At 43.4% G+C, this 144,179-nt stretch overlaps 1 protein-coding gene and 1 long non-coding RNA gene across 3 annotated transcripts; one reads left to right on the forward strand and one right to left on the reverse strand.

The window, feature by feature from the left end:
* Positions 1-13,889: 13,889 nt before the first annotated feature.
* On the reverse strand, positions 13,890-98,194 carry ANXA4 (annexin A4). 2 transcript variants are annotated; one of them, XM_075858518.1, is made up of 13 exons: positions 98,089-98,194; positions 75,746-75,799; positions 70,506-70,593; positions 69,055-69,149; positions 35,547-35,660; positions 35,136-35,226; positions 33,004-33,083; positions 29,532-29,588; positions 25,331-25,424; positions 24,548-24,643; positions 22,653-22,711; positions 15,148-15,270; positions 13,890-14,107 (listed from the first exon to the last, which is right to left on the reverse strand). In XM_075858518.1, the coding sequence occupies exons 2-13, from the start codon at positions 75,752-75,754 to the stop codon at positions 14,048-14,050; spliced, it is 966 nt and encodes a 321-aa protein (XP_075714633.1). In that variant the 5' UTR covers positions 75,755-75,799; positions 98,089-98,194; the 3' UTR covers positions 13,890-14,047. The 2 variants fall into 2 exon arrangements, with proteins under 2 accessions (XP_075714633.1, XP_075714634.1); XM_075858519.1 differs by lacking the exon at positions 98,089-98,194 and adding an exon at positions 89,096-89,117.
* On the forward strand, positions 98,002-101,233 carry LOC142749923 (uncharacterized). Its single transcript, XR_012882507.1, has 2 exons — positions 98,002-98,266; positions 101,009-101,233. It is a non-coding gene; the product is annotated as an uncharacterized LOC142749923 (long non-coding RNA).
* The last annotated feature ends 42,946 nt before the right edge of the window (positions 101,234-144,179 follow it).

Raw genomic sequence — 144,179 nt, forward strand, 5'->3', positions numbered from 1 at the left:
TGGAGCCGTTTATTGTGCATGAGCCCTAAAGGGTTGTCCCAAGATTAAATGTTATCCCCTAACCACAAGATCATTGATAACATGCTGTGATTGGTCGGACATCCGCCAATCACGAGAATAGGGGGTCCCGTTCCTCCGAATGCGCACTGCCGCTCCATTCACTGTCTATGGCATTGCTGAATATAGCCGAGTACATCGCTTTGCTATCTCCAGCAGTGCCATAGAGAATTAATGGAGCAGCAGGGCACATGAGCGACCTGCTGCTCCATTCATTTGGAAGAACGGCACCCCCATTCTCGTGATTGGTGGGGGTCCCAGCGGCCGTATCCGTGGTTAGGGCATAACATTTAATATTGGGACAACCACTTTAAATTGGGTACTCGATTTCATAGCAAAGGTGTAACAACTAAAGATGATATGACTCTTAGGTCGGTTTCGCCCTAAACTATATTACAGCTGCAACACCCGGACCACTAGAGTTCTACTCAACTAAACTTAGATCACTATAGAACCTTGTGATCTACGTTAGATTCAGTGGAACCATTGGGGTCGGTAATGCAGACACTAAAATGTGGCCGTATTATGACTGTGTGAAACTTGCCTTAAAGGGATTTTACTTTCCCCATAGATGTCTACAAAGGAAGGTACTTGCAAAATTTAAATAACAGTCCAGAAATGAAACCCATCTCAGAACCATGAAAATCTAGGGCAATTTTTTGTCACCCATAATGCTGATTAATTCCACGTTTACATTTTTTAAGCTGAAGTGCATTTTAAATTATGCAAATGAATCCCAAAAAATGGAAACGTTCATTATTTGAGGATTTTTTTGGCAGATATATTTGGATCGAGCATGAATTTATTATCCATCTCACACAGAATAATCGTTCTTATTTTTATCTTTTGCAGCAACTATATTCTTCCAGAAAGAGAATTCAATGAATCTGCTCATGTACAAAACCCAATGTATTGCAGTAAATTGGGTTAATGAGTGAGTAGGTTGCAAATACAGCTGCAGAAACAAGCCCTTTAATGGCAATATTTCTGCAAAGAAAACAAACAAGTGTAAAACCGAAGCATAATGGACAGAAATAAATAGAAACATAATTGCTTCTATGGGTTATGTTTAGAATAATATAATTCTGCAGATAAAGCTTGCAGAAATGTCATCAGTTTTTTTTTGCTAATGAGGGTATGTTCACACGGCCTATTTACGGACGTAAATCGGGCGTTTTTGCCCCGAATTACGTCCGAAAATAGCGCCTCAATAGCGCTGACAAACATCTGCCCATTGAAAGCAATGAGCAGACGTTTGTCTGTTCACACGAGGCGTAATTTACGCGCCGCTGTCAAATGACAGCGCGTAAATAGACGCCCGCGTCAAAGAAGTGACCTGTCACTTCTTTGGCCGTAATTGGAGCCGTTATTCATTGACTCCAATGAATAGCAGCGCCAATTACGTCCGTAATTGACGCGGCGTTCAAGCGCCTGCACATGCCGGTACAGCTGAAATTACGGGGATGTTTTCAGGCTGAAACATCCCCGTAATTTCAGGCGTTACGGACGCCCTCGTGTGAACATAACCTTACGCCTCGAATTACGCCTGAAAAAACGGCTCCATTGCGCCTACAAACATCTGCCCATTGCTTTCAATGGGATTTACGTTGTTCTGTTCCCACGAGGTGTAATTTTACGTGTCACTGTCAAAAAACGGCGCGTAAAAAGACGCCCGCGTCAAACAAGTGCATGTCACTTCTTGGGACGTTTTTGGAGGCGTTTTTCATTGACTCCATTGAAAAACAGCTCCAATAACGTCCGTAAAATACGCAGCGAAAAACGCGAGTTGCTAAAAAACGTCTGAAAATCAGGAGCTGTTTTCAGGCGAAAACAGCTCCGTAATTTCAGACGTATTTTGCTACTGCGTGTGAACATACCCTTAGGGTATGTTCACACGCAGTGACCAGAAAAGTCTGAAAATACGGAGCTGTTTTCAGGCGGAAAAAGACAGCTCCTGATTTTCAGACGTTTTTGTAGCAACTCGCGTTTTTCGCTGCGTATTTTACAGCCGTTATTGGAGCTGTTTTTCAATGGAGTCAATGAAAAACGCCTCCAAAAACGTCCCATGAAGTGACATGCACTTCTTTTTCACGGGCGTCTTTTTACGCGCCGTATTTTGACAGCGACGTGTAAAATTACACGTCGTGGGAACAGAACACTGTAAATCCCATTGCAAGCAATGGGCAGATGTTTGTAGGCGTAATGGAGCCATTTTTTCAGGTATAATTCGAGGAGTAAAACGCCCGAATTACGTCTGAAAACACGTAAAAAGAAGTAGCATGTCACTTCCTATGGCCCCATGTACACAAACGTAAAAACGCCCGTAATTACGGGCCCATAGGCTTCTATTGGAAGGTGCCGGGGCCGTTGAAAAATATGGAACCTATTTATACCTGTAATTACGGCACGGGCATATGGGGCTCCCTTAATTACGGGTGGCTACGTGTCTGCGTTGCTAGGCGACGTCCGAGGATAGTCACTGTCCAGGGTGCTGAAAGAGTTAACTGATCGGCAGTAACTCTTATAGCACCCGGGACAGTGACTACCGCTGGAGTTAACAGAGTTAAAAGTTAACTTACCCAGTACTCCTTGCTTCTTCCTCCAGTCCGGCCTCTCGTGATGACGTTTCATCCCATGTGACCGCTGCTGCCAGTCACAGGCTGCAGCGGTCACATGGACTGCCGCGTCATCCAGGGAGGTCGGACTGGATGTCAAAAGAGGGACGCGTCACCAAGATAACGGCCGGGGTACGTATGAACTTCTTTTACATTCAATCTCTGCGGAAACTCTGCCCGAAAGGGCTGCCCTTCTCTCTATCCAGCACTGATAGAGAGAAGGGGCTGCCGATTAGTGCAGAGAAAACGGGTCCATAAATACAGGTGGAATACTGGTGACAACGGACCCGTATTTACGGGCACGGGTTCGTAAATACTGGTGGCATACGGGTCGAATACGTGTGACAAAGGAGCCGTATTTACGCCACTATTTACGGAAGGAAAAAAATACGTTTGTGTGCATGGGCATGACGTGTTTTTTGGAGATGATTTTCCATTGAACACTATGAAAAACACCTCAAAAAACGCCTCAAAAGTAGCCTGAAAAGAAGCCTCAAAAGAAGTTCCAAATTAAGGGTATGTTCACTCCACAAAGTCAAAAACGTCTGAAAGTGAAAACAGCTCCTGATTTTCAGACGTTTTTTTTAAGTCACTCACGTTTTTCGTAGCATTTTTCATAGCGTTTTTTACGGACGTTTTTGGAACTTTTTTCAATATAGTCTATGAAAAATGGCTCCAAAAATGTCCCAAGAAGTGATCTGCACTTCTTTTTTGCGGCCGTTTTTGTTACACGGCCGAAAATGCCTCCCATTGATTTCAATGGGAGAAGGGACATGCCCTATCTTCGGGCATTTACGCCTCTGACCTCCCATTGAAATCAATGGGAGGCAGAGAAAGCGTATTTTGCTGCGCTTTATGCCCGCGACGCTCAATGCCTGTGGGCAAAAAACGCCGCGAAAATCGGCGTGCAGGCATAGGAAAATCTGCCTCAAAATTCCAAACTGAATTTTGAGGCAGATTTTCGTCCTGCAAAAAACTCTGTGTGAACCCAGCTTTAGGCCTTATTCACACGAACGTGTTATACGTCCGTGCTACGCGCGTGACAATCACGCGCGCCGCATGGACCTATATTAATGAATGGGGCCGTTCAGACTGTCAGTGAATTTCACGCAACGTATGTGCTCTGAGTAAAACTCACGACATGTTCTATATTTGCCCGTGTTTCACGCAGCACACCCCCATTGAAGTCAATGGGTGCGTGCAAGGCGCGCACGACACACGGAGGCACTTCCGGGTGCCGCACGTGATGCGCGCTACAGTAGTATAATAAATGAATGAAAACAGAAAAGCACCTCGTGCTTTTCTGTTTGTAAACATAAAACCAGTGTCATAATGATGCCGGCCGCGCAAAAATCTATGGCTCTATTTGCCAATGTTTACAGCCAAGCAACATTTCAGTTCCACTATGGAACATTTTTCGCTTAAAAAAAGTTCCATGGTGGAACTTAAACATTGCTTGACTTTAAACATGGGCAAATAAAACTACAGATTTTTTTTTACTGCACCTTGCTGGAGTGCTGCAACCTTTTTTTCTCATATGGTTTTTGAGCTGTGGATTAAGCTCTAGCTGCTTTGCACCCACTACTTTATTACAGGAGTGTTGCTTCAATTGAATATTTTATATATAGTTGATAGGTAATTGTCTTATTCCCTATATTAAATTAGATTATGAATTATTGAGCAGGATGCCGGATTACGCACAGATGTAATTTGACCTCCCCCCCCCCCCTATTTCTGCTTTGTTTGTAGGAAATATATAATCTCTCTGCACGTTCTTTTTGTAACCTTGATATGTTAGAGGTCTGGCAGAACATCCAGCCATGAAGTTAGCACATTCCTAATTATTTGTGTCTCTCCTGTCATTCACATATATATTTGACTTCCACTTCCATTTAGAGGCCAAAATGTGCAGGTTTTAAGTTTGATGTAAGCGTCTAATTAAAAATTATAATATTACATTTGAAATGTATTGTATTTCTGTGATTGGCTTTATATGAAATATTCTCATAGTATGCTATTGCCTCAATTAGAGTTATTGTCATATTGTAAATGATTGGCTGAAATCAAGTCTATTCCCCTTTTGAAAGATATTATTGTAATTGTTTATGGCAATAAACCTCAGAGGAGTATTTTTTGAGCATACAAGCAGCGTCTGTGTTGCTTACTTCTCTCCGATATATCGATACAATCTATGATTTGGATCTGGATAAATTCCCAGAGTGAGTGTCGGTTGAAACACTGGTCTAAATTTCAGTCCAATATATTTTGAGCCATGATTTCTTCAATATAAACAAACACGCGTTACAGTATTTGTTTTCGTGCACACATACAGTGAAGGAAATAAGTATTTGATCCCTTGCTGATTTTGTAAGTTTGCCCACTGCCAAAGACATGAACAGTCTAGAATTTTTAGGCTGGGTTAATTTTACCAGTGAGAGATAGATTATATTTTAAAAAAAAAACAGAAAATCACATAGTCAAAATTATATATATTGATTTGCATTGTTCACAGAGAAATAAGTATTTGATCCCCTACCAACCATTAAGAGTTCAGCCTCCTCCAGACCAGTTACACGCTCCAATTCAACTTGGTGCCTGCATTAAAGACAGCTGTCTTAAATGGTCACCTGTATAAAAGACTCCTGTCCACAGACTCAATTAATCAGTCTGACTCTAACCTCTACAACATGGGCAAGACCAAAGAGCTTTCTAAGGATGTCAGGGACAAGATCATAGACCTGCGCAAGGCTGGAATGGGCTACAAAACCATAAGTAAGACGCTGGGTGAGAAGGAGACAACTGTTGGTGCAATAGTAAGAAAATGGAAGACATACAAGATGACTGTCAATCGACATCTATCTGGGGCTCCATGCAAAATCTCACCTCTTGGGGTATCCTTGATCCTGAGGAAGGTGAGAGCTCAGCCGAAAACTACACGGGGGGGAACTTGTTAATGATCTCAAGGCAGCTGGGACCACAGTCACCAAGAAAACCATTGGTAACACATTACGCCGTAATGGATTAAAATCCTGCAGTGCCCGCAAGGTCCCCCTGCTCAAGAAGGCACATGTACAGGCCCATCTGAAGTTTGCAAATGAACATCTGCATGATTCTGAGAGTGAGTGGCCTAGCCAGTCTCCAGACCTTAATCCCATCGAAAACTTATGGAGGGAGCTGAAGATCCGAGTTGCCAAGCGACAGCCTCAAAATCTTAATGATTTACAGATGATCTGCAAAGACGAGTGGGCCAAAATTCCATCTAACATGTGTGCAAACCTCATCATCAACTACAAAAAAAACGTCTGACTGCTGTGCTTGCCAACAAGGGTTTTGCCACCAAGTATTAAGTCTTGTTTGCCAAAGGGATCAAATACTTATTTCTCTGTGCACAATGCAAATAAATATATATAATTTTGACTATGTGATATTCTGTTTTTTTTTTTTATATAATCTATCTTACTGGTAAAATTAACCTAGCCTAAAAATTCTAGACTGTTCATGTCTTTGACAGTGGGCAAACTTACAAAATCAGCAAGGGATCAAATACTTATTTCCTTCACTGTAGGTCTATAGTGTGGCAAGGCTTCATGAGTGTTATTTCCCAAATGGTCGAGAGGAAATTAAAAGCAGTTTTTAAATAATACACTATGGTTTTTTAGGCACAATATAAACAAATGAAGCAGTATCTAGATTATTTACAGCTAATAATAAACACACATACAGGTCCATAGTGAGTAAAATGTGGATTAGAGGAGGAAATTTAAAAAGGGGGAACTATCAGCTTTGAGGCCTCAAAATTGCTGACAGTGCTATATAGGAGAGGACATTGTAACCATATGGCGGAGTTCACACGAAGCGAATACGCTCGTAAAAGTACGCAGCGTATACGCCCTGTGCACCACAGGGAATTTTGTGCGAAAAACTGCACAAACCGTGGTGCAGTTTTTCGCCCGGAATGTCCACTGGGAGAAACTGCAGTATTCTGCCGGCCGCCTGGGATGACGCTTCATCCCAGGAGACCACTGCAGCCTGTGATTGGCTGCAGCGGCGGTCACATGGGATGAAACGTCATCCCTGGAGGCCAGCCTAGAGGAACAAACAGACTTTTGGGTAAGTATACGATTTATTTATTTTTATGGAGTCACATTTTTTGCGGCGGAATCGCTGCAAACCTGCTGCTGCAAAAAAACAACATTTGCCATTTGTTGCGGGCTTTACCTCCCCATTAAAATTCAATGAGGAAAAGCCGCAACATGAATAAAATTCTGCACCGCATGCCAATTTGAGAGATTTTTCCACTCAGTATTTACAGTGTGTGGATGAGATTTGTTCTCATTCACTTTGCTGCTACTGTATTATGCTGCGGCTTTTCCGCAACCAATTCTGTTGCAAAAAGTCTGCAGTATTGACTCAACGTGCGAACTGACCCTTAGTGTTGTCTCGGTCATGCAAATTGCATGACCGAGAAATGGACGTTAAATTCGCCTAAAGTTTAATGCCGCGTCAACAGTTTTGAGCCGGAAAACTTTTGACAAGAGTCCCTTTTAACTACAGACAAACCAACGTTTAGCTTACTTTAAAGTGGATCAGTCAGATATTTATGCTGCCCTGTCTGAGGATTATGTTTAGAAAAATATAATTTGGCAGATAAAGTTTGCAGAAATGTCAGTTTGGTTTTTCTGCAAATTATTTTTCCTTTGAACTGAGATAGCACCTGCATGCTTCTGGAGTCTCTTGAGCATTTTCTTTATATTTTTATTTTATTAAAAGATTCTAAGCTCGATCTAATAGAACCACTGGAGGTCCGTAAAGTAGAATCTAAAATGCAGCTGTATTGCGACTTTGTGAAACTGACCTTAAAAGCTATGTAAACCTTTGAAGACATTTTTTTTTTTATTTAAATCATTGTTTTATTTTAACCCCTTAAGGACACAGCCTGTTTTGGCCTTCAGGACACAGCCGATTTTTGCAAATCTGACATGTGTCACTTTATGTGGTAATAACTCCGGAATGCTTTTGCCTATCCAAGCGATTCTGAGATTATTTTCTCGTGACATGTTGTACTCTATGATACTGAAAAAATTTCGTCGTTAAATTCAATATTTATTTGTAAAAAACACCAAAATTTAGAAAAAATTTGCAAAAATCGGCATTTTTCTAAATTGTAATGTATCTGCTTGTAAAACAGATCGTAATACCGCACAAAATATTTACTAGTTAACATTTACCATATGTCTACTTTATGTTTGCATCGTTTTTTGAACTTGCTTTTATTTTTCTAGGACCTCACAAGGCTTAGAACTTTAGCTGCAATTTCTCGCATTTTCAAGAAAATTTCAAAAGGCTATTTTTTCAGGGACCAGTTCAGTTCTGAAGTGGCTTTGAGGGCCTTATATATTAGAAACCCCCTATAAAACACCCCATTTTAAAAACTGCACCCCTCAAAGTATTCAAAACCACATTCAGATTTTTTTTAACCCTTTAGGCATTTCACAGGAAATAAAGCAAAGTAGAGGTGAAATTTACAAATTTAATTTTTTTTTTACTAAATTCATTTGTAATACAGTTTTTTCTGTACCACAGAAGGTTTTACCCAAGGAATGCAACTCAATATTTATTGCCCAGATTCTGCAATTTTTAGAAATATCCCATATGTGGCCCTAGTGTGGTAATGGACTGAAATACTGGCCTCAGAAGCAAAGGAGCACCTGGTGGATTTTGGGGCCTCTATTTTATTAGAATATATTTTAGGCACCATGTCAGGTTTGAAGAGGTCTTGTGGTGCCAAAACAGTGGAAACCCCCCAAAAGTGACCCCATTTTGGAAACTACACCCCTCAAGGAATTTTTCAAGAGGTATAGTTAGCATTTTTATCCCACAGGTTTTTTGCTAAGTTTATTGGAACTGGTCTGTGAAAATGAAAATCTACTTTTTTTCTGAAAAAACATACGATGTTTTAGTTTTTACAAGGAATAAAGGAGAAAAAGCACCCCAAAATTTGTAAAGCAATGTCTCCCGATTACGGCAATACCCCACATGTGGTAATAAACTGCTGTTTGGACCCACGGCAGGGCTCAGAAGGGCACGAGGGCCATTTGGATTTTGGAGCGCAGATTTTGCTGCATTGGGACCATAACAGTGGAAACTCCCCAAAAGTGACCCCATTTTGGAAACTACACCCCTCAAGGAATTTTTCTAGGGGTATAGTTAGCATTTTGACCCTACATGTTTTTTGCTGAACTTATGGGAATTATGCCGTGAAATTGAAAATCTAAATTTTTTTCTAATAAAATGTCGTTTTAGCTCAGATTTTTTCATTTTTACAATAGATAATGGGAAAAAAACACCCCAATATTTGTAAAGCAAACTCTTCTGAGCACAGCAATACCCCATATGTGGTAATAAACTGCTGTTTGGACACATGGCGGAAGTTAGAAAGGACGGAGCGCCATTTGACTTTTGGAGCTCGAGTTTTGCTGGAATGGTTTGCGGCCCCATGTCACATTTGCAAAGCCACTGAGGGGCCAAAATAGTGCAAACTCGGCAAAAGTGACCCCATTTGGGAAACTATACCCCTCGTGGAATTTATCTAGCGGTATAGTGAGCATTTTGACCCCACAGTTTTTTTGCTGAATTATTGGAATTATGCAGTGAAAATGAAAATCTACATTCTTTCCACTAAAATGTTGAATTTTTTTCATTTTCACAAGGAATAAAAGTAGAAAAAGCGCCCCAACAATTGTAAACCAATTTCTCCCGAGTACGGTAATACCCCACATGTGGTCATAAACTGCTGCTTGGATACACCACAGGGCTCAGAATGGCAGGAGTGCTACTTGGCATGTAGATTTTGGTTGATTGTTTTTTGGGCGCCATGTCGCATTTGCAGAGCCCCTGAGGTACCCGTACAGTAGAAACCCCTGAGATGTGACTCCATTTTGGAAACTATACCCCTCAGGGTAATCATCTAGGTGTGTACTGAGCATTTTGATCCCACAGGTGTTTCATAGATTGTATTAGAATGAGGCAGTGAAAATGAAAAATTATTTTTTTTTTCCCCAAAAATATGTAGTTTTGCACCCAATTTTTTACCCACAAGGGTTAATATTAGAAAAAAACACACATAATTTGTTACCCAATTTCTCCCGAGTACGGCAATACCCCATGTGTGGCCCTAAACTGCTGTTTGGGCACATGGCAGAGCTCAAAATGGAAGGAGTGCCATGTGGCTTTTAGAGCACCGATTTTGCTGGACTGGTGTAGGGGCGCCATGTCGCATTCGCAGAGCTCCCTTAGGTACCAGAGTAGAGTGTAAAACCCTGAGAAGTGACCCCATTTTGTAAACTACACCCCTCAAGGCATTTATCATTTGCCTGGATATATGACAGGGCTTAGGCGTGAAAGGCGCATGTGAGACCTATTTTGGTGATTTTCGCAGCATTAGCCCACAACGGCAGGGCTCTGAGGTCAAATAGTAAAACAAACCCCCAAGTAGTGACCCCCATTTTGGAAACTGCACCCCTGAAGGCATTTTATTAACGGGTGTAGTGAGCATTTTGACCACACAGGGGTTTTTTTTTTCTATAATAAATGAATGCTCAGTGGATGGTGCAAAGTGAAAATTGCAAATTTCCACAGGTATATGCCATTTTAGTGCACAATATTTTGTGCCCAGTTCATGCCACTGAAGACAAATACCTCAAACTGTTAAGCGGGTTCTCCCGGGTATGACGATGCCATATATGTGGACGTAAACTGCCCGTTGGGCACGCTGCAGGGCTCAGAAGGGAGGGAGCGCCATTTGGCTTTTGGAGCGTGGATTTTGCTTAGTGGCAATTTTGTTTGGGGTTTTGCTGGTATTTCAGTTTATGATGTGGGGGCATATGTAGGCTGTGCGGAGTATATCAGGGCATAATAAGAGGGTATAATAATGGGGTAAATAAATAATAATCCGCAGATATGTGGCCGGTGTCGAACTGATAAATGGTGCCAGATCTTATCCGCTTTTGGACACTCTGCACATTCTGCATCGCCATATTCTGAGAGCCAGAACTTTTTTTTTTTTATCCACCGGAGCTGTGTGAGGGCTTATTTGTTGCGGGACAATCTGTAGTTTTCATTGGTACCATTTTGGGGTACATGCGATTTTTTTGATCACTTTGTATTTAATTTTTTTGGCAAGCAAGGTGACCAAAAACCTGCAATTCTGATGTTTTTTATAATTATTTTTTTTTACGGCATTCGCCATGCGCTATGAATGACAATTTTACGTTATTCTGCGGGTCTGTACGATTACGGTGATACCAGATGTATATAGTTTTTCTTATGCTTTGAAGCGTCTGCACGATAAAATCACTTGTTTCAAATTTATTTTTTGTGTCACCAGATTCTGAGAGACATAACTTTTTTATTTTTCCGTCAAAAAAGCTGCGGGAGGGCTTATTATTTGCGGGACGGGCTTCAGTTTTTAATGGTATCATTTTGGGGTACATGCAACTTTTAGATCCCTTTTTTTATTCTGTCTTGCGAGGGGTAGTGACTAACAAACAGCGATTCTGGAATAGTTTTTTTATTCAAAAAAATTTACGGTGTTCACCGTACGGGTAAAATAGCGTGATATTTTTATCGTTTGGGTCGTTACGGACGCGGTGATATCACATATGTGTACTTTTTTTTATGTTTTTATGTTTTTCCTATAATAAAACACTTATTATAGGAAAAAAGGCTGTTAGTGTTTTTTGCAACTTATTTTTTTCATGACTTATTTTTTTTTTACAACATTTTTATTAACTTGTTTTACCTTTTTTTGTGTCCCACTAGGGAACTTGAAGGCATGAAGCCCTGATCGCTATTCTAATACACTGCACTACCTACATAGTGCAGTGTATTAGAGCTGTCAGCTATTCACTGACAGCAAGCCTATTAGGCTTCGCCTCCCGGCGGGGCCTAATAGGCTTCCGTACTAGGAAGCGATTGTTAGGCTATGGTTGCCATAGCAACCATCGGAACACCCGCGTGTGCCGATGGTTGTCATTAGCAACCATAGCGTGCGGTCTAATCACTTAGATGCAGCGATAGCTGCATCTAAGGGGTTAATCGGCCGGATCGGAGCCTAGCTCCGGTCCTGGCCGTTAGAGCACGATGTCAGCTGTGACAAACAGCTGACACCCGCGGCAACCATCGTGGTTGCCGACAGGCTACAAGACACTTCAATGCATCGATCGCGTTAATCGATGCATCGAAGGGGTTAATCGGCCGGATCGGAGCCTAGCTCCGGTCCTGGCCGTTACAGAGGGGTGCCGGACATCTGATTACCGGCGGTGATAGCGCTGGCTCAAGCTGAGCCAGCGCCATCACATACCTTACGTCATGGAGCTGTGATTGGTCAGTCTGCTTTGACTGACCAATCACAGCGATCGCCGGCAGGAGACCGCTGTGAATGGTCCCCTGCCGTCTTACTGTGCCGGTCAACTGTCATAAACAGTTGACAGCACAGTTCTGTCACCTTGTCATTTGACAGGGTGACAGTTTTTAGCCAGGACGCACCGGTTCATCCCTGTGCCTTAAAGCACTTCATTGCAGGCCGTACCGGTGCATCCTGGTGCGCTAAGGGGTTAAACAAGCTTTGAATTTGTTTTTTATTTACAAAAATAAAAACATTTACTTTTTGAGATAAAGCTTCCATGTATCCTGTATACATAGTCTATATCTTGCGGTCACAGCCGAATCAGTCAGGTCAGCAGGGCCGATCACTTAAATGAGCGCTGGTCCTGCGCATCTCTGACATGCAGGATCCAGCTATTATTGATCACATCTAATTTCTTGCCTATCTGGATCCCGTATTGGTGGCCTCGCTTTTAACAACAGCTCCTGTGCCACTACTGTCATTTGCAGCTGCTGTGGCCACACAGATTCCTCCACTGCTAAGTGAATGTGAACCAGTCAACAGTCTCATTTCGATGTGGACTCAATGGCCTGTTGAAATGGTTTTGCACCATACAGCTGTTGAAAAGAATTCAGTTATCTATAGTTTTCTTTAATCTTTTGGCCGCCTTTGAAAAGCCCCTGACTGTTATCCAGACTCGGTTCATCAATTAATTTCTGGCGTCACACTTCATTGATTCATTTACACTTCCATAGGTCTCCGTGTGCTGTCCAGTTTTCAAGGCATGCTGATGTTTTGGGTATATTTTATTTTGTGTTTGAGATATTGAATGGAGAAAGGGTCCCATTGGGTAAAGGGCTGATTTGAGTGATGACAATATTTTTACAGTGCTGCGTCATATGTTGAGAACAGAACAAATGAATAAATAATTGGCTTAACCAACTAAATGTACATCTCCATAAAGATGACATAGGTAATCTACATTTCCCCTATATTTACATATATCCAATATTCGCTTAAAACGCACCAAAACCTGCAAAAATCATGCCAAAATTGAATCACAAAAAAAATGTTGGAAACTAAACCAAAGGCGGGGGCGTAGCAAAGGGCTCATGGGCCCCGATGCAAAGGCTCTTGGGGGCCCCCCCCAACTTCTCATGGCCAACGGCCCGAAACCTTCAGCTGCATCGCTTGGTGTCCTAAATGACTTAAGGATGCAGCCAGGGATGTCACTAAGGTCTTGCAAGGGAAATAGCCCCAATACATACAAGTGGCGGCGTACGGAAGAGAAAAAGGGTCTAAAAATCGCGACAAGCCGCATTATGGAAATATTCTCCCGTAGATTGAATGCTTTTATGGTGGCACAAAGTGCCTAAAGATCAATTATTCAGACACAGAGACCGCATGCTGCGTCATTCTAAAAGGTGCAACATTGCTTTGGTCAACAAAGCTCAGAAGACCACCACCCATTATAGTAGAGAACCAGAAAGGGCACCAACCGACATGGACTTTTGTTTGCCTCTGAAAGTTTGGTTGCTATCTGAAGGATTGCGCCATTCCACCTCTTGGCACCAGTCAGTCACTGTACCACAAAAGAACAAAACAAAAACACACCTTACTCCTGCGTGCAGCTGTATGGCTGGAGTATAGTGGAAGGATTTTTCAGTAAGCTCGGAGGGCTCCATGTGATAAAATAGTTTTAGAACCATTGCTTTAGGAACAGTGAACAGTGATCTTCAGTTTTGTAAACGGTTATGTGGCCTAGTCAGTCATTGTATTATGTGCAATATATAGTTATGGATCATAATAAGAAGCATCAGCCAACAACAATGTTTTATAATCAGCAGAAGATGTAAAAATGTGTATTTAATCAAAACAGTATACGTGGTATAATAAAAAATAAATCAACAATTTACTGCTAATACAAGATTAGTAAGCACATCTTAGTATCTTATAGCCTTGAAAGATATTCTTTTAGTAATAGGTTTACTCAGTCTTCTCCTCCACACAGTTTCAAGAGAACCTTCCTATAATCGCCAGAACAGTCCCCCTGAAAAGAAAGACGAAATGTCAGAACATTATGCTTTATAATCACAGAAGCGAATAGAAACAGCCAGGTTGAGCTGTCTATAATTTCCCTCTATTCAAGAGTCTTAATGATCTAGAAAACTCTTCACAACGCTGCACTGTCAAAAACATCTTATATGCCTACCAACTGACACAAGAGGCTTAGCCTTGGACGATCCGAGTAAAGATTATATACAGAGCTAAGTGATCCGGCAAACAGTAAGGTGAAAATGTATGTTAATGTGGCAAATATCGCTGATAACAGAGTATTCACATCTGCATCAGAGATTCCTTTAGAGGCCTCAGTTACAGCTCTGTTAAAAAACGCAATACAAAAGACACCATGACGGAAACTCAAAAGGAACCTTTTCTAATCAATGAGTAGCATTGGGCGCCATTGGTGTCTGTCATGTGACAGCTCCAGCGCTTCCGTTTTTTTTTACATTGTTCTACTATGAACAGAGCAGAAACCCTGAACGCATAAATTGAACAAAGCCTTACATAAAGCAGGAAATCCCAACGCTATTTGAAGGTGTGTGTGTTTTTTTTCGCGTGTGTGCGTGTGCCCCAAGCATCATAGTTCATCTCCTCCCACACACTAAACAGGACATCACTGGCAATTATGTCCAAAGGGGAAGCTACATTTTCATGTATAGGGGGCAGAGCTTCCACTTTTCAGAACACTACTAGACATACCATGACAATGCCACACACACACACACACACACACACACACACACACACACTTTGGAGAGAGGGTAATAAGCCGCTGCCAGACAACTTATCTTCCATGAAAATAAAAGGTTAGCGCATGTTAAAATTTAACATGTCGGTTCTTTTTTTTTTTCCTGAATTCTACCAAAAGAACGTTGGCAGAACATCTAATACACGTTAGATGGTTGTACGGTCTGCTAAACTCGGTGGATTCAGCCAGAATGAATCGAATATGTAAGCAATTGTCGTTACAGGAGTTTATTCTGGAGACAAATACTGGTACTGTATTACTAAAATTGGTAATCTCACCTTGATAAAAGAGTGCAGGGACTTTCCATACAACTTCTTGAACTCTGAGCGGATTTCCAGCATGTCAATTTCACAGCGAGAGACCATCACTCTGATCAGTGTGCTGTCATCGGTGCCCAGACCCTGTCATGTAAACACTTACATGTTATAAAGCGCATTTGTATAGTAATATATCTACTATGATGTAAGCAAGCCAGTATATTTTAAGAAGTTTTATGTAGATAAAGTATTTGTTGCATCATAATAAACACAAAAAGCCAGTCTAACTTTATCCTATACTTTGTGTTGCAAATCCTCATCATTTTGAATCTCTGCGAAAATTTGGTCTTCATTAGTTAGTTTTGCCCATAGCATCAGTCAGATTATAGCTTTCATTTCCCCAGAGAAACTTTGAAAATTAAAGAAGTGATCGGATTGGTTGCTGTGGGCAGCACTGGCACATTTTCTTGAAACCGTTTTTATGCATGAGGATCATTATACATCTACAGGCTGAAACCTCCGAGGTAAATGGTGCTACAAGAGAGCCATGTGTTACATTCAACAAGCCATGCATCTGTTTGTTGGACATGACCAAGAAAGGTATTTAAAGAGACTCTGTCACCACATTATAAGTGCCATATCTCCTATATAAGGAGGAGATCGGCGCTGTAATATAGGTGACCTCAGTGCTTTTTATTTTGAAAAACGATTTGTTTTAAACCACTTTAAGAGCGATTTTTAGCTTTATGCTAATGTTTCTTAATGCCCAAGTGGGCGTGTTTTACTTTAGTCCAAGTGGGCGTTGTACAGAGGAGTGTATGACGCTGACCAATCAGCGTCATACACTTCTCTCCATTTATTTATACTGCACTAGCGATAGTTATATCGTTATGTGCAGCTACATACACTAACATTACTGTAGTGTCCTGATAATGAATATACATCACTACCAGTCAGGACGTAATGTTTATTCAGAATCCTGACACTTCTGAATCTTTTCTGTGAGATTCCAGCAAGGCAAGTGTAATCTTTGTTTGAAATTACAGGTTACATCGTAAACGAGATTACACTTGCCTTGCTGGAATCTCACAGAAAAGATTCAGAAGTGTCAGGATTCTGAATAAACATCACGTCCTGGCTGGTAGTGATGTATATTGATTATCAGGACACTGCAGTAATGTTAGTGTAAGTGACTGCACTAGCGATATAACTATATCGCTAATGCAGTGTAAATGAATGGAGAGAAGTGCATGACGCTGATTGGTCAGTGTAATACACTTCTGTACAACGCCCACTTGGTCTAAAGTAAAACACGCACACTTGGGCATTAAGAAACTCATTAGCATAAAGCTAAAAATCACTCAGAGGTTTAAAATAGATAGTTTTTCTAAATATAAAGCAGTACGGTCACCGACATTACAGCGCCGATCTTATATAGGAGATAGGGCACTTATAATGTGGTGACAGAGCCTCTTTAACATCTGGATGTAAACAAGGAATGTAACTGCAAACGCAAAAGGTTCATACAGAGAAAAAGCTTTATTTACATAAAAACAAACACATACATTCGAGAAAGGCCCATGTTGGGGGCTGAAATGTCGCACACTGATGGGTGACTAAAAACGCCTTTTTTTCACTTGAAATACGATTGGAGTGCTGCCTATTTGTTGACATATACACAGACACACACACACACAATGAATTTTCAGAAGATAGAGGCCAGCACTGATCATGGAGCGCTTTGAGTCAACATCCATGCTGCCTTCATTTTTTTTTTACTCAATAAATAAGATCTTACTGAATGGTGAGTGCCGTGGAATTTCTCTATTTAGGTTGTCTCACATTATGACCTCCAGCGAATATCGAGAGTAACGGCCATGCGTAGCACAGACAGCAGCTAGACGGGCCAGCGGTGACTCAATAAAGGTGATGGTAGTTTGTCTCAGGTATCTGGGGTCATTCTGACTGCAATGCATCCCACATTTGCTCTAGGATGCATGGAGAAAAGTTGATAGAGCGAACAAGACGATCGAGATGGTCCCACAGATGCTCAATTGGATTAAAGTCCGGCAAATTAGGGGACCAGGGAAGTTTTGGTCATGCTCTTCCAACCACTGTTGGACATTTCTAGCCGTGTGACATGTCGCATTCTCTTGCTGCCAGATTCCATCTTTCCTAGGGAAGACAAACCGCATGTATGGGTGGACGTGATCTGCAATGATCGGTTCATACCCAAATCAATTCAGAGTGCCCTCAAAATGGTTGAATGGGCCCAGAGGAGGACATTAAAAAACTCCCCAGACCACAACGCTGCAGTCACCAGCTTGTGTTCTTCCAACAATGGTTGCAGGGTGTTTACTCTCTTATGTTTCTCGCCTGGCACGCAAACGTCCATCCAGTCGAAGAAGCAGAATATGGGACTCATCGGAAAAGGCAACCCTTTGCCAATTATCGGTGGTCCAATTTCGATACTGCCGTGCAAATTGAAGTCTTTATTTCCGATGCACCTTTGTTAGCATAGGAGCAGTGACCATCCGTCTGCTTCGGAGCCCAATACGCAGTTGGGTTCGCTGGACAGTTTTAGACACACGTCTAGTAGCTCCCTGATTGATTTTCACAGTGAGCTGCTCCACTGTAGCGTGTTGTTTGGCCCTCCTGCAGCTGCATAGCCAACGTTCACCTCTCACCTCAATGGCACGTGGTGCTCTGCAGTTTCCACATCGGTTACTCCCAAAAGGTGCCATTTGTCCACTCAAGATACACTTTCACCACAGTAGCACGCGAACAGTTCACAAAGTGCGCTATTTGAGAAATACTGCCACCCTTGGCCCGAAAGCCAATAATAAGAATTTTTTGCAACGCTGATAAAATGCCCCTTTTACCTACGGCAACAACGAGTCATGTGTGTTCAGACATTCTATCGCACACCTTATATACCCACCAAGCCAGCCCACGACACATCACTTCCTTCGTGGGCTACACGCTGCCGACGTCCAAAGAAGGAGGTGGTCATAATGTAACTCGACTGATATAGACACACATACACACTCCCAGAGGTAATCATGGCAATCCAATGCTAACCTTACTAAATGCATTTAGAAAACACACACACACACCACACTATAATGTGGCCCATATTGGGCACCCAGATTTTGTACAACACTTCGATGCAGGTGTAAAAAAAAAAAAAAATCTCTGGACTGTTATTAGTTTTAGTGGAAGGATTTCCCAAGTCATGTGGAAGGGCTTAAGACTAGCCCTGGTTCCAATTTGTGCATTTCTACCTTAGTTAGAGCGAAGGGATTAGATTTACAATAATAAATCAAACTGCAAAACTTCTTGAAATATTCAATTAAAAAAAATCGGTTTTATTTTATTTGAAAGAATTTAGTAGGAGATTTAAAAAAAATAAAAATAAAAAATAAAAAGATTCCATCCAAACTATGATACAACCCAGTCATAGTTCTGTATCCACACGTACTAAATTTCGCTAATCCATTATTCGTACCCCCATGTCTCTCACTCACTCGCCTCCCATCTCCCCATTCTTTTTACCTCGCTCTCCTGCTCTGAGCAGACAGAAGAGCTGTAATGAATGCCAAGCAGAGCTGTCGCTTCTCCGCTTATTTGTCACATGTGGTTCAGCTTCACTGGAGCTTAAAAGAGCTAATCCTTTAGCGATTGAGAAAAATACCTGGGCGAGAGACAGACAGACAGAGACAGAGAGAGAGAGAGAGACAGACAGAGAGACAGACAGACAGAGAGAGACAGAGACAGAGAGAGAGACAGAGACAGAGACAGAGACAGAGAGAGAGACAGAGACAGAGACAGAGACAGAGACAGAGAGAGAGACAGAGACAGAGAGAGAGACAGAGAGACAGAGACAGAGAGAGAGACAGACAGACAGAGAGAGAGACAGAGAGACAGACAGAGAGACAGACAGAGAGACAGACAGAGAGACAGACAGAGAGACAGACAGAGAGACAGACAGAGAGACAGACAGAGAGACAGACAGACAGAGAGACAGACAGACAGAGAGACAGACAGACAGAGAGACAGACAGACAGAGAGACAGACAGACAGAGAGACAGACAGAGAGACAGACAGAGAGACAGACAGAGAGACAGACAGAGAGACAGACAGAGAGACAGACAGAGAGACAGACAGAGAGACAGACAGAGAGACAGACAGACAGAGAGACAGACAGACAGAGAGACAGACAGAGAGACAGACAGTGCATCCCTCCTGGGAGAAGTCAGAAAAGTGACCCAGGAACTGAATGAAAAGTATCATGAATTTTTATCCCTTCATATTCCACCAATTCACAGAACACTTCACAGATTTCATTTATTCCAGATCTTAATAGGCAAGACTCATGAATATGTATAATCAAACTGTGTCATGTACTCTAAATAAACATTCATCTATGGCACTGTTAAAAATGGGACTGGCACAGTATATAATCTGAAAATGTTGGCCTCCCCAGCCCCCACAACAAGCTAATCGCACAGGGGAGACCCCCCTACTCCACCCCACAGCTTCGTAAGTGCTAATTCTCCCTACCACAATGCTGCATCGAAAATTAAGCATTACTTGTCACCTATCGAAACGGATGAGGTGTTTAACCCCTTAACCCTCATCACATACAGTTACGTGATTTTGCGTTAAGAGGAAGTTTGGAGCGCGCTCACAGGCTGAGCTCACTCCATACACAGCAGGTGACGGCTGTTACACGCAGCCGACGGGCGGAATCAAAGGTCACTTTGATTCCGACCGTTTAACACCTTAAATGCAGCGGTCAATCGCGTCCGTGGCATTTCAAGTGTGAGAATCAGCGCGGCGTCCTCTCAAACACGCCATCGTGCCCCCCGCGGCACGATCTGCCGGTAACAACGGTTGCTATGGCAGCCTGGGGGCCTAACAAAGGCCCCCTGGTCTGCCATCTTTGTACTCTTTTGAAGCTCTGCCTCCGGCAGGGCTTCAAGGGAAACTGTCAGAATCACGATATACTGCAATACATTCGTGGATATATCATGTATATCATGCAACGATCCAACGATCACTGCTTCAATCTCCTAGGGGGACTAATAAAAAAAAAAAAAAAAAGTAGAAGACAACTAAAGTTTTTTGTTATGTTCCAAAAAAAAATAAAGTATTAAAAGTTAAAAAAAACAAAACCCCTTTTCACATTTTTTCCCTAAATCAAAGTTAAAAAAAATTAGTTAACATAACTGGAATCGCCACGTCTGTAAAAGTCAGAACTATCACAATATAGCGTTTTTTTAAACTCCATAAATTCTGCTCTGTGAATGGCGTAAAAAAAAAAACTAATAATAAATATATATATATATATATATATATATATATATAACCATGCAGAAAGCAGTTTTTTGGTCACCCTAGCGCTAAAAAAAAAAAAAATGAAAAAAAAAAAAAAGGGATCAAAAAGTCGCATATACCCCAAAATGGTATCGGTGAAAACTATAGCTCGTCCCATAAAATTTAAGCCCTCACATCGCTAAATTGATGGGAAAAAAAAAAAAAAGTTATGGCTCTCAGAATATGGCGACAAAACATTTTTTTAATTTAGCAAATGGTTTTCTTTTTATAACCCCTTCCCGCCGCAGCCCTTTCAGATTTTCATTTTTCCCTCCCCACCTTTCAATAGCCATAACGTCTTTATTTTTCAGTCGATATAGTGCTATGAGGGCTTGATTTTTGCAGGACGAGTTGTAGTTTTTCGTAGCACCATTTATTTTGCCATATAATGTACTAGGAAACTGGGGAAAAAAATTTTGAAAGTAGAAAATGAAAAAAACTGCGATTCCTCCATGGTTTTTTACCCGCCGTTTTTACGGAATTCACTGTGCAATTAAAAACAACATGTTAACTTTATTCTGTGGGTCGATACGATTATGGTGATACCAAATATGTGTAGTTTTTTCTATATTTTACTACTTTTACAAGTAAAAACCTAAGTGTAAAAAAGAAAATTTATTTTGTGTTGCCAAATTCCGAGAGCCATAACTTTTTTTATTTTTCTGTCAATTAAGTGGTATGAGGGCTTATTTTTTGCGGGATAAGCTGTCGTTTTTAATGATACCATTTTGGGGTACATGCGACGTTTTGATAATTTTTTATTTCATTTTTTGTGGGAGTTGAGGTGACCAAAAAATTGATTCTGGCATTTACAATTTATTTTTTTTACGGCGTTCACCGTGCGGGTTAAAGAATGATATATTGTAATAGTTCAGACTTTTACAGACGCGGCAATACCAATTATGTTTATTTATTTACTATGCTCCAGGGGGAAAAGGTTTTTTTTTTTTTTTTTTTTAACTTTAACATTAACCTAAAACATTTTACATTAAAAAAAAAATTTTTTTTTTTAATTTAACTCATTTTTACAAATGTATTGCAGTATATCGTGATTCTGACAGGCATATATTAAGCCCTGCCGGAGGCAGGTGCACAAAGATGGCAGACCTGGGGGGCCTTCATTAGGCCCCCAGACAGCCATAGCAACCATCGCCCCCCCGTGATTGCGTTGCGGGAGGGGGGGGGGGATGAGCTGTTAGAGGGGATCGCCCCCCTCTTTCTAACGATTTAAATGCTGCGATCGCTATTGACCGCAGCTTGTAACGAGTTAAACGAGCGGGATCGCGCTCGATGCCGCTCGTTACTCTGAAGTGTCGGCTGTAACAACATAAAACAAAACATATAAATTTGCTATTTCCGTAATCGTATCAACCTGTAGAATAAGGTGAATATGTAGTTTTTACCGCCTGATGGATGCCATAAAAACAAACCCCCCCAAAAAATAGGGTAATCACTGTTTTTTGCCCATTTCTCCCCACAAATAATTTTTTTACAGCTTCCCAGTACATTATGCGGTATAATAAATGGTGCCATGAAAACGGACAACTTGTCCCGCAAAAAAACAAGCCCTCATATGGCTATATAGGCGGAAAAAAAAAAAAAACCCATAGCTTTTGGAAGGTGGGGAGGAAAAAACAAAAGTGAAAATCCGAAAAATGGCTGAGGAGGGAAGGGGTTAAAAAAGTTATCCCGTTTCACTAAATTAATGTTATTTTTCGTATAATTAAAAAAAGTTGTACAATTTTTCAATAGAATTTCTGTATTAATTCCACGGGGTTTTCAAGATATCTGCTTGTTGTTATTCAGTCCAAGCTTTCATGGTTTACTTCCAGAAGATAAAAAAAATAAATAAATCTATCCATGGTCACGTGGTACGCACACACACGCACAGTTTCCGGCTAACATCAGGTCACAAAAACACCACAAAAACACAAGGCGTTTTTCCTAAAAACGGTTTGTGAAGATACCCTTATATTGCAACCAAAACGAAAAAATAGAGACATAATGTTTCTATAAAACTTATGGTTCCCTATAGTTTATAAATGTAAGGATTTGAGTCGTTCTAATCCATAGAGGAATTATTATTGATCTCATGTATTGATCTGTTAGATACAACGACAACTTTGATTTAGCTGTGAACAACTCACCTTCATGGATTTATATAATCTCTCAGCAAAGTAAGTGGATCTGTTTCGGATGCATTTTACTGAAAAATAAAATGTATAGGTTAGGAACACCTCTCCTATGCCTAGATTAAGTTGAGAAGCGTGTTATCCATGGCTCTGTTGCAAACTACAACAACGATAGCTAGAATCTGATTGCTATGAAAAGCCTAAAGGTGCAGAGAGAGAGTTCACACAGTTTTTGGCAGCAAAAGCGGCAGAATTCGCACCCAAAAAAAACACAACTTTCAAAATCACCTCCCATTGATTTCAACTGGCAGCGGAGGCGTTTTTTTTTACCCCGGGCGGCTTTCAACCACTCACGGGGAAAAAAACGGCATGTCCTTTCTTGCTGCGGTTCCGCCTCTGACCTCCCATGGGAAGCAGAAAAAAAAAAAAAAAGTTTGGGGCTTTTTTGGCCCGGGGCCCTCAATGGCCGCGAGCGAAAAACAGCCTCGAAAGCCGTGTCAAAAAAGTGCAGGCAGGTCAAAATCTGCCTGCAAAATACTCAGTGTGAACTAGGCCTTAAATTCATTATATGAATTCAAAAACAGTCAACAAGTAGACTTTTTGCCATTGGTGGATCTTACTATGGCTTTATTCTTATTCTAGGAATGAGCCAAGTTGCCTTGCAAACTGTATGTAGACAATCCATTAATAAATAAATTATTGATTCTCATTAACATGTCAACACCTAAATGATCTTAACACACAAATACCTAATGCATGCATTAGTATGTTGTTCAAAAGTGGGAATAATAGTCCCAATTACGTCACAGTGCAGAGATGATGCGCACAGTAATTATGGTCACAGCGTATCACTATACAGGGATAATGCACAAAATGTCACAAAATAGGATTAACAACGATGTCACAGTACACGGATAAGACACACTGTCAAGTTACAGGAAAAGGTTATTGCACCGTGAGGTCATAGTAAAGGAATAATGCGGACAGTGATGTCAAAGAACAGCTGTAATGAACACCGTAATATCACAATATAGGAGGTAATTAATGCAGTGATGTCACAACACAGATAGATAATCCACACAGTGATGTCATAGTATAGTGAATAAACACTGGTATTCCCTTATGCGCCAAAGTGGCCACTGGGCCCCCTAGGGTCCAAGTGTGGCTGTAACCTCAGCACCTACTATAACTACAACCCTAGATATAAAGGGGAATTGGTAATTTATCACAGAAAACTGGTCTACATCAGGGGTGGCCTTTAAAAAAAAAACAAAAAAAACGGGGAGAAATTTATTAAGACTGCATCAGTTTCAGTAAAAAACAAGCTGGTTGAAGTTGCGCCAAATGTATTAAGAGTCACACGGGGAATCCCGATCCCAGCCGATGGTGCATGGTGTTCAGCTGAGCACTTCTGCATCTCTTTCAGCAATGGTGGAGGTCTCAGCACCCAGATCCCCCCCGAACAAAACTTATCATGTGTCTAAAATAACTTTTGTTTTGTCATAAAGTGCAGTTACTCTTTAAAGGTTGAATTTTCCTTTAAATTAATTCTGAGATATCGGTGTGTGGGGAAAAAAACGCAAAGTTATTGGGTCAGACACAAAGTCGGGAGTCCTAGCACGTTTGTTCTTTATATGGATACTTGTCAATGTGAGGTGCTCCCATAGTACAACTACAAGTTCCAGCATGCCTATCGGACATGGAATGCTAGGACTCAGTTCCATACCTTCTTTAAGGTAATTCTAAAAAAGGTATGGGATTTAATCGGTACAGTAGATTTATGGACCCCTCATTCTAGAACTAGTGCACAATTAAAAAGTAACCTACTCAAACATAAATTCAAATATGTAATTACATGGTTGTTATTGTGTGTAAGAAAAATGGAGATAACAGTATGATCAATGCGTTACCGATAGCCAGGAGAGCATCTTCAAAGTGACCAGACATCTCAGACTTGATACTGGCTTCAATGTCTTTCTTTGAAATCTTCTTGTATTCATCAAACACTAAGTCAGAACAGATGAAATAGTCAAGATTAAGATCTGCACAAGAAATACAATCCTTTCAATAGCTCTGCAAATCCTGGCTGAATTCTCAGCACAATCATTGCACCGGGTCAAAATAAAATATCTCACTTTATATCCACCTGAAACAGGTTGCCTGGTTTAAACCCATTTTCAAATAAATATCCTATTAGGGCAGTCTTTTATTATGGGGTGTCGTCCTTTCAAAGACCTCCACCATTTAGCCAGAGCCAAAAGTGGCTACAAAAAGGCGCTCTGGAGGACCCAGCAAGTCCACGTATTACATAGACAGCCAATGGAGTCCAATGAACACCATGTAATTTAACCTATTGTGGTGCTGCAGGGGAATTGAACGCTTGCTACCAGGTTCCCCCACAGATTACAGGTGATTGCTAGAGATCCCAGAAGTAGGACTGTCTGTGATCGGCTTATTTTCAGGGAACCCTTAACAAAAAGGGATTGTCAAAACTGGACAAAGCCGTTGAAAGTAGATGGAAAGCTATATAAATATATGTCATTTTGTTTCATTCTATTTTTTTTATTTCTGATCACAGATTATTCTTAAATAAAATTAAACATTTCCACAAAATTAAAAAACATTTTCAATCCATAGTCTGAAAAGCGGAATACAAGAAAAATCCACGTTAACATGTGAAGAACATGTTTTACCTTTAAGTAAATGTTTCCTGTTTCTTGAACAAAGAATGGTCAAAAACTTGACTTCGTCTGTTCCCCATTTCTTCTCACCAGCTTCATACAGGTCCTAAAACAAGATAAGGAGAGAGTTCATGGTCAGAGTATCCTTCAACCACATAAAACAACCTGTTTGGTTTATACGCAAAAAGATAGGAACGCTGAGTGGCGTACCAACAGAAACCTGTTTTTCCATTTACATGCATGCCATTCCGAACCCTCATCTATAAACCAGAGAAGAGAGAAGACAGAAAGTCCCTCTTTCTCTGGAGGACCCAGCATGTGCGTGCATTAGATGCCATGTGTCCATTGAAATCAATGTGCAGTCCAATACCTAATTTCTCCGGTAGTGGCACGGTTGTACCTGCATCCAGGTTCCCCCACAGATTACAGCTGATCACTGAGTGTTTTAGGAGTGGGACACACTGATCTGCTTATTGTTGAAGGGGTCCTTCTAACAAAAAGGTATAGTCTAAAGTTTACATGCCAGACCACAGGTACCTAGATCTTCAATCACATCTTGCTTCTATATGAGCATCTGCTGAAAAGTAAACCTGTACAAAAACACAACCAATTAACCAAACCATCCCAACCTTCACGGATTCAGCAGGATAGTCCTGGATTCAGGGCGGTGTCCCGTTGTCCTGGGTGGCAGGTGGTACATCCCAGTGTCAACTGTATCTGCATCTTCAGGACGCAGATACAGTTGAATCCAATGCGGAAGCAAGGAATAGTCAGCTTCCTGCTTCAGCATTGGTACAGATCGGAGGAGCAGAGGAATCTCCTCCACTTGTCGTGGACTCCCCGGGCACAGCGCTACTTTAAGCACTGAGCCCGGGAAACCCTTGACGTCACTGTCCATATATGGACAGTGACATCAGGGGCTACTCCTGGAGCGGAATCCCCAGCAACAGTGTGGCCGATGCTCTGGCTGGGGCTTCTGCTCCTTGTGGGAGCCCCAATCGTACTATGTACGTGGGCACTGTAGCAATATATGGGCACTATCTACACAGGCATTATACTGTATGGGTGCATCTATGGGGGCATTATATTGTATGGGGGCAGATATTTTGAATTATACGGTGTGGGAGGCACTATGGGAGCATGATACTGTGTGGGCTGAACCGGGTATGTATGGGCAGGGTTAGAGGCATGTCTTCAAAGGAAAAACTTGCACGTGCCGCATCGGTTGTCCCTATTAGCATTACTTTTGAATTATAAAGAGCATTTTCACAGAATTTACGATGGAATTTGCAGTGGACATGTACTACAAATGTACTTGAAAATATAGTATACCTTCAGATGCTAAATACCGGTCCTGAACTTTCCTGATCACAAGGCTGGGTTATTTTAATGTATCAGCATCTGGTGTGATTAGCTTAGAGTCTTGCCTAGACTGCCACATGGTAAACTCTCAGCTATGTGAGGAGTACTAGGTCAGTAATTAAACTTGCACTGAGATTTGTTTCGATGGACTACCATGCCAATTTTCATGTTGGACAGTTTTGATAAATAAAGGCCTCTCCGTTCCCATTAACTGACTGCAAGCAGAGTATAAAAACTTAAAGGAATTTAAAAACAAAAGTTGCTGAACTTTTTATTTAACAACAATGAAAAGTTCTTTAAAGCGGTCTTCTGGATGAATCTTAAGGCATCTTTGACACACACAATTTTTCTGGCAATTTAAACTGCATAAAAAACCGCTTCTAAACACGCTAGTGTTATTAAAATGTAACGTGTTTGGTATGGTGATTAAATAAGAAACGCCACTTAAGTGTCCATTTGTACATGCTTTTTTCTGGTGTTTTTTTTAGGTCCTATAGAAAAGCCTGTGGGAAAAATGCCATACACAGAGCATGCTGAAATTGGGAAAAAATGCCACTGACCACAAACCAAAACGCAGTGGTGTGTAGTGCATTTTATACTTTACTATAGACTTTAACGTAACATCTTGCTGCACTAAAAAAAAAAAACCCCCGCAAAAAATAGCTGCAAAACAGTGTGTAACTGCAGCCTAGAGAAGACCAGTCACCTCTCCTGCCATATCTTTGTTAGTAAATACTAGTATTTCCTATGAAATAACCATTTCAAGCATTTTCTTCTTAGAACTTGCATTGTGCGATTCCTCTGTTATTCATAATAAAAATTTATGAATAAATTGACAACTGGGAGTTGATACACTGCACCATCTGTACCTGGGTTCACATATAATGGTCAAACCCCAGTAATATGAGCTATGTGGGGAAATGGAAGTGGCAGAAGTCTAAGGGACGAATTATGGGTTCTAATTTAAGAACAATTAAAATATATATCTTCTGTACACTATGTAAAATTCCCTGAGTGGAATAGCAGAAATTACAGAAAACAAAAATGGATAAATATTTAATACTGCCATTACCATGAGCTCAGCTAAGGTTATTATTTCCCTTCTCCCAACAGCAGCCGTGAAAAGAGTATCTAAAAAAATGTAATCTCTTCCAAAAACAAATGAAAATGAATTCTACACAAAAGGCTTCTCTGAATACAGGACATAAAAATCGTATTTATAACCCACTCAAAACTCCACCTGAGGTGTTAAGAGTCACGAGAACAAAAGCATGGATTCAGCTGAAAGGGAGGCCGCGTCTTCATAGAGGAAGATGTCGAATTGGGAGTTGAATTCCTCGATATGAGGAAAACTCAGCGTGTGTGTGTATAGGGATGTCACAGGGTGAATAAGCACAACGAAGGAAGAAATAGCAGCAAGAAACAAGGGAAGTGTCAAAAACGGAGGTTTTTTTGGTGCAGAACAAAAGACTGAGTCTCGCTGTCTTCAAACACTTCAAATGTCTCACACATTCTGCAGACGGCTCGGAATTATCCACGTGAAACCTGCAGTTTATTTTAGACTTTGCAGTTCTGACACAGAGCAACACTAAAGAAAGGTTATTAAAGGTTAACACATTTATTTTTAATCCATATCTAGAAATAATCTACATATTATGTTGAGTAATTTTATAAAGACTTTACTTTACTTGTTTTTCTGACGCGGATCTTACATTTAGAAATTCTGCTTGCCGTTTCTCAACCCATATCTCACCTGCAACAATACCCTTGCTGGTTCAGGATCTATAAAGGGAATGCAAAGGGGCTCCTCCTTGCTGGTTCAGGATCTATAAAGGGCATGCAAAGGGGCTCCTCCTTGCTGGTTCAGGATCTATAAAGGGCATGCAAAGGGGCTCCTCCTTGCTGGTTCAGGATCTATAAAGGGCATGCAAAGGGGCTCCTCCTTGCTGGTTCAGGATCTATAAAGGGCATGCTCTGTTGCTATGCGTTTTGGGTTATGCGAGTTTACACAATGTACAGAATAGTTGTCGCTTGGCCTCTGAAATCAACCTTGCAGGAGAATAGATTGAACTACTGTAGATGGAGCGATTTCTTTTTTTCAACTATACAAACTACGTTACTATGTATTCTACCCAATAAAAAGACCGAAACCGAACTGATCCCTTTAAAGGCAATGTAATATTTTAGGCTTCCGTTTCGATTTGTTAAAAACAGATTAGTAAAAGGACCAGTCACGAACTGAAGCTTTAGGGCTCGTTCATATCTGCGTCGGAGGCTGTGTTAGGGGCCTCCGTAACAGATCCGGCAGGGATTACCAGAGACATTAGCGCAGAATGCTGCGCTATCTTGTCCGCTAAAATCCAGCGGAAAGCCAACGGAACCTATTGAAGTCAATGGGTTCTGTCGTCAAACTGCGGTGTCCGTCGTGCAACAGAACCGTTGGTTCCTTCATTCCCTTGTTCTGCTCCTCTGATGGAGCAGGACAATGGATTGGCACAACGCAGGTTCGAACCCAAATGTAGATGTGAATAGAGCCTTGCTAGAACCAAATGATGGCATTTAGTGATCCCTACAGGTTCAGCTGCAATGAGATGTTCTCACTGGGAAAGCTGCGAAAATAACATAGAACCCACTCAAGCACATGATCATGCCATCACCACTTTAGCTAAAAGAGGAGGGTCCCGAACCCAGGAAACCCCTCTATAATGTCCAAATGACCCAATAGGACATATAAAAAGGGGCTGTCCAGCTGGGACAACTCATTTAACCTTTTATCATCAAGACAAATAAGTTCAGCTTCCTAACTCAGTTTAGGAGTCATAGCTATAACATTGTCATCATACACACGTACCTTTGCGTCCTGCTTGGCAAGTGAATCATCAGCATTATCACTTTGGTCTCGGCCACCCTGTAGAATAAGAATATCATCACTATATTAACATCATTGTTGAATTTTCCTAATTTTTGGAGGAGAATATTTGTATAGTTTTTCTATCAATGATCATTGCTTAAAGTTTCTCTATCTTTTTGCTGGTTCTCTTTAAGGAGAACAGTATTCCATGGAGGATGTTAAGATGGTTCTAAACAACTTATCAGACATTGTGTTAATGAAATCCATCAGACTAAAACCCATCCGTCCACAGGTTACTGTGGTTAGCTCGTACCCAAGTCATCAAAGACCGCTTGTCCTTGCCACTCCTCAGGCCTTCCGGTTGATGACATCCATGACACGTCACATTATTTTATCCATGTTTACATTATATTACATGGCAGTGATTGGCTGATGCCTGATCACATGACATCTCATGGAGAGATCTAGAGATGATAAACCGTAAGGACTGGGGGAATGACGAAGTCCAGTGGCATGGACAGGACACAGAATTACTAGGTTATTACAATTTGGTTTGTTTGCCCACTTTTAGCCAATTGTTACCCAATAGCAGATAATTGAAGCGATTAAGATGAAAAATCTAAAGAAAAAAAAAATGTGATTATGGAGACCTGTATTTCAGATAGCAGTTTGTGGGCAAAGTTAAATAGTTTTAAAAACTTAAATCCATATGTTAAGTTCCCTCCTATATTATCATTTTACCATCATTCTAAATGAGCCTCCACCGCAAACGTGAGCAAGCACTTACTGTGACTTTAACAGTTCATGCCAGCTAAAGGCTTTTAATGTGATCTTTCCTTACAGTGACAATACATATAACAATAATTACAGCAAGAACTTAGTCTAATCATCTGCATGTACGTGTATTTTAAAAACGCAGCAGGCACGAAGTTCAATCGTATTGCGGATGCAAAGCGCCCATTGAAGTCTATGGAGAATAAAAAAACAGATGTATCCAAATTTCAGTCAGCTACTTTCACATGGCATTATTTTGATCAGTATTTTGCTTCAGTATTTCCAAGCCAAAACCAGGAGTGGTACCTACAAAGGAGAAAAGTATAAGGCCTCATGCACACGCCCATAAAGATTTTTGCTGTCTGCAAATACGTATCTGCAAATACAGATGCACATCCTTAGCCGTCCACAATTGCGGAAGCACCCATAGATTTCAATGGTAGAGACCGTGACACAATTGCGGACAAGAATAGGACATGTTCTATATTGTGTGGATCATTTCTACGGCCCGGAATATATAAATATACGGAATGGTCTTTGGCCTATAGAAATTAATGGATCTGCAATTTCATCCGTAATTACGGATGAAAACTACAGTTGTGTGCATGAGGCCTAAAGGAAATATTTACACCTCTTCCGTGTATTGGACCCACTCCTGGTTTTGATTTACAAAAAGTGATGCAAAATACTGCCGTGTGAAAAGTGGTCTTGGTCCGTATGTGAACTGTATTGAATTCATAGGACTTCAAAAACGGCAGGTATAACAAATTAAAATAGGACACTTTAAAAAAAAAAATAAAGTGCGTGTGAAGGAAGCCTTGCCGTCTGTTTCCCTCGAACGCCTAAGCAAAATGGAAAAATCGCTTCACAGTTAAACCAGGGATGAAGCAATGATGTAATTATGAAGATTATACGTTGTGTATTAGGGTATGTTCCCACGGCTTATTTTTGGACGTTTTTCGGGCCGTAAACGGCTGAAAAATTTGTTCTGACGGGCCGTTTTTTTATGCAGGTCGCGTAAAAAAGAAGTGCATGTCACTTCAGCCGTTTTTGGAGCCGTTTTTTATCGACTCTATAGGAAAACCGCTCGAAAAACATCCGTTAACGCGAGTGGCTTAAAAAACGTCTGGAAATCGGGAGTGGTTTTCTCTTGAAAACAGCTCCGTATTTTCAGACGTTTTTGATTCTGTGTGCGCACATACCCTTAGGGTGCAGTCACATGTGGCAGATTTTGTTGCTAAAATCTCTTCAACTAAAAATCAGTTCCATTCATCTGAATGGGGTTTCGGCAGCACATGTATCGATTTCTGCAAGTTCAATTCAGATGAATGGAACGGATTTTCAGTCACAGAAATTTCTGCAACAAAATCTGCCAGATGTGAATCCATCCTTAGGTGGTATTACCATTTACCATTATAGCACATCAGGGGTGGGGGGGGGGGGGGGGATATTCTGCAAGATCTTAAGGCTGAGCTCCCAAGTAGCGTAAACGCGGTGGAATTTACTCAATGAATTCTGTGCGTATATTCTGCACCATTTACAGAAGCAGCAAAGTGAATAAAATTTAGCAGCTGTGGGAAGGGGGGGGGGGGGTGATAAGTCAGTAAAGCCGTGTGAAACTTCCCAGGATGTAAATTTATTCTGTGTAGAGGTGTAGGTGTATGGCCCATAGACTTCAAAGGGGAGCATGTTCCACAACAGATTTGTTGCTGTTTTTACAGGGCTTACACTAAGGGTATGTTCACACGAGGGCGTCCGTAACGGCTGAAATTACGGGGATGTTTCAGCCTGAAAACATCTCCGTAATTTCAGCCGTAACGGCATGTGCAGGCGCTTGAACGCCGCATCAATTACGGGCGTAATTAGCGCTGCTATTCATTGGAGTCAATGAATAACGGCTCCAATTACGGCCAAAGAAGTGACAGGTCACTTCTTTGACGCGGGCGTCTATTTACGCGCCGTCTTTTGACAGCGGCGCGTAAATTACGCCTTGTGTGAACAGACAAACGTCTGCCCATTGCTTTCAATGGGCAGATGTTTGTCAGCGCTATTGAGGCGCTATTTTCGGACGTAATTCGGGGCAAAAACGCCCGAATTACGTCCGTAAATAGGCCGTGTGAACATACCCTTAATCTGCAATATGTGCAGCAAAAACCAAACTATTTGCTGCGGATCTCAGTGACAGATTTATCAGCGCTTTTTGGAGATTCCGCTGCAGATTTTCCATTGCGGAAATTCTACAGCGTATCCTGTGCAGGAACACACAATGTTTTTTGCTCCAGGTTTTATCAATAGCTGAAGGTGTTAACTCACTGGGGCAAGATTCAGCTGTCTGCAGATTTTTGCCAATAGAAAATGGTCATCCAAATGACACTTTCTAAATGTGCCCCTCTTGGTCTCAGGAAGAACCTCTACCAGTAATCCATCTCATCTAAGGTACTCCTTTTCACAAAATCAAAATTTCTGCTGTGGCCATAGCAATACATACATTTATTATTATTAATGCATTGAGTGATACCTGGATGCTCAGCTCTATATTTCAGGGCAAGTTATCTGGAGAATAATGAATAGGTCAACTGGTGTGTAATATGATATGTGAGGAATATCTATATTAAATGTCATCCCCCTCAAATCTACGATGTATATCTTATCCCAATGCAGGTAGAAGAGACAGCAGTCCAGAATGATGAAGACTTACAGCAGCGAGAGATACCAGCACTCTCTGGAACATGAAAGATGTGTCAGAACAAATATCGTCCTCCAGGGACTTGCTGTGTTCTGCAAGAGAAAGAAGAACGTAACGCATGAGAAAGGAAGAGACTTCTGAATACCTGGTGGCAACACAGACATGCATATGGTAATGGAGCTTTAGCCAACACGAAATAGGAGAAAAATATGGGAGTTTGTCCCCTTGGCGAATTCTACTGTGAATTTCATATAATGTTTTCCATAAATAGAAACTGGGGAGGGAACCTCCAGCTCACCTGACACACTCCAGTGTGTTGTGGATAGCACTCGGATCCTCGTGTCGGCACACGGCAGGCTAGCAGGAAGGGAAGAAATAGGATCCAGCGCTGAGTAGAATTAAAATGGATTTTCTGTTCCAAGTTTAATGGAATGGGTTAAAAGGAAGTCCAGTTGTATGTAGTCCTGGGTGTGTAAGAAGTGGAGGTAAGTGTCCTCGGGGCCTACGCGTTTCGGACGACTGCCGCGTCCTTAAACTTGGCTGTAGTGACAGCCAAGTTTAAGGACGCGGCAGTCGTCCGAAACGCGTAGGCCCCGAGGACACTTACCTCCACTTCTTACACACCCAGGACTACATACAACTGGACTTCCTTTTAACCCATTCCATTAAACTTGGAACAGAAAATCCATTTTAATTCTACTCAGCGCTGGATCCTATTTCTTCCCTTCCTGAATGTTTTCCATAAACCTATGAACATTCTCCGAAATTAAATGTATGCACTTAGGACTTAATATTTCTGAAGAATTTTTGGAATTCCACGTGAAACTTTAAAAAAAAAAAAAAATTGAGACATATTACAATAATGAACATTGTTTAGAGTCTATGAACTGGTGTGCATGTGAGTGGATCACCAAGGAAAGGTTCCCTTATCGGCAACACACCAGGTGCTGGTCAGTCATTGGTGGCAGTAGGTTACAACTGTGGGTTGAAGCAGTGAAAAGCGTCTTCCCAACTCAGCCAAGAGCGTCATCGTTGTCCAGCGAGTCAGTCAGCAAACAACTATGTAGAACCCAGGGAAGTTGGCAAAATCGACTTTGCAGAGTAACAAGGACATATCGCTTAAAGACCCTTTACACATTGTGTTTGCAGTGTACATTTATCGCATGCGCTGGGAAAGCTCCCGACGTTTATGTTAGATGTAGCCATAGAACCCCATTTACCCGGAGACCAAAAAAAAAGAACAAAATTTGTGTCGTTCTGGCGTCTTTCATGCTGGCATACCGTTTTTTTTTCTTCTGTATGGAGTTGTGTAATTACGCTATTCCATACAGACGTATCTGGTAAAAAAAAAAAAACAGCACGGTATACGTTTTTTTAAACGAAAGCCTGTTCACTTTTGGGAATTCTGTGATTTTGTGGGCAGCTAACCGTGACGCACAGAGGCTGTACGGATACTGTCATCTGGCCGTACCCTATTCAATAATGCAGCTGGTCCAAGCTGGGACTCCTGTGAATTTGAGGCCTTGGAGTACAATAACTCAAGGATGCCCAGTTAAAACGTTAATAAAGTGGAGTTTTACCATGCGCCAGTGTGAGATCCATTACCAATGCATAGGTCAAGGAACCTTCTGTAACGCAAAACTCCCAACACAGTATATGACAAACTCACATTTAAAATGGTACAATATTACGTTTAAAATTTTTATCACTGAAGTAGGTTCTCTTATCCAGTGCAGCGTGAATAATTGACAAATGTTAAAAAGGGGTTTTGGCAGATTACCAAGCACCATGATTTATTTGTTTCTCTATTAGCCAAATCAAAGAGCTGTAAAAAAAAAAAAAAAAAAACTCCTGCGCTGGCAAAATTGGTACTTGAGGTGCTATATTTAGGTCTGTTATTTGTCTCTGTTAAAATGGACATCCTCACTTTTTAAAGGACCCATGATGTATATGACTAATCTGTTTTAATTGGTCTTGTAACAGACCCGTTTCTGGTTTTATACCAGGTGGAACAGCAAAAAAAAAAAAAAAAAAAAAAGGAGGGTCTTCAGAAGTCCAGTCAACATGATCTACTGATGTGTCATAGCTACATGTTACAAGTCCATTGATTTCCAGAACAATAAGGAACATTAAATTTTCCTTACTCATTCTGTAAGTGACGTTGATTCTTCGGATCTCTTCTGATGAACGAGAAGCCAAGATTTCAATAAGACAACCTTCATCAGTTCCTGCTCCCTACAAAAAGAAAGACAAATACATTTTTAGAGAGCAGAGTGAGACACCATAAGACTGGGAAACTAGAGAAACGAATTCTAAAGAACCACCATCCATCTATAAAGAACATTTACACATCCACTTTTAACTGCATAATAATGTCTTCTGTATGTCGTTATAGACAATAGTAGTCTGTCTTAGGTCATGGAATCACTTTTGAGCAGTCTGTATTGCACTTTTTATACTTCACTTTACAATCTGTCTAGAAAGTCGTAAGTCTGGCTCTGAAGGACACATTTATAGATGTACTGTAGAATATGACGCCCCATCACGTGTCTTACCTTCATTGCTTTCTTTAGTTCAAGCACATCATACAGTGTTATTGGGGTGAGCAGGCCCAGGATCACTTTTTCAAAGTTTCCGGTGAGTTCAGATTTTAAATCATCCTCTAAGTCCTATTAAAAAATAAATAAAATATACGTACATTAAAAAAAGTTTAGTTGTAAATTAAAAAAGCCCAACAATGTAAATATAAGTAAAATGACTAGGAAATTGCGGTTTTACAGTATATTTGTGCAACAAGTCATGACATTTAGCATCTTATTCCTCTTGTGATGGTTAGTCAGCACAGACCCTCAGCATTTCACAAGAGTTCCTATTAACATCAGTGATTCCAGTTTGTATGCACACTGTATAGCCTCCGTGTGTTCACGTGTGGTTGTCATGTCTGATGGAGGATATATAGTAGGATTGGGGAGATAACATGGAGTTTCATTCTACAGTCTGAGGTTTTTGGCAGCTGCCACTATAAAAAAAAAAACCTTCATAATATTAAGATCAAATCTAGAAATGCGGACATATATTTACTGCACCATGTAATCTGCATATTGGCAAACATAAGTTAGATGTGCCGCCTAGAACTGCTCTGTAGGTTACATACCTAGGCTTTCATTTACTAGGTGCAAGGATTCAATTTGGTGCCTAGTACTGCATATAAAATACCTTGGCCAAGGCAGAGTGACTTGTTGGAGCCCCTCAGAGTACATGCCCCGATTGACACCCCCAGCTTCGCCCCTGTGTCCCAGTTCTATTAACTGCTATACTGACTAGTCATGTTTTTTAGGTGTACACACTTGGGTATGTATTTACAGATTGACTATATGCATAGGTCTTGGGATACTTACCCATGTGTAATTGGACATTTAATAGGCATATTTATACAGGCTATAAAGCATTATATTTATTTATATTAATCTGCAGCCAGTAGCTGGAGAGCGTTGTCTGACTGTAAGGACCAGATTGATCGTAACTCTGAATTCAGACAACTGGGTTATAGGGTATAATTTTGACTATTGAGTTTATCTGAACGATACTGGAGTAGAAGGGCCATTCAGGAACTGAACTTCCTGGACTTGAACTCTGGACTCTCCGGTCTTGCTTCACAGCCTTTACTGCTCTGCTACAGAGAGCCTTTATTTTTCAAGCTTTTTCCTGGCCATGGGTTTGATGCTCCTGGTCAGGGGCGGATTATAATGAGGGCAATATGGACAAGCACCCTAGCCCGAGGCGGAGAGGGCCTAATGCCTTGTCCCTAGTGGTGTAGCTATAGGAGTCGCAGCAGTCGCATTTGCAACCCTGCCGCAAAGCCAGAGGGACCCACGGCCTGACATCTCCTCACAGTTACTGTAGTAACTAGGCTACAGAGGAATATATCATATCTGGTATAGGTCCCCTCACTAGTAACCTCTCCCATTTTATAGACCTACACCTTCAGCCTATTGTCTTGATTGATTATTTAGATCTACGAGATCTCTAGAACATACAATTTAATTTTTGTTTTTATTAACAGCAGATGTGTCTGCCTTATACACCAATGTTTCCCACGAAAAAAGTCATCAATTAAGACATTTTTTAACCTTAGATCCACACATCCCATGTGCTCAATACGATTTTCTTTTAGATTGTATAGATTTTATTCTGAAGCATAATATATTCTCCTTTACCTCAGATTTTTACAAACTGAAAAGGAGGACGTGCCATGAGCTCTCGCTTTGCCCTGTCCTATGCAAATTTATACATGGGCATTTTTGAGGATTGTTTTATCTTTGAGAAACTTGTTTAGTGACATTATTTTATTTTACAGTCGATCGTGACGTTTTTTTTTTTTATTTGGAATGGGAATGAAGCCGAGGCATAGTCTTTTATTATGTTTTAAATAATAATGACTTTGGACTTTTTTTACTCACAATTACTCCACCTCTTCCATAGACTTTTTAGACCATATCATCAGCAAAGACACCAAGGGTGCTTTCATCACCAGTACACATTTTAAAACTGTAGACGTTAATAGCTATTTAGGTTTTAAAAGAGCACACTACCCTTTCTGGCTCAGGAACAGTTTAGGCGAATTAGAAAGAACTGTTCCAGCAATAAAAACTTTAGCTCGGAATGTAGAATTCGAAAGAAACGTTTCAAAGAAAAGTATTTTCCACATAGTCTTATTAAAGGAGCTATGCTGAAAGTATCCCACCTCACCCATGACTCGGTCACAATTGTATTACTACTTTTAACTCTGGTAGTAAAGCCTCTATGAACATCATAAAAAACATTGGCATATCCTTAAAAGTGACCCTTAGCTTAAAGAGGCTCTGTCACCAGATTTTGCAGCCCCTATCTGCTATTGCAGCAGATCGGCGCTGCAATGTAGATTACAGTAACGTTTTTATCTTTAAAAAACGAGCACTTTTGGCCAAGTTATGACCATTTTTGTATTTATGCAAATGAGGCTTGCAAAAGTACAACTGGGCGTGTTTACAGTAAAAGTACAACTGGGCGTGTATTGTGTGTGTACATCGGGGCGTTTTTACTTCTTTTACTAGCTGGGCGTTAGGAATGGGAGTGTATGATGCTGACGAATCAGCATCATCCACTTCTGTTCGTTAACACCCAGCTTCTGGCAGTGCAGACACACAGCGTGTTCTCAAGAGATCATGCTGTGACGTCACTCACTTCCTGCCCCAGGTCCTGCATCGTGTCGGCCACATCGGCACCAGAGGCTACAGTTGATTCTGCAGCAGCATCAGCGTTTGCAGGTAAGTAGCTACATCGACTTACCTGCAAACGCCGATGCTGCTGCAGAATCAAATGTAGCCTCTGGTGCCGATGTGTCCTCGCTCGTCCAACACGATGCAGGACCTGGGGCAGGAAGTGAGTGACGACACAGCGTGATCTCTCGAGAACACGCTGTGTGTCTGCACTGCCAGAAGCTGGGCGTTCTGAAGAGAAGTGGATGATACTTCTCGTCAGAACGCCCAGCTAGTAAAAGTAGTAAACACGCCCCGATGTACGCACATAATACACACCCACTTGGACTTTTGCAAGCCTCATTTGCATAAATACAAAAATGGTCATAACTTGGCCAAAAATGCTCGTTTTCTAAAAATAAAAACGTTACTCTTATCTACATTGCAGCGCCGACCTGCTGCAATAGCAGATAGGGGTTGCAAAATCTGGTGACAGAGCCTCTTTAAAGGAATTCTCCCTGACAAAGCAACAATTACATACAGGAGGTCACAAACACTTTGCAATATTATAGCACCTGGTAGACTTGATATAAAAATGAAAATGTCATATTTTACTTCCTACTGTCTGCGGCTCTTTCCGTTGTGGCCATCAAAGGAGTTTGTGCTGCACCAACATTTTTCATAGGTTTCAGGTCTATTTTGATAGGTGAAACTTTTCCAATTAAAACCATGATGAACTGTAGAAGTGATTTTGTCATATCTTTTGAAATGCCCATGCAACCTACAGTACGTGGGGAGAACCACGCAACAATTGCGATGCCGAATCAATAAACACTGATATAACACTAAGGGGGGATTCACACGAGCGTGTATTCGGTCCGTGCGGGCCGCGTGGTTTTCACGCGGCACGCATGGACCAATACAAGTCTATGGGGCAGTACAGACAGTCCGTGCTTTTTGCGCAGCGTTTGTCTGCTGCGCAAAAAGCGCGACAGGTTCAATAACTCTGCGTATTTCGCGCATCACGCACCCATTGAAGTCAATGGGTGCGTGAAAAGCACGCAGGTTGCACGGAAGCACTTCCGTGCGAACCGACTGAAACAGCGCACCAGCTGTCAAAAGGATGAATGTAAACAGAAAAGCACAACGTGCTTTTCTGTTTCCGAACATCCAAACGGAGTGTCTTTGCGATGAGCGAAGCCGGACAAGCGAACCGAACGTCACCGGGTTCGGCCGAAACCGGCAAAAAAATTATCGGTACGCGACGTCAGGAGATAGTCACTGTCCATGGTGCTGAAAGAGTTAAACTGTTTCAGCACCATGGACAGTGACTTCCGATCCCAATATACATGAACCTGTAGAAAAAAAAACGACGTTCTGACTTACCGTTAACTCCCGGCTTCTTCCTCCAGTCTGACCTCCCGGGATGACAATTCAGTTCAAGTGACAGCTCCAGCCAATCACAGGCCAAGCACAGGCTGCAGCGGTCACATGGACTGGCGCGTCATCCAGGGAGGTGGGGCCCGATGTCGAGAGGCGCGTCACCAAGGACGCGTCACCAAGGCAACGGCCGGGAAGTTCTCGGTAAGTACGAACTTTTTCTTTTTTTTCAACAGGTTTTTCGATATTGTGTTCGGCATTCACTGTCGAGGGTGCTGAAAGAGTTAGCTCTTTCAGCACCTTGGACAGTGACGGGCGTCGACTAGCCTCATCTCTATGATGGCGGCTGCGCGAAAATCACACAGCCGCGCATCAGACACGGATGACACACGCAGCTGTCAAATGGTTTTTGTGCGCGCAAAACGCAGAATTGTTTGCGCGCGCAAAAACGCAACGTCCGTCTGTATCTCCCCTAACATTGTTTTTTTTTTAAAAACAGCATTTCCCAACATTGTACTGCAGTACAGAATTGTGAATTTAGGAATGTGTCAGTAACTCCAATTGTATATTTTTCTCCAAAAAATGTTAACGCCCTATTCACACGACAGGGATTCTCAGCCGCGTGACGGACGTTTTTTGGACGGCCGTCACATGGCCACAGAAGGAATAGACCCCAAATTGGGTCACACGGACTATAAACTGTCCCGTCAAAAAATGGAATATGCTCTATTTTGGGCTGTTCTCCCGGCCGCACGGCTCCCATAGAAGTCTATGGGGCCGTGTAAATCACGGCTGCCACTTGGATGTGATCCAAGTGACGGCCGTGCTTCCTGACGCTCGCTCTCTCCTCCTAGTGCGAAGTGCATGTGAGGAGATTTTATTGCTCCCTGTAAGAGCGGAATCCCTAATCCCAGGCCACAGCGGCCGATGCTTTGGCCAGTGATTCCGCTCCAGGAGAAGTCCCTGACGTCACTGTCCATATATGGACAGTGACGTCAGGGACTTCTCTTGGAACGGTCCCCTACAGTGGCGCTATCTACAGAGGGCAGTGTGTGGCCTGATCTACAGAGGGCAGTGTGTGGCAAAAAAAATTGACAAATTAAATTCAGCAGTTTTTAAAACGGACAGGGAAAACAAAACCGGATACAAAACGGGTCAAAATCGGCCGTTAAAAACAAACACGTTTTTAAATCGACCGACACTCGGACAATGTCGTGTGAATGGAGCCTTACAGATTTACCAGATTGAGGTGAGAAAATTTCTGAATATACAAGCTATTGTGTCTACAGCCCGTGGGTCTCAATGACATTACCGAAACCTCATTGGATTAAATCTATTACCGGTCATACCACATGATCGCTCTCTAAGAAGTAAATCCTTCTGTTTTAAATACATATATGCACATTCATTTTATCATCTTTATTGTAGCGGTTTATTTATTTTGTATATTTACACAGACCCTTGTTCCGCTTTTTAAATAATTTTATTGCTACACAGCTGTATATACATCTTCTGAATTTTATCGGTCTAAGGCCGGATTCACACGAGCGTGTGCGCTTTGCACGTGCAAAAAGGTCCACAAGAGCTCAGTGTGTCAGCAGCATATGATGCGTGGCTGCGTGATTTTCGCGCAGCCGCCATCATTATGACACTGTTTTTATGTTTGTAAACAGAAAAGCATGTGGTGCTTTTCGGTTTTCAGTCATAGTTTCGACTATTGTAGCGCAATGCGTCCGTGTGCGGTTTTCACGCACCCATTGACTTCAATGGGTGCGTGATGCGCGAAAAACGGGCAAATATAGGACATGTCGTGAGTTTTGCGCAGCGGACATACGCTGCGTGAAAATCACGGACAGTCTGACCGGACCCCATTGACTAAGATAGGTCCGTGCGATGCACGGACGTATTATACGTTCGTCTGAATAAGCCCTAACTATGTGTGATGCAATTATCGCCAACCGATAGCACCGATCACTTTATATTGTATACTAGGGATGTCACGATACCAGAATTTGAACTTCGATACCGATACTCCGTTTAGTATTGCAATTTCGATACCAATTCGATACTTTGCCAACAGTAATAAAAATAAAAAAAAAGTTCTTGCATTTTCTGATGTGAGGCGCGTGGTGTGATGAATTTAACCTCCACATGCCTCACATGAATAGTAATTAACCCCATCATGTTTCTCAGTCATAATGGGTTAATATGTAAGGTACATGATGGTGTTAATTACTATTAATGTGAGGCACATGGAGGTTAAATTCACACTTTTTCCCCCACAATAAGTGATAGAAAGCAGTTTTTATTTTTTTTTTACAGCGTACACATCATAAATGATGCCAAAAAAATTGATGTGCAGGTTATTACGGCCGCGCCAATACCCAATATGTGAATATTTTATGTATCGAGACTTATTTCAATGTTTATTGTAAAAAAGGTGTATGTGTATTTTTTATTTTTATTTAACATTACTTTGTTTTTACTTTATTTTTTTAAACTTTAACCCCTTTTGCACGTTAATGACCAAGGATTTTTATTTTTTTTCGCGGTCGCATTCCATGAGTCGTAACTTTTTTTTTATTCCGCCGACATAGCCGTATAAGGGCTTGTTTTTTGCGGGACGAGTGTATTTTGTATTTGCACCATTTTTAGATTCTTAAAAAAAGTTAATCAATATATTCTAGGAGAGAATTGAAAATAAATCAGCTATTCAAGCATTGATGATTTTCACGTTATAAATTTACGCCGTTTAGTATGTAGCGTAAATAACATGTTAACTTTATTCTATGGGTCGGCACGATTGCGGGGATACCAAATATGTAAAGGTTTTATATGTTTTCCTACGTTTGCACAATAAAAACCCTTTTAGAAAAAAAATTACTTGTTTTTGCATCGCCGCATTCCAAGAGCTGTAACTTTTTTATTTTTCACTCAATGTGGCCGTATGTGGGCTTGATTTTTGTGGGCCAAGGTGTAGTTTTCATTAGTATTTTGGGGTACATAGGGCTTATAGATTAACTTTTGTTTACATTTTTATGGGGGGGGGGGGAGGGGAGAAGAGAATTTTGGCCTTTTTTTGTGTTCATGTTATTGTTCAAGTCGTTACGATCGCGGGGATACCATATATGCATGTGTTATTTGTTTTAACACTTTTTAAATAAAACCACTTTTTTGGAAAAAAAAAAAAGTAGTTTTATTTTATCTGGACTGTAATTTTTTTTCACAAACTTTAACCGTTTTACATTTTTTTTTTTTTAGTTCCACCAGGGGACTTCACTATGCGATCTGCTGATCGCATATATAATGCTTTGGTATACTTAGTATATCAAAAGCATTATTGCCTGTCAGTTTAAAACTGACAGGCAATCTATTAGGCCATGCCTCCGGCATGGCCTAACAGGCATTTGCTGAAGACAGATCTGGGTGTCTTTGTTAGGCCCCAGGCTGCCATGGAAACCAGACGGCGACCCGCGATTTCTTTGCGAGGGTGCTGATGGGGTGACAGAGGGAGCTCCCGCCCTCTGTCCAACACATTGGATGTCGCTGTTGACAGCGGCATTTAATGGGTTAAACTGCCGAAATCGGAGCGCGCTTTGATTCCGGCAGTTGCAGCAGGAGCCAAGCTGTGTATAACAGCCGTGCTCCTGCCGCTGATCGCGTGTGTACACTGTCAGTACCCGCGCAATCAGAGTACGGATATATCCGTCCTCCTGCGCGAACTAGCAGCTGCAGAAGACGGATATATCTGTCCTTCGGCGTTAAGAGGTTAATGTACTGGCATATATCTATATTACAGTACATTAGCCTGTGTACTGATAGGTATGTCCCAACAACTGCCTGTGTACTAAGTATGCCCTAGCAACAGGAATTATGGTAGGACAGCCCTGGGGTCCTTCAATGGACCCTGGGCTGTCTGCCCATGTATGGTATGTCCCTCAATTGTGTCACAGGAATTCCCTATGACGCGATCCAAGGGGCATCCCCCCTTCTAATTTTCCCCTGAATGCTGCAGTCCGCTGTGATCGCAGCATTCACGGGAATAACAGCGGAGAGGAGAGGCTTCTCTGATCTCCGCCAACCGGGCTGCGGCTGTGTAATACGGTCATTGCCCCGCTCCTGACAGGAAGTGCGTGCGGTCAGCATGAGGAGAAGCGGCCGGCGCTGCACTAATGAGCGGTGGTTCAGGCACTGAAGACAGAATATGGGGGTGTTTTGCAGTGCGGCCACCATGTTCTGTGCCGGCCGCATCACATCATCCTGACCCCGCGCACTTCCTGTCAGGTGTAATGGCAGGAAGGAGGTGAAGGGAAAGTGAGCCCTAATCTACCCACCGCCCTGTCCCTGCCTACTTGCAACGACCCGCCCTAGGCGACGAGGTACAACTGGGCGGCGGTCCCTACGCTGGCTAAGTGCACAGGAATACAAACAGGGAACACGCAAGGGAAGGGGCAGTAGCCACGGAACGCCACGAGGAAACGGGGCGGCGAACGAACAGTCAGGACCAGGACGAAGTGAGTACACCCGAGCAGGCACGGAGACAGAAGCAAGCCAGGGCAAGCAAGCAGGTCAAGCAGAACTGCAGCAAGGCAGAAGCACGGCAGAAGCAGGCTGGAGCAAGCAGCAGTGGGGCCAGGAATCCAAAAGAATTACAAGCACTGAGGGAGAGCACAGGGCAGGTAATAAAGGGCAGGGGGCGGAGCTAACTCCGAGAGACCAGGCCGCGATAGGCTCTCCCACTCCTGAGCCTGCCACCCTGGTTGGTGGGAGATGGTGTCAGTCGAGCAGGTCTGGCCTCAGGTGTGGATTGATTAATCCCAGGAGTATAGCTAGATGAAGTACCTGGCAGATCCCTAACATCAGGACTCAGGAGCGCAGCAATGACTATCACACAGCCGCAGCCCCGCTCTCATACATTCATGTGTTACAATACTGAGCTGTGCAGCCGTACATCTAAGTATCGAAATACATGAAAGAACGGTAGTGAACCGTTTGGGGATGCACAGTATCGAAACCGTATCTAAGTTTCGTTCCTATTGTATACCTACTAATGTCTCCAATTAGACGTAATCCATTTCCTTCTTGAAAATGCCTTCAATGGGAAGGTGAAACGTTGCCTGTATGTTGGGTGAATAAATTTTGTATTTTTCTATACCATCGGAGTGCTGCCTCTTCTTTTGGATTGGGATGATTTTCTTTTGTCCATCCCTTTTAAATCGTACTACTGCTTTGTAGCACGAACACATTTTTTAATTGTAATAACATCCATTTTTTTTTTGGGTCTTTGCTCTTGTATTGTAAAACTACTGACTGTTGATTTGATTTTTACCTTTGATTGGTTTTACTACATGCTCATCACCCACTATCACCCTGTCAGTGAGGGCATCATTGGTAGTTTTTTTCTGCGGTTTTTAGTTTGAAATAATCAGGGAGTCCTATTTTGTCTGTATATATGACACACGTTTGCTGTATATTCTTAAAACTTTTCGCCTGAGTTAGACAAGTGCGGTGTTGAAACACGCAGCCATGCATTAAAATTTTCCTTATTTTACCAATATTAGATTCAGCCTTTATGACATTAGCACTTTCATTTAAATCCATATGTTTTTTACCTTTCAACAGAGAAGAAGAGGACCGAGTGCAAGAGCGAGGAGGGTAATTATGAGATTATCTGCTGGGCCCTGTATCTAATCCATAGTTGCCAACAGTCCCGGCAAAACACTGTCAAGGACGTGTCCCGGCAACTGCCATATTCAATTATATCTGCGTCCTCAGGGTGCAAATACAAATCGAATACCATGGCAGAGCAGAAAACGATCCTCTCCCTGCCCTGTCATTCACTCCTCCTGGAGCAGAATCCCCAGCCAGAGCGTTGCCGACGCTCTTGCCGGGGATTCCACCCCTGAAAGAGCCCCTGGCGTCCCGATCAATAGACAGTGACGTCAGGGGCTCCTCCAGGAGCCGACTGCCCAGCCAGACAGTTGCTGACGCTATGGCCGGGGATTCCACTCCTAGAGGGAGCCTCAAGGGCGCTATCTACAGAGGGGTGTGTATGGCACCATTTACAGGGGATACTATGTGTGTGCACGCGCACTGTGGGTGTGTGAGCGTGACTTTGTTTTACAGTGTATAGTGCCATTATATTCAGTATTCAGGGGCAGTGTATGGTGCAGTTATAATCCGATGCGCAGTGTGTGGCACCATGTGAATTTTATCTTCGTTTATAGGTGCAGAAATGTTGGAAAAATTAGGAACTGAAGACATCTGGGTGGCAAACTCTGCAGAAATAAGTAGTGGCCGGGAAACCAGTCATGGAGGTCTGGACCGGATGGAGTAGAAAAGAGAAAAACGAACGACTAGAATCTGAGGAGAAATCACCTATGTGTCACTAAATTTGAATGTTTATTTTCCAACTGACTGCGTTTCAGCAGTTCTGTAGCCACTATGATCTGCAGCAAGATGATGGGCGGTAGAATTTTTTGTGAAACACCAACTCCCAGCATATCCTAACCATTGTTCACGGTGCAAACTTGTATAGCAGGGGTTAAGCTAAATTTTCAAAAGATCTCTGTACGGAGCTGTATTTGTTCTGGTGCTGTATATATGTTCGGAGCTTTGTTCTGGTGGTGTTGTATATACAGCTCGGTCCAGAATTATTTGGACAGTGACACAGTCTTAATGATTTGGGCTCTGAATGCCACCAAATTGGATTTGAAATGAACCAACGGAGATGCAATTGAAGGGGTTGAACAAAAATATCCTGTGAAACGTTTAGGAACTGCAACCATTTTTCTACACAGTCTCCTCATTTCAGGGGCTCAAAAGTAATTGGACAAATTAACATTACCATAAATAAAATAGTTTTTTTTATAATCCTTTGCAGGCAATGACTCCCTGAAGTCTGGAACCCATGGAAATCACCAAACGCTGGGTTTCCTCCTTTGTGATGCTTTGCCCGGCCTTTACTGCAGCAGTCTTCAGTTGTTGCTTGTTTGTGGGTCTTTCTGCCTTAAGTTTTGTCTTAAACAAGTGAAATGCAGCTCGATCGGGTTGAGATCTGGTGATTGACTCGGCCATTGCAGAATATTCCACTTTCGCAGTATGTTTTGGGCCATTGTCCATCTGTACTGTGAAGCGACGTCCAATCAACCTTGCCGCATTTGGTTGAATCGGAGCAGAAAGTATATCCCTGAACACTTCAATATTAATCCTGCTGCTTCTGTCTTCAGTCACATCATCAATAAACACTGGTGACCCAGTGCCTTTGGCAGCCATATATGCCCATGCCATCACACTACCTCCACCATGTTTTACAGAGGATGTGGTGTGCTTTGGATCATGAGCCGTTCCAAGCCTTCTCCATACTTTCTTCCTCCAATCATTCTGGTACAGGTTGATCTTAGTTTCATGCTGTTCCAGAACTGGGCGGCTTCTTTACATGTTCGGCAAAGTCCATATGGCCTTTCTATTTTTGAGGCCGATTAATGGCTTGCACCTTGTGTTGAACCCTCTGTATTTGCGGTCATGAAGTCTTCTCTTTATGGTAGACTTAGATACATCTACTTCCAGGTGAGTGTTCTTCGCTTGGGTAGAGGTTGTGAAGGCGTTTTTCCTTCACCATGGAAAGGATTCTGCGATCATCCACCACTGTTGTCTTCCGTGGACGTCCAGGCCTTTTGGAGTTCACGAGATCACCAGTGCGCTCTTTTTTTTTCAAGAATGTACCGAACTATTGATTTGACCACTCCTAACATTTGTGCAATCTCTCTGATAGATTTCTTCTTTTTTTCAGCCTAACGATGGTCTGTTTCACTTGCATTGAGATCTCCTTTGACCTAATGTTGTGGGTTCACAGCAATAGCTTTCAAATGCAAATGCCACACCTGGAATCAACCCCAGACCTTTCACCTGCTTAATGGATGATGGATTAACGAGGGAATAGCCCATTAAACAGCTTTTGAAATAGTTGTCCAATTACCTTTGGTGCCTTGAAAAAGAGGAAGCTACATATTAAAGAGCTGTAATTCCTAAACCCTTTCTCAAATTAGGATGTGAGTACCCTCAAATTAAAGCGGAGCGTTTGCACTTTAAGCCCATATTAAGGATATAACTGTATATACAATAGGTTTTGGTAAACCACTAAAATGCCAAAACTTGTCACTGTCAAAATAATTCTGGACCTAACTGTACGTACGTTATCTTAAGGTAAATGTAGATTTAAAAACAGACTGGTTCTGTAAGGTTATATTCACGAACAGCAGATTTATTTTTCGGAAAACAAACATTTTAAAGCTCCTGACCTCTTTAGGGTCTCAAAGTATTCTGCCTTTTTTCTTCTGTACGGCTCATTCTGCTTTTACAGCGAATTCAACACCGTGCCAGATCTGTGGCCGCCTATACAGAAATCTGCAAATATATGGTACAGTGTTTTCAGAGTTCTGGGGAGCCTCAATTTGTGAACTGCCCGGGGCCCATGGTACCCTTAATCCACCTATGCTCTTGGTAATTAGTTATGGATTGCACCTGCTTCACATTTCGCCATCTTTAACTTGACTCTTAACGCATTAAATACACAGTGGCAAGTACCATATTTTTTTGGGCTATAAGACGCAGTTTCTAGCAAGAATAAATCTTGCTAAAAAGTCCCTGCGTCTTACAGTTGGCAGTCAAGGACCCGGCAGCGCTGGGCCCCCTGACCACTCCTCACTTAACCCATTCCCGACCCATGATGTGCCGGCACATCATGGTGCCGGTATGATGTTTGGAGTGGAGCAGGCTCACGCGCTGAGCCCACTCCATACACTGCAGGTGTCAGCTGTGTTTTACAGCGGACACGCTCCTCTAATGGCCAGGAACAGCGATGGCGCTGTTCCTGGCCGTTAAACTAGTTAAATGCCACTTTCAATAGTGAACACAGCATTTATAGGGGTCTTCCCATGATGGACATTTATGACATATCCACAGGATATGTCAAATGTTAGACATAGATAGTAGTTACAGAAACAGTGTAACTCGCTGAACTACGTGCTTTTCGACACCCCCATAGAACTAAATAGCAATTACAGAAACAGCTTAGCATGCAACACTGCTTCTGTAACTGCCATTCACTACTATGGGAGTTACGGAAACAGCGTAGCTCAGCGAGATACGCGGTTTCCGTAACTCATCCATGTATGGCAGTTTATTGTACCAGCGATCTAATGATCGATGGTTCAAGTCCCCTAGGGGAGCTTCTAAAATGTGTAAAAAATAAAATAAAAAAGTTAAATACATTTTCAGGAGTGTAAAAAAAAAATATTAAAAGTTAAAAAAAAAAAAAAAACCCTTTCCCCATTTTTCCCCAAGCACAATGTAAAGCTGCGTCCGTAAAAGTCTGATCTATTACAATATAGCATTATTTGACTCGCACGGTGAACGGCGTAAAAAAAAACAAAACCCCAGAATCGGGGGTTCTGGATGACGACCAGAGAAATCCTCAGCCTGGGTTCACACGACCTATTTTCAGACGTAATGGAGGCATTTTACACCTCGAAAAAACGGCTCCAATACGTCGGCAAACATCTGCCCATTACTTTCAATGGGCTTTACGATGTACTGTGCCGACGACCTGTAATTTTACGCGTTGCTGTCAAAAGACGGCTCGTAAAATTACAGCCTCGTCAAAAGAAGTGCAGGACACTTCTTGGGACGTTTTTGGAGCAGTTTTCTCATAGACCTCAATGAAAACCGTTCCAAAAACGGCCAGAAAAACACAAGTTGCTCAATGTCTGAAAACCTTGAAAACCGCTCCGTATTTTCAGACGTTTTTTGTTAAGTGTGTGAACATAACTTAGACTCCACATCTGAGGTTAGCCTGGGCCAACACAATTACAGCTATTCCTTATTCCAGCCTGATGCATTACAACTCCATGAAATTAAACAAACTCTGCGTTACCACTGTATTATTGTGAACGGCCTCGTTGCCTCTCCTATTGGATTCCAGACCTGAGAACCAGCTTTGTTACATGTGTACATACTAAAGAGGCAACCCATACGACTTCGGAGATCTCTGGATAGAGTGGACCAGCCCAGGTTAGCCTCATTAGTCAGGGTTGGTGAGTACCTGTGCAGGGATCCCCTCCCTGCAGGTCCCATCAACATTAGAAAACAAGGGTGTGGGGAAAATCAGGCCAAGTATCACAGAAAGGATTATTAATTTTTCCTGTCTCAGGTGGTTGGGGGGGGGGGAAATCAACAGCACCAGAATGGTGCCCCATTTTAATTTTCACCACAATGCCCTCTTTCCTTTATGTATGTCAACACTAGAGTATCTACAAGTAGATAAGAGACACGTAGCTAATTTACTTTCTATATCAGAGTCTAGTCTGGTTCTTTCCTTTTTTAGTGCGGCACAGGGCGGTTTTGTGTCTGGGGGCAAGTCGTGTTAAAGTTTTTTAAAGAGGCTATTTTTAAAAAAAAACCAAAACCAAACATTTGAACTGATTGATAAAATCAACAAAACAGTTTGTGAATGGAATACTCTAATGCCACGTTCACACGGCATATTTAAGTGAATTTTAGAGTGAAAAACACTTGAAATGTGCATGAAAACAGCTTCTAATTGATTTCAACTGTAGTTTGTATAAGGGTATGTTCACACGAGGGCGCCCGTAACGGCTGAAATTACGGGGATGTTTCAGCCTGAAAACATCCCCGTAATTTCAGCCATAACGGCATGTGCAGGCGCTTGAACGCCGCGTCCATTACGGACGTAATTGGCGCTGCTATTCATTGGAGTCAATGAATAACGGCTCTAATTACGGCCAAAGAAGTGACAGGTCACTTCTTTGACGCGGGTGTCTATTTACGCGCCGTCATTTGACAGTGGCGCGTAAATATACGCCTCGTGTAAACAGACAAACGTCTGCCTATTGCTTTCAATGGGCAGATGTTTGTCAACGCTATTGAGGCGCTATTTTCGGACGTAATTCGGGGCAAAAACGCCCGAATTACGTCCGTAATTTAGTGCGTGTGAACATACCCTAAAAGGTGTATGTTTAAACTGCTGAATTAAAAAGAAAAAAAAAAAAAAAAAAAAAGCCTCTTAAAAATACGCTTCATAAAAAAGTGACATTCATTTCTAGAAGCATTGTAGAAGCTGATTTTCCCCATTTCCCATTGACACATCACAAAACACTTCCAAAAAAATGCTCCAAAAACACTTGCAAAAATCTCTGGAAATCAGCCTCGGATTTTTCAGCCTTCGGGTATGTTCACACGCGGAGTCAAAAACGGCTGAATATTACGGAGTTGTTTTCAGAGAAAACAGTCTGATTTCCAGCAGTTTTTGAGGGTGGATTCAGACGAACGTGAGCGTTCTGCGTGCGTGGCAGCAGCTAGTCAGCTCCGTGTGCCCTGTTCATATGGATGCGCGGGTGCGTGCTTTTCTGTTTACATTCATTCTTTTACTGCTGTTGCGCGAATAACGCTTATCCCACGGAAGTGCTTCCATGGGGCATGCGTGATTTTCACGCACCCATTGACTTCAATGGGTGCGTGATGTGCGAAAAACGCCGAAATATAGAACATGTCGCGAGTTTTACGCAGCGGACTAACGCTGCGCAAAAAAACACGGACTGTCTGCACTGCCCCATAGACTTGTATTGGTCTGCGCGAGCCGCGTGAAAACCACGCGGGCTGCACGGACGCAAACCCCGTTCGTGTGAATCTGAAGCTGAAAAGGTGCTTTTTTTAGGCTTTTTTTTCTGGACGTTTTTGCAGCTGTTTTTCCATGGACACAATGAAAACCAGCTCCAAAAACGTCTCAAAAAGAGACCTGCTCCTTTTTACAGGGTGTTTGTTGTACGCAATGTTTTCCTTAAAACTGCGGCGTAAAAAATGCCTTGTCTGAACGAAACGCCATTTTTCCCATTGAATTCAATGGGCTGATGTTTGTAGGCACCTATCTACACAGTATCTGAACATACCCTTAGGATATCACGCGCAGTCAAAAACGGCTGAAAATTACAGAGCCGTTTTCAGAGAAAACAGCCTCTGATTTTCAACAGGCATTTTTGAGGCAGTTTTTCTATTGACACAAAGAAAAACAGCTCCAAAAACAGCCCGTCAGAATGAAACACTGTTATTCCCATTGAATTAAATGGGCAGATGTTTGTAGGAGTTCAGCTATCGTTTTTCAGTCGTATTTCCGGTCGTTTACGCCCTGAAACACGCATGAAAACACAGCACGTGTACGTATGTCCACAAAACACTGATCAGCAAAGCATGGACTGCACATTGATGGCTTCCATGTACAGTCCGTTTGTTTTTTTAACAGACCATTGAATAGAATTGGTGAGACCGATCCGCAAAACTTAGAGTAGGTCGTATCCCAGTTTTTGCGGATCGGGCACACGGATCCACAAAAAAAAAAAATAAATAAATAAGGATGTGTGCATGGCCCCATAGAAATGCATGTGTCAGTGTGCCATTGGCTAGGAACATTTTGGTACGCCAAATTCCAGACTTCTAAGAGCTTCAGCGCATGTACCCGGGGAATGCAAGCAAGTACAAAGATAAAAATGACATATTTGGAATCTGCATCTTTTCAGCTATCCAGCCATTAGTCGTTGTGTGGTGTTTTTTTATGGTGACAGACTTTAAGGCCCAGAAGAGGCCTGTCTAGAATTCTACACTGTGCTACAGTTAAAAAAAACAAAACTGCTCATTGTACAGACACAGAAAATAAATAATATATTCATTCTAATAAAAGCACTGGGTCTAACCACATGACTCTTCATCCGTCAGTCACGTGGAGTAGGCAAGGAGACCTGTCATGAGATCACATCTGCCTGCCCACTCAATTCACTGGACTTAGGCCTTATTCACACGACAGTGAAAAACGGCCATGTGATGGCCGTCCTTTTAACGGCTTTCACATGGCCGTTTTCATAACAATGATATTCTATGGGTGCATTCACACGGCCGTTTTTTTAACAGCCCGTGAATAATGGGCGTCAAAAAATAGGACATGTCCTATTTTTGGCCGTTTTAACGGCCTGACGGCCCCCATAGAAGTCAATGGATCCGTTTTTAACGGCTGTCAATACATGTAACAACCGTTAAAAACGGATCTGTTACATGGGGACTGGCAAGGGAACTACTAGTTCCCTTGCTGGCTATCGTTGGCATACTCACGTTTGCGGCGCTTCTTCACGTGTGGTCACTCGTCTTCATGGGTTTGAAGGCGCCTCGATGACGTCATCGCCCCGTCGCCTTGCCAGATCCCGTGCAGACGGGTGACCACAAGTGAAGAAGAGGAGAGACGGCGCTGCTCTCGTGATTATGTGGCACAATCTACAGGGAGGCTGGTGTGGCATCTACAGGGAGGCTGGTGTGGCATCTACAGGGAGGCTGGTGTGGCATCATATACAGGGAGGCGTGTGGCATATACAAGAAGGCTGTGTGGCATCATGTACAGGGAGGCTGGTGTGGCATCATCTACAGGGAGGCTGGTGTGGCATCATCTACAGGGAGGCTGGTGTGGCATCATCTACAGGGAGGCTGGTGTGGCATCATCTACAGGGAGGCTGGTGTGGCATCATCTACAGGGAGGCTGGTGTGGCATCATCTACAGGGAGGCTGGTGTGGCATCATCTACAGGGAGGCTGGTGTGGCATCATCTACAGGGAGGCTGGTGTGGCATCATCTACAGGGAGGCAGGTGTGGCATCATCTACAGGGAGGCAGGTGTGGCATCACCTACAGGGAGGCAGGTGTGGCATCATCTACAGGGAGGCGTGTGGCATATACAAGGCGGCTGTGTGGCATCATATACAGGGAGGTGTGTGGCATCATATACAGGGAGGTGTGTGGCATCATATACAGGGAGGTGTGTGGCATCATATACAGGGAGGTGTGTGGCATCATATACAGGGAGGTGTGTGGCATCATATACAGGGAGGTGTGTGGCATCATATACAGGGAGGTGTGTGGCATCATATACAGGGAGGTGTGTGGCATCATCTACAGGGAGGCTGTAAATATTGTCTAGGTGAACATGTGACCTTCCTTTGGTTGTTTTCAGGGGGCTGGGACAAAAAAAGCCTGACCAATGAAATTCATCAGTTTTTTTAACGGCCATGAAAAACTGATGCAAAATGGATGTCAAACGGCCATTAAAAACGGACAGATGGACTTGAAACGGATGAAAATTTAGAGACACACTGATGCAAAATGGCCATGAAAAACTGACAGTTGATCAGTTTTAAATGGACATTTTTTTTCACTGCCGTGTGAATAAGGCCTAAGCTGATGACCCAAATTAGGTAGCAGCAGAGTGTATGGGTAACTGCCCACTATGGCAAAATGGGAACAAGTAGTAGATCTCAGTAATGAAGTACGTAATAGTTTAGTTTAAAGGTCTAGAAATATCTGTTGCCATGACAACTCCTGGCTACTTACTCAATTATAATTTCAATAGAAGGTTAAGGCAGAGTTAAACTATTAAGCCTCTGACATATTATTAGAAGGTCCATTTGGTTTTACACTGTGGGTTTCACTGCATGTTGTTTTATATCTGAAGGTGCATATCAAGCTTCATTAACCCCTTCAGGACGCAGCCTGTTTTGGCCTTGTGGACACAGCCGATTTTTTCAAATCTGACATGTGTCACTTTATGTGGAAATAACTTCCGAATGCTTTTACCTATCCAAGCGATTCATGGATTGTTTTCTCGTGACATATTGTACTTTATGATCGTGCAAAAATTTAGTCGATAAATTCAATATTTATTTGTGAAAAACACCAAAATTTGAGAAAATTTGCAACAATTATCATTTTTCTAAATTTAAATGTATCTGCTTGTAAAACGGATAGTAATACCACACAAAATAGTCACCAGTTACCATTTCACATATCTTTATATTTGCATTGTTTTTTTTGAACGTCCTTTTATTTTTCTAGGACGTTACAAGGCTTAGAACTTTAGCAGCAATTTCTCATATTTTCAAGAAAATGTCAAAAGGCTATTTTTACAGGGACCAGTTCAGTTCTGAAGTGGCTTTGAGGGCCTTATATATTAGAATCCCCCAATAAATCACCCCATTTTAAAACGGCACCCCTCAAAGTATTCAAAACTGCATTCAGAAAGTTTCTTAACCCTTTAGGCGTTTCACAGGAAATAAAGCAAAGTAGAGGGGAAATTTACAAATTTCATTTTTTTTTGCCAAAATTCATTTGTAATACATTTTTTTCTGTAACACAAAAGGTTTAACCAGAGAAACGCAACTCAATATTTATTGCCCAGGTTCTGCAGTTTTCAGAAATATCCCACATGTGGCCCTAGTGCCATAATGGACCGAAACACCGGCCTTAGAAGCAAAAGAGCGCGTAGTGGATTTTGGGGTCTCCTTTTTAGATTATATTTTAGGCACCATGTCAGGTTTGAAGAGGTCTTGCGGGGCCAAAACAGTGAAAACCCCCTATAAGTGACCCCATTTTGGAAACTACCCCTAGATAATTTCCTTGAGGGGTGTATAGTGAGCATTTTGACCCCACAGGTATTTTGCTATATTTATTGGAGTTAGGGCTTATTTAGATGAAAGTGTAATACGTCCGTGCAATGCGCGTGATTTTCGCGCGCCTCACATGGACCTATGTTAGTCTATGGGGCCGTGCAGACTGTCTGAGTTTCACGCAGCATGTCCGCTGCGTAAAACTCACGACGTGTCCGATATTTGTGCGTTGTTCGCGCTTAACGCACCCATTGAAGTCAATGGGTGTGTGAAAATCACGCGCAGCACACGGAAGCACTTCCGTGTGACGCGCGTAATTCGCGCAACAGCAGTAAAAAGTATGAATGAAAACAGAAAAGCACCACGTGCTTTTCTGTTTACAAACATACAAACAGAGTGTCATGATGGCGGCTGCACGAAAATCACGCAGCCATGCATCATATGCGGCTGACACATGGAGCTGTTAAGTACCTGTTGCGCACGCAAAACGCCACAATTTTGAGCGCGCAAAACGCACACACTCGTGTAAATCTGGCCTAAGGCCTCATGCACACGACCGTAAAAACACCCGTTATTGCGGGTCGTAATTACGACCCGTATTAATGGGCTCATATACTTCTGTTAGCCACGGGTACCTTCCAGTTCTCTCACGGGAAGGTGCCCGTGCCGTTAAAAAAATAGAACATGTTCTATTTTTCTATGTTACGGGCCGTGCTGCTATACTTTATAATGGCAGCACGGCTTGCAAAAGCGTCCGGCTGCCCGTGGCCGCCCGTGCTCGTAATTACGAGCACGGTCGTCTGCATGAGGCCTTAGTCTGTGAAAATGAAATCTACTTTTTTTCTGAAAAAACATAGAAATTTGTAATATTTACAAGGAATAAAGAAGAAAATGCACCACAACATTTGTAAAGCAATTTCTCCCGATTATGGAAATACCCCATATGTGGTAATAAACTGCTGTTTGAACCCACAGCAGGGCTCAGAAGGGAAGGAGAACTATTTGGATTTTGGAGCGCAGATTTTGCTGGATTGATTTTCAGTGCCATGTCGTGTTTGCAACGCCCTGGAGGGACCAAAACAGTGGAAACACCCCAAAAGTGAACCCGTTTGGGCAACTACACCCCTCAAGGATTTTTTTTCTAGGGATTATAGTGAGCATTTAGACCACACAGGTTTTTTGAGGAATTTAGTAGAATTAGGCCGTTAAAATGAATATCAACATTTTTGTCCACTAAAATGTTGAATTTTCTCAAGGGATAAAAGGAGAAAAAAAAAAAGTCACCCTAAATCTGTAACGCAATTTCTCCCGAGTACGGCAATACCCCACATGTGGTAATAATTGATTTTTTAATAGAAGTTAATTAACCTTTGCAGGACTGATCCTTTTTTGTTTTGCACTCCACGCCTTCCAAACGCCATAACTTTTTTCTTTTTCCATCAATAGAGCGGTGTGAGGGCTTATTTTTTGCGGGAAGAGATGTAGTTTTTATGGACACCATTTAAAGTACCATATAATGTACTGGGAAACCGAAAATAAAATTCTTTGTGGAGTGAAATTGGAAAAAAAAACGATAGTGTTTTGGGTTTCGTTTTTACCTCTTTCACCGTGCGGTAAAAACGACAACTTAACTTTATTCTGCGGGTCAATACAATTACGGTGATACCAAATGTATATAGTTTTTTTATATTTTACTACTTTTACAAAGAAAAAACTTTGTTAAAAAAAATAAATTGTTTTGTATCAACACATTCTGAGAACCATAACTTTTTTCTTTTTTGGTCGATTGAGCGGTGTGAGGGCTTATTTTTGGCAGGATGAGCTGTCGTTTTTATTGGTACATACAACTTTTTGATCACTTTTTATTTAGAGCTAAGGTGACCAAAAAACAGTGATTTTGGCGTTTTCAATTCTTTATTTCTTACAGCGTTCATTATGCGCTAAAGATTACAGTTCTACTTTATTCTGTGGTTCGGCACGATTACGGCGATACCATATATATATAGTTTTTTTATGTTTTGCAATGTTTGCACAATAAAATCACTGGTTTATAAAATTATTTATTTTTTGTGTCGCCATATTCTGAGAGCCATAACTTTTTTTTATTTAGTCAAAAAAGCGGTGTAAAGGCTTGTTTTTTGCGGGACGGGTGTTAGTTTTTATTGATACGGTTTTGGGCTACATGCGACTTTTTGATCACTTTTTTTTTATTCTATATTTTGGGAGGGGTGGTGACCCAAAAAAAAATAGTGATTGTGGCATGGTTTTTAGTTTGGTTTTTTTGCAGCGTTCACCGTGTGGGAAAAACAAATTCATAGTTTTATAGATTGGGTCGTTGCGAACGCGGTGATACCAAATATGTGTACTGTTTTTTTAACGGTTTCATTTTTTTCCTATAATAAGAGACTTATTATAGGAAAAAAAATAAAAAAATTGTTTTACTTTTGTAAAACATTTTTATTAACCTTTTTTACATTTTTTTTTTTACTTTTTATACTTTTGACCTGCAGCTCTGATCGCTGCTAGAATACATTACACTACCTAGGTAGTGTAAAGTATTCCAACTGTCAGTGTGACGTCACAGTCACTGACAGTCTACGAGGACCAGAGGCTAGTCCTCGTAGGCTTCCAAACATGGCAGACCCAGGGGCCGTTGTCTGGCCTCAGGATGCCATCACAAGCATCACCAACCCCCACGATTGCATGTGGGCTGCTGATGTGCTACAAACCCCATAAATACGGCGATCGCAATCCAGCGCTGCATTTAATGGGTTAATTGCCAAAATGATCGGTGATTAGCCTGCTGATCGGGAACAGTGGAGTGTCAGCTGTCGGGGACAGCTGACCTCCCTGTTCCCGGTGCACACCGTCACCAACCGTGTGCATCTGGAACGACACAGTGACGTCCTGTCACTCGGACAGGAAGTCTATCAGAAGGCTGGTCCGGATAGGCTTCCATACATAGCAGACACGAAGGCCATTACCTGGCCTCCGGTCACCATGCTAGCCATCTGCAAACCTCATTTCATTGTGAGGTCTGCCGATGTGCTAGAAACCCCTAAAATGCTGCGATTGCCGCATTTAAGGGGTTAATTGCCAAAATCAGCGGAAATTAGCTGCTGATCGGCAACAGTGGAGTGTCAGCTGTCGGGGACAGCTAGCCTCCCGGTTCACTAAGACACTGGCCACCCGGACGTACAGTTGCGTCGTCGTGCGCCAAGCGGTTAAGAAATTAGTCAATACAAGTAGTAAAACAAGCTTAAAGAGGCTCTGTCACCAGATTTTGCAACCCTTATCCGCTATTGCAGCAGATAGGCGCTGCAATGTAGATTACAGTAACGTTTTTATTTTTAAAAAACGAGCATTTTTGGCCAAGTTATGACCATTTTTGTATTTATGCAAATGAGGCTTGCAAAAGTACAACTGGGCGTGTATTATGTGTGTACATCGGGGCGTTTTTACTACTTTTACTAGCTGGGCGTTGTGTATAGAAATATCATCCACTTCTCTTCAGAACGCCCAGCTTCTGGCAGTGCAGACACAGCGTGTTCGAGAGATCACGCTGTGTCGTCACTCACTTCCTGCCCCAGGTCCTGCATCGTGTCGGACGAGCGAGGACACATCGGCATCAGAGGCTACAGTTGATTCTGCAGCAGCATCGGCGTTTGCAGGTAAGTCGATGTAGCTACTTACCTGCAAACGCTGATGCAGAATCAACTGTAGCCTCTGGTGCCGATGTGTCCTCGCTGGTCTGACACGATGCAGGACCTGGGGCAGGAAGTGAGTGACGACACAGCGTGATCTCTCGAGAACACGCTGTGTGTCTGCACTGCCAGAAGCTGGGCATTCTGCGGAGAAGTGGATGATACTTCTCGTCAGAACGCCCAGCTAGTAAAAGAAGTAAAAACGCCCGATGTACGCACATAATACACGCCCAGTTGTACTTTCTGTAAACACGCCCAGTTGGACTTTAGCAAGCCTCATTTGCATAAATACAAAAATGGTCATAACTTGGCCAAAAATGCTCGTTTTTTTAAAAAATAAACACGTTACTCTTATCTACATTGCAGCGCTGATCTGCTGCAATAGCAGATAGGGGTTGCAAAATCTGGTGACAGAGCCTCTTTAAGTAAAGCTTAGTCATGATATACCACATTGAAAGGTTACAGGGTTACGGGAAGAAACTCCCACTCACTACTTCACTGTAATTCCTCTTCTGTGCTATCTGTAAATTTAGCTATTTGAGGTTTAGTAGCAGCCGTCCGTAACCCCGTCCTTCAGAATCCCCTGGCTTCCGCTCTCTGCTCTTTTTATGCCATTTCTTTATTCAGGATTATGTTTGCAATGCAATAACTAAAAAAGTTATAATGGAGGAGGGCGGTTAACCCCTTAAGGACGCAGCCTAGTTTTGGCCTGAAGGCTCAGAGCCCATTTTTCAAATCTGACATATTTCACTTTATGTGGTAATAACGTCGGAATGCTTAAACCTACCCAAGCGATTCAGAGATTGTTTTCTCGTGACAACTTGGGCTTCATGTCCGTGGTAAAATTTGGTCGATATATTCAGTGTTTATTGGTGAAAAATTGCAAAATTTAGAGAAAATTTTGAAAAAAATAGCATTTTTCAGAATTTAAATGCATCTGCTTGTAAAACAGACGGTTATACCACCCAAAATAGTTACTAGTTCACATTTCCCATATGTCTACTTTAGATTGGCATCGTTTTTTTAACATTCTTTTATTTTTCTTGGACGTTACAAGGCTTAGAACATAAAACAGCAATTTCTCATATTAAGAAAATGTCAAAAGCCTTTTTTTTAAGGTACCTCTTGAGTTCTGAAGTTGCTTTGAGGGGCCTATGTATTAGAAACCCTGATAAAACACCCCATTTTAAAAACTAGACCCCTCAAAGTATTCAAAACAGCATTTAGAAAGTTTAACCCTTCAGGCATTTCACAGGAATTAAAGCAAAGTGGAGGTGAAATTTGCAAATTTCATTTTTCTTGCTGAATTTCAATTTTATTCATTTTTTTTCTGTAACACAGAAGGTTTTACCAGGGAAATACTACTAAATATGTATTTTCCAGATTCTGCAGTTTTTAGAAATGTCCCACATGTGGCTCTACTGCGCTCGTGGAATAAAACACAAGCCCTAGAAGCAAAGAAGCACCTAGTGCATTTTGAGGCCTCTTTTTTATTAAAATATATTTTAGGCAGCATGCCAGGTTTGAAGAGGTGTTGAGGTGCCAAAACAGTAGGAATCCCCCAATAGTGACCCCATTTTGGAAACTACACCCCTCAAGGAATTCATTTATGGTGGTTACTATTTTTACCGCACAGTTTTTTCACAGCACGTATTTGAATTGGGCTGTGATATGAAAAAAAATGTCATTTTTTCCAATAAAATGTCATTTGTGATCAAAATTTCTTATTTTCACAGGGAACAAAATACCTCATTTTGTTGCCCGATTTGTCCTTAGTGTGGCAATACCCCATATGTGGTGGTAAACTGCAGTTTGGGCCCATGGGAGGGCTCAGAAGGAAAGGAGCGCTATGTGTTTGTTGGAGTCCAGATTTTGCTGGATAGGTTTTCGGGTGCATGTCGCATTTGCAGAGCCCCAGAGGTATCAAAGCAATGGAAACCCACCAAAAGTGACCCCATTTTGGAAACTACACCCCTCAAGGAATTCATTTATGGTTGTTGTTAGCATTTTGACCCATAGTTTTTTCACAGAACTTATTTGAATTGGGCTGGGAATGAAAACAAAATTATTTTTTTACAATAATATGTAGTTTTGGCTGAAAATGTCGTATTTTCACAAGAAACAAAATACCACATTCTGTTGCGCAATTTGTTCTGAGTGCCGCAATACCCTACTTGTGGTGATAAACTGCCGTTTGGGCCCATGGGAGGGCTCAGAAGGAAAGGACCATCAATTGGCCTACTGGGGATTTTCTAGTGCGAAGTCATGTATGCAGAAGCACCTGAGCTCCCAGTACAGTTGAAACCCGCAAGAAGTGACCCCGTTTTAAAAACTACACCCTTAAGGCATTCATCTAGAGGTGTAGTGAGCATTTTGACCGGAGACATACACCCCATAAACTGTAATGTGGGTTCTCCCAGGTACGGCAATACCCTACATGTGGCTGTTATCAGCTGCCTGGGCACACAGCAGGCAACCTAAAAACAAACCATAAAGGGACATAGCCCTAAGAGAAATAGTATACTTAAATAATATACAAAAATGCAAAAAATCTTTATTGAATATAATCGACAATTACATATGATGAAAAGAGAATGGGATACGTCATACACAGAAATACATACAACAGGGTCAGATGGAATGAACCATGACAACAGAGTCAATCATCCAATCATCCTGACGAAGCCGGTCACAGGGCGAAACTCGCGTCGAGGCGTTCACTCAGCCATTCATCTTTCTTGATCTTCTGCGCTCTGCATCATGTCCCAGGGTATGTGCTAGCTGCTTACATGATTGCTTTATCGTGTCTAGTCGTTGTAGTCTATTCTCTGGCTATTTTGAAACTATTTGAGTTTTCTGGACGCTTTCAACTTAATTTTTCTCATGTATAACTATATATTCTGCAGGCTATAGTGGGCATGGGTAGTATCCACTGTCTACTTCTGTACATCGCTATTATTAGCTGGTAGCATTATATCATGTGTGGGCTTTATTACCTATATTTATAGGTGTATAATTCTGCTATATGTACTATTGGAGCGTGGTTTGGTCAATTTTTTGTATGATTGACTGTTGTCATGGTTCATTCCATCTGACCCTGTTGTATGTATTTCTGTGTATGACGTATCCCATTCTCTTTTCATCATATGTAATTGTCGATTATATTCAATAAAGATTTTTTGCATTTTTGTATATTATTTAAGTATACTATTTCTCTTAGGGCTATGTCCCTTTATGGTTCGTTTTTAGGTTGTCTACTTGCAATAAGGGACCCCAATATAGACCATCTTCTTGGTGTGAGGTTTTTTTAGGTTGTCTGGGCACACAGCAGGGCCCAGAGGGGAAAGACAAGGGGGGATAAGCTGTGCGGAGTGCATCAGGGGAAGTAAAATTGGGGTAAATTATAAACCAAGGGATGTATGATAAATTTTAAAACTCTTTCATACAGAGCTCTGGTTATTCGGGACACGTGTCACATTGATATATTGTGTCATCCCTTATCACCCTCTTATAGCAGACTTTGCACCTCTTGACTTTTTCCCTTCTTGCCAGTTTGGGGAACTTCTCCTGGAAAGTGTTGCCGCCCTGGTACGATGCGTGTGGCCCCGCTTCCAGAAGTACTGGGTGCCCCCCTTTTTTGGTCCCTAAAGATTAGGTTCTTGATAATCACCTCTTGAAATTCCAGGAAAGTTCCCGTCTGGCCTGCACATCGACGTAGCACGTACGCATTGTACAACGCCATCTGTATGATGTGCCCGGCCAGCTTCTTATACCACTCCGCATGGCGCTGTAGGGCTTCAGGATTTGATCTGATAAGTCCATCCCTCCCATGTACCGATTGTAGTCCAGGATGCAGTCTGGTTTGGGGGTGGCCTTTCCTTCATATATCCTTAACCTGTAGGTATACCCTGATGCACTCTCGCACAGCTTATACATATTCATGCCATACCTTGGCTTCTTACCCGGCAGGTACTCGTGGAATTGAACCCTCCCTTTAAAATGTACCAGGGACTCATCAATAGAAATACACTTCTCGGGGGTGTTTGCTTGGGAAAACCGGGCACTGAAACGGTCTAATAGGGGTCTCCGTTTATACAAACGGTCATAACTTGGGTCATCTCGGGGTGGGCACGGCTCATTATCAGTATAATGTAAGAAGCGAAGCATTGCCTCATTTATTTATTTTTTTAGGTTACAGTTCAGTTCTGAAGTTGTTTTGAGGGGCCCATATATTAGAAACCCCTATCAAAACCCCATTTTAGAAACTAGACCCCTCAAAGTATTCAGAACAGCATTTAAAAAGTTTATGAACCCTTTAGGTGTTTCACAGAAATTTAGAGCAAAGTAGAGGTGAAAGTTACTTTTTTTTTTGTCAGAAAATCCTCTTTATACCATTTTTTTTATAACACAAAAGGATTTATCAGAGAAACGCAAATTAATACGTATTGCCCAGATTCTGCAGTTTAGAGAAATATCCCACATGTGGCCCTAGTGCGGTAATGGACTGAAGCACCGGCCTCCGAAGCAAAGGAGCACCTAGTGGATTTTGAGGCCTCTTTTTTATTAGGCACCATGTCCGGTTTGAAGAGGTCTTGTGGTGCCAAAACATTGGAAACCCCCCAAAAGTAACCCCAATTTGGAAACTAGACCCCTTGAGGAATCCATTGTAGTTTTCTTGGGGTGCATGCGGCTTTTTGATCCGTTTTTATTCTGTTTTTAAGTGGCGTGGTGACTAAAAAACAGCAATTCTACTATTGTTTTTTTATTCTATTTTTTTTACAGCGTTCGCCGTGCGCTATAAATGACATATTCACTTTATTCTGCGGGGCGATACGATTACGGCGATACCAGATGTTTATAGTTTTTTTTTATGTCTTATGGCGTTTGCACAATAAAATACGTTTTGTAAAAAAATCATTCACTTTTTGTGTTACCTTATGCTAAGCGCCAGAACTTTTTTATTTTTTAATCAATAAAGCCGTGCGAGGAGTTATTTTTTGCGTAATGAACTGTAGTTTCGATCAGTACCATTTTTCGGTACATGCGACTTTTTGATCTTTTTATTCCATTTTTTGGGAGGTGACGTGACCAAACAATTGTGATACGGTTTATTATTATTTTCTTTTATGGCGTTCACCGCGCGGGATAAATAACTAAATCATTTTGTAGTCCAGGCCGTTACGGACGCGGCGATACCAATTATGTATAGTTTATTTGTTTATATATTTTTATTAATAATAAATGACTGATAAGGGAAAAGGGGGAATTTTTACTTTTAAAACGTTTATTTTCTTATTTTTACACATCTTTTTTTACTTTGTCCCACTAGGGGACTTGAGGGCAGGAGGCCCTGATCGCTATTCTAATACACTGAACTACATGCGTAGTGCAGTGTATTAGAACGGTCAGCTACTCACTGACAGCAAGCATAGTGGGTCCTGACGTTGTCAGGACCCACTAGGCTTCAGTCTATGGCATAGCCGGACGCCATTGTTTGGTGTCCGGTTGCCATAGTCACCATCGCCGGCCGCTATCGTGTAGCAGGCCGGCGATGGTAGCTTAACCCCTAAAACGCTGCGATCTCTATAGAACGCGGCTTTTAAGGGGTTAATCAGCGGGGACACAGCGATCGGTCCCCGCTGTAGGAGCTGTGACAGCTGCTGAACAAGACAGCAGCGTCACAGCTCCTATATGTGTCGGGAGGACGGCCGAAACGGCCGTTACTCCCGAGACGTACTATTAGGTCATGGAGCGCGAACGATACAGCTGCCATGACCTAATAGTACGTCCAGGAGCGGGAAGGGGTTAAATGGCAAAAGTTAGATTGAAGTGGTGCTTAATACTAATACCTAGCGACTATTATTTAATATTATCAGCTATTAGGATCAATATCTTACGTAGCAGGAAAACGTGGCCGAGAGACATAGGTTCGCATGAGGCGGTCCGTGTCTGGCCTGTTACATGGAATCCGCCTCAGATCAATGGTACAGAACTGGTCATCTGTAATAATTTGACTGTCACATAAATTCAAGCTTCCAAGTACAAATGGAAATTCTCAGAATTAAAAATGGAAACCATATTCCCGTTTCCTCCAAATGGTAGAAATACCACGGTGTACCGAACGCTACAGACCCATTGGTAGTCAGTGTTACATAGGCAAACTATAGACTGACGTAAATGGCACTTAATGATTGCAGTCACACGCCGTAGGTTTTGAAAATCCGTTGACTTCATCTAAATGACATAGCTTCTGCAAGTTTTGTTTAGATTAATAGAACGGATATTCTAGCACACAATTTCTGCAGCAAAATCTGCCACGTGTGACTGAACCCTATAAGGTACTTTGGGACTAAAAGTAATTCCACCTGTAAAATAATAATAAAAAAATAAGTATTCTGCCACAGGTCCTCTTTGCAAAGTCAACTTGTGATCTTCAGTTATATCCTACGTTAAATTTTGCTGCAACAATTGTGCTGGTTATCCTTGGAAACAGACAGCAATGTATTTACAAAGTTACTCAATTTTTTATGTGGTGAACAAATGGTAAGATGGTGAGAAAATGTTAACAAACCCTTCAACATTACCTCTCCCAATGTCAATAAAACCATTTACAGGATGCACCTTAGCTCCCACTAGTGGTGAATTTATTAGGAACTCAATTAGCACTGAATTTTGAACCCGAGACTGTAAATCACATGGCTGTATTACAGCTTAGTGCAGGAGCCATATTTAGTGGGATCGGAAAGCCTTTCCCAAAGCTTGCTTTAAAAATATATGTTTTACTTCCTTGTGCGTTGTTTAAAGGTGGACATTCACTAGATTTTGTGTGTGTAAGTGCACCATTGACATTTTTTTTATTCATAAGTTACACTCTGAAGTAACCACCATGCCCATATAACATCGCCAATTAGAGTGACCCCCATGAACAGTATTAGCCATCATTTTAAAAAATTATATTAGGCTGTTCCGGAAGAGTTTTCCTTTTTAGATTACCGACTACTGACAATCCCCAAGAAACTGGCAAATATTCATTATCCTAGCCCATATTTAAAACCTTGGGGCAAATTATTGTACCCTGCTGAGTGTATAAAGTGGGGAGATCAACCTGAAGTTCATTGAAAGACATTGGAGCAGATTTACTACTGTGTCTAGGGCTACAAAGTATAATAAAACGTGCCACATTTTGGCACAAATTGTCACGGTTTGGTCCTCACTAAACACCTTTTAAAAGTGTTCTACAAAGGAGGTGTGGCTTAGCAGAAATGGGTGTGGCTTAAAATATGAACCAAAACACTGCTACAGAGTTAATCAAATGTGGTTTAACCCCTTAAAGACCAGGCCATTTTGCACGTTCATGACCTAGGATTATTTTTTGTTTTTTCACGGTCGCATTCCAAGAGTCGTAACTTTTTTTTTTATTCCGTCGACATAGCCGTATAAGTGCTTGTTTTTTTCGGGACGAGTTGTATTTTGTAATTGCACCATTTTTAGATGCTTATAATATATAGATTAACTTTTAACTTTGTTTTAGGAGGGAATTGAAAATAAGCAGCTATTCCAGCATTGATGTTCACGTTATAAATTTACGCCGTTTACTATGCAGCGTAAATAACATGTTCACATTCTATGGGTCGGCACGATTAAGGGGATACCAAATATGTAAAGGTTTTATATGTTTTCCTACATTTGCAAAATAAAAACCCTCTTAGAAAAAAAATTACTTGTTTTTGCATTGCCGCATTCCAAGAACCGTAACTTTATTTTTCCGTCAATGTGGCCTTGATTTTTGTGGACCAAGGTGTAGTTTATTAGTACTATTTTGGGGTACATATTTAGAGTTTTTTTTTTTACGCCATTCATCCAGCGGTTTAATTAAGGTGTTCATTTTATTTTTCACTCGTTACAATCGTGGGGATACCATATATGTGTATGTGTTATTTGTTTTGACACTTCCTAAATAAAACCACTTTTTAGTTTTATTTTGACAAATTTTTTTATTTTTTTCTTTAGTCCCACCAGGGGACTTCACTATGTGATTTGCTGATCGCATATATAATGCTTTGGTATACTTAGCATACCAAAGCATTATTGCCTGTCAGTGTAAAACTGACAGCCAATCTATTAGGCCACGCCTCTGGCTGAAGGCAGATCTGAGGGCCTTTGTTAGACCCCCGGCTGCCATGGAAACCTGACGGCGCCGATGGGGTGAAAGAGGGAACTCCCTCCCGCTATCAAACACAGATGTCGCTATTGACAGCGGCATTTAATGGGTTAAACTGCCAGAATCGGGGCGCGTTTAGATTCCGGCAGGAGCCAGGCTGTGTATAACAACCGTGCTCCTGCCGCTGATCGCGTGGGTACACTGGCAGTACCCGTGCGATCAGAGGACGGATATATCAGTCCTTTTGCAGAAACTAACTCCTGCACAGGACGGATATATCCATCCGTCGTAAAGGGGTTAAGGAAGAGAAAAAAAGGTCTAACAGGTCATGTGCAATACGCCAAAGCGATCATACAGCACACACCACTGTGATAAATTTGGCAAATTTTTTGCCTGCCTGGTCTAAGTTATTAGACAGCATTAGTAATCGCAGGTCATGGTTATGTAGATGCCCCTTTTAGACTATTTTGAAACGCTCTGCCCTGTGAACATAGCTCCTCAGCCGTTCTATTTACGCAGGAAAAGCAAAGCATAACAGTCCATTTCTGCCACATCAACTGCGAACCACGATTTCCTGACTTCTGAACTTTTACAACAAAAAAAAAAGCTTTCAAACGCAGTTACAAGTCCATTGATTTTTTTAACTTAACATTTCCACTTCACATTTTTAACCCTTGCTACATTTGCCAGTGCTGTATAGCAATGCTCATGTTGCACAGCAGCAGGGAGGCTCAGATGCATAACGAATCTTTACATATAGGTTACCTTATGCTAGAAAAGGCCAGACCTTTTCAGTAAGATTTTAGTGTAGTTACGCAAACTCAATAAGTGCTATCCATATGTCCTCGAGCTCAATGTGCTGGCATTACTGACTCATACCTAACAACCCCGGTCTAGTTCCTCAGCAACTGAATGTCACACTCGCCCTTCACTAATTTTAGATTCAATCCACTAGAGCTGCCAGCTGTGAAGCGTGCAGGCAAAGCATGGCATTCAAGTAGGGGAGTGTACGAAGAAATTCGGTCCTGGAAAGATGGTATGATCAGAAAAGACACTGACCATCACTAGGCCTACAATAATATATTACATACACAGTTATGAAAAAACAAAGTACATCCTCCCTCTTTGAATTCTATGGTTTTACGTATCAGGACAATATATATATATATATATATATATATATATATATATATCTCCGGTCCTTAGAAGGTCTTAAAATTAGGTAACTACAACCTAGGATGAACTGCACATGACAAATTACACAGTGTTATTGTTTAACAAAAACTAGTGCCAAAACGTAAAAGCCATGTGTGAAAAACTAAGTACACCCTTACTGCTTCCATAGGAATTATGAGGGCAGGTAGCGGTCAGGTGCTGCTCATCAAATGCCATTGAATAATTGATCCTCAGCCAGTACGACTACCACTATAAAAGTAGAAGTTTTGGCAGTTTGCTGGTATGGAGCATTCAGGCGCGTGTTAACACAATACCAAGGAGGAAAGACATCAGCAATGATCTTAGAGAAGCATTCGTTGCTGCCCATCAATCTGGGAAGGGTAACTGGTGGCTAAAAATATTTTTTTCATTTCCAATAATATTGGTCTATTTTTGAGTACTGAAAAGTATAAAGCAGCAGACTGGAGAGTAATGCGTGTGTCGATGTTCACCTAGGCTGACCTGTACTATTTAGCATAAACCAACACTAGGTGGGGGACGGTGAGAACTGCAGTGTGACAATAGCTTTCCCATGAATTAGGAACTTGTTATGCTTGGTAGATCTCTGTACACAAATCGGTAGTGTGTTTTATAAAAACGTCCCCTTTTTTTAAATAAAAAAAGGGATGGGTGATTCTATGTGCCAAAAGTGCATGAGCGCTTTAAGGATGGGCAGATTTCTCACCAATGGTTAGTGCGGTCATACATGGCATGCTTACACTTCTCAATATACAACGGTAACTACCAATCTAACAGGTTATCTTATTGTTAGAGGTGCCAAACTAGACAACATTTTTTCCCCATAATATAGAACACACAACACAGATAAATATAAATTTCCACTCTGTCCCATGTAGGCTATTGAGGTCTTACCTTTCCTACAGTGGTCTTATAAGCAGTTTTGATTTCCTGGCGTTGGGCAAGCGTTCTGTTTGCGATCACATCAATGATGGCATCTTCATCAGTGCCTGAAAACAATGGGAGGAAGATCAGCATGAGATATGGGAATCAGGGCAGGAGTTCAGGGCTCTGCCACATTACTAACCCACAAACAAAACACTCAAGAATATATAAAGATCCGTTTTGAAAACGTAACATTAACGCATCATTTAGATCAATGATAATATCAGTAAATAAGAATATACTCTACCACTGTGCTGCTCCTTTACGGTGGATTTAAATCTACAGTTGGGGCATTAACATAGGCACCAAGAGACAAGACATAGATTTGTGCGGGGTCAGTGATATTTTATAGACTCACTAGCCTGTGTTAATGCCCACATTCTTAGTGCTTGCTATATTCACTGATCTATTGTTCAAAATCTGCTTCTGGTCCGGACCTACGCACCATGAATAGAATTACAAGTCAGAGAATTTTGCAGCATGAAGACGTAAATATACAAAATGACAGAATAAAAAAAAAAAAATAGCAATGAGACAAAAGAGAAGTTGATTCTACCAGTTAGCACTTGCAATCTTAATGTAATGCCAGCTACGGTTAGAACCCCATATTAGAGCCCATTGACCATACATTATATTGTAGTATGCTTAGTTACTACACACCGGATACTCTGTCTTTCAATGGGGAGAAGCGGGTTCAGCCAACTATCATCTTACATGTATGGGCACTTTAAGTCCCAGCTGTTCACATTGGGGTACCCTCTTTCCTCCTCTTTCATAAGGTTCTGTGGCTGCCACGGTTATATATTACATACAAGGCTGTGTAAAAAGGATCGAGTTTTAGGGTATGTGCACACGATGAGAGGCTTTTACGTCTGAAAAGACACTGTTTTCAGGAGAAAACAGCTGCCTCGTTTCAGACGTAAAAGATCCTCCTCGCATTATGCGAGGCGTCTGTGACGCTTCGAAGTCTTGAGCTGCTCTTCATTGACTTCATTGAAGAACGGCTCAAAATTACGTTGCAAAGAAGTGCCCTGCACTTCTTTGCCGAGGCAGTCAATTTACGAGTCGTCGTTTGACAGCTGTCAAACGACGACGCGTAAATTACAGGTCGTCTGCACAGTACGTCGGCAAACCCATTCAGATGAATGGGCATATGTTTGCCGACGTATTGTAGCCCTATTTTCAGACGTAAAACGAGGCATAATATGCCTCGTTTACGTCTGAAAATAGGTTGTGTGAACCCAGCCTAACACAGGGATCCATGGTTTGTAAAACTGAACCTATCTATAAATACATGGATGAATTTAATAGGCGTTTCAGGTTGAATTACTGTAGAAAAAACCCGAAACAAAACAGTGGAAAGTTGCTATTCTTTTTACAATTCTCCTTATGCTTAATTTTTAAGACTCCATAGCACTCACCTGCGCCTTTCATGGCTTTCCGCAGTTTCTGGGCATCTTCCCCTGCATTGAAGTTTGAGTAAGGTTTGATGGTTCCCTTAGTTCCAACCTGTAAATATGTACAAGTGAGACATTGAACTGCAACAACTAATGTGACGTGAGTTGGCAGAAGTGATGCCAAACATTTGTGTGCCATAGCCCTTTGCCCATGTGGGATTAAATCATGTTAGTAAACTGAAGAAAACAGTGTCCTTTTCAGGTTATCTAAGGCAGAGGTCCCCAACCTTTTTTGCACCAAGGAGAATTTTCATGGAGAAGAATTTTTCCACAGATGGGAGGGGGGGGGGGGGTAGGGGGATCACGCACATTACAGAACAACCTGCAGACCGCAATTAGATGAAAATAAAATAGAAAATGTTCTCAGGTTCAGTTTACACATTATGTAAATACTGCGGATTTCTGGAAAATCCGCAGCATAATACGGTAGCAGCAATGTGGTTGCGATAGAACAAATCTCAGTCACACACTGTGGAAAAACCGTTACGAAATTGACATGGGGTGCAGAACTTTATTTTGCAGCGTGTCAATTGTATTTGAGTAAACGCTGCTTATTTGTTGTGAGTTTTCCCCATTGAATTCAATGGGACATAAAACCCGCAACAAAATAGTAGTTGTTGCGTTTATTGCAGCAGGATCGCAGCGCTTCCGCCGCAAAAAAAAACACAACACAGACAAAAAAGAAAATCTTATACTTACCTAGAAGTCTGTATCTTCACCCAGGCCGGCCACCTGAGATGAGGTGTCACCCCATGTGACCACTCCAGCCAGTCCCAGGCTGTAGTGGTGGTGGTCACATGGAATGAAACGTCATCCCAGGCGGCCGGCCTGGATGACGTCAGAGGGCCAGCCTTCTGGGATGACGTTTCATCCCATGTGACCGCCGATCATAGGCTTCTGCGGTCTCCTGGGATGAAAAGTCATAACAGGAGGCCGGCCTGCACTAGGCCGACTGAATGCTGCAGTTTTCCGCAGTGGGCATTCCAGGAGAAAAACCACCAGAGTTTGGTGCGATTTTTCACCGCGAATGCCCTACGGTCTCTGGGGCAGATATGCGGTGTAACTTTACGCAGCGTATCCGCTCACAGCCCAGTACCAAATGATCCACGGCTCGGTAGTGGACCGCAGCCCGGTAATTGGGGACCACTGATCGCAGGTATATCTGTTCGGATACATGAGAATTATGTAATGTTTAGGTCTTGGTGCATTGAATTTAAAAGAAAAACCCGTAACAAGAAAAAGTCCATAATCACATTATTATTTATTAAAGAACAATTATCTTTTACATGTGTAATCTGTAATAGGTGACCAGGCAGCAATTAAATAAAAAAATCATGTATGACTATCACCTCCTGGTCTTTAATGCATAGGCATTGACAGGTCTAGAAGAACTGCTGGACTTCACACGCTGGCGACACATTATGGTTTCTAGAGCAATTGCTAGAAGTTCACTTAAGGCTACATTCACACGAGTGTATCAGATTCACGCGCGTGAATCTGGTCCGTGGGTGTTGCGTTATGCATCAGTGTGCTTTGCGAGTGGAATGCGTTTTTTCACGCACTCACAAAGCACTTTTTTTTTTTCTCAAATCGAATTGATGTGCAAATCACACACCACACACGGATGTGCATCCGTGTGCGGTGCATGGTTTTCACACACCCATTGACTTCAATTGGCGCGTAGGCGTGTGAAAACGCACCAATATAGGACATGAAGAAAGTTTCATGCAGCGGTCTCTCGCTGCGTGAACGGCCTCATTGAAATCAATGGGTCCGTGTGCTGCGCGTGATTTCCATGCGCAGCACACGGACCTTATTCTTGCTCGTGCGAATGGGCCCTTAACGTATTGAATGTAATGAATGGCCAGCATGTAACACTACATTTTGGCTGTTGTCACTGGGGATTTCTGAAGCTGAAGCTACTTCAATATAAAAAAGGGTTGTCCTGACGAGACAATTCATTTAAACTTTATTTACACCTTTGGATAGAATTGTTTTCTATTAAATCAAATGTGTTTAATGACTCTTCTAAATGACTTACCAGAACTATTTTTTTTTTATGATACAGCGTCTATATATTCTGTATACATAGAAGCTGTATCGTTCTCGCTCAGCTGAATCAGTCAGTTCAGCTGAACTGACGGCTCGGCTAAAAAGAGCGGTAACACATTGATTTAATAAAAAATAAATACAAATTTCATCCAATAGGTGTATGTAGCCTTTAAGGCCTCATGCACAAAGCAGAGCCATATGCATGAAGCTTGTATGGCAACACATGTACTACGGAACCATAGACAAGCCATGTGGCATCGGGTTAGTAGGGCCCCACGAGCTTCTATGGATGCCATATTACTGATCCATTCAACTAAATCATTGTACCAGGGTCATAATTTTAGTCTAGTTTCTGTAAAATGTTTAGGCATGTTGCATAGAACTACAAATCATTACAGCTGGACTAATCCCGGAGAGACAGCATTTGCCTACCCACACTAACGTCTTACATCATCTCCATTTGTTTACCTTTGGGATTGAAAGTTTGGTTCTGCTTTGAATAATAAGAAATCCCTATAGCGCTCAGTTAGGCTATCCCTCGGGCACAGCGTGCAGCTTGTGGTACATGACAGACCTTAAGAAACGTTCTCATCGCTATTGCTTCCATTGCATTACCCAGATTTTCGGCTGCATTACATAATAGGGGAAACTGCTACAGTGAAGAAACGCGCACAGATTATAGCCTTTATTTTAAGAAAACATTTATTTGGGGGACATAAAAGTTTCTCAGAAACACATCATAAGTACGAATCCGACCCCATTCACACAACCATACGCAAATATTAAATGAAATAAGCTGTCGATAATTTTCCAGCTCCATTGCCTTATAGTGGGGAAAGAATGGTTGTAATGTCCGTGGCTGCGGGTGGTCAGCTCCGTTCCCCCCCCTGACAGCCACGAGTCGGCAATCGCTGGCCCCAGCCTCCTCCTCAGGAGACGCCAGCGCTCGTGTCCACTCACCTCAGCCGGATCCCGTAGGGCGCTCTTAAAGGGGCAGCACGCGCACCGGACCTGGTTGATTAACTTTGACCCGTGAGTACCCTGGACTATAGGAGGGGTCCAGCCCGCTAGTTCTATGCCTGAGCGTTGTTGTGTTCCCTAGTTTGTCTATGTGATGGACTCCTAGTGTGTTTCTTGTTCCTGTACCTGTTAGGCTGGATTCACACGAGCACATTACTTCCGTAATGGACGGAACGTATTTCGGCCGCAAATCCCGGGCTCCTAGCATTATAGTTATGTCCGATGCTAGGGGTCCCTGCCTCCCCATGGAACTACTGTCCCGTACTGAAAACATGATTACTGTACGGGACAGTTGTCCGGCAGGGACTCCTAGCATTAGTTGGTTTGGAAGTTTGTGATGCAATTTTTGAAGCCGCAACCAGGAGTGGATCGTAAAGGGAGGGGGGGGGGTAGTATATAGGAAAGATTCAACGGTGTAAAAAAAATAAAAATATCACTGCTGGTTGTGGCTTACAAAACTGTACAGTGTGAATATACCCTCAGGCTGACTTCTGAGTTTCTATGCACTGAACATCTTATTTAATTACAGCTGTGAAATGTTTTCCAGAATACACCATCAAAACCTTGGATACAAGCGATAAGCCTGGTATATTCATTAGGTGAGCAGTCCTCGTACCTCCACCAGTGACTGATGGACTGCTGTGTGTCTGTCTGTATACACGGCAACCATCAATGTCTTCTGAGAGGTGCGGGTGAGGCAGGTGGAGTGCCCCCTTCATGAATACAGTGGACTCGTAACAATCAGGGTATGTTCACACGGCCTATTTACGGACGTAATTCGGGCGTTTTTGCCCCGAATTACGTCTGAAAATAGCGCCTCAATAGCGCTGACAAACATCTGCCCATTGAAAGCAATGGGCAGACGTTTGTCTGTTCACACGAGGCGTATATTTACGCGCCGCTGTCAAATGACGGCGCGTAAATAGACGCCCGCGTCAAAGAAGTGACCTGTCACTTCTTTGGCCGTAATTGGAGCCGTTATTCATTGACTCCAATGAATAGCAGCGCTAATTACGCCCGTAATGGACGTGGCGTTCAAGCGCCTGCACATGCCGGTACGGCTGAAATTACGGGGATGTTTTCAGGCTGAAACATTGCCGTAATTTCAGCCGTAACGGACGCCCTCGTGTGAACATACCCTTAGTCTTTTGTATTCTTTTTTAGCTGCTAGTAGTTAAAGAGGCTCTGTCACCAGATTTTGCAACCCCTATCTGCTATTGCAGCAGATAGGCGCTGCAATGTAGATTACAGTAACGTTTTTATTTTTTTTAAAAACGAGCATTTTTGGCCAAGTTGTGACCATTTTTGTAGTTATTCAAATGAGGCTTGCAAAAGTCCAAGTGGGTGTGTTTAAAAGTAAAAGTCCAAGTGGGCGTGTATTATGTGCGTACATCGGGGCGTTTTTAATACTTTTACTAGCTGGGCGTTCTGATGAGAAGTATCATCCACTTCTCTTCAGAACGCCCAGCTTCTGGCAGTGCAGACACAGCGTGTTCTCGAGAGATCACACTGTGTCGTCACTCACAGGTCCTGCATCGTGTCAGACGAGCGAGGACATATCGGCACCAGAGGCTACAGTTGATTCTGCAGCAGCATCAGCGTTTGCAGGTAAGTAGCTACATCGACTTACCTGCCAACGCCGATGCTGCTGCAGAATCAACTGAAGCCTCTGGTGCCGACACGATGCAGGACCTGTGAGTGACGTCACAGATCTGCACTGCCAGAAGCTGGGCGTTGTGAAGAGAAGTGGATGATACTTCTCATCAGAACGCCCAGCTAGTATAAGTATTAAAAACGCCCCGATGTACGCACATAATACACGCCCAGTTGGACTTTTGCAAGCCTCATTTGCATAACTACAAAAATGATCATAACTTGGCCAAAAATGCTCGTTTTTTTAAAATAAAAACGTTACTGTAATCTACATTGCAGCGCCGATCTGCTGCAATAGCAGATAGGGGTTGCAAAATCTGGTGACAGAGCCTCTTTAACAACATTTAAGGTATATAGTAACTATAATGAATCTGTGGCAGTTGTAGCAGGTGGAAGCGCCGCTCCGTAAAATTGATTTACAGCTGATGTAATAAGGATATTGATCGAACAACATATGGGGATACATGGGGAATACTTACTGCAGCCATGATTTCCTCTTAATGGCACACCACAGGTGAATAGACAGATGTCAGCTGCAATACAAACAGATAAGATATCATTTACAATGGGGAAATAGGAGGTTTATATCTACATCTGATCAGCCAGAGGTATACAGAGCAAGCAAAGCGTACCTGTCTGCTATATCACGTAGTCATATAAAGTCCCTGGTTATCCATTTTCCCAGCAGACCTAGACATATTACACCAGTACATTCTTACTGAACTAGGTTTCAAGATCCCAGTGCAAATAATGACTATACTGGAATAATGGGCATAATTGCAAAGGTACATTAGTGTGAGGATATAAAAGTTTTAAAGCCAAACTTGCCTAAAACTAGTACATGCCTGTATTTAAAAAGGTTATGCAAACCTTTAGTACATTATATATAGGCAATGAGAAAACCAACCTCATGCATGAATATATAGATTTATATTTCATACTGTATCTTAAAATTAATATGAACGCTCCGTTTCCAAACAAATAACACCTCTAAGTCACACTTCTCTAAGCAGGATATTACTTTTTTCTTTTACACTTACACGCACACACACGTAAGCCGCTATTGAAATCCAGAGATCAGCTTTTGGGGAGGCTGCGGGATAAATGAATGGACGACCATGTAATACTTTGCAGAAGCTCTCCACTCTGCCTCAGGCCGGATTTACACGAGCGTGTGCGTTTTGCGCACGCAAAAAATGTGGCGTTTTGCGTGCGCAAAAGGCACTTAACAGCTCCGTGTGTCAGCCACGTATGATGCGCGGCTGTGTGATTTTCGCGCAGACGCCATCATTATGACACGCTGTTTGGATGTTTGTAAATAGAAAAGCACGTGGTGCTTTTCTGTTTACATTCACAGCTTGACAACTGTTGCGCGAATCACGCTCGTCCCACGGAAGTGCTTCAGTGTGGCATGCGTGATTTTAACGCACCCATTGACTTCAATGGGTGCGTGATGCGCGAACAACGCAGAAATATAGGACACGTCGCGAGTTTTACGCAGCGTACTCACGTTGCGCAAAAATCACGGACTGTCTGCACTGCCCCATAGACTAACATAGGTCCGTACGACACGCATGAAAATCACGCGCATTGCACAGACGTATATCACGTTCGTGTAAATAAGCTCTTAGAGAGAGGGGGACCTCTCTCTAACATCCATGTGCCCTAATAAGGCATATGGACGAGGGTTGTACAGTTGGGACTAGGGATGTCACGATACCAGAATTTGGACTTAAGACACCGATACTTCATGTAGTATTGCGATTGCGATACCAAAACGATACTTTGCCAACAGTAATAAAAAATGTTTTAACAAAAAGGTCTTCCGTTTTCTGATGTGAGGCACGAGGTGTGATGAATTTTGAACGTGCCTCACATTAACAGTAATTAACCCCATTATGTTACTCAGTCATAATGGGTTAATGTGTAAGGTACATGATGGGGTTAATTACTATTATGTGAGGCACATGGAGGTTAAATTCAACACACCTCGTGCCTCACAATAAGGGCTTATTCAGACGAACGTGTAATACATCCCTGCAACGCGCGTGATTTTCACGCGCCCCGCACGGACCTATGTTAGTCTATGGGGCCGTGCAGACAGTCACTGATTTTTGCGCAGCATGAGTCTGCTGCGTAAAACTCACGACATGTCCTAGATTTGTTCGTTTTTCGCGCATCACGCACCCATTGAAGTCAATGGGTGCGTGCAAATCACGCGCACCACACGGAAGCACTTCCGTGTGACGTGCGTGATTCGTGCAACAGCACGTGCTTTTCGGTTTACAAACAGTGTCATAATGATGGCGGCTGCGCGAAAATCACGCAGCCGCGCATCATATGGTGATGACACACGGAGCTGTTAATTGCCTTTTGCGAGCGCAAAACTCCGCGTTTTGTGCACGCGCAAAACACACACGCTTGTGTGAATCCGGCCTAAGTGATCGAAAGCAGTTTTTTTTTTACAGCGTACACCTCATAAATGATGCAAAAAAAAAAACTGTTGTGAAGGTTATTACGGCCGCACCAATACCCAATATGTGAATATTTTATGTATTGAGACTTATTTTAATGTTTATTGTAAAAGAGGTGTATGTGTGTGTGTATTTTTTCTCATTTAATATTAATGTTTTTACTTTATTTTTGAACTGTAATGTACTGGCATATATCTATATGCCAGTACATTAGCCTGTGTACTGATAGGTATGTCCCAACAACTGCCTGTGTACTAAGTATGCCCTAACAGGAAATATGGTAGGACCGCCATGGGGTCCTTCAATGGACCCTGGGCTGTCTGCCCATATATGGTATGTCACTCAATCGCGTCACAGGGATTCCAGTCATGCGATCCAAGGGGCATCCCCCCTTCTCATTTTCTCCTGAATGCTGCAGTCAGCTTTGATCGCAGCATTCAGGGGAATAACGGCAGAGATGAGAGGTTTCTCTGATCTTTGCAGTTATAGAGTGGGGCTGCGGCTGTGTAATACAACCATTGCCCCGCTCCTGACATTAAGTGCGTGCGTGGTCAGCCTGTGGTGATGTGGCAGGCACTGCACTAATGAGAGGCCGTTCAGTCACTGAAGACAGAAACATGGGGGTGTTTTGTAGTGCGCCCATGTTCTTTCTTCAGTGCCACCGCTCATCCTGACGGCACGCACTTGTCAGGACTCAGGAGCGGGGCAATGACTATTACACAGCCTCAGCCCCACTCTCAAACATTCATGTGTTACTATACTGAGCTGTGTGGCCGCACAGCTAAGTATCGAAATACATTAAATAACAGTATCGAACCGTTTGGGATGCACAGTATTGAAGTTTCGATGCATCGTGCATCCCTAGTTGGGACAACCCTTAGGTCTTGTTCACACAATGCAGCCAAAACCAGAATTGGATCCAAAAGAGGAGACACTTTAAAGAGCCTCTGTCACCAGATTTTGCAACCCCTATCTGCTATTGCAGCAGATCGGCGCTGCAATGTAGATAAGCATTTTTGGCCAAGTTCTGACCATTTTTGTATTTATGCAAATGAGGCTTGCTAAAGTCCAACTGGGCGTGTATTATGTGCGTACATCGGGGCGTTTTTACTTCTTTTACTAGCTGGGCGTTCTGACGAGAAGTATCATCCACTTCTCTTCAGAACGCCCAGCTTCTGGCAGTGCAGACACAGCCGTGTTCTCGAGAGATCACGCTGTGTCGTCACTCACAGGTCCTGCATCGTGTCGGACGAGCGAGGACACATCGGCACCAGAGGCTACAGTTGATTCTGCAGCAGCATCGGCGTTTGCAGGTAAGTCGATGTAGCTACTTACCTGCAAACGCTGCTGCTGCTGCAGAATCAACTGTAGCCTCTGGTGCCGATGTGGAGGACACGATGGAGGACCTGGGGCAGGAAGTGAGTGACGTCACAGCGTGATCTCTCGAGAACACGCTGTGTGTCTGCACTGCCAGAAGCTGGGCGTTAACGAACAGAAGTGGATGATGCTGATTCGTCAGCATCATACACTCCCATTCCTAACGCCCAGCTAGTAAAAGAAGTAAACACGCCCCGATGTACACACACAATACACGCCCAGTTGGACTTTTGCAAGCCTCATTTACATAAATACAAAAATGGTCATAACTTGGCCAAAAAGGCTCGTTTTTTTAAAAATAATCTACATTGCAACGCTGATCTGCTGCAATAGCAGATAGGGGCTGCAAAATCTGGTGACAGAGCCTCTTTAAGGACTTCCTTTAGAGCGGATATAATTTCCTCAGTGTAGGCTCCGTTCCTAGTTTTGGCTTAAAAAAATACATGCAAAATCTGCACAGTGTGAACAAGACCTTACGTGCTCTTCACACACACTTTGTGGTATTTTTTTTGTTTTGTTTTTTAAATCGTACATGCGTTTTTTTTAAGTTGCATTTTTTACTATGCAAATCATGTGATTCAATAAATCATGCAATTTAAAAGATTCCTTTGTTTTTCAAAATAAATCATGCGTCGCTAACACCTTTACAAAAAAAAAAGTCATTCAAATAAAACAAAACACACATTGAGGCTTCGTTCACATCAGCGTTGGGGTCCCGTTCTGACGTTCCGTCGGAGGTTTCCATCAGAACGGGACCCTGAGCAGACACAAAGTGACACCGACGGAAACCAGAGGTTTCCGTTTCCATCACCATTGATTTCAATGGTGACGGATCCGGTGCCCATGGTTTCCGTTTTGTCTGTTGTGCACTGGACCCGTCGTTTTGCCGGAAGCAATAGCGTAGTCGACCAGTCGGTCTGACGGAAACCTCCGACGGAACGTCAGAACGGGACCCCAAAGCAGATGTGAACAAAGCCTTACATATGCAGGTTTTTGGATTAGTCAAAAAAAAAAAACAACCCAAACAATATAAAAAGGCCAAGATAACACAAACACACCAAAAGGAAGGAAATGTATAAAAGAAAAGTCTGCTGTATCTCCTCTCTTTAGTCCACTACTGTGTCTGAGATTCGGACCTAAAGATCTATGGAAGAAAAGGCCACTAGCTGCCTGAAAAATTGCCAAACCAACTTTTTGCAAAAAACGCCACTGAGCCAAAGAATGCATGGTAAAAAACCAATGAACTGTTCATAGGGCGTTCAATATTCAGTCATTAACTTCCAGCAAACGTCTGTCTGTAGCGTTTTTTTGTTGTTGCGAAAAACAGCAGTAAAAAAAAAAAAAAAAAAAAAAAAAGGCCTTTCTCCGAAATACGCTACGTGTGAAAGCACACTTATGAATGCATTTTAAGGGTGTATTGACAGGGGACTTAACGGAAAAATCCACTGAGAAGTAAAAGATAAAATAAAAATTATGTTTGTACACCTGGCTTTTACAGAGATAGAGGGCGTTTTTTGCTTTGTTTTAGGAAACGTTCCTGAAATGGTTTCCTTTTGAGATCACGTGTAGTTTCCAATACGGAGATTTTCCCCTCCCCAAGATCAAAAAAAGATACGTCTTAACCACATCGTGGTCTAAAACTGCACAGTCACTAATCCAATGGGTGAATGAGATTTATGAAGGTATGAATGGGTTTTTACTGGAGAAAATAAAGATTATCATGGAGTTTACACTTTAGAACATTTAAGGGCTGGAATGAAGGCGTATTGATTATTGTACGCTCTGTTGTATTTACTACCTAGAACGATGGTCCATGGCCATTTTACAGCATGGACAAAAGGGGCAACTGACCTGGGACCTTTATAGTCTAGGGGCTTGAACTATCCCATCCCCACCACAGGCAATCTGCTCTGTCGAACTTATGTCATGGCGCTAACCGCGTTCTCATTCTAGCACTATTGTGTGGGCGCTACTTGACACTATTATGTGTGTGCTGTATGGCCCTATAGGACACTATAATTTGGTAGTATTATTAAAGGCACAATATGGTAATGTAACTACGCATTTCCATCTTTTCCTTCAATTGTACGCCCCACACATTCTGCCAGGGCCATTACATACTAGTTTTGTCCAGGTGCCTCCACTGACCTTGATCCTGCCCGTTCAAAGTTACAATATAAAGATTTTATGAAGGTACAAAAAAAAAACAAAAAAAAAAAACACAAGGAGGAGACTCCAAGGGTTAAACTCGAGTCATTTAAATAATGTTGCTTCCTATTTGCATTACAATTAGCCCCAAGATAATAATTTTATTCCCGCCATCTTTCTTATTTGTTTAGTACATTGGAATCCCCCCATACATAGACGCTCACCATACACTGAATCATCATCAAGAATGCAAATAATCGAGTGTAGTTGAAACTCTGATATGGGAGCTTTTTGCCAAGTTTGTCTCATTTTGCCATTTTCCTTTGCAGTGGTTAACATTTTCAAAGATCAGACATTTCTTTCATGTCCTCAGTCCGATTAAAAGGTCACCTACAGTCCAACTATAGGCAGCATTTAATACCCCCTTGATAGTTTACAAAAAAAGATAGTTTTTTTTAAATACATGGGAGTTTTTCCATATATTTTTGACTATTAAGGATATATATAAAAATATAGAGGAGCAAAATGATCCAATTTTTTGACGTGCCCGCCCATAGATTAGAATTAAACACAATTTTTTAAATTTCACTAATGATCACCCAATAAACCCAGAGGAATTAGCCATCCTTTATTGTGATGCAGAAGATCTTTGGATTAATATAAGCAGGTCATAGATTTTAGATCGCGGTTGACTGAACCAATGCAAAATCTGTGCCAGGGCCCGGGTGCGACCACTACCGATACCCCACTTCTAGCTAGGAGTCTGGACTGAGCACTCATTTGGATCAATGGTTAGTTCTCCTAAACCCTAGACTTCCTCCATTCTTGGATCTGCTGAGCAACAGCGAGAGATAATATCTCCTGGGGAACAAAGGATTGAGCATATTGAAATCCAGTATGTCTTATCCTAGTTTACACGAATAGCAAACATTATGGGACAGTCAGGCTGCCCCCATAGATTTTTTTATTTTTTTTAAATCTTGGGCTCATGTACTTAAAATGAGTTGTCCACTTCAGACAACCCATTTTCATATACCCCATAGGGAATTCTGAATTAATAGAAAGGGGCCCAAATTTCTTGGTCAGAGTGGGGGAACAGCTACAAAAAGTGTCAGTGATTAAAATGTTTACATCTTGCATAGACTCCATCTTGTATGGTGGCGACCATTTTGGATAGTAGGAATCCATCTTGTGGCCTGAAGGAGCCATTTTGAGATTAATAAATTATGATTGCTTTAAAAAGCTAAAATATCTATGTCAGCAGGGGTCTTGAAACAATTCTATGTTATGTGTTCTCTAGTTGAATGTTTTTATTATTTTTGTGTGATAAGGAGCCAATCATCCCTGAGCGTCTAGAGAAAGATCGCGTAGGGAGGGGTCAGTCTGGAGAAGAGGTTGGTTTAATATAAGGGAGGGGGTAGTCTGACTCCTAGCATCTATGACACGGTATATTTTTGGAACGCATAGTTTCACACTTCAGACGTCATGTAAGTGTATAATTGGTTCAGGACAAAACATAGTCATTATAGGCTATTGGCCAAATTAATGTCATATTGTAAACATTGTAAAAGGATTGGCTGGAATCATGCGGCTCCTACTTCGAAAGAGAATATTGTAATTGTTTGATGAATAAACGGCAGAGAAGGATTTTGAGCATACAAAGCATGGTCTCTTGTGTTATACACACACACACACACACACACTATCGATTACCTATGATTTGGATAGATTACTGGAGGGTGGGTATCAGATGACATACCCAATACAAATTTCAATCTAATATATTTCGGCCCATGATTGAGGTAAAGAGTTTCTCATTGTGGAAGATCTATCTTGCATTACAGACAACGCATTGATTTAAGTGGGCACTGTGTACTACTTAATTTGCCCTGTGGTGGCGCTGCAGGGAAATTAAAAAGCCCTACAACTAACCACGAGGGGTTCCAGCAAGGGGGATCACTTTGTGATCAGCCCTTTGTTTAGAAACTCTTCTTAGGGCATGTTCACGCAGCTTATTTTTGGCTGTTTTTCAGACCGAAAAACGTCCAAACATCTGCCCATTGGGCCGTTTTAAAAGCAGCTCCGAGCTGGGCATGCGCGCGCACACACGCTCTCCTCTCTCCAGCTCTTGCTGTGGCACTGTCCGTAGCTGATTGGACAGTGTCACAGCCATAGTAACACGCCCCCTTTCCATTACACGTCCCATTGACAGTTCAGGGGGTTATTTAACCCCTACCCGCACCAGGACGTAACTGTACGTCGTTGCGGGAAGTTACTTCCCGCACGAGGACGTACAGTTACTGAGTTAATCCCGGTGCACACTGTCGGCGACAGTGTGCACCGGGAACCAGGAGGTCAGCTGTCGCCGACAGCTGACACTCCCCTCTTGCCGGCCAGCGGTCCTTTGCCGCTGATTTCGGCGCATTAACCCCTTAAATTCGGCGATCGGGTGCAATCGCCGAATTTTAGGGGTTTCTAACATATCGGCAGACCCCCGTCCGAAATCGCGGGGTCTGCCGATAGTTAGTATGGCAAACGGAAGCCAAACAATGGCTTCCGGGTCTGCCATGGACAGAAGCCCATCAGGACCAACCTTCGGCTGGTCCTGATAGGCTTCCTGACAGAAAGTCACTGTGCCGTTCCCGATGCACACTGTCGGCGACAGTGTGCATCGGGAACTTGGAGATCAGCTGTCCCCGACAGCTGACACTCTCCAGTGTTGCCGATCAGCGGCTCATCGCCGCTGATTTTGGCAATTAACCCGTTACATGCGGGGCTCGATTGCGATCTCCGCATGTAGCGGGTTTGTAGCGCATCAGCAGCCCCCATGCAATCGTGGGGGCTTCTGATGCTTGTGATGGCACCCGGGGGCCAGACAACGGCCCCCAGGTCTGCCATGTATGTCAGCCTATGAGGATCAGCCTCTGTTGATCCTCGTAGACCAACTGTCAGAGTGACTGTGACGTCACACTGACAGTTGGAATACGTTACACTACCTAGGTAGTGTAATGTATTCTAGCAGCGATCAGAGCTGCAGGTCAAAAAAGAAAGTGTAAAAAGTAAAAGAAAAGTTAATAAACAAAAATATAAAGTGTAAAAAGTAAAAAAAAGTTAATAAAAATGTTTTATAAAAGGTTTTGTTTTCCTATAATAAGTCATTTATTATAGGGAAAAAATGAAAACGTTAAAAAAAAAGTACACATATTTGGTATCGCCGCGTTCGTAACGACCCAATCTATGAAACTATAATGTTAATTTTTCCGCACGGTGAACGCCGCAAACAAAATAAACGGAAAACTGTCAGCATCGCTATTTTTTGGTCACCACCCCTCCCAAGATTTAGAATAAAAAGTGATCAAAAAGTCGCATTTACCCCAAAATGGTACCAATAAAAACTACAACCCGTCCCGCAAAAAACAAGACCTCCCACAGCTTTTTTGACGAAAAAATAAAAACGTTACGGCTCAAAATAGCGTGTCCCAGAAAATAAATTATTTTATAGAAACTTAATTTTATTGTGCAAACGCTGCAAAACGTAAAAAAATCTATACACATATGGTATCGCCATAATCGTACCGACCGGCAGAATAAATTAAAACGTAATTTATTGCGCACGGTGAACGCTGTAATAAATAAAGAATTTAAAGCGCCAAAATCGCTGTTTTTTGGTCACCTTAGCTCTAAAAAAGATCCTGAGGGGCCAAAATCTCACTATACCCCTAGAAAAATTCCTTGAGGGGTGTAGATTCCAAAATGGGGTCACTTTTGGGGGGTTTACACTGTTTTGGTCCCTCCGGGGCGTTGCAAACCCGACATGGCACTGAAAACCAATCCAGCAAAATCTGCGCTCCAAAATCCAAAAGGCGCTCCTTCCCTCCTGAGCCCTGCTGTGGGTCCAAACATCAGTTTACGACCACATATGGGGTATTGCCGTAATCGGGAGAAATTGCTTTACAAATTTTGGGGTGCTTTTTCTCCTTTATTCCTTGTAAAAATGAAAAAATTCTATGTTTCCACAGAAAAATAGGTGATTTTCATCTTCACAGACTAATTCCACTAAATTCTGCAAAAAAACTGTGGGGTCAATATGCTATCTATACCCCTAGAAAAATGCCTTGAGGGGTGTAGTTTCCAAAATGGGGTCACTTTGGAGGGGTTTCGGCTGTTTAGGTACCACAAGACCGCCTCAAACCTGACATGGTGCCTAAAATATATTCCTAAAAAAAGGAGGCCCCGAAATCCACTAGCTGCTCCTTTGCTTCTGAGGCCTGTGTTTCAGTCCATTAGGACACTAGGGCCACATGTTGGATATTTCTAAAATCTGCAGAATCTGGGCAATAAATATTGAGTTGCGTTTCCCTGGTAAAACCTTCTGTGTTACAGATTTTTTTTTATTACAAATGAATTTCGGCAAAAAAAATGAAATTTGTAAATTTCACCTCTACTTTGCCTTAATTCCTGTGAAACGCCTAAAGGGTTAAAATATTTTCTGAATGTGGTTTTGAATACCTTGAGGGGTGCAGTTTTCAAAATGGGGTGATTTATGGGGACTTTCTAATATATAAGGCCCTCAAAGCCACTTCAGAACTGAACTGGTCCCTGAAAAAATAGCCTTTTGAAATTTTATTGAAAATATGAGAAATTGCTGCTAAAGTTCTAAGCCTTGTAACGTCCTAGAAAAATAAAAGTACGTGAAAAAAAATGATGCAAACATAAAGTAGACATATAGGGGATGTTAACTAGTAACTATTTTGTGTGGTATTACTATCTGTTTCACAAGCAAATACATTTAAATTTAGAAAAATGCAAATTTTTGCAAATTTTTGCTAAAATTTGAAGTTTTTCACAAATAAATATTGAATTTATCGACCAAATTTTTTCACTAACATAAAGTACAATATGTCACGAGAAAACAATCTCAGAATCGCTTGGATAGGTAAAAGCATTCCGGAGTTATTACCACATAAAGTGACACATGTCAGATTTGAAAAAATAGGCTGTGTCCACAAGGCCAAAACAGGCTGTGTCCTAAAGGGGTTAAATAATCGGGCGCAAAATAGAACGACACCGATCTCTAAATAACGGAGGAGGGAAGGAAGAAAAAAAAAAAAAAAAGTTCCCCATGGTTTGTGCAGCCCTGCCCATTACATGCTGCACATGTATGGGCAGGTGAAAGATTGACTTTAAGGCTAGATTCACACGGGCGCTGCGAAACTTGGATGTGAAAAACTGAGTTTTTGCATGTCCGAGGTGCATCTGTGCTCTGCGGGACGTGATATAACGCACCCCCATAGACTAGAGTCTATGGAAGAATGCGTGAAAAAATAAATAAATAATAGGACATATCCTATTTTCTCACGGACCCTTCCCACGGTCCGTTGAAACAACAGCCGCGTGAACGGCCACATTGAATTATATTGGTCCGTGTGATGGACGTTGTTTCAATGGCCGTCACATGGACGTTTAACAAGTTCGTGTGAATAAGTCCTATGTATTATGGATGTGTATGAGACGAGGGCCTTATTCTGACGAGCGTTGAAATAGTCAGTGTGACGGACGTTTGTTTTTAACGGCCGTCACATGGCTGCATGTATTTCTATGGGGCAGTTTACATGGCCGTTGTTTTGACGCACCGTGTGAAAGGCCCATTAAAAATAAATAAATAAATAGGACGTCCTATTTTTGTCAGTTTTCACAGATATCCGTGAACACAAGTCCCACACGGGGGCAAATCAGCCGTGAAAAACTTCTGTCTTTAACGTCTTCTTTGACACATGTTCATCTGAATAACGCCCTCATTAGCGTATGTTAACATGTGCAGCTCTCTGGAAGGATTTCTGCTACACATCTCACATGTAATATCTGTTTGATTAATTAGATTTAAGTATTTGCCTTTTAATAGATTTGTCGCTTTTAGACCTCTCAGACAAGCAACAAAAAATATTTCTAAGCCTGCTATAAGTTGGTGTAGATTTGAGCCATAAATGTGGCAATTTTCCCTTACCTCAATTAATAAATTTGACCTAAACTACATCTCCAGGAAGACCACTTCTCAGATTTGATGGGCGATGAGAAAGTCACAAAACGTAACAAAATTTGTCACAATTTGTGATTTAACTTTTTATAACAATTTTAAATTTGTTTTCTTTATCTGTGCTTGCTTTATGGTAGATTTATTGAATGGTTCGAAAAGTGTCAAGACAAAAACCAGTCTTCATGAAATGGAGTACAACCGTCTCCCCAGAGAGTTAGGCTGGATTCACACGAGCATGTTACGCCCGTAATGGACGGAACGTATTTCGGCCGCAAGTCCCGGACCGAACACACTGCAGGGAGCCGGGCTCCTAGCATCATAGTTATGTACGACGCTAGGAGTCCCTGCCTCTCCATGGATCTACTGTCCCGTACTGAAGACATGATTACAGTACGGGACAGATGTCCTGCAGCGAGGCAGGGATTCCTAGCGTCGTACATAACTATGATGCTAGGAGCCCGGCTCCCTGCAGTGTGTTCGGTCCAGGACTTGCGGCCGAAATACGTTCCGTCCATTACGGACGTAACATGCTCGTGTGAATCCAGCCTTAGGCTTTATTCAGACGAACGGGAATAACGTCCGTGCAACGCGCGTGATTTTCACGCGTGTTGCACGGACCTATATTAGTCTATGCGGCCGTGCAGACATGTCCGTAATTTTTACTCAGCGGGAGTTCGCTGGAAAAAAAAAAAAAAAAGTCACGACATGTCCATTCTTTGGCCGTTTTGCGCGAATCACGCACCCATTGAAGTCAATGGGTGCGTGAAAACCACGCATGCCGCACGGCAGCACTTCCATGCGAACTGCGTGATTCGCGCAACAGCTGTCAAAAGGATGAATGAAAACAGAAAAGCACCACGTGCTTTTCTGTTTACAAACATCCAAACGGAGTGTCATTATGCTGATGCCCCCACGGAGCTGTTAAGTGGCTTTTGCACAGGCAAAACGGCACGTTTTTTGCGTGCGCAAAAACGCCACGCTCGTGTGAATCCAGCCTTACAGAGTAATTGCATATCAAACTTATCTGTGTATATAGTGAAAAGCTGCTAAAACACTTACAAATCACGGTAGCTGAATGCTAGTTCAGCTCACAGCTTTTCCACCCAACTCGCCCACACAAGTGTAACCCATAGAGATGGTGATGTCTAGGCTGAAGTTGCAGCACTGGATCGGTCAGCATAGACGCTGCCGTGTGAACATACCCTAAGGGCAGCGTCCGTTACGGCTGAAATTACAGGGCTGTTTTCAGGAGAAAACAGCTCTGTAATTTCAGCCGTCATGGCATGTTGAGGCGCTTTTTCGCTGCGTCAATTACGGACGTAAATGGAGCTGTTTTTCCATGGAGTCCATGGAAAACGGCTCCATTTAACATCTGAAGAAGTGACAGGCACTTCTTTGACGCGGGCGTCTATTTACGCTCCGCCTTTTGACAGCGGGGCGTAAAAAAAAAATGACCGTCGGAACAGAACATCGTAAGACCCATTCAAATGAATGGGCAGATGTTTGCCTACGCAATCGAGCCGCATTTTCGGACGTAAATCGAGGCGGAAAACGCCAGAATTACATCCGTAAATAAGTAGTGTGAACATACCCGAAGAGTAATGCAAGTGAACATCTCCAGTAAAGTGAAACACTGTGGTGCACTAGGACTGAGATACTAAACAATTGCACAGATCCAGAATATAAAGAAGTTAGACTTTTGTAATAACGCCACACAATTGTTTTCAACTTTTGCACAAGACGAATAATGTGAGTCTGTCTCCATTATAACATCAAGACCGCATATTTGTCATTACCTCACTGCGGTTTCAAGTGGTTTGCAACTTCTGCCTAAATAAAAGCCTCTGCCTCCATTATTACAACTTGGCGCTAGTCAGCAGGATGGATGCAGATACGATCGAAGGAGCAACATTATTCCGCAGCCCAACACATCCAATGATACCGGCGGGAGCTCGATTAAATCTACTAAAGTTTAACGGATCGAATGTGCTCGACAGTGTAATGTGGTCCCAAATCTAAAAGCGGATTTAGCTCTTAATACAACAGAGGACAAAGCCAGAAAGACAGTGTTTTTGCAACCAATAAGAGACAGGACATGTGAGCGGATTTTGCGCATCCTGGAGGACATGTATGACGATACGTCAGAGGGCATGTTGCAGAAGGGATTCTTTGCTCAACATCAGAAAGAAGGAATCATCACAATTTGCAAGAGTATGCTCACTGAAAGCTGACAGACTATAAAAACTTAGCGTTTATTTGCTTATGGCAATATATATATATATATATATATATATATATATATAAAATTTCAAACACAACAGAGTTTGCAATATCCCATCTTCTATCGTCACTACCAGTTATCCGAATTTTATGGTAGGTCGTATACAGTTTGCAGATAAGGGTGTAGCGTTAGCCTGAAGATAACATGCATAGAATGTATATAGCATGAATAGAATGGTAGCATACATCGTAGCTACAGTATATGTGTTAGCATAAGCATTATAAAGGTTCTAAGATAAGATATTGGACATTACCCTGACAACAAGATATAAGATATAGAATGTTGTTCTGTATATTTATGGTAGATCGTATATTGTGTACATATAAGGGTATTTAATGCAGATCGTGCATGAAACTTATATAATATGCATTGATTTAGCGATAACCTGTCATACCTATATGTGCGACCATATTAATTATAAAAGATTAATAATTATTCATTGTAAAAACATCCCATCTGATGTTTTCACCTATGCGTTATGTTACCACTGGCGCATCCGAGATCTCATATGAGATCGCTGCATCATATTTTAAGATATTCTCAAAATGTACTGAAATATCTGTAACCTCTTGATTCTTTTAGTCAAGTCACCAATCAGTCTGGTTATTCTCTTTTGCTCTCTTTCCTTACCTGCTTCCGCGCCACAGAGCCTCCCCCCCCCTGTAGGTAGCGCCACAGAGCCTTCCCCCCCCCCCTGTAGGTAGCACCACACAACCCCCCCACCCTGTAGGTAGCGCCACACAGCCCCCCCACCCTGTAGGTAGCGCCACACAGCCCCCCCTGTAGGTAGTACCCCAACCCCCCCATAGGTAATGCCACACAGCCCCCTTGTATAGTCACCCCCATAGATGGCACCCCCCCTACCTTCCTATAGGGGACGGCTCCAGGAGAAGTCCCTCACTTCACTGTCCATATATATGGACAGTGAAGTGAGAGACTTCTCCTGGATCTGAATCCACAGCCACAGCGGTGGGGATTCCGCTTCAGAAGTCGCTGTGTCCATATATGGACAGTGAAGGCAGGGACTTCTCCTGGATCAGAATCCCCGGCCACAGCGGTGGGGATCCTCTTCAGAAGTCCTTGATGTCACTGTGTCCATATATGGACAGTGAAGTCAAGGAATTCTCCTGGAGCGGAATCCCCAATCCACGGCCACAGTGTTACCGAAGCTGTGGCCAGGGATTGGGGATTCACCCTCCTCCTCAAGTGCACTTCGCACTGTGAGGAGGAGAGAGAGAGCGACGTAAGACACGGCCTTCACTCGGAACTCATTCAAATGATGGCGTGTATTATCCGATCCCAAAGACTTATATGGGGGCCGGGAGAACGGCCGAAAATAGGGCATATCCTATTTTTTGATGGCCCAGTTTACCAGGCCGTCAATAAAAAAAAAAAAAAGAAGGTTGTGTGAATAGCCCCATTTGGGGTCTATTGCTCCTACTGTGGTCATGTGACGGCGTTTTTTTGAAATGCCATCACACGGCCGGGAAACCCGGTCGTGTGAATAAGGCCTTATCCTGAGGATAGGCCATCAATTTTTGTGGACTGGAAAACCCCTTTGTCACCGCAAACAATTATTTTATGGAAAGTAGACCCCAAGGTATTAATTTAACGACATATCAAAGATTTGAAAATCTGGCGTGTAAAATATCTGCAGCATGCAGATGAATTTTGTAAAATCGCATCTACTTGCCTTGTACTGTAATCCGCTGAAAACTTGCCTGCGCAAATCCGCAGGTAAAATTTGCAGTGAATCCGTCACATCTAACGTCAACTTAAGGCCCAATGCACACACTTTTTTGGTGCTGATTTTGTCGTGGAACCCGCGTTAGAATCAGCATCAATATACAGCAGAAATTGTTTTTTTTTTTACCGGGCATGCAATGTAGGCTACGGGACATAGCGATCTTTGGCTGGTCGACCTGTGTCGTGCGTGGCCAAAGTTGCCGGGTAGCAGATAGACAAATTGATTTATAGAGAAAAATGTTGACAAAATAAAAAAAAAAGTGTTTTTGTTTTTTTTACATTAAATAATTCTGGACAGGCTGTCACAACAATCACCTGATCAGAGACCACTTCACGTTCGGTCATCTGAATTCGGCCTTAGGGTAAGTCCAAACAGAGAAGACCCGGCCGCGATGCAGCCAACATCTGCGCCGGCACCATGTTCGGCACAGCTGTCAAATAGCCTGTTAATGAGTTCTTGCGGGTAAAACGGCTCGTTATCTGCAAAATCGTGCAGCCATGAAGGGTGTATTAATTAACATGGCCGTTGTTTTAATGAACCGTGTGAAGGGCCCGTGAAATAAAAAATAGTACATGTCCTATTTTTGGCAATTTTCAAGGATCCCTCAATAGACTCAAGTCTATCAGGGATCAGAGAAAATGGGTTCCCGTACGGGTGCGAATCGGCCTTGAAACATGGCTGTTTTTCACGGCTGATTTGACATGCTTGTTTGAATAAGGGTATGTGCACACACATACTAATTACGTCCGTAATTGACGGACGTATTTCGGCCGCAAGTACCGGACCGAACACAGTGCAGGGAGCCGGGCTCCTAGCATCATATTTATGTACGATGCTAGGAGTCCCTGCCTCGCTGCAGGACAACTGTCCCGTACTGAAAACATGATTACAGTACGGGACAGTTGTCCTGCAGCGAGGCAGGGACTCCTAGCATCGTACATAACTATGATGCTAGGAGCCCGGCTCCCTGCACTGTGTTCGGTCCGGTAATTGCGGCCGAAATACGTACGTCAATTACGGACGTAATTAGTGTGTGTGCACATACCCTTAGGCGTATTATCATGCAATTATCTGTCAGTCAAATAGAAGTTAAAAAAAATAAATAATTAATAATCTAGTGAATTCTTCAAATTTATGTACATTTGTCTAGACAGCTCATCCCGAAAAAAAAAAAAAGCCATCACATCGCTCAAATCTAAGAAAAACAATAAGGTTAGGACTTTCAGAATGTGACAACACAAAAAAAAGTTTTAACTAAAAAAAAAAAAACTATATTAAGTTTGGTATCGCCGTAATCTTTCTGACCAGCAGAATAAAGTGACGTTTTTACAGCACGGTGAAAGATGTAAAAACAATACTCAAAAAGAAAAAATGGAGGAATCAGTTTTTTTTCCCCATTTCCACCCAACAAAAAATTTGCAGCTTCCCAGTACATTATATGGTATTTTAAATAATGGCAATAGAAACAACAACTCCGCCTGGCACCACTCCACTGACAGAAAAATAAAAAGATAAAGTTATGGCTCTTAGAGGGCGGGGAGTAAAAAAACGAAAAGTGGCTGTGACTGCAAGGGGTTAAAGGACGACCGAGTAATTTAATTTGGCCACATAGGCTAAAGAGCTTGGATGGTCAAATAATCCATGAAAGAATGTTGTAATGGGGCAATTTGCAACATTGGCTAAACAATTTTTCTTGGCAGGGTTTGGTAATGCTTTAGGGCAAAAAGTTTGGCAAGGACCTTCATCCCACATCACCCCCTTTCACAGTCATATTTATGAGGTAGTTGCACGCAAGCACTTGGACCTCTTTACTAAAAGTCTACGTCAAAATAGATCTACATCTTCCTAACTGAATAAGATCACAGAACAGTAAGCGGGTGGTGGAGGCCCCAGGGCACATGCCCCATGTGCCTTCCCTATAATTTGGCCCTTTTTTTGTCAGGTAACATCCTATAGCCTTTGAGCAGTATAATGTGTGCAACCGAATGCTGCAGTAGGGGGTTGCCTAGCACTGCACCATAATGAACAGCCACCTAAGGGCTTATTCAGACTAACGTATAATACGTCCGTGCTACGCGCGTGATTTTCACCTGCGTCGCACGGACCTATGTTAGTGAATGGGGCCGTTCAGACTGTCCGTGATTTTCACGCAGCGTATGTCAGCTGCGTAAAACTCACGACATGTCCTATATTTGCCCGTTTTTCGCGCATCACGCACCCATTGAAGTCATTGGGTACGTGAAAACCGCGCACGGCACACGGACGCACTTCTGTGTGATGCGCGCTACAGTAGTCAAAACCATGAATGAAAACCGAAAAGCACCACGTGCTTTTCTGTTTACAAACATAAAAACAGAGTGTCATCATGATGGCGGCTGCGCGAAAATCACGCAGCCGCGCACCATATGATCATGACACATGGAGCTTTAGAGGACCTTTTGCGCGCGCAAAACGCACACGCTCGTGTGAATCCGGCCTAAGGCTGGATTCACACAGGACGCAAATGCTGCGGAATTACCGTGTGCAATTTCCATGCAGAAAATCCCCAGCAGATTACAGTACCAGCCATGCGGAGGAGATTTGAACCAATCTCATCCACATGCTGCAAAACATTTTCCGGACGGAAATCAGGGCATGCTGCAATTTTTTTTTTTTTTTTTTAAACTGCAGCATGCCCATTCTTTTCTGGATGTTCCCCGCGTATTTCAGCCTTTCAAATGCTGCAATTCCGTCCCGTGTGAATCCAGTTACATTGAGGTACATCCTTCCTCAGTATGGCAGAAGATGCCATGTATCTTGGACTTTTAACAAAGCCGAGTTACTGTGAGAGGTTTAAGAACATGTTGTACAGGCATCTACATGTCCCTGTAATTCACCTATTTTGCTACAAAATTTTACAAGCCCCAGCCAATTGAAATGCTGTTTAACAACCGAGATTCCCATTATAATTATTTAACAAGGAGCTTGTTGGGTACTGCAGAGAGGAGTATGGGAAGCTGCCAAACCATAGATCCCTCTGCCAGAGGTGATCACATTGGCTCTCCATGCTCTTGTGGTCAGTTTGGTCACCTACTAATAGAGGTTTGTCTGTACAATTATGTAAAACCTTACGTTGAGATACAGATACTCTTTATAACTGGCCTGGCTATTAATAAATGCCACATATTCCCATGTCAACCTCTAACAATCAGCTTGTGAATTAATATTGACCAGAGGGACGTGTGCCAATCTGTGAACCTGTTATCGCTTATACGTCTGTGAGCCAAGGGGTTACAACAGATGCAATCATATTATATGGGTTATGTGCCAACTATACTGAGGGTCTCCAGAACAAGCATAGGGAAATGTAAGATTATTTTAGGGAATTGTCATTTATTCAATCACCTAATGTATTATTTAAGGGTGCGCCGTAGGAAGCACGGAATGGTTTCCCTCTGAAATTAGTCAGTCGCGGTTTGTGAACGTTTCGCACGTGGATTTTGTGTGCAAAATCAGTATAAAAATCCCGCGTGAACATGGCCTAAGGGTATTCACACACGGCAGATTTGGTGCAGAAATTTCTGCGACTGTCCCATGTATTTGAATGGGACTTGCAGAAATAAATGCACATGTTGCAGAAACATGTATGAAATAGATTTTATATTGCAGAAATTTCTGCAGCAAATCTGCTGCATGTGAATATGCTCTAACTTAAAAGAATGGCATTCATATGTTTAAGTAGCAACAGCTTACATAAGTATTCGGAGAGCCTAGTCTAGCTTAGTTTCCAATTACATCAATGCCCCTATGTGAACCCAACCTTAAGGCCTGTTTCACACGAACGAGTTAAACGTCCGTGGGACGGCCGTTGAAACAGCGGCCGTCCCACGGACCTATGTAATTCAATGTGGCCGTTCAACGGACCGTGTGAAGGCTCCGTGAGAAAATAGGACATGTCCTATCTTTTCACACATCACTCCATAGACTCTCCTATGGTGGATGCGTGACATCGCGTCCCGCAGCGCTGAGAACGGATGCACCTCGGACGTCAAAAACTGCAGTTTTTCACGTCCGAGATGCGCAGCGTTCGTGTGAATCAGGCCTAAGGCATACATGCAAACAGTGAATTATAGTTGTAAGAAACCAAACTCTTTCTGGTTGTTTTGCAACTTGTACAAAATTTAATTTTTAGGGAATACCCCCAATAAAAACCCCCTTAAATAGTTCTGACACCTCCTCCTTGTGTTCTGGACTACAGGTAATATTGATTAGCCCACAACTAAGTAAGTATTGACAGTGTACACAGACCGCATTGTACATTCTACACATGACACAGAGCATTGAACTTATTCTGGCAGATCCCCACCCACTGCTGTGTACTGTCCGCCCCAGGGCATTCACCACGTCCTTCACTGAACCACACCTAACACTGAGCAATGGTAACACGCTCATATATAATATATAGGCCGCTATTCACGATAAGAATACTGAGGTGGTTTCTTGATCGGAGTTATATAAAACATAACTAATTCACACATTTCCTCAAAAGCACCAAGTAACGTTAATGGTTCATTAAATCAAGCTACATGAACGCGATTACATTTTTGGATTATAAAGGGAGAGTGGGCCAAACCATGTGAATGACTGGCCAATGGGTTGTGGTAGGGTAAGCCTGCAGGTTGCCCCATTAAAACAAAATGAGGCCTTCTTGTGGAGCTGGTTTACATGTTAACAACACTAAGGTCGGATTCACACGAGTGCGTTCGGTCCGTGATGTACAGACCGTATGCCGGCAGTATTTACCGGACCGAAAACACTGCAGGGAGCCGGGCTCCTAGCATCATAGTTATCCATTATGCTAGGAGTCTTCTCTGCCTCGCTGCAGAAAACGGTCCCGTACGTAATCATGTTTGGAGTACGGGACAGTTTTCATGCAGCGAGGCAGTGACAGCGTCATAGATAATTATGATGCTAGGAGCCAGGCTCCCTGCAGTGTGTTCGGTCCGGGAAATACTGCCGACACACGGACCGTATATCCTGGATCGAACACGCTCGTGTGAATATGGCCTAAGGATCACACTGTTTATTTTCAGACGTTTTTCGGTCCGTAAACGCCCCGAAAAACGGCTAAAAATACGGAGGCTAAACGTTTCCAAACATCTGCCCATTGATTTCAATTCCCATGGGGCGTTTTTTTACGCAGCCGTTTGTCGCTTCTTGAGCCGTTTTTCATTGTCAATAGAAAAACAGCTCCAAAAACGGTAAAAAAACAAAAACAACGCATCAAAAAATACTGAATATCAGAGGCTGTTTTCCCATGAAATCAGCTCCGTATTTTACAGTCGTTTTTCGTTCGCCGTGTGAGCATACCCCCACACACACACACCATGGGGGAAAGTTAACATTTCAGCGCCAGGTTTTCTGTCATAAAAATGTCGCAAATATCATACCCTGTGCTCTCGCAACTTTTTATAAAAAGCAGACAAAGCTTAGAGGAAGGGGGCCACTGGGGTCAGAAACTGGCATAGATCATAAAAGAGAAATCTACGCCAACTCCTGGCTACTGTAGATTTTATTAGTGTGGCATGTTCATTCAAAGATGCAACAAATTTATAGGGAGGCATGCCTCTTAATAAATATAAGTCACATCTTACTCTAGATTGCTTTTTATTAAGACTGGCGTAGTATTAATACATCTACCCCCGCGTGTGGACTTCATATACAGCCATGTAATCTAGTCCATAACCAAGATGAGCTGCAGCGGAGCCGAGAATCATTCACACGAGACCCACATAATTTGAGGTTAACGTTAGGACTAGTTTTGGTGCAGAACCGGAACCATCCGGGCTTGTCCACACGTAACGGTATTGCTGCAGAAAACTTCTGCAGCAATTCCGTAGAAACTAGAAGAATTCCGCAGCGGAAAAAACACACCATTTCCTGTGGTTATTACTGCAGAACACGGTGCGGAAATTGCTGCGTTTTTCCCCATGCTGGGGGATGTTGAGATCTCTGAAAAACGCAGCAATTCAGTCCACTTTCCACAGAAAGAATGGACATGCCGCGGTACAAAAAATACGCACCGCAGGTCAATTTCTGCAAGGAAGCTTTACGCAGTGTGTGGGTGAGATTTGTTTAAGTTTCACCCACTTTGCTACTACTGTATTCTGCTGCATATTTTCTGTCCGCAATACCGGACAAAAAATATGCAGCAATTCAGCTACGTGTGAACGAGCCCTAACAGCTGCATGACAACGCAGAGGTTCATTATGCTCGCACTGCTGAGGAAGTTCTGCACGGTAATCACGTGACATTAGCATGGACTTCTATGTAAATAAAAAGAAGTGACAGGAAGGAAAGTGACGTGACTTGTAACGCACATTGTACAACTCACGTCACTGAACACGGAAGAAAAGCAGCGGTAGTAACATTTTTCAAAGCGGTCATTAATACTAATAAGTGCGAGTTCAATTTAACAACATATAGCCCTAGCATGAATATGTAAAGATGAAGCAGAGCTGGGTTTGGTAATTTTAGTGTTAACCATGTTTTTTTATAGGACAGCAGGAAACAATATTTTCCAATGAACAACAGAAAGTTTAGACTCATTCAGCACTGCTACATCTGTATAAGGGTATGTGCACACACACTAAATGTTTGAGGAGACGCTACAGAATACGCAACTAAGTTACCCACTCGGTCCAGATAGCTATTAAACCCTAGTCCTGACATAGCTGTTCCACCTCTGTGCTGCTGTGAAACACACAAGTCCCCAGACTTACCTCAGACAATGCCAGGCCCAGCACAGGAACCTTCCCGAGATGTTCACGGTTTATAAGTGAAAGCTGCCTGGTTGGGAGGTGACGGTTCTCCTAGGCCTGGGTGTGGTGGATGTGCGTCCCTCCTACTATAACAGTTCCTCATGTCAGCATGGAGTTTCCCTGCTATTGTGCAACTATGGTAAAGCTTTCTGCTGGGTAGTTGCAGTATAGGAAGCTGTAATGTAAGGAATCGGTCCTGGAAGACAATGGGGTGAATGGTCAAACCTTCAGTGAGAGCTTAGAACAAGGCAGGGTTTACACACGCAGAAACATTAGCCCGGTGTTTAGAGCATGTAAGAACTTTATACACCGCTTTGACATGCAATTTTCTATATAGTTTTTGGGTTTATTTTATTTTCTTACAGTTGGAGTCATGCTGCATTAAAAAATACAGTAGAGGAGGGTTTTTTCCAAAAAGTTATTTCCCACTAATGTTGCTCTTGGCAACCAATCATATTCCATATACCATTTAATCCCTTAGACACCACAGTAGCGACAAAAAAAAAAAGGGAGCAGGCCATCTGTGCTGCCCCCCCCCCATACGCAACCACGGGGCATCAACTGCTTATATGGTCTAAGGCCTCATGCACACGACCGTGATTTTCGGGTCGGACGGCCGAGGTGTGTCACCCGCGGGCCGCCCGTAAATCGCGTGCATTAATTTCTATGAGCCTGGACCGCAGTACACGGCCGTAATAAGACATGTCTGTTCTTTCTGCGGTCCGGGCTCCTGGGCCATGCACGGACCGTGGAGACCATGCTCGTGTGCATGGGCCCATAGAAATGAATGGGCCGCAATTCTCCCGTGGATTTTCGGGGGAATTGCGCCCGCAAAAGCACATTCGTGTGCATGGGGTCTTACAAAGGAGCCTTTTTTTAAAAAAAATATGGACAGAGGCAGCACTTCCAAAAAGTATCAGCAATTTATTCACCCGTGCGACATTACTTTTTGGAAGTGCTGCCTCTGTCCATTTCTTGTCTGCCTGATATTGAGGACCGTGGACCAGGTCCAATTTGAGGTGTTCACCCAGTTGCGGTCCTGTGCTGTGGAATCTCTTCGTTTTATGTTTTTTGTTTTTTTTAAATATAGCCGTGGGTCCAGCATCTAATATCAACCAGAGGAACCCTCCCTATCTGACGTCCATAATTGTACATATAGACAGGGGTTGTCATCCTGAGACAACTCCTTGAGGTCCCTCAATAGAGTCAATAAAAAACGGCTCCAAAAACGTCCCAAGAAGTGACCTGCACTTCTTTTTCGCTGCCGTTTTTTTACGCGGCCATTTTTCAAAACAGCCACGTAAAAAAATGGCCTGTTGGAACAGAACACCGTTTTTCCCATTGCAATCAATAGGCTGATTTTTGGAGGCGTTCTGCTTCCAATTTTTTGGCCATTTACGGCCCGACAAACGGCCGAAAATAGCCTGTGTGAACATACCCTTAGGGTATCTCCCATTCTTCTGAATGGAGACTGCAGAAATCAATGCTGTAGAAACAACCCCATTCACATGAATTTTCTGCAACAAATCTTCCACCTTTCAACAAACAGGTGGTTTATAGTTATGATGACATCCGTCACCATGACTACCATTATAAAAGCTAGTTCACACAGAGATGTTTGGCGCCTTTTTTGATGCGGAAACCGTGCCAAAAAAATTGCCTCCCATTGATATTAATGGGAGGCGGAGGTGTTTTTTTTTCCTGAGAAGAAAACACTCGCTGGAAAAAAAAGCGACATTCTCTTTCTTCCCGCGGTTCAGTTTTTTACCTCCCATTGAAATCATTGAGAGGCAGAAGAAGGGTTTTTGCAGCATATTTGCCCCTGAAAGAATTTTGAGGCAGATTTTTATGCCTGCAAAAAACTCCATGTGAACATGGCCTAACCATGCTTTTAGCTTTTTTTCGCTACCATGATTCTCTGAAAAATAAAATGTCAAGGCCAAACAATTCAGTCCCTGATAATTTATAAAAAGTCACCCCCCCCCCCCATTGATGGGTCATTTTAAAGATTGACAGGATGTGTTTATAAATATCTAAGACCATTAACATAATGCAGGTACCTTCTGACTGAGGGTACATCAGAGGGGGGAAAGGAATAAATTGTACATGCTTTCTACGATGCCCTATTGGCCAGATGATGTCATTTGGGGTGGGAGTAGGGAGTGCTTATATACTGCTGCTCTGGGGAGACTTTTGTTCAGTGGGATCACACCTGCTTCCCTACAGCCGGGTTCCCACAGGTCGGATACGCAGCGTAAAAATCACGCAGCGTATCCGACCTGGAATCCGTAGCACCTTCCGTCTGAAAAAAATCGCACCACATTGTGGTGTGGTTTTTCGGACAGAATTTCCGCTGCGTAAAAAAGCGCTCATACTTAACCCCTCCTTTCATGTCCGCTCCGGCCCCCTATGATGGCGTTGCAGGCCATGTGACCCTACCTGCAGCCTGTGATTGGCTGCAGCGGTCATGTGGGATAAAACGTCATCCCAGGAGGCTGGACTGCAGGAAGAAGGAGGGCATTCTAAATAAGTATGATTTTTTATTTTTTTTCTGGAGTCGAGATTTTTGCGGCATAATCGCTGCGATTACGCAGCAAAAGTCGCAACACTTGGATTTCTGTTGCAGGTTTTGCATCCCCATTGAATTCAATGTGTAAAACCCGCAACAGAGTATCAACATAAATTGACTGAATTAAATTCCGCAGCGTGGGCATGAGATTTTCTAAATCTCATCCTCTTTGCCGCTACTGTAAATGCTGCAGAATTTCCGCACACAATTCCGTTGCGGAAAATTCAGCAGCGTTCACGCTACGTGGGAACCCGGCCTGATTGTTGCCATATTATTGTATTTTTACATTTTTATTTCTCTTTGTGTTTATAGTTGTATATTTGATTTCAGAAGTCACATCTGGCAGGAGCGAGAACCTTGTTCACAGCCGGAATTCATTTGACTGAACAACTAGGACATGACCACCTACAAACTGTTTGGCATATATACGAGATGGCGTCTTTATTCTGGATGATTAAATACTGGATAGATAAATATCAAGCTGAAAAGGTTCTGCTCCTTGTAAATAAAGCGTTAGTTGACCTCACCTTTACCACACATACGGTTTCCTGTCAATAATACATTTGGTTGTTACAATTTATTTTATATTGTTACTGGTTGAAGCCCGCTAAGGCTGGGTTCACACGACCTATTTTCAGGCGTAAACGAGGCGTATTATGCCTCGTTTTACGTCTGAAAATACAGCTACAATACGTCGGCAAACATCTGCCCATTCATTTGAATGGGTTTTCCGACGTACTGTGCAGACGACCTGTCATTTACGCGTCGTCGTTTGACAGCTGTCAAACGACGACGCGTAAAAATACAGCCTCGTCAAAAGAAGTGCAGGACACTTCTTTCAGACGTAATTTGAGCCGTTCTTCATTGAACTCAATGAAGAGCAGCTCAAAATTTACGGCTGTTAGAGAAGCCTCGCAAAATACGAGGAGCAATTACGGCTGAAACGAGGCAGCTGTTTTCTCCTGAAAATAACAGTCTGTCATTTCAGACGTAAAAGCCTGCTACCGTGTGCACATACCCTTATAGTTCGAGAGCCCTCTGTTCACACCCATAGGTCGCCAAGTCAATATATTTTTATTATTACATTTTGGAAAAATAGGCCCACATGGAAGAGAATTTAAACTCCACACCAATATATTGGCAGAATGAAGACTGCTGTGCTGTTTATGGAAGGCTATATATACTATGTCTGATAAACAGCAGATACAGGTTTTCATAAAACAGCATGTGTCTGCTAAATGGCCTGTAAGCCTAGGTTCCCACGTAGCATAAACGCTGCAGAATTTCCATAATAGAATTCTGCATGGAAATTCTGCAGTAGCAGCAAAGTAAATTAAATTTAGCAAATCTCATCCACACGGTGTGGAAAAGAACAGTCGTGTGAAAGTGTTTTATGTTGCAACTTTCAATTCCGCAGCATATCCATTTATGCTCCAGGTTCTGTGCTAAGATGCTCCATTTTTGGCCCATAGACTTCAATAGAGAGCATTCATTCTGCAACAGATGTTTTTTTTTTGTTGCAGTTTTTACAGTGTTTGCGCAGTAAAAACCGCTGAAAATTCGCCGGTGAACATATACTTGCTATAATCATTGTTTGACACTAAATCCGCAGGTAAAACCATAGAAAAACCGCATTGTTTCCACAGCAATATGCGCTGCAGAAACGCACTATTTGCTGCAGGTTTTTGTGACTTAATTACTTGCGTTTTTTGAGATTCCGCTGCAGATTTCCTGTTGCAGAAATTCCGCAGCATATCCTTTGTGTGGAAATATACCCTAAGGCAGGGGCCTCAAGCACGCGGCCCGCGGGCCGCATGCGGCCCCTGGGGCTGTCATCTGCGGCCCGCGGGACACAGAGCCGCTAGTATCGGCTCTGCTCCGAGACTCTGGAATTCCCTGACATCGCTGTCCACATATGAACAGCGATGTCTGGGGCTTCCCCAGAGCCGGAGTCCCGAGCAGAGCGCTGGTGTCGGCTCTGCTCCGGGACTCTGTGGAATTCCCTGACATCGCTGCCCATATATGGACAGTGTGTCAGGGTCTTGCCCAGAGCGGAGCAGAGCGCTGGTGTCGGCTCTGCTCCTGGACTCTGTGGAATTCCCTGACATCGCTGTCCACATATGAACAGCGATGTCTGGGGCTTCCCCAGAGCCGGAGTCCCGAGCAGAGAGCTGGTGTCGGCTCTGCTCCGGGACTCTGTGGAATTCCCTGACATCGCTGCCCATATATGGACAGTGTGTCAGGGTCTTGCCCAGAGCGGAGCAGAGCGCTGGTGTCGGCTCTGCTCCTGGACTCTGTGGAATTCCCTGACATCGCTGTCCACATATGAACAGCGATGTCTGGGGCTTCCCCAGAGCCGGAGTCCCGAGCAGAGCGCTGGTGTCGGCTCTGCTCCGGGACTCTGTGGAATTCCCTGACATCGCTGCCCATATATGGACAGTGTGTCAGGGTCTTGCCCAGAGCGGAGCAGAGCGCTGGTGTCGGCTCTGCTCCTGGACTCTGTGGAATTCCCTGACATCGCTGTCCACATATGAACAGCGATGTCTGGGGCTTCCCCAGAGCCGGAGTCCCGAGCAGAGCGCTGGTGTCGGCTCTGCTCCGGGACTCTATGGATTTCCCTGACATCGCTGCCCATATATGGACAGTGTGTCAGGGTCTTCCCCAGAGCGGAGTCCCGGGCAGAGCGCTATTATCGGCTCTGCTCCGGGACTCTGGGGAAGCCTCTGACATCGCTGTTCATACATCGACAATGATGTCAGGGGCTTCCCCAGAGCAGGAGTCCCAGTGATGTCAGGAGCACAGCTGGAGTCCCAGGAAGAGCCTACTAGCGCTCTGCCTGGGACTCCAGCTCTGGGCAAGCCCCTGACATCACTGGGGCAGCCTCTACAGATGGCACTGGGGCAGCCTCTACAGAGGGCACTGGGGCAGCCTCTACAGAGGGCACTTTAGCAGCCTCTACAGAGGGCACTTTGGTAGCCTCTACAGAGGGCACTGTGGCAGCCTCTACAGAGGGCACTCTGTAGGGCGCTATTATCGGCTCTGCTCCGGGACTCTGGGGAAGCCTCTGACATCGCTGTTCATACATCGACAATGATGTCAGGGGCTTCCCCAGAGCAGGAGTCCCAGTGATGTCAGGAGCACAGCTGGAGTCCCAGGAAGAGCCTACTAGCGCTCTGCCTGGGACTCCAGCTCTGGGCAAGCCCCTGACATCACTGGGGCAGCCTCTACAGATGGCACTGGGGCAGCCTCTACAGAGGGCACTTTGGCAGCCTCTACAGAGGGCACTTTGGCAGCCTCTACAGAGGGCACTGTGGCAGCCTCTACAGAGGGCACTGTGGCAGCCTCTACAGAGGGCACTGTGGCAGCCTCTACAGAGGGCACTGTGGCAGCCTCTACAGAGGGCACTGTGGCGTTATCTACAAGTGGGTGTGTGACAGTATCTGAAGAGGACACTGGCATTATCTAGGGGTGTGTTGCATTATCTACAGAGGGCACTGTGGCCTTATCTACAGAGGGCACTGTGGCCTTATCTACAGAGGGCACTGTGGCCTTATCTACAGAGGGCACTGTGGCCTTATCTAGGGGTGTGTTGCATTATCCACAGAGGGCACTGCGGCAGCATCCACAGAGGGCACTGCGGCAGCATCCACAGAGGGCACTGCGGCACTATCTAAAAAGGGGCTGCCCAATCTTGACATGTGTGCTAACTGAGCCGCCGGACTGCATTTAGCGACACTTAAACTGGAAAGCTGGATTGTTGAAATAAGCATGTGGAGAAATATCTCAAATTTTAAACCTAGCGCTATTATTATAGTAATGTAGTATTATTATTCTAGTAATATAGTGTTATAGTAGTTCAAATAACTAATTGATTAACAATAATTTTGTATTGTATCAAATTTGAAAGTAATGCGGCCCGTCAACTTCCCATTTTTTCTATATGCGGCCCACTTACCCGGACGAGTTTGAGACCCCTGCCCTAAGGGTATGTTCACACACAAACTCAAAAACGTCTGAAAATACAGAGCTGTTTTCAAGGGAAAATAGCTCCTGATTTTCAGGCGTTTTTTAAGCCACTCGCAATTTTCGCTGCGTTTTTTATGGCCATTTTTGGAGCTGTTTTCAATAGAGTCTATGAAAAAACGCTACAAAAACGGCCCAAGAAGTGACATGCACTTCTCTTTCACAACTTTTTTTCATAACAGCTGCGTAAAAAAACGGCCCGTCGGAACAGAAATTCAGTTTTTCCCATTGAAATCAATGGGCAGATGTTTGGAGGCGTTCTGCTTCAGATTTTTCGGCCGTTTTTAGCCGCCCGTAGCTGATTGGACAGTGTCAGAGCGAAGAGATCACGTCTCCTTGCCATTTAGTTAGGTAGAAATGCCCCATTGACATTTCAGGGTATTATTTACATATCAGGCGCCAAATATAACAGCACCGATATTTAAATAACGGAGGAAGATAGGAAAAAAATGTAAAGTGAGACAGGGTTTGTGCAGCCCTCCCCATTACATGCAGCACTCAGCTGTACGTGTATGGGCAGGTGAAAGGTTCTCTTTAAAATTTGTTTTGTTAAAGATGAAGACTTTTAGGGTATTTTGCAGTTGAAAAGTAAGGGTATACTGTATTTCTTAGGCTAGGTTATTATCGTGTTTGGGCATTACATTTGGCAGTAACATTGAAAAAGCTAAACTGACCATATGACCCAGTCGTATGTAACTGTATGACTATAGAGTTGCATACACCTGCCATTGACCGCATTGAAAAAAATGCATATTGTGCGGTATAGTTGTATTGAAAACGTAGTAGATTATGCGTTTCATTACAGAGGAGATATACTGTATACTGATGTATCCAGCCAAATGTATTCCGTCTATGGACTTGTTAGACATATATGCGAATAGTATTTTTTGCGTGTATACACCGAATCTAGAGGCAAATGTGTTGAGCACCTATTAAGCTGCCAAGAATAGTAAAAAGTAAAAACTTTACCATGCAAAGGTTGTAGAATGGTCCGCTTATTTTATAAACAAGGCCGTACAGTTGTTGCCAGCTCATTACATATTGATTCACCCACATTTATATTTAATTTGTTTATCCCATTAATAATACCAATTGCTTAGCTCCCCTCATATTAGTTGTTTCCCAGCTCATTGTCTTTAATGTTTTTTTATTGTTGGTCAGGCCTCACCAGGATATACTCTAATGTGGACACCTGTCTGCCTGCTCTAAATGAATATTGTATATGCATCATAAATCTTTTATGTTCCATGTAAGGACTGTCTGAAATGTCTAAAAAAAAATGTCTTTGAAGACATGTTATCTCACCAGGTTGTACTAGAGCACTAAGCATGACGCCTCACGGACTGGCGGTATTATGGGTCTGTGTTGGAATCTATGGGTTCATACTGTACAATTTCATAAGAGGTTTTTGTCACAGACACAAAACCACGACATGTTCAATTCTCTCTTAGAAGCATCACTTTTTGGGTAGAATGTGATGTCATGCGGTAGCATCACTTAGCAGCACATGGAGCCTATTGCTCTGTAATACAGAACAGTAGGATCACCATGTGCCGACAGCAATGGCTTACACAAAAATCTTAGAGCTTGTAGGAGTTAGCAGAAGACCAATATGGTTACCCTGTCTTTTTATTTTCCAGTTTAGCAATGTATGCGGTATATGGTCTAGTTTTCTTGCAGCAACACAAATGACCAAAAAAACACCCGCCAATCTAAGCTCTAACTTTAAGGGTTTGTCTCACAATGACAAAGCCATGTAAGAAGCTGGCAAAGCAATTGGCTGATCAACATGGGTTTGGCTTCTCTAACCCTGTGATCATCTTTTATAGCCAGGGAAAGCCGTATTTAGCCATACATGCTCACCATTAAGATGAATATCGGGCATGAAATGGGGAGAAATACTTGCCTATTGTGTTGGTGCCAACCATGATCCTTGGCTAATATGGTGATGGCTGTTCTGTCCTTAAGACCAAAGACATGGAAAAGATTATTTTTTCTGCACAGAGATCTTCAAAAAATTTAGAAAACCCCTATTAGTGATGAGCTCTTCTGATAGGAAGTCATGTATGGCTTTATCCCCAACTAGTGTAGAACAGGGTTATGGTAGGCATGAATATGTCTAGCCCAGTGTGAAGACTACATTCCTATACAAAGCGCACATAATACTTTAATTACAATTTTTTTATTTCGGATGTGTTACTTTAGTTGAACCCTCAAATAAGATAAATGTGTTTACAATTCCACAGAAAAATGGAACGTTACTGAGTAATGGCCACATAAGCAGACAGAAGTGCTCTAAGCAAAAGTACAAACCCGCATTACATCAACGACTTGTAAATAACCTCATCAATTATTAACAGTGCCACTAAATGGATGTCAGCATTGCTGAAAAGTAGCTTTAATGTAGAAATAAACTACGTAACCCAACACTCCAGCTTCGTATGTTGAGCAAAGTTATAGAATGTCTGGTTTCTCAAATCTTCTTTCGCTAAGTATAAAATAAAGAACAGACTATATAAAGAACCAGCCATATCTGGCAAAACAACAACAGGGCATCTAGGAGGACAAAAACGGGCATCTTGGAAACAGTTGACAAGTTACCTACATTATTATTTATTTATATAGCACCGACATATTATAGATGGCTGTGCAGAGATGTCATCACTCAAATCGGTCCCTGTCCCATTGAGTCTCACAATCTAAATACGAAATTAACCTATCGGTATGTTTTTGCCGTGCGGGAGGAAAACAAAGTACGCAGCAGAAAACCACACAAACACAAGAAGACCGTACAAACTTAATGCTGTTAACTACATGAGTTAAGATTAAATAACTCCAACCCACATTAGCTTAGATATACCCCAAATCCTCCTCATGCCTTTGCTTTTAAGCATGTCACCAGATGAGACTCTATTACAATACATGTGATCCTACCCCAAAGCAATCAAATACAGCATTTCTACTGGGTATGTCCATTCTTGACAATGGTCGAAAACACGAATTGCAAATCTTCCAGCATACTAAAAATGTCAATTATAAGATCCTTAAGGTGGTGTCACAATACAATAGTTCAATGCTCTTGACAAGTAACTGTAGTTCCTAAAGAGTAAAAACCTGTGTAATAAAAAAGATGTGAAATAAAAAATACTGTATTAGGCGGTACAGTTGAGCAATCGGCTATTTAAGCCCTTAATGACCAGCCTATTTTAGACGTTAATGACCAAGCCATTTTTTTACGTTTTTCCATCGTCTCATTCAAAAAGAGTTATACACTTTTTATTTTTGCGTCGACATAGCTGTATAAGGTCTTGTTTTTTGCTGGACAAGTTGTAATTTTAATAGCACCATTTTGGGGTACATAGAATTTATTGATTAATTTTTATTAACTTTTTTTTGGGGGGGAATAGAAAAAAAACAACACTTTTGCCACACTTTTTTGCATCCTAAATTTACACCGTTTACCGTGTGATATAAATAACAAAATAACTTTATTCAGTGGGTTGTTGTGACGATACCAAATTTGTATAGTTTTTGTATGTTTTACTACTTTTACACAGTGAAAGCACTTTTTTTCAAAATTATTTGTTTTTGTGTCTCCATATTTGAAGAGCCGTAACGTTTTTATTTTTTCGCCGATGCAATTGTAGGAGGACTTTTTTTTTGCGGGACGACTTGTAGTTTTTATCGGTACCATTTTGGAGTAGATGCGACTTTTTGATCACTTTTTATCAAATTTTTTTTAAGGCTGGATTCAAAGAAAACAGCAATTTTTGCATGTTTTTTTATTTTATTTTTTACGACGTTCACGTTTTTTCCACTTTTTCTTAAACTTTTTTTTTAACTTTTTTACTAGTCCCACTAGGGGACTTCACTATGCGATAAACCGATCGCATTTATAATACACTGCAATACTTTTGTTATGCAGTGTATTACGCCTGTCCGTGTATTACGCCTGTATTACGCCTCCGGCATGACCTAGCAGGTATTCACCACAGGCAGACCTGGGGGCCTTTAGTAGGCCCCCGGCTGCCATCAGAGACACAGACACTCGGCAATCTTATCGCCGGATGTCAGTTGGATGAGAGGGAGCTGCCTCCCTCTCTCCAAAACCACTGAGATGCGGCGCTCGCTATTGAGCGCCGCATCTCAGTGGTTAAACGGGTGAGATCGATACTGAGATTGATCTCACTCTTTCGAGCAGGGATGCCCCCAGCCCTCAGCTACATCTGCTCTATTTATTTACAGCTCCAAAAACGTCCGTAAAAAACGCTGCGAAAAACGCAAGTGGCTTAAAAAGTCTGAAAATCAGGAGCTGTTTTCCCTATTGTGCACCGCATCTGAGGGGTTAAACGGGTGAGATTGATACTAATATCGATCTCATCCGGTCGAGCAGGGACGCCCCCAGCCCTCAGCTACCTCTGGTAGCTGAGAGCAGGGAGATTTGACAGCTCCCTGCTCTGTTTACTTATTCCGATGCAGCGACGTAAAAAGTCTATTGCATCGGAATAAGGCCCGTTAGTGACCGACGTAGAAACACTATGGGCCGGTCACTAACGGGTTAAAGGGATTGTCCGCTACCTTTAGTCTTGTTTACATCCAGAGGTTAAAAAATATACAGACCTAATAGAGCTTACCTACTATAAAATAAACAGTGCTAACTCCAATATAGTGATGCTAAAACAGCTAAAATAGAAAACCGTTCACAATTTCCTGTAGAAATCTGGCTTAGGAGTCACTTGTACCCTCAATATTCCATTAATGTCTAACATATCTTACAGCTGGGAGGTTGATGTAATGTTTCTAGTCTTGGCAAAGACTGAATTAGGTATTCTGCCTGAAGGTGGTCGTAGACACTATGATAATTTGGACAATATGGACAAGCCATTCTAACAAATAGTAATATATCCTATTTGTAAAGGATCTGCCAGACACAGCTTCTGTGTCGACGCCCGTGGTTAATCAGTCTGCACCTGCTCCTAGGTCTGATAGAGTGACTCGATCTGCTACCACTCAGGCTGGTAGGCTGAGGAGTGGGAGAACCTATCACAGCCTGGCCAGACGGTTCTAGCTCCCGCCCTCGGTCTATTTATACCTTCATTTCCTACTTGTCTTTGCCTGTGATTCTATCTTGTTTCCTGGCTCTGCTGTTCCTGCTATTACTATTGACCTCTGCTTCATATCGACCCTGGCTTTACTGACTACGCTCCTGCTCTACGTTTGGTACCTCGTACACTCCTGGTTTGACTCGGCTCGTTCACTACTCTTGTTGCTCACAGGTCCAAGTCTTGGCTCAGAGGTGCAACCAGCGTGATGCTAACCAGGTAGTGCCCTCCACCTCACCACTTGAACCTCACCTCTTGAACCCCACCTCAAGTTGCCTGACTGGTTCTCAGGGGACCGGAAGACTTTTTTCTCCTTTCGGGAGAGTTGTAGGCTCTATTTCCGTCTAAGGTCCCACTCCTCACGTTCTGAGTGCCAGCGAATGGGTATAATTATGTCCCGGCTCCAGGACGGCCCCCAAGAATGGGCCTTCTCCTTGGCTCCTGACGCCCCTGAACTTTCCTCTGTTGACCTTTTGTTTTCTGCTCTCGGGCTCATCTATGACAAGACTGCCTTTGCCGAGAGTCAGCTTGTGACCTTACATCAGGGTAAGAGACCCGTTGAGTAGTACTGTTCTGACGTTAGCAAGTGGTGTGTAGCTTCTCAGTGGAATGACCCTGCTTTGAGGTGCCAGTTTAGATTGGGTCTGTTGAACGCCCTGAGAGACCTATTAGTTAGCTATCCCTCTTCTGACTCTCTAGATCAGGTTATGGCTTTAGCGGTACGTCTTGACCGACGTCTCATGGAACGACGACTTGAACGTTTTTGTGCCTTCTGCTCTGGCTCCCCCATAATGGCTCCCGAGGTTCCGTTGCTTCGTTCTTCCACGGAAAACTCGAATGAACCAATGCAACTCGGGGCTTCCGTGTCTCCCCAACAACGTAGAGAGCTCCGCAGGAAGAATGGTCTCTGCTTCTACTGTGGGGATGACAAGCATCAAGTGAACAACTGTCCTAGGCGTAAGAATACTCCAGCCGGGGGCGTGGCTTGACGATGGCGGTGTGAGGACGCGTGTGCTCAGAACTCTGGACCTGCATCACTCTCTGCACAATACCACGGGCACCACTTACCTGCTCCAGCGCCGGGATGACCAAGGGAAGACACCGCAAGTCTCAGTCGGTCACCCCAGGTCCCTCCTCAATGGATCGCTACCTCCGATCCGGACGCGACGGGTCTTCACCGCGGCCCTCCTCCATCCCAGCAGTAGGCCGCAGCCGATCCCCGACGTCGGGATCTCCCAGAGGACTGCAGGACCGCTCCCCTCCCCCCGCAGCATCCACCAGAGACCGGGCGGGAACATGGCCGCAAGGGAAGAAATGGCGCGGTAGATAAGGCGCCACTCTCCTCTGCTCTCCCCCGTCATTACCACACAGAGGACATGTCATCATGGAGCCAGGGCACACCAGCCATACTAAGGGGCCCGCTCACCCCCTCCGCTGACCAGGGGGACCCCCACCTAACGACTTCTACTGGCCCCCCTCCTTCCATGGAACGGACCCTGGCAGAGTTATGGGAGATGGTGAGGGCACTGCCCACGAAATCAGATTTGGATGCTCGCCTAGCCCGACTGGAAGAGAAACATGACCGGGCCATAGGGGTGGTGACCCAGGACATACGATCTTTAACCGCACGGGTAGACGCATTGGAGCGCCAGAACTCTGTTCACACTACGGACATTTTGGTCCTCTCTCAGTCTATGGACACCCAATCGACTCAAATGAGGGACTTCTCCCTGCACCTGGACGACGTGGAGAACAGGGGAGACGGAACAACTTAATGCTGAGGGGCATTTCAGAGTCTGTACCGCCTGAGGAGCTATACGAGGTCGTCACCCATATCTTCAACAAGCTCATGGACAGACCACGTGATTTGATAGGGTACATCGCTTGGAAGGCCCGCGGAACAGGGAAAGTAATCGTCCCCGAAATGTCATCTGCAGGGTTCACTTTTATAAACAAAAAGAGGACATTGCACGGCGAGCTTGGGAGCATGGAGCCATTGCTTTCCAGGGTGCGGAGGTGACTATTTTGACGGATGTCTCAAGGCTGACCCTACATATGCGCAGGGTGATACACCCTCTGCTGGAGGCAACTAAAGAAGCAGGTGCTTCCTACAGATGGGGCCATCCTTTCCACGTCATCCTTCGCCGACAGGGGCAATCCTTTGCTGTCCGCTCTCCAGACGACTTGGAAGCAGCCTTCCGTTTCCTCGAAATCTACCCAGTGCGCCTCCCAGACTGGACGGAGCCGCCGCCGTCGCTCTTCCCAGGGGGGGACTGTACCCGGACTCTGTGCGCCCTTCTCTTCCTAGAGACGGTCCTCGTGAGCAACGGGCATCTGGACGGCGCTCGCCCCGAAGAAATTGATCGGCCAATGGCCAGAAGGCTATTGCATCACTGTATCCATGAGGATATCATTGGGGGGCTGTTTGTTATGAGTGTCTAACCCTCCTTCCTATTCTCCTCAGGTCTCCTCTCAGGTTTTTGCGGGAGGGAGTGTTGCCAGGCCAAAGGGGAATTCAAGTGGGCCAGGGGGTCTAGTCGGTGAGGTCTGGGGGATTGTCTCAGGGAACCTTTTTCCCCATCATACTGCGCTGCGGTGGGAGGTCAGGAATCTACATACACCCGTTACAGTAATCCGGCCGAGTCTGGGGTTCCGGCCTGTTATTATTTGGGCTTATACAACCTTAGTCCCACCTAGTGACGAGTCTCAGGGAAATCACCTCTTCACGCCGCTGTCCTTCTACGTTCCCCACTAGGTTTCCGCGCTGTCGTGTCGTGTTCAGGGGGTGGTTTCTCCCGGGCCCGACATAACACGCGTAGTATTGTTTAGGGGTTTTGTACTCCGCTGTCAGTGGGACGCTAGTGTCCCTTTTCTTGGCCCTTCCCCCTCTCTTCGGGGGTAACCGTCTCTTTCCCCGCTTTTCTCCCCCTTTCTGTTTTCCTACGGTGGCTCCACATGTCTAACATTACGGTTGTTTCCCTGAATGCACAAGGCCTGAACGTTCCAGAGAAAAGATCCTCCATCCTCCGTCTTCTATGGAAAAAGAAAGCACATGTGGCGTTCCTTCAGGAAACTCACTTCCGGGCGGACAGCATTCCGCGGTTGACGGACTCTCACTACACTGAGGGGTATCACAGCACCTCACCGGACTCCAAGACCAAGGGGGTCTCTATCTTGATCTCTCGTTCTCTTCTGTCGGAGTACGTGGAGACTCGCACAGATCGAGCGGGACGTTACATCTTCGTGAAGGGTAGGTTGGCTAACACACTGTTCACACTGGCCACATGCTATCTCCCCAACACCGGCCAGGTCGCCTTTTTTGAAGGGGTCTTGATGGAGTTTGATGGTTTTTTGGAAGGCACTCTCATACTAGGGGGGGACCTGAACCTTACATTAGACCCGACTATACGTCGTTACCCAGGTCGGCACACCGCCGGGTGCGTCGGTTGTTACACGAACACCAATTGATAGACGCGTGGAGGCTTATGCACCCGACGACAAGAGATTAGATCTTATTTTCGGCCCCCCACAACACATACACCAGACTAGACTACTTCTTCCTGCGCCACTCCCATCTCTCCAACCTCTCCTCAGTCTCAATAGATAACATAACCTTCTCGGACCACGCCCTCATTACACTCTCTCTCTGTCTCCCTGCAGCCCACCCTCGCTCCTGGCAGTCGTGGTTAAATGACTCGCTCCTGCAGGACCCGACGGTAACTTCAGAAATACACAGGGACCTACGGGAGTATTTTGCTACGAATGCATGCCCAGATGTCAGTCCGCTCAGTGTTTGGGAGGCACATAAGTGCGTGATCCGGGGTTCCTTCATCCGGATCGGATCTAAACTTAAAAGGGAGCGGACGGCTCCCTTGAGTGAACTGTTATCTCGTATACACCTCCTCGAGCAGTCCCACAAGGCTTCCTTGGACTGGGTGATGGGGGCGGAGTTGGGGCAGTTGCGTGTTCAGGTCCGTTCTCTATGTCTTGCTAAGGCCAGGGCCTCCCTAGTAAAGTGTAGACGACATTTCTACGAATTCAGTAACAAACCAGGCAGGACTTTGGCACGGGCATTGCGGAAAACTAGGTCACGTACATATGTCCCCTAGGTACAAGTCCCTGGAGCTGGGAGCTTGCACCACCCCCAGGACATCTCGGAAGCCTTCCGGGCGTACTACCACTCTCTTTACAATCTCCCGCGGACCTCTCCCACCGCTGATGGGGGAACTAGATGGGAGCAGATGGAGGCATATCTCTGCTCCTCGGGGGATGAAAAGTATCCCGCAGGAAGCTCTAGCGGCTCTGGAAGAGCCGATTTCGCCAGAAGAGTGGTCCTGGACCCTGAAGGACTCTCCGCTGGGGAAGGTGCCGGGCCCGGATGGGCTCCCTATTCAGTACTACAAGGTCTGTTCAGATCTTCTCGCGCCTCATTTCCTGCAGGCCTACAACTCCCTCACAGACGGGTGCTCTCTCCCTCAGGATGCCCTACGGGCATACATTACGGTTATACCTAAGGAAGGAAAGGACCCCACCAGCTGCCAAAATTACCGCCCCATTTCACTGCTTAATGTAGACCTCAAGCTGTTTGCAAAAATCTTGGCCCATAGGCTCACACCCCTACTCCACAATGTGATTCACTTCCCCTTAGGGAAGCCATGGATAACACCACTAGGGCAATTAATCTTATTTATCACGCGGCTGCCTCGTCTCTGCCCACACTACTGCTGTCCACGGACGCGGAGAAGGCCTTTGACAGGGTAGACTGGGACTTCATGTCGGCCACTTTGCGGCATATCGGGTTGGGCTCCCATATGATGCAATGGATTTCGAGCCTCTACTCATCTCCTTCAGCCAGGGTTAAGGTTAATGGTACCTTATCTTCTCCGCTCTCTATCTCCAACAGCACGCGGCAGGGGTGCCCCCTGTCGCCCCTGATTTTTATTTTGTGCCTGGAGCCCTTCCTTTGTCGGGTTCGCTCAAACCCAGACATAGCGGGGGTATCAGTGGGTGGAAGATCCCATAAAGTGGCTGCGTATGCGGACGACCTTCTGTTCTTCCTCACTGCACCCAGGATCTTCTTGTCCAACCTCATGGCGGAGATGAGTAGATACTCGAAACTGTCAAATTTCAAAATTAACTATCAGAAGTCCAAGGCGCTCAACATATCACTGCCGCAGTCCCTGGTGGAAGATCTGTCGGGGCCCTTCTCCTTTAAGTGGGCCAGAGACTCGCTTCAATACTTGGGGGTCCAACTCTCCAGGGATCTCTCTCGCCTTTATGCATTTAACTATCCTCCTCTCCTTTAGCGCGTAAAAGGCAATTTGGATTCCTGTACGAAGGGTACCTTCACGTGGTTCGGCAGATGTGCAATATTCAAAATGAACATTCTCCCACGGATACTGTACTTCTTCCAAGCCTTACCGATTCACATTCCCCGCACTTTCTTCCGAGCTCTGTTGTCCTTACTCCACTGCTTCATTTGGGTGCGGAAACCGGCCCGTATAGCCCGCTCCACGCTTTTTCGCTCTAAGAGTGAAGGGGGCGTGGGGCTCCCTGACTTCGTTGCTTATCATCAGGCCTCGCACATGGCGGTCATCCTGGATTGGTTCCGCCACACAGAGGTCAAACAATGTGTGTCGATGGAACAGTCTTCCGTGGCTGTCCCTTTGCAGGCCCTACCTTGGCTGGGTAGGGATACCCCTCTATCAGCAAGGACACACCCGACGATAGGGCCCTCACTGGCAGTTGCGTCGAAGGTCTTCCCCCGGACAGAGATCTCCCCTTCCCTGTCCCCCATGTTTCCAGTCCTGGGCAATCCGGCGTTCCCTCCAGGGCGGGAGGGGGGTCCATTTCGGAGCGGATTGCGGGCAGGTAGGGGCCCCTCATTACCTGCACGGGGAGTCATGGATGACTGGCCCGCAACTGATGTCTTTGACAGACCCTCTCACTTCCTGGCAGGTCGCTCAGCTGACACACTTCCTGGTGTCCTTGCCTAACCCTGTGGAACATGCTCGGGTTAAAACTCCGTTTGAACTCCTCTGCATGGGCACTGGCTCGATGCGTCACACACTATCCAGACTATATTCCCTACTGATCTCCCCATCTACCCTCTCCACACCCACATATTTGTTATGGTGGGAAAGGGACCTTGGAATCACGCTCTCGGCGGAACAAATAGATAGGATATACACAATGACACATAAATCGTCCATGGCCAGCAGGTATCAGGAAGCGGGTTTTAACATTTTAACGCGCTGGTATAGGGTGCCTTCCAGACTACACGTTATGATTCCAGCGGTCTCACCGCTGTGCTGGAGATGTGATCAGGTGGGAATGATACTACATGTCTTTTGGGAGTGCCCGCGGCTGACTGCCTTCTGGTCAGGAGTGTGGCGTATCACCTCCAAATTCACGGACTTTCCGCTCCCATGCACACCGGCCTTCTTCTTGCTCCATCTGTGCGAGATCCCGCTGTTCACATATCGTCGCTCTGTGGTCCGCCATCTGGTGAATGCTGCCAGGGCCTGCATACCAGCGCTGTGGAGACAATCGGCTGCACCGTCGCTCAGCATGTGGTTCGATAAGATACAGGAGATCATGAGGATGGAGGATCTCACGGCTTCAATGAGAGGTACTCACGCCAAGTTCATCAAGACTTGGTATCATTGGGTCAGGTTTCAATCATCTTTGGAATTCAGGAATATCGTAGCCTCTTAATTTGCACTTCATACATGACACTTAACAACGGAACTCGTCCCTTCCTTTCCCTCCCCTGTCGTTTCTCTTTTCTAATTTCCTTTTCATACTTCCTTCTAAGTTATGTTTCGCTGTGGGCCTTAATGCATGTCTGCAGGTTCAGGATGCAGGGGTTTAGCCCCATTTATTGCTTGACTATACTCTGTTTGTACATCTACCATACAGGATGTCCACATATGCCGGCCTGCGTGCCGAAGTACTATATGGTTGCATATTCTTTTGCCATTTAACGTGATATGTTTGTTTGTAAAATGGATAAATAAAAGAATTTATAAAAATAAAAAAAAGAATACTCCAGCCGGAAAACTTCCGTGCCTAATTGACCATCGGGGAGGTCGCTTGGGCGCACAGGTATTTCCCGTAAATATGAAACATAATAAGGTCTTGCTTCCCTTTCAGGTCTCGTTTGAGGGTAGGCCTGCCACCGGCAGTGCCTTCGTGGATTCAGGGTCTTCTGCTAATATTATGTCTGTGGAATTTGCTATGTCTCTAGCTATGCCATTGATTGATTTGCCTAAACCTGTCCCGGTAGTGGGTATCGACTCCACTCCACTTGCTAATGGTTATTTTACGCAGCATACCCCTGTTTTTGAACTCATTGTTGACTCCATTCATTTTGAGCAGTGCTCTGTACTGGTAATGCAGGGATTATCGTCCGATTTGGTTTTAGGCCTTCCCTGGTTGCAGATACATAATCCCACGTTTAACTGGAATACTAGGGATCTTACTAAATGGGGTAATGAATGCATGACGTCCTGTTTTTCTGTTAATTTTATTTCTCTCCCTGAGGAGGTGAACCCTCTACCTGAGTTTATTCAGGACTTCGCTGATGTTTTTTCTAAAAAGGCCTCCGAAGTGTTACCTCCTCATAGAGAATACGATTGCGCAATCGATTTGGTACCAGGAGCTAAACTCCCTCAGGGTAGGATAATTTAATCTCTCTTGTCCCGAATGTGAGGCCATGAGAGAATATATCCAGGAAAGCCTGGCCAAGGGTTACATTCGCCCCTCTACTTCTCCGGTAGGGGCTGGCTTCTTCTTCGTAGCTAAGGTGGTCTTAGGCCATGCATCGATTACCGAAACTTGAATAAGGTCACTGTAAGGAACCAGTATCCCCTTCCTTTGATTCCTGATCTCTTCAATCAGGTTCAGGGGGCCCAATGGTTCTCTAAGTTTGATCTTCGGGGGGCTTATAACCTTATCCGAGTCAGAGAAGAGGATGAGTGGAAGACTGCGTTTAACACGCCCAAAGGTCATTTCGAATACCTCGTCATGCCCTTTGGGTTGTGTAATGCTCCCGCGGTCTTCCAGAATTTCATAAATGAGATTTTAAGAGACTACCTGGGGGTATTTCTTGAAGTGTACCTTGATGACATACTTGTGTTTTCAAAGGACTGCTCCTCCCACATTGAGCATGTCAGGAAGGTGCTCCAGGCCCTTCGGGAAAACAAACTCTTTGCTAAATCCGAAAAATGTGTGTTTGGGGTGCAGGAGATACAATTTTTGGGTCAAATCTTCACTCCTAATGAATTCCGCATGGACCCTGCCAAGGTTCAAGATGTGGCTGAATGGGTCCAACCTGCCTCCCTGAAGGCGTTACAGTGCTTTCTGGGGTTTGCAAATTATTACAGGAGATACACTATCGTTCAAAAGTTTAGGGTCACTTAGAAATTTCCTTATTTTTGAAAGAAAAGCACAGTTTTTTTCAATGAAGATAACATTAAATTAATCAGAAATACATTGTTAATGTGGTAAATGACTATTCTAGCTGCAAACGTCTGGTTTTTAATGCAATATCTACATAGGTGTATAGAGGCCCATTTCCAGCAACCATCACTCCAGTGTTCTAATGGTACATTGTGTTTGCTAACTGTGTTAGAAGGCTAATGGATGATTAGAAAACACTTGAAAACCCTTGTGCAATTATGTTAGTACCGCTGTAAAGTTTTGCTGTTTAGAGGAGCTATAAAACTGACCTTCCTTTGAGCTAGTTGAGAATTTGTAGCATTACATTTGTGGGTTCGATTAAACTCTCAAAATGGCTAGAAAAAGAGAGCTTTCATGTGAAACTCGACAGTCTATTCTTGTTCTAGAAATGAAGGCTATTCCATGCAAGAAATTGCCAAGAAACTGAAGATTTCCTACAACGGTGTGTACTATTCCCTTCAGAGGACAGCACAAACAGGCTCTAACCAGAGTAGAAAGAGAAGTGGCAGGCCCCACTGAGCAACAAGACAAGTACATTAGAGTCTCTAGTTTGAGAAATAGACGCCTCACAGGTCCTCAACTGGCAGCTTCATTAAATAGTACCTGCAAAACGCCAGTGTCAACGTCTACACTGAAGAGGCGACTCCGGGATGCTGGCCTTCAGAGCAGAGTGGCAAAGAAAAAGCCATATCTGAGACTGGCTAATAAAAGGAAAAGATTAGTATGGGCAAAAGCACACAGACACTGGACAGAGGAAGATTGAAAAAAAGTGTTATGGACAGAAGAATCGAAGTTTGAGGTGTTTGGATCACGCAGAAGAACATTTGAGAGACGCAGAACAACTGAAAAGATGCTGGAAGAGCGCCTGACGCCATCTGTCAAGCATGGTGGAGGTAATGTGATGGTCTGGGGTTGCTTTGGTGCTGGTAAAGTGGGAGATTTGTACAAGGTAAAAGGGATTTTGAATAAGGAAAGCTATCACTCCATTTTGCAACGCCATGCCATACCCTGTGGACAGCGCTTGATTGGAGCCAATTTCATCCTACAACAGGACAATGACCCATAGCACACCTCCAAATTATGCAAAAACTATTTAGGGAAGAAGCAGGCAGCTGGTATTCTATCTGTAATGGAGTGGCCAGCGCAGTCACCAGATCTAACCCCATAGAGCTGTTGTGGGAGCAGCTTGACCGTATGGTACGCAAGAAGTGCCCATCAAGCCAATCCAACTTGTGGGAGGGGCTTCTGGAAGCATGGGGTGAAATTTCTCCCGATTACCTCAGAAAATTAACAGCTAGAATGCCAAAGGTCTGCAATGCTGTAATTGCTGCAAATGGAGCATTCTTTGACGAGAGCAAAGTTTGAAGGAGAAAATTATTATTTCAAATAAAAATCATTATTTCTAACCTTGTCAATGTCTTGACTATATTTTCTAGTCATTTTGCAACTCATTTGATAAATATAAGTGTGAGTTTTCATGGAAAACACAAAATTGTCTGGGTGACCCCAAACTTATGAACGGTAGTGTATATTGCTAACTTCTCGGTCATCGCTAAGCCTCTTACGGATCTTACTCGCAATGGTGCTGATCTCCTCCACTGGCCTCCGGAGGCAGTCCAGGCTTTTGAGATCCTTAAGAAGTGCTTTATCTCTGCCCCAGTGCTTATTCAGCCTAACCAAATGGAGCCATTCATCGTGGAGGTTGACACCTCCGAGGTCGGAGTAGGTGCTGTGATAGGCTCTCCCACTCCTAAGCCTGCCATCCTGAGTGGTGGAAGATGGAGTCAGTCTCACAGACATAGAAGCAGGTGCAGACTGATTACCTATGGGCGTAGACACAGAGGCTGTGCCTGGCAGATCTTTTACATTATTACTACTTGTTTTGTCCAACAACATTCCACTGAGAATTTTGTATATTTTTTATTTTCACTGGCAAGGGAGTTTTTAAGGTCTCGTACACACACCTGAGTTGTAATGGAGCCATAAGAGGTCACCCATAGACTTCTCTTGGGCCCTACCTTACCTTACTATGCCTCTGAGTTCATAGGAAGGTTTTACTGTTGGGTCAGTAGTATGACACAGAAAAAACATTGCCATGTTACATCTGACGTTAAATTACGGCGGTATTTCTCCCCCTTCCTAGAAGCATTGAGGAATGACTCCAACATATAGCGCTTCTCAGAACACCATATGGAGGCACATGATGTGCCTATGGCTAACTTCCTAGTATGGAGCCACATACATTTTATTCATACATTTCTAGGAGGAATAACAAAGGAATGGCACAATGCAGCGTTCTAAGAAAATATGTTTCAGGATTGTTATTTCAAGTATTTACTAATAAAGATAAATCAGGAGAGCTGACATGTACTCTTTAACCCCTTCCCACTTTGGCCATTTTTGACCTTCCTGACAGAGACAAATTTGTTCAAATCTGACATGTTTCACTTTATGTGGTAATAATTTCGGAATGCTTTTACCTATCCAAGCGATTCTGAGATTATTTTCTTGTGACACATTGGACTTTATGTTACTGCCAAAATTTGCTCTATACATTCAGTATTTAATTGTGAAAACACCAAAATGTAGCGATTTGTCTTAATTTAAATGTATCTGCTTGTGAGACAGGCAGTTATACCACACAAAATTGTTGCTAACTAACATTGCCCATATGTCTACTTTTGATTGGCATTGTATTTTTTTATTTTTTTTATTTTTTTAGGAAGTTACAATTCTTAGAACTTTAGCAGCAATTTCTACCTTTTTCAAGAAATTTTCAAAAGGCTATATTTACAGGGGCCAGTTCAGTTGTGAAGTGGCTTTTTGGGCCTTATATATTAGAAACCCCCAATAAGTCACCCCATTTTAAAAACTTCACCCCTCAAAGTATTCAAAACAGCATTTAGAGAGTTTCTTAACCCTTTAGCCCTTTCAGAGGAATTAAAGAAAATTAGAAGTGAAATTTACAAATTAAAATTTTTTTGCAGAAATTAAATTTTAATCCATTTTTCTTGAACACAGACATTTTTACCAGAAAAATGCATCTCAATATTTATTGTCCAGATTCTGCAGTTTTAAGAAATATCCCACAAGTGGTCCTATTATGCTTTTGGACTGAAGCACAGGCCTCAGAAGCAAAGGAGCACCTAGAGGATTTCGGGCCTCCTTTTTATTAGAAAATATTTTAGGCACCATGTCAGGTTTGAAGGGATCTTGCGGTGCCAAAACAGTTGAAGTCCCACAAAAGTGACCCAATTTGGGAAACTAGAGCCCTCAAGGAAATTATCTAGGGGTATAGTAAGCATTTTGACCACACAGGTTTATTGCAGAAATTATTGGAAGTAGGCCGTAAAAATTTAAATCTACATTACTTCAAAGAAAATGTAGGTTTAGCTAATTTTTTCTCATTTCCACAAGGCCTAAAGGAGAAAAACACCGCAAAATTTGTAAAGCAATTTTTTCAGAGTAAAACAATACCCCACATGTGGTCCTTAATGGCTGTTTGGACACACGGCAGGACTTAGAAGGGAAAGAACACTATTTTGCTTTTGGAGCTCAAATTTAGCAGGAATGGTTTTCTGAGGCCATGTCGCATTTGCAAAGCCCCCAAAGGGACAAAACAGTGGAAAACCCCCACAATTGACCCCATTTTTGAAACAACACCCCTTGAGGAAATTATCTAGGGGTATAGTGAGCATTTTGGCCCCACATGTTTTTTGCAGAAATTATTGTACGTAGGCCGTGAAAATGAAAATCTACATTCTTTGAAAAAAAAAATAGCTTTAGCTAATTTCCACAAGGACTAAAGGAGAAAAAGCACCACAACATTTGTAAAGCAATTTCTCCTGAGTAAAACAATATCCCACATGTGGTCATAAACGGCTGTTTGGACACACAGCAGGACTTAGAAAAGAAGAAGCGCCATTTGGCTTTTGGAGCTAAAATTTAGCAGGCATGGTTTGCAGAGGTAATGTCGCATTTGCAAAGCTACTGAAGGACCAAAACAGAGAAAACGCCCAAAAAGTGACTCCATTTAGGAAACTACACCTCTTGAGGAATTAATCTAGGGGTGTAGTGAGCATTTTGACCCCACAGGTGTTTCATAGATTTTATTAGCATTGGGCAGTGAAAATAAAAACAATCCCTTTTCTTCAATAAGACGTAGCTTTAGCTCCAAATTTTTCATTTTCTCAACAAATAAAGGAAAAAAAGAACCCCAACATTTGAAAAGCAACTTCTCTGGAGTACGGAAATACCCCATATGTGGTCATAAACTACTGTTTGGGCAGCACCATTTGGCTTTTGGAGTACAGATTTTGCTGGATTAATTTCTTGGCACCATGTCGCTTTTGCAAAGACCCTAAGGTACCAGTAGATTGGAAACTCCCCAAAAGTGACTCCATTCACGAAACTACACCCCTTGAAGAATTGATCTACGGGTGTAATGAACATTTTGACTCCACAGATGTTTCATAGATTTTATTAGAATTGGGCAGTGAAAATTAAAAAAATCCTTTTTCTACAATAAGACGTAGCTTTAGCTCCAACATTTTTCATTTTCTCAAAAAATATAGGAAATAAAACCCCACAATGTTTGTAAAGCAATTTCTCCCGAGTACGGCAATACCCTATGTGTGGTCATAAACTGCTGTTTGGGCACACAGTAGGGCTCAGAAGGGAAGGAGCGCCATTTGGCTTTTGGAGTACAGGTTTTGCTGGATTGTTTTCTGGGCGCTATGTCAAATTTGCAAAGCCTCTGTGTGACCGAAACAGTGGAACCCCCCAGAAGTGACCATTTTGGATACGACACCCCTCAAGGTATTCACCTAGGGGTGTAGTGAGCATGTTAACCATGCAGGTGTTATGCAGAAATTAGTGTGCACTCGATGTTGCAGAGTGAAAATGGGATTTTTTTCCATAGATATTCCAATATGTGGTGCCCAGCTTGTGCCACCATAACAAGACAGCTTTCTAATTATTATGTTGTGTTTCCCTGTTTTAAAAACAAGCTACATGTGTCCCTAATCTTTTGCCTGGACTATAGACAGGGCTCAGGAGTGAAAGAGTACCATGCGAAATTGAGGCCTTATTTGACGATTTACAAAGTATTGGTTCAAAATTGCAGATGCTCTGATGTGAAATTATAAAAGAAAGCCCGTAGAAGTGACCCCACTCCTACACCCTCAAGGCATTTATTAAGGGGTGTAGTGAGCATTTTCACCCCATAGGTCTTTTACATAAAAGATTGCGCTGCGGATGGTGCAAAGTAAAAATTATTTTTCTTTCCTAGATGTGACATTTCAGTGGGAAATATGTTGTGCCCAGCTTGTGCCACTGGAGACACACACCCCAAAAATTGTTAAAAGGGTTCTCCCGGTTATGGCGATGCCATATATCTGGACGTAAATGTCTTTTTGGGCACACTGTAGGGCTCAGAAGCGAGGGAGTGCCATTTAGCTTTTGGATCGTGGATTTGCTCGGTAGTAGTTTTGTTTGAGTATTACTCGTATTTCAGTTTATAATGTGGAGGTACATGTAAGCTGGGCAGAGTACATCAGGGGCATAGTCAGGTGGTATAATAATGGGGTAAACAATAAAATAATCCATAGATGTGTGTTACGCTGTGAAGCAATTCTTTCTGCACAGGCCAGTGTCGCACTAATAAATGGTGTCCTTACTTATCCCGTTTTGGCCCACACTCTGCACCTTTGCAGTTTGAGGAAATTTACTGGGAAAGTGCTGTCCCGGTATAATACGGACACCCTCGCTTCCAGCACATATGTTTGGGCCCTCCCCTTCCTGGCTCCCTAATTTTAGGGCCTTGATAAATCGCCTCTTGAAACAGAAGAAATGTTCCCTTCGGGCCTGCACAACTGCATATTTTTTATTTCCTGACTTTTCGGAGCCTTAACTAATTTTATTTTTTCATTGACGTAGTGGCATGAGGGCTGTTTTTTTGCATGACGAGCTGTAGTTATTATTGGTACCATTTTGGGGTACATGCGACTTTTTGATCATTTTTATCCTTTTTTTTTGGGAGGCAAGGATACAAAAAAACAGCAAGCCTGGCATAGTTTTTTTTTTGTTTTTTTTAAATAGTGTTCACCACACGTCATAAATTACATGTTAACTTTATTCTGCGGGTCAGTACGATTCCGGCGATACCAAATTTATAGCACTTTTTTGTTTTACAACTTTTTGCACAATAAAATTACCTTTGCAAAAACAATGTATTTTTTCTGTTGCCATGTTGTAAGATCCATCATTTTTTTTTTTTTCGTTGACGGAGCTGTATGAGGGCTTGTTTTTTGCGAGACGAGCTATAGTTTTTATAGGTAACATTTTTGGATACATGCAACCTTTTGATCACTTTTTATTTTAATTTTTGGAAGACAAAGTGACCAAAAAAACAGCAATTGTGGAAGTATTTTTTGTTCTTTTTAAAGGCATTCACTGCGCGGGACAAATAACATAATATTTTCGTTACGGATACCAAATATGTAGGGTTTTATTTATTTTTTCAATAATAAATTATTTGATACAGGAGAAAGAGTGATTATGTTTTATTTTATTACTTGAAACTTTTATTTTCTTTTTTACAACTTTTGTTTTTACTTTTTTTTACACTTTTCTTCAGTCCCACTAGGGGACTTGAAGGTCCAACTGTTAGATTGATGTTCTGGCCAGTATTAGGCCTCCAATTGCCATTGCAGCCACCGGCAACCCAACGAACATGTTGCTGGGGTGCCGGTGGCTAAAAACCTAAAAACCCCTTACATGCTGCGATCTCTATTGAACGCAGCATCTGAGGGGTTAATCGGCCAGATCGGATGCTAGTTCTGGTCCTGGCCGTTACATCAGTGTGCCAGCTGTAACATACAGTTCCTGAGCCCGCACTATCATTACGACGTAATGGTACTGCACTTTGTGGGAAGCCCTGCCCGACAGCGGCGTATATATACGGTGGATGTCGGGAAGGGGTTAAATTGCACAACAAAATATTGTGGGAGAGATTTTTAGAAGTATCCTAAAAGAAAAGTGACGCAGTTGCCCATATGGGCCAATCAGATTCCAGCTCTTATTTTTTAAAGGCCTTTTGGAAAATTACAACAGAAACCTGACTGATTTATGTGGACAACGGCATCACTTTTTTTGATTACTGTTGATAAATCTCCGTCTTTATGGGAACGCAGCCTAACATTCCGAACAATTTATCGATTTGTATATTGTAGATGGGAGAAACCTCCGAAAGTAGACTATAGTATAATAAAATAACACTATGGGAAAAGCACACAATGCTTTGAGATCAATACAACCATATATGCGTATTTCACATACAAAGTGTAATACAAATCATTCATCTGCAGAAGGATTATTTAGATGATTTTCTGTAGCCTCTGAAACCGATCAATTTAATCAGATTAATAAGTAACTCAGTGGCCATTGTTTAACTCAGACCTGTTTGTGACCACTGGTGCAAGTTGGAGAATACCCTAAAGATGGCACCCTGACCTCTACATGCCATGCCGGTCACTGCCCTCTTTCTGTCTAGAGTAAAGTACAAGGAGCTACTACTATGTATGCGTGATTCATGGTTTAGACAGAGCTTTCAATGTGAGATTAAATCAACAAATACGTAACGCTCTTCTTGAAGTCAGTTATTAACTAAAAGCCATTTTACTTGACATTCAGGCAATTTCAAAATTCTATTAGGTTTTTATTTTCTTTCTGTTAATCATCACCACATTAAAAGGGCTATATATAAAACAACCAATAGCCTAGCTATAGGCCTCCTTACCAGAGCAAGAAGAAAGTTTGTGGTTAAAGTGAGTACATTGTAAAACCTTATGTCACGATCTAGGGGTATGTGGAACCACTAGGCCGCTCCGCTGTAGCAGAGTGGCAACTGGCCAAATCCCAGTCTATACAAAGTCTATGCAAAGTCTTTAGCACAAGAGTACCTGTAAGAGTCCAGACAGTAGCAGAGGCTTTGGCACGAATGGAGCGTGACGTGGCAGATGACACAAGATGTGGCAGATGACACTAGATGTGGCAGATGACACACACAACTCCAACTAAATGCTCAGGCACAGGAAACAATACAGCAACAGGATACAGAATACAGGAAGCAGGATATGGGAACACTGGGAGCAGGATAAGACAAAGGGACCCTTTGCAATACGAACATGGGTAGACAACAACAATGCTCAGGCAAAGAATATAAGGGCGGAGCCCTTCTTATAGTCCAGGGTGAACTGGGGATTGGATTGGGAACTCTTAGTATGTGCGTGCACTCGCCCTTTAAGGCTGGGGACGAACGCACGCACCTTAGCATTCAGTCCAGGACAGGACAGACGCGCGAGATCCTAGGAGGGAGACGCTGGCAGGAGGCCTGAAGTCTGCAGTCGTGGCAGGCCGCCGGAGGGAAACGGCGACCGTCCGCGACCGCAGCCGTTACAGTACCCCTCCGTTACGCCCCCTCTTCTTGGGTCCAGAGCGTAAGAGAACTTTTTTTTATGAGAATAGGAGCATAAAGATTCTTTTCTGGCTCCCAGGATCTCTCCTCAGGACCATACTTGAGTTATGGCTGGCACAGAAAGAGGAACTAGTCGATGTTGGCTGTATACAATGTAGAAAGGAGAAAAGGCAGTAGACTCACTTGTATGATTGTTGTAAGACCCCTATCAGAGACAATAAGCAGAGGTAGTCCATGCAGATGGAAGATGTGCAGAATAAATATATTTGTCAGACGAGGAGCAGACAGAAGATCAGTCAAAGGAATAAAATGTGCCATTTTAGAGAAACGGTCCACCACTACCCAGACCGTGGAACATCCTGCTGAAGGAGGAAGGTCTCTAATGAAGTGCATAGCAATATGTTGCCAAGGGGCATCAGGGACCAACAGGGGTAGGAGCAGACCAGGAGGTTTGGAGTGGGTAGACTTGTTCGAAGGCACAGTTCATACATGAAGAAACATAGTCCACAACATCTCTAGCCAGCCTGGGCCACCAGTAATGACGACCTATGAAGTCCTGTGTCTTTCAGACACCAGAGTGACCAGCCAGTTTGGAGCTGTGTCCCCAGCGGAGGATTCTCTTTCTGCCTGTATGGTGAACAAAAGTCTTCCCGGGAGGAATGTCTCTAATTTGCAGAGGGTTAGCGGCAATAATCCTAGAAGGAGCTATGATATATTGAGGAATTTCTTCAGAGTCATTAGTTTCAAAAGATGGAGACAGGTCATCAGCCTTCACATTCTTGTCTGCCGGACGGAAGTGAAGCAAGAATTAAAATCGGGTGAAGAACAGCCACCATCTGGCTTGGCGAGGATTTAGTCGTTGTGCCGACTGTAGGTACGCAAAATTCTTGTCATCTGTATAAATTATAATAGGGTGAATAGCGCCCTCTAGCAAGTGTCTCCACTCGTCTAAGGCCAACTTGACAGCCAGCAACTCCTGATCCCCGATGAAATAGTTGCGCTCAGCAGGAAAAAATAATTTTGAAAAGAAGCCACCGCTTGCCTTTAGAGTTCCTTTGACATAGTACTGCTCCAGCACCAACGGAGGACGCATCCACCTCTTGAAAGAACAGGGTGATGGAGAACTAAGGCTGAGGTGAAAGCTCTCTTGAGGTTGGTAAATACAGACTCTGCCTCCGGAGGCCAAACCTTTGCGTTCACCCCCTTCTTGGTGAGGGCCGAGATTGGAGCAGACAGGGACGAGAAGTTCGGGATAAATTGCCGGTAGAAGTTTGCGAATCCCAAAAATCGTTGTATCGAATGAAGACCCTGTGGACGAGGCCACTCTAGGATGGACTTCACCTTCTCTGGATCCATCTTGAGGCCGCGGTCAGAAACAATGTAGCCCAAGTAGGGCAGAGAGTTCCTCTCGAACACACACTTTTCGAGTTTAGCATATAGATGATTCCCCATTAACCGCACCAAAACTTGGCAAACATGCTTCCTATGCTTCATCAACTCTGGTAAGTAGATCAGGATGTCGTCCAGATAAACAACCACACAGACATACAGCAAATCCCGGAAAATGTTATTTACGAACTCCTGGAACACAGTTGGAGAATTACACAGTCCAAAGGGCATCACGAGATATTCGTAGTGACCGTCTCGGATGTTGCATGCGGTTTTCCACTAGTCGACTTTGCGGATACGGATCAAGTTATAAGCCCCGCGTAGATCCAGCTTTGTGAACACCTTGGCCCCACGAATTCTGTTGAAGAGCTCTGAGATGAGCAGCAAGGGGTACTTGTTTTTGACTGTGATCCATCTTTCTTCTTCACGAAGAAGATTCCGGCTCCGGCTGGAGAGGAAGACATCCGGATGAACCCTCTCTCAAGGTTCTCTTTAATGTACGTAGACATGGCCAGGGTCTCAAGCAGAGAGAGAGAGGATAGACTCGTCCACGAGGGGGTGAGACGTCAGTAAGCAACTCAACAGGGAAATCATAGATGCAATGGGGAGAAAGAGTCTATGCCGCCTCCCTACTAAAGACATCCGCAATACTGGCATAATGTAAGATAGATCGGAGAGTGACTGAGGCAGTGGAGGCAAAATAGCACGAACCTGTGGCAGACAGCCAGGGCCGGCCTTAGGGGTGTGCAACCTGTGCCATTGCACAGGGAGTATCACTCCAGCAGGTCGAAGGGGGTGCTGCGCTGACTCCCTTCCCCTGCTTGTATTTCAGAAGCGCCTGGGCCCGGTGACTCAGCAGCTGCCTTTCCGCCCTGGGGCGCTGCTTCTCTCAGTGGTGTCGCTGCCGCTGTAGCAGCCATAGCATCTGATAGCGGCGACACCGGGCATGAGGGCGCTCGTGCCGTCCGCGGGGACGGGCCCCCCACGGCCGGCACCGCCGCTAGCAGTCGCTGTGGCTGCTACAGCGGTAGCGATGGAACATTCAATAGTATCTGCGTCCTTAGGACACAGATACTATTGAACACTACAGCAGGGCAGAGAGGTATCAACATGCTCTGCTATCTACTAGTGCCACTGTAGCTCCCTGAAGGAGCGGAATTCCCCTGTGGCCTTCTTACTAAAGACATCCACAAAACTGGCATAATGTAATTTAGATCGGAGAGTGACTGAGACAGTGGACGCAAAACAGGACGAACCTGTGGCAGACAGCCAGGGCCAGCCTTAGGAGTTTGCGACCTGTGCCATTGCACAGGGAGTATCACTCCAGCAGGTTGAAGGGGGCGCAGATACTATTGAACACTATAGAAGGGCAGAGAGGTATCTCCCTGCTCTGCTATCTACTAGCGCCACTGTAGCTCCCTGAAGGATCAGAATCCCCCTGTGGCCGGGGATTCCGATCCTTGTCGGAGCGCTTGATGTCTCTGTCCATATATAACAGTGACATCAGGGACAACTCCTAAAGCGGAAAACCCTCGCCCACAGCATTGCCGACATGGTGGCTGGTGATTAGACTCCAGGGGAAACACCTGATGTCACTGTCCATAAATGGACAGAGATGTCAGGGACTTCTCCTGGCGTGGAATGCTCAGTCACAGCGTCGGCAACTGCCCCCGATGTCACTGTCCATATATGGACAGAGATTAAGCGCTCTGTCCAGTAGCGGAATCCCCGGCCACAGGGGGATTCCGCTCCTTTAGGGAGCTACAGTGGTGCTATCTACAGGAAGAGGGGGTGCAAGGGGGTCTTGTGGCAGCTACCTACAAGGGGGCTGTGTGGCACTACCTACAGGGGACTGTGTGGCACTACCTACAAGGGGCTGTGTGGCACTACCTACAAGGGGCTGTGTGGCACTACCTACAGCGGCATCTGTGAGTGCGGGCTGATGGTCATTTTTGTGAGAGTGGCGGGCTGATGGTCATTTTACTGTGAGTGGGGGGCTGAAGGACATTTTACTGTGAGCGGTGGGCTAATGGTCATTTTACTCTGAGCGGTGGGCTGATGGTAATTTTACTGTGAGTGTCGGGCTGATGGTAATTTTACTGTAAGTAATGGGCTGATGGTCATTTTACTGTGAGTGGGGGGTGATGGTCTTCAAGTGGTTTCCACCTCTGACCTCCAATTAAAATTAATAGGAGGCAGAAAATACCTGCGGCACTCGTTTGGAGTGCTTTTTTTGCCTTGTGTCTTTTGCACAAAGTCTATGCAAAGTCTTTAGCACAAGAGTACCTGTAAGAGTCCAGACAGTAGCAGAGGCTTTGGCACGAATGGAGCGTGACGTGGCAGATGACACAAGATGTGGCAGATGACACTAGATGTGGCAGATGACACACACAACTCCAACTAAATGCTCAGGCACAGGAAACAATACAGCAACAGGATTCAGAATACAGGAAGCAGGATATGGGAACACTGGGAGCAGGATAAGACAAAGGGACCCTTTGCAATACGAACATGGGTAGACAACAACAATGCTCAGGCAAAGAATATAAGGGCGGAGCCCTTCTTATAGTCCAGGGTGAACTGGGGATTGGATTGGGAACTCTTAGTATGTGCGTGCACTCGCCCTTTAAGGCTGGGGACGAACGCACGCACCTTAGCATTCAGTCCAGGACAGGACAGACGCGCGAGATCCTAGGAGGGAGACGCTGGCAGGAGGCCTGAAGTCTGCAGTCGCGGCAGGCCGCCGGAGGGAAACGGCGACCGTCCGCGACCGCAGCCGTTACAGTACCCCTCCGTTACGCCCCCTCTTCTTGGGTCCAGAGCGTAAGAGAACTTTTTTTTATGAGAATAGGAGCATAAAGATTCTTTTCTGGCTCCCAGGATCTCTCCTCAGGACCATACTTGAGTTATGGCTGGCACAGAAAGAGGAACTAGTCGATGTTGGCTGTATACAATGTAGAAAGGAGAAAAGGCAGTAGACTCACTTGTATGATTGTTGTAAGACCCCTATCAGAGACAATAAGCAGAGGTAGTCCATGCAGATGGAAGATGTGCAGAATAAATATATTTGTCAGACGAGGAGCAGACAGAAGATCAGTCAAAGGAATAAAATGTGCCATTTTAGAGAAACGGTCCACCACTACCCAGACCGTGGAACATCCTGCTGAAGGAGGAAGGTCTCTAATGAAGTGCATAGCAATATGTTGCCAAGGGGCATCAGGGACCAACAGGGGTAGGAGCAGACCAGCAGGTTTGGAGTGGGTAGACTTGTTCGAGGCACAGTTCATACATGAAGAAACATAGTCCACAACATCTCTAGCCAGCCTGGGCCACCAGTAATGACGACCTATGAAGTCCTGTGTCTTTCAGACACCAGAGTGACCAGCCAGTTTGGAGCTGTGTCCCCAGCGGAGGATTCTCTTTCTGCCTGTATGGTGAACAAAAGTCTTCCCGGGAGGAATGTCTCTAATTTGCAGAGGGTTAGCGGCAATAATCCTAGAAGGAGCTATGATATATTGAGGAATTTCTTCAGAGTCATTAGTTTCAAAAGATGGAGACAGGTCATCAGCCTTCACATTCTTGTCTGCCGGACGGAAGTGAAGCAAGAATTGAAATCGGGTGAAGAACAGCCACCATCTGGCTTGGCGAGGATTTAGTCGTTGTGCCGACTGTAGGTACGCAAAATTCTTGTCATCTGTATAAATTATAATAGGGTGAATAGCGCCCTCTAGCAAGTGTCTCCACTCCTCTAAGGCCAACTTGACAGCCAGCAACTCCTGATCCCCGATGAAATAGTTGCGCTCAGCAGGAAAAAATAATTTTGAAAAGAAGCCACCGCTTGCCTTTAGAGTTCCTTTGACATAGTACTGCTCCAGCACCAACGGAGGACGCATCCACCTCTTGAAAGAACAGGGTGATGGAGAACTAAGGCTGAGGTGAAAGCTCTCTTGAGGTTGGTAAATACAGACTCTGCCTCCGGAGGCCAAACCTTTGCGTTCACCCCCTTCTTGGTGAGGGCCGAGATTGGAGCAGACAGGGACGAGAAGTTCGGGATAAATTGCCGGTAGAAGTTTGCGAATCCCAAAAATCGTTGTATCGAATGAAGACCCTGTGGACGAGGCCACTCTAGGATGGACTTCACCTTCTCTGGATCCATCTTGAGGCCGCGGTCAGAAACAATGTAGCCCAAGTAGGGCAGAGAGTTCCTCTCGAACACACACTTTTCGAGTTTAATATATAAATGATTCCCCATTAACCGCACCAAAACTTGGCAAACATGCTTCCTATGCTTCATCAACTCTGGTAAGTAGATCAGGATGTCGTCCAGATAAACAACCACACAGACATACAGCAAATCCCGGAAAATGTTATTTACGAACTCCTGGAACACAGCTGGAGAATTACACAGTCCAAAGGGCATCACGAGATATTCGTAGTGACCGTCTCGGATGTTGCATGCGGTTTTCCACTAGTCGACTTTGCGGATACGGATCAAGTTATAAGCCCCACGTAGATCCAGCTTTGTGAACACCTTGGCCCCACGAATTCTGTTGAAGAGCTCTGAGATGAGCAGCAAGGGGTACTTGTTTTTGACTGTGATCCATCTTTCTTCTTCACGAAGAAGATTCCGGCTCCGGCTGGAGAGGAAGACATCCGGATGAACCCTCTCTCAAGGTTCTCTTTAATGTACGTAGACATGGCCAGGGTCTCAAGCAGAGAAAGAGAGGATAGACTCGTCCACGAGGGGGTGAGACGTCAGTAAGCAACTCAACAGGGAAATCATAGATGCAATGGGGAGAAAGAGTCTATGCCGCCTCCCTACTAAAGACATCCGCAATACTGGCATAATGTAAGATAGATCGGAGAGTGACTGAGGCAGTGGAGGCAAAATAGCACGAACCTGTGGCAGACAGCCAGGGCCGGCCTTAGGGGTGTGCAACCTGTGCCATTGCACAGGGAGTATCACTCCAGCAGGTCGAAGGGGGTGCTGCACTGACTCCCTTCCCCTGCTTGTATTTCAGAAGCGCCTGGGCCCGGCGACTCAGCAGCTGCCTTTCCGCCCTGGGGCGCTGCTTCTCTCAGTGGTGTCGCTGCCGCTGTAGCAGCCATAGCATCTGATAGCGGCGACACTGGGCATGAGGGCGCTCGTGCCGTCCGCGGGGACGGGCCCCCCACGGCCGGCACCGCCGCTAGCAGTCGCTGTGGCTGCTACAGCGGTAGCGATGGAACGTTCAATAGTATCTGCGTCCTTAGGACACAGATACTATTGAACACTACAGCAGGGCAGAGAGGTATCAACCTGCTCTGCTATCTACTAGTGCCACTGTAGCTCCCTGAAGGAGCGGAATTCCCCTGTGGCCTTCTTACTAAAGACATCCACAAAACTGGCATAATGTAATTTAGATCGGAGAGTGACTGAGACAGTGGAGGCAAAACAGGACTAACCTGTGGCAGACAGCCAGGGCCAGCCTTAGGAGTTTGCGACCTGTGCCATTGCACAGGGAGTATCACTCCAGCAGGTTGAAGGGGGCGCAGATACTATTGAACACTATAGAAGGGCAGAGAGGTATCTCCCTGCTCTGCTATCTACTAGCGCCACTGTAGCTCCCTGAAGGATCAGAATCCCCCTGTGGCCGGGGATTCCGATCCTTGTCGGAGCGCTTGATGTCTCTGTCCATATATAACAGTGACATCACGGGCAACTCCTAAAGCGGAAAACCCTCGCCCACAGCATTGCCGACATGGTGGCTGGTGATTAGACTCCAGGGGAAACACCTGATGTCACTGTCCATAAATGGACAGAGATGTCAGGGACTTCTCCTGGCGTGGAATGCTCAGTCACAGCGTCGGCAACTGCCCCTGATGTTACTGTCCATATATGGACAGAGATTAAGCGCTCTGTCCAGTAGCGGAATCCCCGGCCACAGGGGGATTCCGCTCCTTTAGGGAGCTACAGTGGTGCTATCTATAGGAAGAGGGGGTGCAAGGGGGTCTTGTGGCAGCTACCTACAAGGGGGCTGTGTGGCACTACCTACAGGGGAGTGTGTCGCACTACCTACAAGGGGCTGTGTGGCACTACCTACAAGGGGCTGTGTGGCACTACCTACAGCGGCATCTGTGAGTGCGGGCTGATGGTCATTTTTGTGAGAGTGGCGGGCTGATGGTCATTTTACTGTGAGTGGGGGGCTGAAGGACATTTTACTGTGAGCGGTGGGCTGATGGTAATTTTACTGTAAGTAATGGGCTGATGGTCATTTTACTGTGAGTGGGGGGTGATGGTCTTCAAGTGGTTTCCACCTCTGACCTCCAATTAAAATTAATAGGAGGCAGAAAATACCTGCGGCACTCGTTTGGAGTGCTTTTTTTGCCTTGTGTCTTTTGCATTAGCTTCAAGGGCTTAAAGGGAACCTGTCACCAGCATTTCACCAATTGAACTTTAATTATGCCTCACTGGCCGCTTCAATCAAAAGTACCGTTATCCCCTCTACTAAACTCCTCCTCCGAATGTAAATAACGGTCTGCAAACATTACGCGCATTTTATTGTAATAATCCGGTGTCCCTTTGTGCGCACACACCAGAAGAGGACATCAATGCACAAGCGCTGTATTTTTTGTGTGCTGGGGGAAGGCGAGGAGCTGTCAATCAAAAGTAAGGAGGCGGGGTAAACTCGGAAAGATTGAGAAATTAAGATATGACTCTTTTATGCTCATTAGCATACGGTGTGGGAACACTAAAAAGCTGAAAACTAAAGCTACAGAGCCGACTAAAAAGACAATTATAGGTTATATAGAAATTATTTTTCACCCACTACCACCAGGTATTGCTGGTTTAATAGGTGAAATGCTGGTGACAGGTTTTCTTTAAGAAAACGCTAAAAAAAAATGTCAAATAATGCTGCCAATTCAAAATCTGCCTCAAAGTTCCTTAACCCCTTAACGCTATGTGATGTAATAGTCCGTCACAGGCGTTGTCCTTTTAACACAAACTGACGGACTATTACGTCAGCCGCTTACGTCCACATATATGGCATCACCATACCCGGGGGAACCAGCTTAGCAGTTTACGAGATGTGTGTCTTCGGTGGCACAAGCTGGGCACAACATATTGTGCACTAAAATGGCATATCAGCGGAAAATTGCAATTTTCGCTTTGTACCATCCCCTTCCCGTCGTAAACAACTTTCAGATTAAAATTTTCGTTTTTCCTCCCCACTTCCAAAAGCCATAACTTCTTTATTTTTCCGTCGATATAGTCCTATGAGGGCTTAATTTTTGCAGGACGAGTTGTAGTTTTTCGTAGCGATATAATGTACTAGGAAATGGGCAAAAAATTATTTGTGGCGTAGAAAATGAAAAAAACAGCGATTCCGAATTTTTTTTTTGCGCTTCGTTTTTACGGAATTCACTGTGCAATTAAAACAACATATTTACTTTATTCTGAGGGTCAATACGATTACGGTGATACCAAATATATATCGTTTTTCCTATATTTTACTACTTTTAGAAGTAAAAAACTAAGTGTAAAAAAGAAAATGTATTTTGTGTCGCCAAATTCTGAGAGCCATAACTTTTTTATTTTTCCGTCAATTAAGTGGTATGAGGGCTTATTTTTTGCGGGATAAGCTGTTGTTTTTAATTATCCCATTTTGGGGTATATGCGACGTTTTGATCACTTTTTTTTATTCCATTTATCTGTGGGAGATGAGGTGACCAAAAAATAGTGATTCTGGAGTTTACAATTATTTTTTTACGGCGTACACCGTGCTGGTTAAATAATGATATATTGTAATAGTTCAGACTTTTACGGATGCAGCGATACCAATTATGTTTATTTATTTCTTTTTTTACAATGCTTAGGGGAAAATGAGAAAAGGTTTTTTTTTTGAGCTTTTAATTTATTTGTTTTTTTTTTTACACAACAAAAAAAGCTTTATTTTACACATTTTTACTTTTTTTATTAGTCCCCCAAGGGGACTTCAACCAGCGATCGTTGGATCGCTTGCACGATATACTACAATACTAATGTATTGCAGTATATTGTCTTTCTGACAGGCTTCTATTAAGCCCTGCCGGAGGCAGGGCTTAATAGGAGTACAAAGATGGCAGACCTGGGGGCCTCCATTAGGCCCCCAGGCAGCCATAGTAACCATTACCACCCCACAATTGCATTGTGGGGGGGTGCGATGAGCTGCTAGTGGAGGTCGCCCCCCTCTTTCTAACGATTAGAATGCCGCTGTCGCTATTGACCGCGGCATTTAACGGGTTAAATGAGCAGGATCGAGGTTGAGCGCGATCCTGCTCGTTACTGTGAAATGTCGGCTGTAACATACAGCCGACACCCGCATCGTATGGAGCAGGTTCACTCTGTAAGCCCGTTCGATACATCTCCTACCCGGCTATGACGTAACCATACGTTAAATGTCGGGAAGGGGTTAATTACTAATGGAAAAACAACTGTGGGGGCAAAATGCTCACTACACCCCTTAAAATACCTTAAGGGGTGCAGTTTCCAAAATAGGGGTCACTACTTGGGGGTTTGTTTTACTATTTGACCTCAGATCCCTGCAACTGTGGGCCAATTGTAAAGGATTTGCATGACACAGCTTCTGTGTCGACGCCCGTGGTTAATCAGCCTGCATCTGTTCCTAGGTCTGCTAAAGTGACTTGATCTGCTACCACTCAGGCTTGTAGGCTGAGGAGTAGGAGAACCTATCACAGCCTGGCCAGACAGTTCTAGCTCCCGCCCTTGGTCTACTTATACCTTCATTTGCTGCTTGTCCTTTGCCTGTGATTCTCCTGTTTCCTGGTTCTGCTGTTCCTGCTGTTACCATTGACCTCTGCTTCATATTGACCCTGGCTTGACTGACTATTCTACTTCTCTGCATTTGTTACCACGTACACTCCTGGTTTTACTCGGCTCGTCCACTACTCTGTTGCTCACGGTGTTGCCGTGGGCAACTGCCCCAGTTCCATTTGCTTCTGTGTACCCTTGTCTTGTTTGTCTGTCGTGCACATATTGAGCGTAGGGACCGTCGCCCAGTTGTACGCCGTCGCCTAGGATGGGCTGTGCAAGTAGGAAGGGACTGAGTGGTGGGTAGATTAGGGCTCACCTGTCTGTCTCCCTATCCTGACATTACACCAATGCTGTGAAAATCACCAAATGTGTATGTTGCTCTTCACGTCTGAGCTCTGTCATATGTAAAGGGCAAATATTAAATGCCTTGAGGGGTGTAGTTTCCAAAATGGGGTCACTTCTTGGGGGCTTCCACTGTACTCTTGTACCTTAGGGTGCGACATGGCACCCAAAAACCAATCCAGCAAAATCTGCATGCCAAATAGCGCTCCTGCCTAAATTAGATAAATGATAAATTCCTTGAGGGGTGTAGTTTCCCAAATGGGGTGAATTTTGAGGGGTTTCCACTGATTTGGTCCCTCAGGGGCTTTGCTAATGCGCCATGGCACCCGAAAATCATTGCAGCAAAACTTGAGCTCAAAAAGCCAAATGGTTCTACTTCATTTCTAAGCCCTGCCGTGTGTCCAAACAGCAGTTTATGACAACATGTGGGGTATTTCCGTAATCAGGAGAAATTGCTTTTCAAATGTTGGGGTGCTTTTTCTCCTTTATGCCTTGTAAAAATTGAAAATGTCGACATTTTATTAGAAAAAATTCAGATTTTCATTTTCACGGCCTAATTCCACTAAAGTCAGCAAAAAAACTGTGGGGTCAAAATGCTCACTATACCCCTCAATAAACTCTTTGAGGGGTGTAGTTTCCCAAATGGGGTCACTTTTTGGGGGTTTCCACTGATTTGGTCCCTCAGGGGCTTTGCTAATGCGGCATGGCACCTGAAAATCATTGCAGCAAAACTTGAGCTCAAACAGCCAAATGGTTCTCCCTCCTTTCTGAGACCTGCCGTGTGTACAAACAGCAGTTTATCACCACATATGGGGTATTCCCGTAACCGGGAGAAATTGCTTTTCAAATCTTGGGATACTTTTTCTCCTTTATGCCTTGTAAAAATGGAAAATGTTGACATTTTATTGGAAAACAAATTAGATTTTCATTTTCACGGCTTCATTCCACTAAATTCAGCAAAACAACGTGGGGTCAAAATGGCCACTATACCCTTTCATAAATTCCTTGAGGGGTGCAGTTTGCCAAATGGTGTCTTTTTGGGGGTGTTTACAGTGTTTTAGCATCACAAGACCTCTTCAAACCGGACATGGTGCCTAAAATATATTCGAATAAAAAGAAGGCCCCAAAATCCTCTAGGTGCTCCTTTGCTTCGGAGGTCTGTGTTTCAACGAATTAGTACACTAGGGCCACATGTGGGATATTTCTAAAAACTGCAGAATCTGGGCAATAAATATTGAGTTGCATTTCTCTAGTAAAACCTTCTGTGTTACAGAAAAAAATGTATTGAAAATGAATTTCTGCCAAAAAACTATAAAATTAGTAAATTTCATCCCTAATTTGCTGTAATTATTGTGAAACGCCGATAAGGTTATAAACTTTCTAAATTCTGTTTTGCATACTTTGAGGGGTTCAGTTTTTATAATGCGGTGGTTTATGGGGGTTTGCATTGTATGGGCCCCTCAAAACCACTTTACAACTGAACTTGTCCCTGTAAAAATAGTCTTTTGAAATTTTCTTGAAAATGTGAGAAATTTGAGAGCATTGTAACGTCCCTGAAAAATAAAAGGATGTACAAAAAACGATGCCAATCTAAAGTAGACATGTGGGAAATGTTAATTCGCATTTATTTTGTGTGGTATTACTATCTGTCTTACAAGCAGATACATTTAAAAGTAGAAAAATGCATATTTTTGCAGTTTTTCGCAAAATGTTGGTGTTTTTCACAATAAAATACTGAATTTATCGACAAAATTTTACTACTAACTTAAAGTATAATGTGTCACTAGAAAACAATCTCAGAATTGCTTGGATAAGTAAAAGCATTCCAAAGTTATTACCACATAAATTGACACATGTCAGATTTTAAAAATCCTGCACGTGTAAACTAGTCTATGTACTTAAGGGGTTAAGGAATTTTGAGGCAGATTTTTTCTGCCTTACAAAAACTGCTGTTTGAACATACCCTAAGAGTGTAGTGCTTGTTTTTAGCCGTTTTCCATCTTTCTTTAAACAATTTTTGGTAGGGGTGCCCTGAGAAAAAGGTTAGGAAACTCTGTACTATGCTACAGGATCACGCCGGCCTACGCAAGAATCCCGTCGTCTGCGTTGTGTAGAAGCAGAGTTTGTCGTGGGAATGGGGCCTAGTTGAGTAAAAAAAAATGTTGTTTGGGAGCACTGTCTACAAGGGGGAGGTGAGCGGCTGTATGGCACTGTCTACATGGGGAGGTGGGGGGCTGTATGGCACTGTCTACGGGGAGTCTGTATGGCACAATCTACAGAGGGCACTATCTACATGGGTGGGCTGTATGGGGAAGCCAGGGAGGAGGGCATTATACTGTGTGGCAGCCACTAAGTGGACATTATGCTGTGTAGGGGCACTTCAGGGGGCAATATACTGTGTGGGTACAATTAGAGGACAAAATACTGTGTCCTTGAAGGGGTTATAATATTTTATATTATTATATATTATTTTTATACTGTATAGGGGGCCCTAAAGGGGCATTATACTTTGTGGGGGCACTATATAGGGCATTATGCTGTGGGGGAGGAATTATATTTTTAATAAGGGCATTTTTTTTATGATAGGGTGAGGAGCCGAAAGATAATTTTTAACAGGGCGCCATCTATCCTAAGTCCGAGCCTGCAGACAGCGATAAAGGCACTTGGATTCCCATTGGAGGACTTCTCGAACTCCAGTCGAGAACCGGAGCATGTAGCCAAGAAAGGCCCAGTAGAATAGGGTTGATAGCTTTATGCAAGACGAGAAAGGCAATCTGTTCCATGTGAAGAACTCCGATTTGTAGTGTCAGCGGTTAAGTGATGGACACAATTGGATCGAACAATGGTAGTCCATTCACAGAGGCAACTACCAGGGGTCACTCCAGAGGATCCTGGTCTACTAGATCCTGCTGGATAAAATTTGCAGCTGCTCCGGAATCCAGATAGGCAGGGGAGGAGTGCGATCTCTCTCCAGAGACAATAGTTACAGGAATAGATAATTTGGGAGAGGATTTGGAATTTAGCGTAGTTCCACCTAAAGTTTCTCCAACCAACCCTAGGTGCTGTAGTTTCCCGGCTTTTGTGGACATTGGTGCACAAAATGGCCTTTGAGACCACAATACAAGCACCAACAGATAAAGTGGGCAACTGCCCTCAAAATTAATAAATGAGATAAGATTAGCAGGAAGAGTCACACTCGGTGTACACCACCAGTGTAAATATATCAAATGTTGTTGGAAAAAGGGAAAGGGGGGAAGGAAGGTGTGTGGCTCCAAAGAGAGTATTACGAAAAATAAAAAATCTTTATTATAAACAAATTATTCTATTTAAAATATCCAATGTCAGTTAGTAGCATAAGTGCAGATGTCCCCTAACTCTGCACTTAGGAAAAAATGAGTCCAAGTATGAAAAAATGCTCTGCAATAATATGAGTTGGACAATAACACAGGAGTGTAAGTGCTGAGGTGTGTGTATCACTTCCCCTCAGCATTCATACCTCAAGGTTGTTGTTGTGTGAAATTGACAAATGACCATGAAGTGTGGAAACTCCAGATTATAACATATTGATGGTAGGGAAATTGTAGTTAAAGTTGGATATCATGTGCGCATTGGTATCTAGTAAAAATTACCAGAGTCTACCTACAACAGAGACTGTAATGACAGGGATAGGGAAACAGACAAGTGAGCCCTAATCTACCCGCCACTCAGTCCCTGCCTACTTGCAACGACCCGCCCTAGGCGACGGGGTACAACTGGGCGACGGTCCCGACACTCAGTAAGTGCACGACAGACAACCAGACAAGAAAACACAGAACAAAGGGAAGCGGGGCAGTTGCCCACGGCAACACCGTGAGCAACAAGAGTAGTAAACGAGCCGAGTCAAACCAGGAGAGTACGAGGTGCCAAACGCAGAGCAGGAGAGTAGTGAACAAGCCGAGTCAAACCAGGAGTGTACGAGGTACCAAACGCAGAGCAGAAGAGTAGTCAGTAAGCCAGGGTCAATACGAAGCAGGGACAAGTAGTTCAAGAAGCTGCAGCAGGGCCAGGAAACCAACAGAGAAGAATCACAAGCAAGGAGGAACAGGAAAGGCAGGTATAAATAGACGGAGGGCGGGAGCTAGCTCCGTCTGGCCAGGCTGTGATAGGCTCTCCCACTCCTAAGCCTGCCATCCTGAGTGGTGGAAGATGGAGTCAGTCTCACAGACATAGAAGCAGGTGCAGATTGATTACCTACGGGCGTGGATACAGAAGCTGTGCCTGGCAGATCCTTAACAGAGACACTCTGTTGTGATGCAGAGTGTGTGCTGTAGTGGAAGAAAGAAACCATGTGTTGCCGTAGTATTGGGAATCTTTATAATAAAGATTTTCCTTCCCCCTTTTCCCTTTTTCCAACAACATTTGACACAATACAGGCACAACCCTGAAGAGCGTCTCCGTTGTTTCTCCTTCTCAGACAATTTGACTCTGTCCACCTACAGGTGAAACGACAGGGGAAGGCAATAGGGATCTTTGGAACAAAGGTTACCAGTCTGTAGAAATGTCTCTCCCGCCAAAACTCCTGAGTACGTTACTGGATGCTCATGTCGGCCTGGGTTGCCAACAGGATAAGAGCATTCAAGGTGGGAGGAAGATTGCGAGCTGCTAGCTCGTCTTGATGTGCGTGGACAGTCCCTGCCAAAAGGTCACCACCAAGGCTTCATTGTTCCAAGCCAACTCTGCAGCTAGTGTACGGAAGGAGATGGCATATTCTCCTACTGTTGACTACCCTTGCTTGAGGGTTAGCAGAGTGGCAACTGCAGAGGATGTTCAAGGCGGCTCTTCGAACACAGTACGAAAAGTCTCTAAAAAGAATGCAAGATCCAAGAATTCCGGGCCCTCCTTTTGCAAGATGAGGTTCGCCCAAACCATGGCCTTGCCAGCAAGAAGCTAATGACCCAGAAACCCCCGAAGACGCTGCTAATGTAGCGAAACATGTCGGGGGGGGGGGGGGGAGGGGGGCTAACAAATTTTAATACCATGCTTTGCGTTAAGTATATCATAGTCTACTGGTTAGTTGAGGTATAGCGTTCTGCAGCCACTGGCTCTAATCCAAACATTAACGCATAGAAGTGTGCCACTATCCTCATACCTTTTAGGCAATGTGCCTTCACAGCTCTTTCTATCAGCTTGCATGATCATTTTAATATATATGTGGTTCGTTAGTGTTGCTTATAATAGCATTAATACAGGTTTTGATATTTTAGTATATTTGCACAGGTAGTTGGGAAATAGGGCAGTGCTGCCTTTGGGCATTTATTTGTTGGAAACAGGATACAACTAAGAGACCGTTTGCAATACGAACAACAACAATGCTCAGGCAAGTAATGGAAAGGTGGAGCCCTTTTTATAGTCCAGGGTGAACTGGGGATTGGATAAGGAAGTTTTAGTATGTGCATGCGCTGGCCCTTTAAGGCTGGGGATGAACGCACGCGCACCTTAGCATTTGGTCCTGGACAGGACGGCCACGCGAACTGGCGTCTCCTAGGAGGGAGACACTGGTAGGAGGCCAGAAGTCTGCGGTTGCAGTCGTCCGACGGAGGGAAACGGCGGCGGTCCACGGCCGCACAAGTTACACCTTAGCTAGAAGCCAGAGGCATAATTTTGAGCTCCTGTGCCCCAATGCAAAATCTGTAACAGGACCCCTGCCTACCTTGTAGCATTTATAATACTGGTGTCTTCTTATGTGACATAGGAGCCTTTGGGCCCCTTTTGGCACCATGGTCTTAGTACGACTGCTACCTCTTCACCCCCATAGCTATGCCTATGATTGGGTCACCCAAAAGCTGCATGCACTTCAAACATTGTCTAGCAGAAAATGTAATGAACAGAGCAGAGATTTATTTGTTTTCTTATAATATTGCACAATTACTATTTTTAGTTTGTGGCATGTCACATTCAGTGTAGGTATATATGGCCAACCATATTTTACAGAAAGCTAAACTTATGGAGATATCCCTCACACTGTTTCACCATGTTTTTTTCAGACTTCCCCAACCAACCTACAGTATTCTTCATTTACTGCTCCACCGGCCCATTTGTACATTACCAGGAAACACTTGTAAACACGCAAATATTAATGCTCAGAGATTTGTTAGAGTGGTCGTGTGACATGACCCGAAAACTTAAATCGAATACCCATTCTGGAACACCATTCTCTGATTTATTTGATAACCCATTTGCATCTTAAGAAATTAATCATTTAGGTGCCACCCTCTTCTGCACTATAATTGTACCTGCGTCTATAGGACGCAGATACAATTACATACATAAGCGCTGAATGGCCAAGCATGATCCGTGCCCGACCATTCAGTGCCTTGCAATGACGCAAGTGGCACGATGACATCATCGCGCCGCTTGGTTGTTGAAAGGCGCTGATTGTCAGGGCAGAATGACTTTCCCCACCAATTAGCGCCTTTCAACGATGCCAGCGGCATGATGATGTCATCACGCCGCTTGCATTGTGCAGCCCCAGCAGGCCTTCAGAGGAGAGCAGGCCTGCATTGCCACAGGACGGCACGGGAACGGGATCAGGTGAGTATGAAAAGTTGTTTTTTTACTCTTAAAAGTGTGAGTGGCATTATCTACAGGGTGGCTTTATCTAAAGGGGGAGATTTATGTGGGGCATTATCTACAGGAGGCTATATGTTACATAGTTACATAGTTACATAGTTAGTACGGCTGAAAAAAGGCACATGTCCATCAAGTTCAACCAAGGGACGGGAAAAGGGAAGGAAAAATGTCTACACATAGGAGTTAATACTTTTTTGTTCTAGGAAATTATCTAACCCTTTTTAAAGCCATCTACTGTCCCTGCTGTGACCAGCTCCTGCGGTAGGCTATTCCATAGATTCACAG

This window comes from Rhinoderma darwinii, chromosome 3, assembly GCF_050947455.1.
Source record: "Rhinoderma darwinii isolate aRhiDar2 chromosome 3, aRhiDar2.hap1, whole genome shotgun sequence".
Taxonomy (NCBI): domain Eukaryota; kingdom Metazoa; phylum Chordata; class Amphibia; order Anura; family Rhinodermatidae; genus Rhinoderma; species Rhinoderma darwinii.

Coding starts and splice junctions, on each gene's coding strand:
- ANXA4 (XM_075858518.1), bottom strand. Junction 69,150..70,505: donor GAAAGCCATGAAAGGCGCAG/GTGAGTGCTATG, acceptor CATTGTTTTCAG/GCACTGATGAAGATGCCATC. Junction 35,227..35,546: donor AACTAAAGAAAGCAATGAAG/GTAAGACACGTG, acceptor TTCTTTTTGTAG/GGAGCAGGAACTGATGAAGG.